The sequence below is a fragment of the Mytilus galloprovincialis genome, chromosome 1 (assembly GCF_965363235.1).
Source record: "Mytilus galloprovincialis chromosome 1, xbMytGall1.hap1.1, whole genome shotgun sequence".
NCBI classification, from domain to species: domain Eukaryota; kingdom Metazoa; phylum Mollusca; class Bivalvia; order Mytilida; family Mytilidae; genus Mytilus; species Mytilus galloprovincialis.
The window spans coordinates 50,847,800-50,991,978 of record NC_134838.1 but is presented as its reverse complement, the minus strand read 5'-3'; the positions used below and the strand labels follow the sequence as shown (position 1 = coordinate 50,991,978).

Sequence of the window (144,179 nt, the reverse complement as noted above, 5' to 3'; positions counted from 1 at the left end):
CGATCTGGATGCGATCAGCCCCGATTTTGAAAATTTCCATTATCGTGTTGCCATCGGCGTAAAAATCGGGACAGTGTGACGCGGGCATTACGAAAGCCAAAAAAGATTGCACTTTACACTTTAATATACTACTGAAAGCTATTTTAGAAAGTTTGTTAAGAACACGAACCCATTGAAACAAGGCAAAGGGTCCGTTACACCTTCATAGGGATACATCCAACTTTACCATTTGAAACCCTTGGTAACACAGCGTCCTTGCAAGTACAAATGTAGCAACCCTCTATCATAAAAATAGGAAAGGAAACCCGAGCCCTATACTACTACAGCTGGAAAGTTGCTTCACTGAAAAGGAACGTTCACAATGGAAAAATTGAAATCATCGCTTTTTCGTAAAGTTTAAATATGCATGAAATTTTTACCACTGGAGGTTAAGCAAACAACAACAAATCTCTTATAATAACCTAGTTTTCCAACGGAAGAATCTAGTTATTAAAATATGTGTATACAAAAGACAGGTTTTGTGTATCGTTTATCAAATTCTGATAATTTTATGTTGTTACAACAAAATTCGTGTTAAGTTTTTGAAGATTTTTCTTTATGTTATTTGGGAGTTACGGTCTATGATTGACGAAGGATGATACTTTTTGCATTTACTTATGTAATTTCATTTATTACGAAAGCGTATTAGGGTCATTCTATTTTATATATTTTTTTTCAAATTGTCGACTTTAATCTTAAAATTATCAACTTTAATCTTAAAATTATCAACTTTAATCTTGCAATTTCCAACTTTAATCTTGGAATTATCAAATTTAATCTAGGTGGAGGGGTTAACTTCGATTTATTTTGGTAGGGGTGTGCTATCTTTGTCTAAAACAATGTACCCATTTTTATATAATATTAACTAATATACAGTACCTATATTTATATATTAAAATTGTGACCCGCCATGACATTTCCAGGCTTATGGAGGTAGAACGTCATTGTTAGAAAAATTATAAACATGATAAATATCGAAATGAAATAAGTATGGCTTATCTTTTGCGAACGCCGAACTATACATTATATATAAGTTTTGAAGAAGTTTTACTTTATCGTTTGAAGTGAAAAATATTTGAACCTACATTTTTAATTGATACACAAAAAATCAAATTTTTGCTATATAGATTTCCTTTCATAAATGAAGTCTGAAATATATCCATAATAAATGCACCGTATCAAAGGCATATAAGAGAACACCTACTTATAAACTGTTACGCGTCGCTCACTATGTATAGAGACATGCATAATAAATCTTAATTAAAAAAAAGGAATTATTAAAGCTTACTTTGATAAATTTTAAACAAACTTCATTTCAACACGATTAAATCACATGTTCTAAAATAGAGCTATAAAAAAAACCAAAATGCTCTGCTCTGTATATTTTCTTTCATAAATGGAGTCTGAAACATATCAATAATAAATGTACCGTATCAAATGCATATATGAGAACCAAGACACCAAGACTTATAAACTGTTACGCGTCGTATACTTTGTTTAGAGACATGCATGATAGTATGAAATTCAAAACAGTGTAGCTGTGGCCATTGATTGACCCATCAAAATCATCCATTGACTGGGACAATTTACGTGAACGTTTGTCTGTAACAACCACTGTTCATGACGTACCTACGATAGACATTTAAACTGTGGGGTCAACAGAGGTTTCTTAACGCCTTTAATTATAAAATAATTCGAAAAATTAATCAGGAATAACCTTTGTGTTTTGATTTATATAATTGATATAAATCAAAATATCGTGTTATTTCTGATTAATTTTTTGAATTACTTTATTTAGGTGTTGAGAACCTTTGGTGACCCCATAGTTTAAGTGTCTTTAAAAAGTACATAGTGAGCATTGGTCGTTACATACAAACGTTCACCTAAATTGTCCCAGTCAATGAATGATTTTAATGAGTCAATCAATGGCCACAGCTACACTGTTTTGAATTTCATACTAAATCTAAATTAAAAGACAAATTGAAAAAAAAAAATTCTTAAAGCTTAATTTGAGAAATTTTAAACTAACTTCGTTTCAACAAGTTTAAATTATATGTTCTAAAATAGAGCTAAGAATTGTTTGTATTTTAGTAAATTTAATTCTTTGAAATTTTATACAAATACGCCATTGAACATTACTAAGAGCCAATAAGCACAATAATTTTGTATTTTATAAATTAGTGCCTTCAATAAATAAAAGTCGTCATAGAACAGTCTCATTTTCATACCGATATTCGAAATGACTCGTTTCGTTGCCATTACAAAATATTTCATAATAACAGTGTACGTATAGGAGCCAAGGGCAAAAGGGGGACAAAACTATGCCCCCCTCCCATTTTTAGACAAAAATTAAAACTAAAAAATGAAAATGAAAGAGAACAATCACTAAATTAAAGATTATTACACTACATAAAAAATAGTTTTTTTTTCTTGTCACTTTCAGAAGTTTGCCTCCCCCCTTTTCCACACACAAACTTTTTTCAAACTTATTCATTCATATAAATGGCATGTTTCTATATAAAACCATATATTTTTGGAATCAGTGTCAAGTAAAGGAAGTACACCACTAATTCATGGTTCCATTGCTTTCTATGTTAAATTCCTCCATTTCAAGTAGGCACATCTCTTTTATTTTAAGTTCAAATAAAGTGACAATCATTAAGCAACACTTTATGGTGTCTTGTACTGAAAAAATTAACAGACCTTTAATGGCATATAAGAAAGAACTAGTTCCCGGAACTTCGGATGTACCAAAACAGGTACTTCAGATCTGACAAACAGACAAAATGTACCCTCTTTTTAAAATAGTGCAGTGTGTTTAATAATTTAAATTAAAAGTCCAAAAGTGTTCTACAGTGATCACCAGTCCTTCAGCTTTCATTTGATGCCAAAAATACCTAAATATCTTTCATATTTTGAAAGTTACACTCATGCGTAGAAACTATTTTGTGTTAAATATGTACTACTTTCTGGTATGTGCTTTCTGGCCGGGCCCGAATTAGTGGTGTTACACCTAAACTATCAAACAATACCGGAAGTAAACTTTTTAAACCGGAAGTAAAAGATTATCTCCCTTTTTTATATAGAAACCATATATTTTTTGAAATCAGCGTACAATAAGCTGAAACTGACATTTAAAATCAAATTTTAATATTTTCATTTTTAAATAGATTCTTCCTGGTGGAAAGACCTTCAATTGTTCTCTGAACAATTGGTTTTTAATTGTGTTTGGATTGCAACTGCAATAAGACAGGATTATCTTTCTTGATTTGCGAGTTTTGAATTCAGAATTATGAATGATCCTTCTCGGATTTCGTAAATTTCGGCCTTCAATCATTTCAGATAAAATTCTGTACAAATTTAAAACCATGTTTTAACTTTTAACAAAGAATAGTCTGTTATGAATATTGCCATTTCCTTTTATTTTGAAAAGTTTGAATTCAGTTTCACCATAAACTAGAAAATTACCACGAGATCATTCTTCCTTAGGGAACGACCAATTGATACTCTGATGAGGGTATGGGGTAGGATGTTTTCTTTGCGGATTGACCTTTCATTTTCATCTGTTGCAACGCATGCTTTTTTTTAGGCGGCTTGGCCGCCTGAATATATATTTTAACTTTTAATACTTGCATAAATGCACTATTTCCCTGTATTTTGTGTTGCAGAATATCAATAACCCCCTCCCCCCAGCACCCATGAAAATCAAACGGTTGTCCCATTATTGTTTGAATAATATATAAATGATTAATTTTAAACATGATTTGATATATATGTGCCCTGTGTATATGATTTGTAATTTGTAATTTGTTTTGCCTTATTATTTGTTGTGTCCTATTATTTGTTTAATATCAGACAAGATCATTGCACATGACTTCTGGATTTGGATTATATTTGTGGTTAAATTGATCTGTAAATCTTGCATGGCCCTAATTGAACCGAACTACGAAGGAAATATGAAAACAATACTCTAACTGAGTTCGCAATTTTTTTTGTCGTACAAATCGGAGAGGAGATTAGAATTTAAATAAAGAAATAGCATATATATAGCACAACATATTTTCTGATCTGTTCTTTTCGGATGCGAATCGAACTTTACTACACTATATATTCATTTTGAAAACATATTGGGCCGTGTATTTTTGTTTTTTTTGTTTTTTTTGTTTGTTGTTGTTGTTGCTCTCTTTGCTTTTGCTATTGTGTTTGCATACAACTACATATTATATTCTGTTTTACTGAAGAGAGAAAAAAAAATGTTGATCAGAATGTGAGCATATTAAATATGTAACACTTTTTACATATAACTTGTTGGGATGTGATTTAATAAAGTAAAACCACATACAATGTATTTACGTTATTATTACATGTATGAGGGTGTACGGAATAATTTCTCGTGTCTTTCATGTGTAAATAAAAAAAAGTATTTATTTCAGAGTTTTAGATTGCAAAATATACTTCTGGCATATTGGAACTATAGTGCAGTTGTGCAGCACGAGGGTGATGTTTGTCGTTGTAATTTGAGTGATCTTGTTTGCTCATTCTCGTTCTTGTGACAGTGGTGATGTAGCATTTTTGGTATAATATTTTAGGTGCATAATCCTTAGTCTTCTGGTTAATCAAATTGCTTTGCAGCGGCTTTGTGTCGGTATCTTTTTAAAGGTGAATATAAAATATGTGTAATAGAATGCAGCTTTTATTTGACATGTTAGTGGAGGGAAGCGATAACGAATAATGACTTAAAGGCATGTGAGGTGGAAAGATCAACATGATACACATGTTGATTAAAATGATACACATGTAGATGAAAATCTGAATGGTTTTTCCCTAGTAATTTTTAGGGCCCTTTATAGCTTGCTGTTCGGTGTGAGCCAAGGCTCTGTGTTGAAGACCGTACTTTGACCTATAATGGTTTACTTTTATAAATTGTGATTTGGATGGAGAGTTGTCTCATTGTCACTCACACCACATCTTTTTATATTTATTAAAGGCTTGAAACTTTATAAGCTGAGTTTACAGCGACCTTGATGATGAGATCATGACCAGATTGTCGCTTTCGCAGCACTATCAACAAAACAGACAATCTCGTCTTTATAGATCTGTACATCATCAAACCATTAACATATTTTTCAAACATCCCTTTCCCTTCCCTCTCACAGGAATAGCAATGAAAGCTAAAAAAAAAACCAACTAACTAACGAACGAACAAACAAACAAACAAAAAACCAACGAAGAATGGATATAAAAAAAGTAAATTAATTACAATGATTCAAATTGGAACAATATAACAATTTATTGGCTTAGAAATCAGTATACATGTAAATGTGAATTTTATAGAAATCACCAATGTTTAAATTTCAAATTTACTAGAAATTTCGAACTTAATTTAGTAAATCTGAAATTTATATAAAACATTATATTTGTAAACATTATTTTGTTTTTAGATTCAAACATTAAAGTCTACTTTATTTGTAAAATAAAATCTAAAGTAAATGAAGTCTAAATTAGATATTTACACATTGTTTAAACTAATGCAAAATTTTGAAATTTTAAAATTATATTACTTTAAATATGGATTTAATTTCCTATTAAATGCACCAGATGATTTCATGCATCGTCATTTGTAAGTTCCAAATTCTAGCACCATGAAAACCACAGGTGATACTTTTAAATTAGTTTGAGGGTGAGAATTTTTTGTCATATTGAACAAGTTAATGGGCGATGAAATAATATTCTCGTTCGCATAAAAAGAAACACTTGGTCGTAAGACTATTAAAAACAAATTAACCTTGCAAGAAACATTTAATTTTCCATATGAAATGGCTTAAATAAAAATCATCAAATTAACTTTTTTGTATGATAGTTATTTTAGTATTTGTTTGCGTTAGTTATAAACACTACATACCATTAAAGGGAAATTCCGCGATTTTTTACTTATCATCTAATTATGTTCATCTTAACATAAAAAACACATTTGCAAAGTTTTAAATTTATATTCCTTCTAATAACGGAGAAAATCAAGTATTTGTAACTTTTTTGGTTGAATTCTCGAGTGGGTCGTGACGTTTTAGCCCGATTTGTTGAATTCTGGGAAAAAATAAAATCTGTTTAACTCTTATAGCTTATCGACAATATACGTAATTAAAAGCGCAGAGCTGACGAATGGTCGTAGTTATTAACCACAATATAAGAATGAACGAAAATGAATATGCATATACCGTTTTGTATTGATTGAATTAAACTCCTATAAAATTATCTCTAGTAAATGTTTTCGAATAAATTTCATTAATTATTGTTGAGATTTTTTTCATAAAATATTTATTGAACATTTTTACTGATATTGAACTAAAAATATTTCAGTTCTATTGACCGTTATTGTTTTGATAATCATTTCAATGCAACTAATGTGCACGTGCTAATGTGTGAGCAGAGTGTCTGTGTATATTATTTTGTAAAGGTCACTGTATATTTCTCGGCTTGAGATCAATTCGTTTACCTTGTAGGTATTTAGCCGCAGGTGTGAGTTCAAGCGTACACAGGTATGCTATATTTAATACACTAAGATTTAATACACGATGAGAATAAAGATACAATAATTAAATTGTGTAAATTAATTAAAAATAAAATTCAGATTTATAATTTCGAAAGTGTATAAAAATAAAAGGAAACAATTTTGGATTACTTTCTTAGCGGCAATTGGCGTAAAGATTCAAATATGAAGTAAAAAATAGCAGTTTTAATCTTTAATAAAAACTAAATGCAACATTTCCCAATTTGATATACCATTGCACATCTGTTTGATATCATTGACTTTACCGGAATTTCTTAACTTGTATTCAAATCTGACTGTGTTTAATGCTCATAAAACTATCGCAATTTTAAAGTTTTTAATTGAAAAAAAATACAACATACAACATGCAACATGCATGATTTTGTTTTTTAGTTTCTTTTTAACATTTTATTCTTACATAATTAAATTCATTTGACAATCATTTACACGAACTTTTTGTGAAAAGAATACCAATGATCTAAGCTAAGGCATTATTTTTTTTGAGGATTTTTGTACATTTTAAAAAAAAAATATATGATAATATTTGTGCAATGTTGAACATGATAGCCGTCATTAATCCAAGTAAGTAATACAGTAGTTGTAATAAAACTTATATTTTAGTCATGCATAACTGATATTGACGAATTTAGAATACAGAAATTTCGTCTATATATTAATTTTCACAAGTGTATACCACGGAGAAGCTCTGAAGGTACATTACTCCCATTTTGTTTGGGTGTGAACCATCGATGTTTACAGCAATATCAAAGAATAAGATGATGATGGTAGAAAGAACTATGGGCGTCATGTGGCAAATATTACATGCATATCGGACCATGAGTTGTCAATCTGTATGAAAAGATTTCCAATACAACCATATTATTGAGAAGAAATGTTTACATGCTATACTCTCGTACTAGTATTACAGGGTTCTTGTGGCGTCCACCTTAGACACACATCTTTTTAACGATGTTTAAAAAAAAGACAGAACCAATTTAATGTCATATTTCCCTTGAATACCAAGAAATTAATTAGAAACTTTGATACTCAATAGTTTCCCAGCAAAATATTCACATCCCTTGGGGATAATTAGTGTTCGTCCAGTGGAATATATAACAATTGTGATGACGAATTCTTCCTTTGTTCGAGAACAATCTTATTGAAATATAAATCTGTGATTTTACTATGTCCACAACTTCGATGAACCAAAGCAAACTAGACATCGACCTGTATTTAAATCAAATTGGTTCTCTTCTTCTTCTTCTTCTTCTTCTTCTTCTGGTATACAATAGTCTATCGACATTCGATGATTACATACTATTGGCATACGTGGACTAGTCTATTTACAAAACTTTTACCCCAATTTATTCAAAAAAATTGTTTTTCTTATGTTCAATGTATACATGTATATATTTTAAATTGCGCTATAGTTCCGTAACTTTCTACCCAGTCGTATAAACGAATCGTCGACAAGTGCGTACATTTTTTAAAATCAATATTTCTGGTATGTTCCAATCTGTCCTTCACTATTGACAATGAGTATATATTACATTTTCCCAAATTCACCCTTGGAAAAAATATTTAAATAGATTTTAATTTCATCAAATCTTATTTTTGGGGTATTATTTATATTTTTATGAATAATATTCTTTACACCAGAAATGTTATTTATAAACAAGCGTATGAGTTTAGTAATGACAAGTAAGACATAGTTGTATATTATACATCTGATAGTTAAAAATGGAAAGTTATAAGTTATCCGCCGCGTACACTGATCAATACCTGCAGAGGTGAAACGATGCATGAACTTGCAAGCCCGACAGGAAATCGCTTGAATACCTGGACGTGTCACCTCACACCCCTCACAATATCTTTGGAAGTAATACCTTTAGCCATGCTGGTGATCAGATGAGGGAAGATCAAAATTTATTTGAAAAAAGTTTATTACTTTAACGAATTATGAACAAATTAGATTTTCGAAAATAATTTTCACGGAACACTTATTTATGATTTTGACTTTTTACCTAATTCCAATATCAACAGTTTAAAAACAACAGACCATGGTAATTTAAAAAAATAAGAATATTTTCCGTATCAAGTTAGTTAGTCGGATAAAACAACCGTACGATTGACAAGATATCGACACGCAATTACGACTACATCGGTTACTGTAGTTTTGTTCCTTTGTGGTTTATAGACATATCGTTGTTATTAATCGGGAAAGAAGACAAAATGGCCGAACGCAGAGAATTGATACTCTAAATTTAAAATCGATGGTCATCGCTTATCTAGCGGAATAAAACTTTAATAACTATGAATTTGAGCATTTTTATACTGAATGAACATAATATCAATTTTTGATTTTTTTGCGAAGTTTCCCTTTAAAATCTGAAATGGCCTATATCTGGCTCAATATCTTTTATTTTTTAATTGTTTTTACATAGGCGGTAACGGTAACGTTTTTTCCTGTAGCTCAGTCCATATCGTAAAACTGGATATGTATGATAGCTCGTTTCGAAGCTGTGACATTTTCACATATGTGGTTAAATTTTCGGGGTACGAAGTGAGATTACTTTTTCCGTAAATTAGCAAACCCCGAACATCCTTTTGTGATGCGGCTCCTTGTGGTAAAATATCCCCTTTTTAACACAATAAGTTCTTTGAAAATTTAATACTTTGAACACATTCAATAGCTCCATCACATTCAATAGCTCCATAGTTTTTACACATTTATTTTATGTTCCTCTACTTTCCTAATCACCACAAATAATTAAGTTCAGTCATTTGTTAAAAATAGAAACATGTCCAATATTACTACACAGAGATTTTTTCTTTACACGTGACTTTTGAGTTCCTCATTTCGAGGCGCATTAGGGATGTTGTCCCATCTGTACTCGACTGTACTGATTTTTACTCGACCAGTCTGAATTGGTCTGACTTTTACTTGACATAACTCGACCCCAGTCTGAACCATACTTGACTGTACTGAATCGTACTTGACCCTTATCTTTGCCGTTGAAAATTGTCAGAACTGTTACTCGACCAGTCTGAAACAGTCTTAACCCATTCTCGACATGTACTCGACCTTTTTTTTTCAGTCTAAACCATACTTAACCAAAGGTCTGAACAATACTCGACCAGTCTGAACCATATTAGACCAAAAAACCTCTACTTTTGTAACTGTTAAAATATATTTCTTTTTAACTGACATATAGAACAACAGCCAACAAAATTTATAAAAAAAATTAATCTTATAAAAGAAATATATCTCTGATTATATTCAAGATAAAAAAAAATATATTATATATAACTTATATCAAAAAGAGATAAAATTAAATGAATAAATAAATAAAATTGTTTTTCTGATTAGTGGTGAAATATAAAGTATAACCTCTGCTTTTTGGGGGCAAACTCATAAAGAAGATCACACCTGGTCAGAGGTATTAAATTCTAAATAACATTGATTCAAAATTGCAACATCCTGTTTAAATTAAATAACAAGGCCTTTCGAATATACATGTATGTACTAGATAAGTAATACACGAATTTAAGAAAATAGGGCTTTCTTTTTACTTGTAAAACACACATGTACTGAGGTAATTAGAACATATTAAAGTGCTTTATGTATGCCATGTTAATTTGACAAAAAAATACTTAAATTAATTGAAATTTTTTTTACTGTTACTTTGGAATACATTTCCTTTTTTAAAAGGTTATCAAGGATTGCTATGAAAATTCTATTATCATGATTATATTAAATTCTTGGTTTAATAAAACAAAACAATTAAGCTCTCATTTGTTAAAAAATTATTAAGTTGTTTTATATACTATTTTATATATTTCTTAATAAAAAAACATTCACTGCATTATTACCTAAACTCAACTGACACCATAAATCTATACTATAGTCCAGTTACCATAAAATACTTCCGAAATATTCATAACATTTTGAATAATATTGAAAATATTAGTCTCAATTCATTTTTTTAGATTATTTGATCAGCTTGTTTTATTTATATTTCAATAGTTGATATATATTATTATGTAAGTGTTGATTAATATTGAGTTGAAGTTATATTATGATTGATTATTGTGAAATTGTAATTTCAATACTGTATTGAACACATTTTTAATTTCAAGTTGTTGTTCAAATTTCATTTTTATTAAAAAAAAAATCCTAAATTGATAAAATTCAGTTGATAGATACAAAGAATAGGTCTAGGTTGGTTAAGACTTGGTCGAGTATGGTTCAGACTGGGTCGAGTATGGTTCAGACTAGGTCGAGTACGGTTCAGACTATGTCGAGTACGGTTCAGACTCGTATAAAATGGTTAAGTACTGGTCAAGTACACATTCAGACTGTTAAGTATGGTTCAGACTACAGTCGAGTATTATCAAGTAAATCTCAGACGAATTCAGACTGGTCGAGTAAAAATTAGTACAGTCGAGTACAGATATAGGCCATTTCAGACTTTTAATGGTTTGTAGTGAAAGGTATATCGTCAAGCGTACAGAATATATTATTACATCACTTAGTACCTTAGTAAACCTTGTAAATGACAAATCCATAAATTATTCTACAAACTTCTTTTTAATAATATGTAATCGCTAACTTAATAATTACCCAAGGCAACATTATACAATTATCGACTTTTGATGAGGTGGATACTATACATTTATTTCCCGTGCCCGAGGGAGATGTGAAGAATTTTTCATGTAAATAAAAAAAAGTAATTATTTCAGAGTTTTAGATTGCAAAATATACTTCTGGCGTATTGGAACTATGGTGCAGTTGTGCAGCACGAGGGTGATGTTTATCGTTGTAATTTGAGTGATCTTGTTTGCTCATTCTCGTTCTTGTGACAGACTAGTGTCAAGCTATTCAGCAATTCTCATCCTGCAATTCTCTTTATGAAAAGCTATCCTGTAATTCGTCATCCTGCAATTGCGTTTGGAAAACTACTTGAGCGACAATTTTTTTTTCTTTAAAATCATAGTTATTGACTTTATTTGTTCGAAAACAAGATTTATATAGAAAATCAAAGATTTTTATATCCCATTAACAAAATTCTAACTATAGTTTGTAGATTTCTAACTCATATTTACGATTTTGTAATTAACATTTACAATAAAAAAAATCATGACAACGATTCAAATACAGTATTATCTATTAAGTCCAGGAAGTGATTCGTATTTACGCATGTTTAACCCACTTTGCGCGCGATTTTCAAAACTCTTATTAACGACTAAAAATATAGAATTTTGATGTAAAATAAATTTGTTTATGGTATATCGACAATACAACTTCATAACTCACATTTCCAACCCATTGCCTTGGCTGTTCTGTATGGCTAGGAGTTATAGACTCTGCTCTAATAAATAGCTATTGGATAGTACTACAACGAAAGGGCGAAGAATTTCTGGGGTAAGCATTCCCAAAGGTCGAACATTTCGTCCGAAACATGGAAATTAAGCCAAATTCGATAAAATACGCACTGAGGGCACCCACTTTCCAACCCATTGTCTCGGTAGTTCTTTATGGCTAGGGTTTATAGACGCTGCCTTAATGAATAGCTATGAGATAGTACTACAACGTGAGGGTAAAGAATTTCTGGGGTAAGTTTTTAAAGGCCGAAAATTTCGTCCGTAACACGGAAAAAAGGTCAAATTTGATAAATAAGCATTTGGGTCACCCACTTGTTCAAACCCATTGTCTCGGCTGTTCTGTATGGCTAGGAATTATAGACACTGCTCTAATAAATAGCTATTGGATAGTACTACAACGAGAAGGCAAAAAATTTCTGGGGTAAGCATTCCTAAAGGTCGAAAATTTCGTCCGAAACATGGAAATAAAGCCAAATTCGATCAAATACGCATTGAGGGCGCCTACTTTACGACCCATTGTCTTGGTAGTTCTTTATGTCAAGGGTTGATAGACGCTGCCGTAATGAATAGCTATAAGATAGTTCTACAATGTGAGGGAAAGAATTTCTGGGGTAAGCATTCCTAATGGTCGAAAATTTCGTCCGAAACATGGAAATAAAGCCAAATTCGATCAGATACGCATTGAGGGCGCCCACTTTCCGACCCATTGTCTTGGTAGTTCTGTATGGCTAGGGTTTATAGACGCTGCCTTAATGAATAGCTATTAGATAGTACTACAAGGTGAGGACAAAGAATTTCTGGGGTAAGCATTCTTAAAGGCCGAAAATTTTGTTCGTAACACGGAAAAATGGTCAAATTTAATAAATACGCATTTGGGTCACCCACTTGTTCAAACCCATTGCCTCGGCTGTTCTGCATGGCTAGGAATTATAAACGCTGCCTTAATGAATAGCAATTAGATAGTACTACAACGTGAGGACAAAGAATTTCTGGGGTAAGCATTCTTAAAGGCCGAAAATTTCGTCCGTAACACGGAAAAATGGTCAAATTTGATAAATACGCATTTGGGTCACCCACTTCTTCAAACCCATTGCCTCGGCTGTTCTATATGGCTGGGAATTATAGACTCTGCTCTAATGAATAGCTATTGGACAGTACTACAACGAAAAAGCAAAGAATTTCTGGGGTAAGCATTCCCAAAGGTGGAACATTTCGTCCGAAACATGGAAATTAAGCCAAATTCGATAAAATACGCACTGAGGGCACCCACTTTCCAACCCATTGTCTCGGTAGTTCTTTATGGCTAGGGTTTATAGACGCTGCCTTAATGAATAGCTATGAGATAGTACTACAACGTGAGGGTAAAGAATTTCTGGGGTAAGTTTTTAAAGGCCGAAAATTTCGTCCGTAACACGGAAAAAAGGTCAAATTTGATAAATAAGCATTTGGGTCACCCACTTGTTCAAACCCATTGTCTCGGCTGTTCTGTATGGCTAGGAATTATAGACACTGCTCTAATAAATAGCTATTGGATAGTACTACAACGAGAAGGCAAAAAATTTCTGGGGTAAGCATTCCTAAAGGTCGAAAATTTCGTCCGAAACATGGAAATAAAGCCAAATTCGATCAAATACGCATTGAGGGCGCCTACTTTACGACCCATTGTCTTGGTAGTTCTTTATGTCAAGGGTTGATAGACGCTGCCGTAATGAATAGCTATAAGATAGTTCTACAATGTGAGGGAAAGAATTTCTGGGGTAAGCATTCCTAATGGTCGAAAATTTCGTCCGAAACATGGAAATAAAGCCAAATTCGATCAGATACGCATTGAGGGCGCCCACTTTCCGACCCATTGTCTTGGTAGTTCTTTATGGCTAGGGTTTATAGACGCTGCCTTAATGAATAGCTATTAGATAGTACTACAAGGTGAGGACAAAGAATTTCTGGGGTAAGCATTCTTAAAGGCCGAAAATTTTGTTCGTAACACGGAAAAATGGTCAAATTTAATAAATACGCATTTGGGTCACCCACTTGTTCAAACCCATTGCCTCGGCTGTTCTGCATGGCTAGGAATTATAAACGCTGCCTTAATGAATAGCAATTAGATAGTACTACAACGTGAGGACAAAGAATTTCTGGGGTAAGCATTCTTAAAGGCCGAAAATTTCGTCCGTAATACGGAAAAATGGTCAAATTTGATAAATACGCATTTGGGTCACCCACTTGTTCAAACCCATTGCCTCGGCTGTTCTATATGGCTGGGAATTATAGACTCTGCTCTAATGAATAGCTATTGGATAGTACTACAACGAGAAAGCAAAGAATTTCTGGGGTAAGCATTCCTAAAGGTCGAAAATTTCGTCCGAAACATGGAAAAAAAGCCAAATTCGATAAAATACGCATTGAGGGCACCCTCTTTCCAACCCAATTTCTTGGTAGTTCTTTATGGCTAGGGTTTATATACGCTGCCTTAATGAATAGCTATTAGATAGTACTACAACATGAGAACAAAGAATTTCTGGGGTAAGCATGCTTAAAAGCCGAAAAATTCGTCCGTAACACGTAAAAATGGACAAATTTGATAAATACGCATTGGGGTCACCCACTTTCCGACCCATTGTCTCGGTAGTTCTTTATGGCTAGGGTTTATAGACGCTGCCTTAATGAATAGCTATGAGATAGTACTACAACGTGAGGGTAAAGAATTTCTTGGGTAAGCATTCTTAAAGGCCGAAAATTTTGTCCGTAACACGTAAAAAAGGTCAAATTTGATAAATACGCATTTGGGTCACCAACTTGTTCAAACCCATTGCTACGGCTGTTCTGTATAACTAGGAATTATAGACTCTGCTCTAATAAATAGCTATTGGATAGTACTACAACGAGAAGGCAAAGAATTTCTGGGGTAAGCATTTCTAAAGGTCGAAAATTTCGTCCGGAACATGGAAATAAAGCCAAATTCGTTCAAATACGCATTGAGGGCACCCACTTTCCGACCCATTGTCTCGGTAGTTCTTTATGGCTAGGCTTTATAGACGCTGCCTTAATGAATAGCTATTAGATAGAACTACAACGTGAGAACAAAGAATTTCTTGGGTAAGCATGCTTAAAGGCCGAAAATTTCGTCCGTAACACGGAAAAATGGTCAAATTTGATAAATACGCATTGGGGTTACCCACTTGTTCAAACCCATTGCCTCGGCTGTTCTGTATGGCTAGGAATTATAGACTCTGCTCTAATAAATAGCTATTGGATAGTACTACAACGAGAAGGCAAAAATTTCTGGGGTAAGCATTCCCAAAGGTCGAACATTTCGTCCGAAACATGGAAATAAAGACAAATTCGATAAAATACGCATTGAGGGCACCCACTTTCCGACCCAATGTTTCGGTAGTTCTTTATGGCTAGGGTTTATAGACGCTGCCTTAATGAATAGCTATTAGATAGTACTACAATGTGAGAACAAAAAATTTCTGGGGTAAGCATGCTTAAAGGCCGAAAATTTCGTCCGTAACACGTAAAAATGGTCAAATTTGATAAATACGCACTGGGGCCACCCACTTGTTCAAACCCATTGCCTCGGCTGTTCTGTATGGCTAGAAACTAATATTGTTAGGACGTACGCATGTACGGACGGACAAGGGTAACACTTAATGCCCACTCCGAGGCGGCGTGGGATAAAAAAATCGGACGTTTTTATACTAAAATTGTGCACGCCCGACCAATTCCCGATTTTCCCTACGATCCATATACGATCAGGTCGATCTGGTCTGGTCGAGATCAGACTGAGATCGTGGATAGTTTATTTGGTCTAGATAGTCGAGTAAAGATCGTGTAAAGATCGTGAATTGATCGGAATTATCGAATAAGTATTCATTTTGTTGTCGGGATGGAGTCGTGATAGAGTCATTAAGGAGTCGTGAATGGTCGAGTTAAGGTCGTGTACAGTCGGATGGCGGTCGGGTAGAAGTCGTAAACAGGCCCGATCAAGAATTTGATTGAGCTTGGTCGTGGAAATTTGGACAATCGGGTTCATCGAGTTGATCTGGTCGGCAGTGTGAACCTAGCTTAAACTAAATGCAATCAATATCGAACTCTACGCCAGGTCGACTGTTGACCTCAATACGCTTGAAAATGTATATGCATATTTTATTACGTCGGCAACATGCTTGAGAGGTGAATCAATTTAACATGCAATCTAAAAAGAAATAGGTCCGGTATCACAAATTTATAGGAAAGAAATGCTGTAACAGAAAGGAGATTTCATGAGAAATGACTTATTGAAACCGAGATAAAACTTTTCCAATGCATAGAGGAATTACATTCAATATTGTAACGTGATCGAGGGGAGGAACGACACTGACACAGATGGACGGACATAACCATACTACGGCACGATAATACGACAATGAATCCTATGGTAATTCCCATGAACTAAATAATTCGTTATCTATTTACAAGTTTATTCACAAATGTACATTACTTCAGATGCATTGATAAAATAAGCTGCATAGTTTAAACATATAATTACATCAGATGTATGTGTTACGGACGAAATTTTGGGCCTTTCAGAATGCTTACTCCAGAAATTCTTGATCCTCACGTTGTAGCACTATCCAATAGCTATTAATTACGGCAGCGTCTATAATCCCTAGCCATAAAGAACAACCGAGACAATGGGTCGGAAAGTGGGTGTCCCAAACGCGTAGTTTATCGAATTTGGCTTTATTTTTTTATATTTCGAGCGAAATTTTCGGCCTTTCAGAATGCTTACCCCAGAGATTCTTTACCCTTCCGCTGTAGTACTATTCAATAGCTATTTTTTTGGAGCAGAGTCTATAATCCCTAGCCATACAAAACTGCCGAGGCAGTAGGTTGGAAAGTGCCCAATGCGTATTTCAGTAAATATGACTTTTTTGACGTGTTACGGACGACATTTTCGGCCCCTCAGAATGCTTACCCCAGAAATTCTTGATCCTCATGTTGTAACTACTATCCAATAGCTTTTAATTACGGCAGCGTCTATAATCCCTAGCCATAAAGAACAACCGAGACAATGGGTCGGAAAGTGGGTGTCCCAAACGCGTAGTTTATCGAATTTGGCTTTATTTTTTTATATTTCGAGCGAAATTTTCGGCCTTTCAGAATGCTTACCCCAGAGATTCTTTACCCTTCCGCTGTAGTACTATTCAATAGCTATTTTTTTGGAGCAGAGTCTATAATCCCTAGCCATACAAAACTGCCGAGGCAGTAGGTTGGAAAGTGCCCAATGCGTATTTCAGCAAATATGACTTTTTTGACGTGTTACGGACGACATTTTCGGCCCCTCAGAATGCTTACCCCAGAAATTCTTGATCCTCACGTTGTAGTACTATCCAATAGCTTTTAATTACGGCAGCGTCTATAATCCCTAGCCATAAAGAACAACCGAGACAATGGGTCGGAAAGTGGGTGTCCCCAACGCGTATTTTATCGAATTTGGCTTCATATTTATATTTCGAGCGAAATTTTCGGCCTTTCAGAATGCTTACCCCAGAGATTCTTTACCCTTCCGCTGTAGTACTATTCAATAGCTATTTTTTGGAGCAGAGTCTATAATCCCTAGCCATACAGAACTGCCGAGGCAGTAGGTTGGAAAGTGCTCAATGCGTATTTCAGCAAATATGACTTTTTCTTGCCGTGTTACGGACGACATTTTGGGCCTTTCAGAATGCTTACCCGTGAAATTCTTGATCCTCACGTTGTAGTACTATCCAATAGCTATTAATTACGGCAGCGTCTATAATCCCTAGCCATAAAGAACAACCGAGACAATGGGTCGGAAAGTGGGTGTCCCAAACGCGTAGTTTATCGAATTTGAATTTATTTTTTTATATTTCGAGCGAAATTTTCGGCCTTTCAGAATGCTTACCCCAGAGATTCCTTACCCTTCCGCTGTAGTACTATTCAATAGCTATTTTTTTGGAGCAGAGTCTATAATCCCTAGCCATACAAAACTGCCGAGGCAGTAGGTTGGAAAGTGCCCAATGCGTATTTCAGCAAATATGACTTTTTTGACGTGTTACGGACGACATTTTCGGCCCCTCAGAATGCTTACCCCAGAAATTCTTGATCCTCACGTTGTAGTACTATCCAATAGCTTTTAATTACGGCAGCGTCTATAATCCCTAGCCATAAAGAACAACCGAGACAATGGGTCGGAAAGTGGGTGTCCCAAACGCGTAGTTTATCGAATTTGGCTTTATTTTTTTATATTTCGAGCGAAATTTTCGGCCTTTCAGAATGCTTACCCCAGAGATTCTTTACCCTTCCACTGTAGTACTATTCAATAGCTATTTTTTTGGAGCAGAGTCTATAATCCCTAGCCATACAAAACTGCCGAGGCAGTAGGTTGGAAAGTGCCCAATGCGTATTTCAGCAAATATGACTTTTTTGACGTGTTACGGACGACATTTTCGGCCCCTCAGAATGCTTAACCCAGAAATTCTTGATCCTCACGTTGTAGTACTATCCAATAGCTTTTAATTACGGCAGCGTCTATAATCCCTAGCCATAAAGAACAACCGAGACAATGGGTCGGAAAGTGGGTGTCCCCAACGCGTATTTTATCGAATTTGGCTTCATATTTATATTTCGAGCGAAATTTTCGGCCTTTCAGAATGCTTACCCCAGAGATTCTTTACCCTTCCGCTGTAGTACTATTCAATAGCTATTTTTTGGAGCAGAGTCTATAATCCCTAGCCATACAGAACTGCCGAGGCAGTAGGTTGGAAAGTGCTCAATGCGTATTTCAGCAAATATGACTTTTTCTTGCCGTGTTACGGACGACATTTTGGGCCTTTCAGAATGCTTACCCGTGAAATTCTTGATCCTCACGTTGTAGTACTATCCAATAGCTATTAATTACGGCAGCGTCTATAATCCCTAACCATAAAGAACAACCGAGACAATGGGTCGGAAAGTGGGTGTCCCCAACGCGTAGTTTATCGAATTTGGCTTTATTTTTATATTTTGAGCGAAATTTTCGGCCTTTCAGAATGCTTACCCCAGAGATTCTTTACCCTTCCTCTGTAGTACTATTCAATAGCTATTTTTTGGAGCAGAGTCTATAATCCCTAGCCATACAGAACTGCCGAGGCAGTAGGTTGGAAAGTGCTCAATGCGTATTTCAGCAAATATGACTTTTTTGACGTGTTACGGACGACATTTTCGGCCCCTCAGAATGCTTACCCCAGAAATTCTTGATCCTCACGTTGTAGTACTATCCAATAGCTTTTAATTACGGCAGCGTCTATAATCCCTAGCCATAAAGAACAACCGAGACAATGGGTCGGAAAGTGGGTGTCCCAAACGCGTAGTTTATCGAATTTGGCTTTATTTTTTTATATTTCGAGCGAAATTTTCGGCCTTTCAGAATGCTTACCCCAGAGATTCTTTACCCTTCCGCTGTAGTACTATTCAATAGCTATTTTTTTGGAGCAGAGTCTATAATCCCTAGCCATACAAAACTGCCGAGGCAGTAGGTTGGAAAGTGCCCAATGCGTATTTCAGCAAATATGACTTTTTTGACGTGTTACGGACGACATTTTCGGCCCCTCAGAATGCTTACCCCAGAAATTCTTGATCCTCACGTTGTAGTACTATCCAATAGCTTTTAATTACGGCAGCGTCTATAATCCCTAGCCATAAAGAACAACCGAGACAATGGGTCGGAAAGTGGGTGTCCCCAACGCGTATTTTATCGAATTTGGCTTCATATTTATATTTCGAGCGAAATTTTCGGCCTTTCAGAATGCTTACCCCAGAGATTCTTTACGCTTCCGCTGTAGTACTATTCAATAGCTATTTTTTGGAGCAGAGTCTATAATCCCTAGCCATACAGAACTGCCGAGGCAGTAGGTTGGAAAGTGCTCAATGCGTATTTCAGCAAATATGACTTTTTCTTGCCGTGTTACGGACGACATTTTGGGCCTTTCAGAATGCTTACCCGTGAAATTCTTGATCCTCACGTTGTAGTACTATCCAATAGCTATTAATTACGGCAGCGTCTATAATCCCTAGCCATAAAGAACAACCGAGACAATGGGTCGGAAAGTGGGTGTCCCAAACGCGTAGTTTATCGAATTTGGCTTTATTTTTTTATATTTCGAGCGAAATTTTCGGCCTTTCAGAATGCTTACCCCAGAGATTCCTTACCTTTCCGCTGTAGTACTATTCAAAAGATATTTTTTTGGAGCAGAGTCTATAATCCCTAGCCATACAAAACTGCCGAGGCAGTAGGTTGGAAAGTGCCCAATGCGTATTTCAGCAAATATGACTTTTTTGACGTGTTACGGACGACATTTTCGGCCCCTCAGAATGCTTACCCCAGAAATTCTTGATCCTCACGTTGTAACTACTATCCAATAGCTTTTAATTACGGCAGCGTCTATAATCCCTAGCCATAAAGAACAACCGAGACAATGGGTCGGAAAGTGGGTGTCCCAAACGCGTAGTTTATCGAATTTGGCTTTATTTTTTTATATTTCGAGCGAAATTTTCGGCCTTTCAGAATGCTTACCCCAGAGATTCTTTACCCTTCCACTGTAGTACTATTCAATAGCTATTTTTTTGGAGCAGAGTCTATAATCCCTAGCCATACAAAACTGCCGAGGCAGTAGGTTGGAAAGTGCCCAATGCGTATTTCAGCAAATATGACTTTTTTGACGTGTTACGGACGACATTTTCGGCCCCTCAGAATGCTTACCCCAGAAATTCTTGATCCTCACGTTGTAGTACTATCCAATAGCTTTTAATTACGGCAGCGTCTATAATCCCTAGCCATAAAGAACAACCGAGACAATGGGTCGGAAAATGGGTGTCCCCAACGCGTATTTTATCGAATTTGGCTTCATATTTATATTTCGAGCGAAATTTTCGGCCTTTCAGAATGCTTACCCCAGAGATTCTTTACCCTTCCGCTGTAGTACTATTCAATAGCTATTTTTTGGAGCAGAGTCTATAATCCCTAGCCATACAGAACTGCCGAGGCAGTAGGTTGGAAAGTGCTCAATGCGTATTTCAGCAAATATGACTTTTTCTTGCCGTGTTACGGACGACATTTTGGGCCTTTCAGAATGCTTACCCGTGAAATTCTTGATCCTCACGTTGTAGCACTATCCAATAGCTAATAATTACGGCAGCGTCTATAATCCCTAGCCATAAAGAACAACCGAGACAATGGGTCGGAAAGTGGGTGTCCCCAACGCGTCTTTTATCGAATTTGGCTTTATTTTTATATTTCGAGCGAAACTTTCGGCCTTTCAGAATGCTTACCCCAGAGATTCTTTACCCTTCCGCTGTAGTACTATTCAATAGCTATTTTTTTGGAGCAGAGTCTATAATCCCTAGCCATACAAAACTGCCGAGGCAGTAGGTTGGAAAGTGCCCAATGCGTATTTCAGCAAATATGACTTTTTTGACGTGTTACGGACGACATTTTCGGCCCCTCAGAATGCTTACCCCAGAAATTCTTGATCCTCACGTTGTAATACTATCCAATAGCTATTAATTACGGCAGCGTCTATAATCCCTAACCATAAAGAACAACCGAGACAATGGGTCGGAAAGTGGGTGTCCCCAACGCGTATTTTATCGAATTTGGCAGTGGTGATGTAGCATTTTTGGTATAATATTTTAGGTGCATAATCCTTAGTCTTCTGGTTAATCAAATTGCTTTGAAGCGGCTTTTGTGTCGGTATCTTTTTAAAGGTGAATATAAAATGTGTGTAATAAAATGCAGCTTGTATTTGACATGTTAGTGGAGGGAAGTAATAACGAATAATGACTTAAAGGCATGTGAGGTGGTAAGATCAACATGATAAACATGTTGATTGAAATGATACACATGTAGATGAAAAATTTGAATGGTTTTTCACTAGTAATTTTTAGGGCCCTTTATAGCTTGCTGTTCGGTGTGAGCCTAGGCTCCGTGTTGAGGACCGTACATTGACCTATAATGGTTTACTTTTATAAATTGTGATTTGGATGGAGAGTTGTCTCATTGTCACTCATACCACATCTCCTTATATTTATTAAAGGCTTGAAACTTTATAAGCTGAGTTTACAGTGACCTTGATGATGAGATCATGGCCAGATTGTCGCTTTCGCAGCTCTATCAACAAAACAGACAATCTCGTCTTCATAGATCTGTACATCATCAAACCATTAACATATTTTTCATACATCCCTTTCCCTCCCCTCTCACACGGATAGCAATGAAAGCTAAAAAAAACAACAAAAAAACAAACAAACTAACGAACGAACAAACAAACAAAAAAAACCAACGAAGAATGGATATAAAAAAAAGTAAATTAATTACAATGATTCAAATTGGAACAATATAACAATTTATTGTGGCTTAGAAATCAGTATACATGTAAATGTGAATTTTATAGAAATTACCCATGTTTAAATTTCAAATTTTCTAAAAATTTCGAAACTAAATTAAGTTAATCAGAAATTTATGTAAATCATTATATTTGTAAACATAAAATTTAATTCACAGTGAAATGTTTAAATCAGAAAATTAAAGAAATTAGTGTACTATGCTTTAAATTTCTAATTTAACTAAATTTACTTAAATTTTCCGCTAATTCAAATATTTATTTTAAAGACATTTCCGGCAATTAATTTTTTTTTTAGATTTAAACAAAGTCTACTTAATTGGTAAAATAAAATCTTAAAGAAAATGAAGTGTAAATTAGATATTTACACATTGTTTAAACTAATGCAAAATTTTGAAATTTTAAAATTATATTACTTTAATATGGATTTAATTTCCAATTAAAGTCATATGAAACCTCAAATTAAAAAAAATATGCATATGTTTTTTATAACTAAATGCATTGGATAGTTTACCTTATACAACTTATGTACATATACTTTTTTCTGAGGAAAATTCTTTAATTTGTCAATATCTAGAAGAAGTTTACTTATTTTTAATTGCTTGCTTCCAGGAAGCAATTCGACGACAAAATGCATAATGATCTGAGCGTGACCCTCCTCATAAAAATCCGGTGATTGCAATACGCATGGATCTGTCATTAAAATAAACAATTATCTGATTATAATGTTAAACACGTGCTCAATACCCATGCTTTTTGTTATTTGTTTACTATAAGATGACAATCGGTAAACTTCGGCTTCAAAACACGGCATTTAATGAGCAGCCATATTTGTTAAATCACAACAGACAGAGAGAAAACAAGTTGCTTTCTTTAAAAAAAAAAAAAGCAATACATGAACCTAAGACCGCTGACTGTCCGGTCACCAAAAGATTGTTGCTGAATTTGTGTTTGCTTTTGAATTTAAATAATTGAATGTGAATATAAGAAGCCAGTTGAAAGTATATATTTCCTCTTCTATTTGAATAGTTATTTTAAAGCTCGACTATTTTATTTATTACTTGGGAATGTACATAATTTTTCCGATTATAACCCTTTGGCAAATCCTAATTTCTACTAACTTGATGACTTATGCAAATTGCACAAACATACTCAGTTTGCTTTGTAATGTTGAATTCTGGATGCATTTATTTTATCTATCATATCTTTATATTTTGTTTCCTACATGAATGCCTTTATATTCTCAACTCGTATTTGAAGCTTTCTTTACTCATGGTAGATGTTGTATTCGGTGAAACCTGTGGCATGCAATTGATTGGGACCTCTTATGAAGAGACTTATTTTGGTCTCATAAAACATCTCAAATTTTAATCATTTCCTGATTTAACTTAAATCAATTCAAACATTCTACAGGGAAACTTAGTTTTCCCGAAGAATTTCTTAATTCAGAAGTTTATTAATACCTGTACACACTTTCAAAATAACCAATTTATATAAAAAGGTATGTAGACATAAAAAGATACAAGAATTAAAATGATGTACGCCAGACAGAGTTCAGTAGATACAAAAAAAAAAGCATCAGTGACGCTCGAATGGAAAAAGTTAAAAGGCTAAATACATTACAAAGTTAAGGAATCTATTCCTTGGGTAGACAATCCTTAGCTTTTCGAAAAGGTTAATAATAGGACAGTGACTCAAAAAAGAAACAAAAGAGAAACAACTCGTGGTCAGAATACCGTTTTGAAAGTCACATGTGAAGCTCTTTCTGCCGTGTAACAAAAACGAAAATAAGCTTTCACGAGTGAATTTAATAGTATTGCATGCAAGTAGTATCTTAGCGCACAAAATAGTAAATAGAAAGCATCTCATCGATACCCAGGAAAAGAATACGCATTTGCATCATCACATATCTTAATCTAATAGTTGAATTCGAATGTCAAACAGCCTACATTAAATGTTGTGACTCCTGATTCATTGACATTTTATCCGGAATTTTTGAGAACGCAAACTGATAGTGTGCTTTTGAAATGTGATCTATAATGTAAATGAATCAAGAGGTGTAGGAAAGTTATTCAACACAATGAATACAATTTTCAAAACCGTACCATATATAATACAAATATGTAGATGCTATACGGTTAAACTATTAAAACAAACAAACAAAAAATGAATTTAAATTTTATAATTAAATTAACGTTCCTGTTAGTACTTTTTTCATTTTGTTTTTTTAATATATATAATATCAATAAACACGAACGTCAAGTATATATTTTATCGATATAATCTACTTTTAAATTCTAACAATCCACTATGTGAATATATTACTATACAAAATATAAGCAAAGACTTCTATCCATACTATAGTGCCTAACAAGATTTTGTGAGGTAGACGAAATTGACTTTAAAACGATCGTATTGACTTTTGATGTGCAGAAATAGGCAGATCGGACATATTTTGACTTTAGTTACTTACTTCTTAAGTTTGGGATTAATTGTAATCAACATATTCCAAAGAGACTGAAAAATGCTTTTTTTTATTATGATAAATAATAATTTTACCTGCCGTAGTCGTGCGTAAAATATATTTCGGTATTTCTCTTACGAAAATGACTTGTTTAATGGAACAAAACGTATTATTTGTAAACTTTCTCTTTACTCTTCACAATAGGCTTTTAAAAAATAACCTTTCAACTGTATATTACGAAAATTTTGTGAAAATCGAATAAGTGGCAAGTCTTACCTTTCATACCTTAACTTTCATTGATAAAACATATTATCGCTATTATCTGTATTTTTCCTTTGATGTTTTTTTGTGATAATTTTCATATCACTCGTGTAGAGTGAGAATGAAAATTATCGCTAGTTTCTAAGGTCCTTAGCAACAGCGTAATAATCTAATTCATGCGCTAAAGTGTCGGCCAATCAGAAAAGGTTCGCCGGAACTATAAAAAAAATGTTATCGAATGACTGCGCTGAAATGTCAACAATAAAAGATGATTTCTCGTTTTAATATTTTACCGTGAATTTCGCCGTTAAATAATTTATTGGAAGTTAATAAAAGTAATCATATCATGTTTATAACAAATAACAAATGTCCTTTTTTACATAAGTCTACTTCAAATCATCGTAGGTCTGTCTGCATGTACATTTCTTCGTACATGTACATTTCTTCGTCTGCTTTGAAAATACATCCCAAAAGCTCAGCCATGGACACATCGGAATTGTGGGATTCAGATTTCGACCTAGAGACAGCCTTACAAAACATAGAAAACTTTGAATACCAGGAAAATTTAAGTACACAACCATTTGGAACATTTTCACTAGACGTTCCCAATGTCAATCACTGGACATTTAAGACAAACCAAACTACTGACACTGAAAAACAAGAAGATACAACACAAAATATCAATCACACATCAAATTTACCACCTAACATAGACTTTCTGGAAGACAGCAATGATTTTCATGATATAATTCTAGAGACAATATCTGAAACAAATACTGGTACTGATATAAATGTAGCTACATGTTCTTCAAATGTCAACAACACAGCTACATGTATTGCCCCTCCAAGTTGCTCAAAGTCTGATAAATTCAACAAGAGATTTGAACAGATAAATGAAAATGAAAGAGAGCAATTTATGCTTGACAGAGAGAATGACAATACTAAAAGAAAAATGAAAAGTTGTGTAAAGATTTTTACTGATTACATTTTAAGTATCAGAAATGTTCAAGAGGAGATCTTTAATATTGATCCGAAACAGTTAGATGAGTATCTACAAGAATTTTATGTTGGTCTCAGAAAAGAAAATGCCAAAGAAGGCGAATCAAATGAGTATCAACCCAGCACACTTGATGGGTACATGTCCATGATTTGCCGATATCTGAAGCAAAATGGATATAAATATGACATTAAAATAGATGATGAGTTTAAGAAATCCAGAGATTGCCTCAAAGCAAAAAAACAACAACTGAAAGAGATGGGAATGGGCAACCGACCATATGTTTCAGACGCAGTGGAATTATCTGATGAGGAGACCATGATAGAGGCAGGGTCATTAGGCATGGACAACCCTGAAGGTCTGGTCACTCTCCTGTGGTACTTAAATACACGAAATTTTGGACTACGTGGATGCCATGAGCATAGGCAGTTGAAGTGGGGGGATGTTAAATTGGTTGCTACCCCAGAAAAACACCTGGTCTATAATGAGCGACTCACAAAAACAAGGGATGGAACAAACTGCAAAAATACCAGAGCATATGCCCCTAAAGCATGGATAAACCATGACAATCCCGAAAAATGTCATGTATCTGCATACGAGAAGGTATGATATAGTCTAAATATTAAGTCTAATAAAAAAAAAAGAGTATACAAATATTGTACACATACATATGCACGATGAGTTGAACAATAACATCCTATCCAACAACTATCAGGTGTTAAGATAGAAAAATAACTCAACACACTGGCAGTTCCTAGTAAGGACATTTAATCTGTACGTATGCAATGTTGTATGAAATTTATACAATTGTGTACTCGTGTATCTTGTAAAAGGTTTCGAAAATAAATATATATCAGCTTGACTTGATCAGATAAAAAAAATGTTGTAAATAGGGTACATGTTACTATAAAACTAAGAAAATGTGTCCATATGATAGTTCAGAGACTAGCACTGGCATTTCCCATGTTCGGTGAACCATGAATTTGAGGTTAAACACTACAATTACATTGTGTACATACAATTAAGAAATACCATTCCAAAAATGAACATATTTTGCTTCATTACTGTTACCATGTCAAGCGCTTTATAAACCTGATATTAAATGGACCATTTGTATTACATGATCACATTACTAAGTTCAGTGAACCATACAATTGAGGCCAAAACCATAACGTACATGTACCATACATTTTAGAAAGATACTTTATTGTCATTTGCCAAATAAGGATGTCCGCTATAATTTTTTTAATTTATGACAGATACAATGTATACCGTATTTAAAGTCATTGTCATTATTTCATAGTTTTTGAAAGGAAAAAGGTGCCAATGTATAATTAATCTTGTGATTTATGCGCACCCCCCCCCCCTCCCAATTAAAAACAAAAATTACCAATGGTTTACATCTCAATAACAACCAAAAAGACCCTTAATTTGCAATCCTGTATTTGAATATTATTAATTTATACCAGTCTTTTAAAAAAAAAATATATAAAAAGAGTAGCGAACATCCTGAAACTAATAGTTTGTCTAAATTTTCTAGCAATGTATATCTTTTGTAATATGTTACTGATAATTTTGCAGTATAAAAATCACAGACCGCAAGAAATGCAGAATGACACCAGTCCATTTTATCTTGGAATAAACCATTCTAAAAAAGGCAAAGCGGTCACTTGGTACAAAAACATGCCTATGGGTGAAGGAAAGCTTCGCACACTGATGAAATCTGCAGCAACAAAAGCCAACATAACAGACAAAAAACTCACAAATCATTCTGGTCGTAGGACAGCTGTAACACGTCTTATAGAAGAGGGCCTTCCATTAACTGTTGTTCAACAGCATACAGGCCATAAAAACATTCAATCCCTCTTATCATATCAGAAAAACAGTCTTAAGAAACAAAAAGAAATAGCACATGTGTTAGATGGCGGTTCTTCCGAGTCAGTATCAAACAGTAAAGGTCAACCAGAACAAAGATCTGAAAGTCCAGGTGTACCAACTAAATCAGATCAAAACAACAATGCAGACACTTCTCAACTTAAAAATTCAGCAATGCTCTTTCCACAGGGAACTATAATAAATGGAGGAAATTTCAATTTCAATTTTGGAAATTCAACTACTTCAAGTACTTGCCAAGATGACAATGCTGGTCCAAAACCCAAGCGCAGACGTGTTCAGGTTATTGAATCAGACAGTGACTGATCTACTGATATATAAATCTATACATTTGTTTCATACATGAAATAATCAAAATTCATAATGTTTTCTAAATGGACTATTTTGTTACAATTCAATTATTGTTATAGTTAATTAAACAGTTTACATATATATTTGACAATGTGTGATATAAGTTATTGGATAAGTTTGACAAATTATTTCTATTTATACAGACTGCAAGGTTTTGGGTTAAACAGATAAAAGTGATATGATTGCTAATGAGGCAATTGAAGTGTCCAAATTATACAAATGAAATATGTTTTGGTGTTGTATATCTTTAATTTTGCTTCTTAACTGGTTATTTCATAATTAAAAGTAGCTGTGGATGGAAATAGTAACTATTAATGGTCTTCATTATTAATTTTGTCTACAAATTGTCAATAAATATCAAAAGGACCGAAGAGACATGGTTCTCCAGCTTGAAAAAAGGGGGGAGGGGGGGAGCTTGATCGGGGCGAGGCCTTGATGAAGGAAATTTTCACATCTTCTTCCATACATGTATTGTATAATAACTAGTAATCGTACTGACAACAGGGCAGTGTTTGTCACATTTAGCTGTTAAATGTGTGGGATATTAACTTATTGTCTGACCATGTAGTCCGAGATTACTGACCATGCTGCATGCAGTCTATATGATATATCGTCTCGTACACAATAAATTTCATTTTACAGATATAAAAGGGTTGACACTTACTTAAAATACACTTACATTAAATATTCAATCGTTCACTTCATTTTGATACGCAGAAACACCAAATTACAGCTTGTAAACAGTGAAAATGGTCTTCGCCATACTTAATCACGTCGAATGTTCAAATGGGACACCTTTTTTCAAATGAATGAACATTCTGAGCGACTACATATTTATATCAAATAAGCCTACGCCAAAAAAATAGTACCACAAAAGAAAATGCATTATCATCGTACAAAATACCTTTTTTAACTGAAATTTTAATTAAATGATATTCGAAAATACAAATAACAGCGATAAATAGATTATTTATGTTTTTTTAAACTCGATGCATTTTCTCATTCTCATCTCATCTCAGGGCTCCGCCCTTCGATGAGATGAGAATGAGAAAATGCATCTCGTTTAAAAAAACATAAATAATCTATAAATACTGACTAGTCCAGTGTCCAGTTTGAAGGTCATTTTAGTTACCGTACACATTCATGCACGTTCTAATTAATCAATTGTCATGTATGAAAAGCATACACAAGTTTGAAGGTAAACAAATAACAACTTAATCCAATTAAATTGCCTACGATTCAATAACAATGACCAGTCCACATCATAAAAATGTATAGGGGTAAACTGGGTAGGGAGAAAATGTCAGATATATTAAGTTCATTATTTTGCAATAACGAGTAAAAATTTGTTAACCAATAGATTTGTTATAATTTCATAAACATGTCGTTATGTATTGGTATAGTTTTTGGATCTTTCATTAGCGTATTTAAGGCTGTAGAAAGTTTGGCCTTCAAAAGTCAACATAATCATTGACTTTATAAAGAAAATTCGCCTTTTTAAAACATTGAATGTTTCACAAATAATACGCGACAACAAAGAAAAATCATTTCTTAAAACACTGCAAAAAAAATAATTCTGATTGATGCAGTGGTATTGTCATAAATTGCACTGGAGTGAACAGTGGTACATCAAACGTCGAATTCCCTCACACAATGTTATCACACACTAAAACGGTATAAAATAATTAACATTATGGTAACCCCGTTGTAATCAAATTTTGTTGTGATTGTTGTAAAGTTATGAGTTGCAAGGATTTAAAATCATGCTTTATGAATTGAAAACACACAAGTATTTTTATTCATGACTGTTTAAAATTTAAATATTTACTTAATTTATCTTACTTTCCGTTTTATGGATACATTACAATACAAAAAATAAATAATAATTACTCATAAAACCTAAATACTAAAATGATATGAAATAATTAACGTAGAAGTATAATGACTAATGTTTATAAACATTTTTTTTGTAGGATGCAAGAATTTATTTAGATTTAATTTTTATGTTTCCTTTACAAATGAATATTTAAAAATACCAAAGCGTACCTTGTAATATAAAATACTTATTTCTTAATTGCAACTCTGAAACTATTCTGATTTTAATTATAATTGTTAGTTTCTTCAGAAACATAAATACAGTATATATTTTGTATATATTTCTTTGATTCCGATTGAATTAAATACTTTTGATAAGAATAATTATTATCTTTCTGTTTTTCAATCAAATATCAATATTTTAACCAGATTCTTTTCTCCCGTAAGTCTATTATATGATGAAATACACACTCAGTATCCCGTGGTTAAATCTTCCAACATAAATATTCATCGAGACAACATACAGTACCACGTTATAATTGACCCAGATACACACGGTGTACAGTGGTCGTTTTAAAACAAATATATTTGCGTCGTCAAGGGTCATCAAGGGACCATATCAAAGACGTAGATAACAACCTATTAAGACCTGTATAAATGACCAAAAACTTTCGAGACGTTCCGAGAATTGTATTCTGACTTCCGGCCAATAGATATCGAGTGGCCCATAGACACATCCAAAACTCGCCAATATATAAGCATGAACCCCTCAGGGGGGAGGGGGGGGGGGGCTTCATGCAAAAAAATGACGATTATACGTGATATATTTGCGTAAAAAAGGATAAAATCGTGCACAGAGAACTAAGTTTATGATATATACATGCATTGGTTCAAGAATTGGATAAACATTATTTTTCACCACTCACTCGTTTCTTATGACTTTAAATGCACCGGATGATTTCATACAGCGTAATTTGTTAGTTTCAAATTCCAGTCGGACAACCGGAAGCCTCTGAGTAGGAATATCTTAATCATAAGTGTCCGTCAGACAAGTTGCAATGGCCGCCAATTTTGGTGTTATTTTTGAAAGACCGTTTTCATTAAATTTCAATGATAAATTTCAAATTTATTGAAGTTTTCAGATGGTATTCAATTCAAGTTATTGCTATTCTTTAATTCATTTGATAAAAAAGGGCAGATCGATTGAATAATACGACAATAATCAACTTTTTCAGTGTAAATTTTCAAGCTCAAAAATTGTCATTTTTTCCTTTATGTGAAAAATCGAAGCGAGAAAGTTCCGAGAGACACCTTAAGATTGCTATATTCTTAAAACTGAGTGTTTCCGCTTTAAAATGTGCCCTCATTTGTGCAAATCGGTAAATGAACATTTTTTTGTACCTATTTTGAAGATTGGGTTTTTTGCTCGGAAACCCGGATTTTTACCCTGAAAGCGTTTTTTGCTTACACATAATTCATCGTTTCCTTTATTATGTCCCTTGTTTTTTCACCGGACAATTCAAGTTTACAGAGCATCACTAAGTGGTTTCAACTCTTAAATTCGTCACTAGTAGAAAATATTAATCTTCAACGTGTCGGTGATACTGAACAGAGTAGACTAGAGAGACTAGAGTATCACCCGAACGTGTTACTATTAATTACTCGCATAATTTGATTTGTAATACATGAATAGCGTCTGTCAAACCATGGGCTTCCCATATCGATAGTAAACAACTTCAAGGCAAACAATAACAAGCTTAAACCCTGTGGCTGTGGTCAAACAAATATATGCACTAACTTGACAGATTGTTGGCTCAACACTATATATAACTATCACGCTATCAGTAAGGACCTAGTGTAAGGTCCCTGCATGGTTATAAACTTTGATGATTTTCAATGCAAATTTTTTTTACACAAAATGAAACCAGCAGCCAGATAAACTGATATTTATAAGTCATCATAGATTGACCCATGAGCAAGTAAGATGCTAAAAATACTTAGAACATGTAGAACGAACATATTCAGAAAATGCCACCTCTTCTTCGCTGCTTCTTCTTCACTCATATAAGAGTATTCATGGGTTCCTGACTGACAAAACAAAACTCGCCTACACATAAATAAGAAGATGTGGTATGAGTGTCAATGAGACAAACTCTCCATCCAAATCACAATGTATAAAAAAGTACGGCCTTCAACACGGAGCATTATCTCACACCGAACAGTAAGCTATAAATGTCCCGAATATTACCATTGTAAACATACACAATTTAAACAGGAAAACCAACGGTCTAATCTATTTGCTAAACAAGAAAAATCTATGCAAGAAACCAACAAATGACAACCACTGAACAACAGGCTCAGGTGCATGTAATAAATGCAGTTGGTTTGCTGCTTTAACTGGCGCCAACCTTTACCCAAGCCCGAGACATTGGGGTAACAATACAACATAGTATGATAATATAAAAACCGACCACTTTATATGGACCACTCAAATTAAGCTTGTTGAGAGGGATCTTAAACATGCACAGGACGTGGTACTCTCTGCAACAGGAGGGTTATATGGGTGTAGAATAAGGCCAAATAAAATAATATGTGTTTCCTATCAATCTTTGAAAAAAATAGGGCAGGTAGGGATTTCTTTTCTTTTACCTTTTTTTTTACATTGAGTCTATGAGAAAGAAATTCTGACTTTAACAGTGCTTATTGAAAAATGACCAAAAAAATCAACACTTTAAGGTAGGCTATTTCTAAGCTATAATGAGGGAAATAGAAAACACACATATTTTTTTCATTTAGCCTAATCTGTTGATTGTTGCCATATAAATCTGTCAGAAGTCTTTTTTAAGTAAAAAGCTCATTTATAACAGACATTTTACATTTTTCATCAACTCCATAATAAATTCAAATTTAAACCAGTTGGTTTAAGAACTTTTATAGCTGGCTATCTGATATGACTATGTTCCATGTTGAAGGCTGTAATGTAACTTATAATTGCTTAAATGGAGAGCATTATAGCTTGGTTGACTCATTGTAACTCATTTCAAAATATGCAACTGAAATAAATTTACCGAAACTTTGCATAGAGTTTGAAAATTTAATATGGACAAAATTCTAGTTTATAGTTATATAAATAAGAAGATGTAGTATGAGTGCCAATAAAGTCATGATAGTTATGACCACAAACATGAAGTTTCAACCATTAACAATTAAATTGTGATCAAAAATACATTTGCACATGCATGTATAAAAATAATGAAGCTATGTTGATGCCTGCTTGAAATTATTGATTTGCCCTTTCCAACTCTTCAATCAACACATGATAAATACCAATCTTTCAAGTTTTAACAAATATTTAACGGGTATCCTGACAGGACTGTTATTTCTCAACTTCAATCTATGTTTGTATTATGTACTTATCTCATTTGTTTTGCTAAACTTGTATACATTAACCAGCACATTTTAATAATGCATTTATCTGATACAGCATGCATGTATGCATTTAATATATTTATTTCTTTGCAGCAGTACTTAATAAGCTTGCTTTCATTAATCTGTATTCCATTTTTGACATACACAATAGCTTGCTTTTCTAAATCTGCATTCTATTTTGACATGTACCCATTAACTTACTTTCCTTATTCTGCATTTTATTTTGATATTTACAGATTTAGCTTGCTTTCCCAAATTCCTAAATCTGCATTCTATTCTGATATTTACACATTATTTGTTTTCCTAAATCTGCATTCTATTTTGACATTTACACATTAGCTTGCTTTCCTAAATCTGCAATATATTTTGATATTTACACATTAGCTTGCTTTTCTTTAGTATATGCACCTTCTGATCCTTAACCACCCCCTGTAGTATGCTAGTTAGTTTATAGGCAGTGGCTATTCGTCCGGCTAGCCGGACAAATAGTCAAAAATGTCTATTCATCCGGCAAGCCGGACAAATAGCATTTTTACGGTTTTTCGCTATTTGTCCGGCCAAAAATATAATGATGAAGATATAGCATCGTATTTTGAAGGTTTTAAATAAAGCACGAGTTGTTTTAAAATTATATTGTCTAACATCGTTTTATGAAAAGGAACTCATTCTAATAAAAAACCCAAAAAACTATACATTTGATTCAGATTTTTTTTATTCTAATATTCTCAAGGAATTTGGGAAGGGGGATAATTCTCTCTTTTGATGTTCTGCCTATGAATTTCCTGTAAGGTAAATAGTCGGGCCAATCATTATTGGCTTCATCTATGATTTCAAAAGATCATGAATTTATTGTTTCTTTGAAGTTTGGTTAAAGTAAGGTCCTCATATGATTATGAACGATTCTTCATTTAAATTGTTCGAAGATTTTAAATTCATAGGAAATTAGAGAAAAGGGCAGGCACGTGTAACCTGTCCCCAAAAGTAGGACTGTGTTTTCGATAAGATTTTTTTTAGAAAAAAAATGTGTATTAGAAACAACAGAAAAAAAGGGGGGAACCCCAACCCTGGTGTCTTATTCCCAGTCGAGGCATATCAGTATGTTCATAGATCTCCGTTGTAGTATAACTTGAAAATAATGCATCCAAGCAAGTTTGATATAGTATTTTTTCCGAATGCGTTTTGCCTCCATAAGGTAAATGGGGGTAAATCATCAATTTCACTTTGATTTCAGGCTTATTCCTCACAGTTGATATGTACACGCTATTGTTCTGGAATCACTCCTATATACATATGTTTAAAGCAATCACATTCTCTCTGGTTTTCTCTATGACATCTTTAAATATTAATCACGATCTCCAATCCTCAAAACGTCCATTGCATATGCTCGTGTGTTATCCGACACCGCGTGTGTTATCCGACACTTCATCCGGGACACTTTCCGTGTCACATGACATCTTTATTGATATTGAAGATTTGCGCATCCGCAGACGGATGGCCGGACGAATAGAGATTTTTAACTATTCGCCCGGCTAGCCGGACGAATAGACACTCTGTAGTTTATAACATAACTGCATGGTGGATGTTGTACAGTGCTTTATAACATATGGATCTCTAACCAGTCCCTCCAAGCACTATGGACACTGGAGGTTATAACTAGTACTACACAAATATGTACAAGTATATATATTCATATATTTCTGAAGATGTAGGACTCAGGACTGAGAACAGACTGAGCTCAGTACAATAATAATTAAATCTTTATTTTGTCAAGTGTATCAATATCTGTCAATTTAAAAAAAAATAATTTCAAGAATTAAACAACTTATTTATAGGCCTTAAATATAAGATTTTATTTTTTATTTTATCCATTGGAAGATTTTCACAAATTTTATTAATGATAAAAAATTCTGTTGGCTTAAAAAATAAGAGTTGGTGCGGGGCCACTAGGCAATTTACCCACTTTGGCAACCAGCCGCACAATTTTAAGCCTAGGCAGGGAATCGAACCCTCATACACCAACAACTTATTTATAGGCCGTAAAATTTTATATTGATTTGCTGAATCTAAACAATTTAATTTGATTTTAAAATAAAGTTTGTGATCTTCCAAACAGAAGCTTTACTTTGAGAAGAAATTGTTTGAAAATGTACAAGCCAAAAGTTCGTCCTTCTTATGAACTAAAAAGCATTCTGAATATTAAACTCATCTTGAGAAAAATGTTTTTCTGTGTTGATTTAGAGGAAATAATAATATTTTACATCAATTATTGTTCAGGTGATTTTTTTTCCTGCTTAAAATTTCAATCATTTTTAAAAAAAATGCCCAACTTTGTGAGAATAAAAACATTTAAAGGAAAATAAATTCTACAGTACAGGAGTAAAATGGATTTGTGCACTTTTACATTTTTAGGTCAAAGAAGAATAGTAAATTATACATCATAATTATGGCTAGATGGTTTCAGTCTTTATCCTCTCCTTTACATCAACTATTCTAATTTATCATTTAAAGGACAACAACTCCTATAAAGGGTTTATTAGCATTTCAGTAAAACTTTTGTAAATGCTGTCACTAATATTTTTTATTACAATTTCAAGTCATGTATTAAAAAATATTTTTTTAAATCAATAGGTAAACCTATCTTGCAAATTATAACATAATGACATTATTTATTTTGAAATCCTAAAAATTAATTATTTATAAAGAAGCAGTTATATTTTTCTGGAATCTTCTTCGATCAAAATTTAATACCCGGGGAAATAATCGACAAAATAGCCCTAAAAAGTAGAAGATATTGGAAAATGTGACAAGTTATTCAATTTGTATACAATTCTGTACTATTTAACTTTATATTTCCTTCAAAATTTCTTTATTTCACTGCAGAAATGGGATGTACGTCTGTACGCTGAGCCCGCCCCGGAAGAAAAGAACGCAATGGCTGATGGTCATCGTCTTCAGAAAATATGTTTTTTTGTTATATTTTTTCAAAATATTTTCATAAAACTTTATAAAATCCCAATCTGTAAATCAAGATTTAATAGGCATTAAAAATTCACAACAAAAAGTTTTCAAATAAGAAAATAACGAAGGAAATAAAATCGGAAAAGATGCGAGTCATCTGCGTAAAATGTCAACACATATTTCACCCCCAATAAAAAACAGGTACACTTTTTTGTTCATGCAAGAGACACATAGAAACATATCTTAAATTATCGCCCAGATTCTGTAGTTTCTATATGTGTACTGTCATAGAGTTTCATAAGATAACATTTTTAAGGTCTTTCCTCTACACGAGGAAAGACCTTATTGTTTTTCTAATGTTTTTTTTTCTTCTTTTTTTTCTTTTTTTTCTGCCAACATTTTTTTTACCTGCCCGCCCCTTCTTTCTGTTAAAGTTACCAAGACCAAATATGGACCATTGATAGACCACATCATGCAGTATGAACAAATGACCCTGTTAAGGATTTCATCATCCTCTTTAGAAGTTATCTCCCTTTTATTGTTTTTTTTTCAACACGGCACCCCCTCGTTGTTTTTGAAAATATCATGACATTATTTGGACAATAGGTATTTCTCATCATAATGTACCATATGAGGTTGAATAGGATTTCATTGTCCCCTATGAGAGTTATATCCCCTTGAAACAATTTCTTTCCTTTGCATTTTTCTCAAAAAGTATAAGAGATAGAATGGATTTGAAAACGGCAACATGTACAAGAACAGATGGCAATGTTAATGAACATATATAATCATTTTGTTATTACCCTTATAAGGAGTTATTCCCCTGGAAAAATTGTGTACAATTTTAGAAAAAATATATTTCCAGAACTGGAAGTCGTAGAGACTTGGAACCTTCAAGCTAACATATTAGGAAAACGATAAGACTCTGCTGCATACATACACGTATAAAATGTTCCTTTCGACGAGCTCTACATTTTATATAATAAGCCTAAAAATGTCCGACCGTCTGTTCAAAAGTTACAACGGGATGATTCTTAAAAGTATAGTATTTTGTGTATATCTTTTTCAAGGTAACATATATCAACCTACTATAAACTGCAAAGATGATCAGTAATTCAAGACCTTCAATTTGAGTTCAATGTCAGGTCATGATGAAATTTCACCTTGACCTTCACATTATACTATGACCTTGACCTTGTGATATTTGAAAGGTCAAGTGGTCCTGAGTTGAATGGTGATAGTCCCATGTCTCAACGACTTCCGGTTCTCAAGTTTGGTATTGCATCATATATTTGATAATTAATTGTGACCTTGGTGAACTTTGAAATTGTCCCAATTCTTTTTTATTATGTTGTCCTTTAAATGTAGATCATTTACCATTGAACAGATTTGAGATATCTATTGTCGTTTTAGAGATAATGCAGTTTGAAGTTTTGCAAGCGGAGGCATGTATTTCTGAATCATCAAGAGCTTACCACTTAAAATGTTTTAGAAATTGAAGAGGTTGACATAGTTATATGTTTGACTAAATACCAAAAACATTCCATGGAAAAAAACACCAAAAAATCAATTTGAAATTTTCAAGTTTTGCATTGACTTTGTAAGTTTCATAACTTCTATTTATATCGTTGATATTGCATCATTTTTGGATTATTGTCAAATGGGGTCATCTGATATATCAAATTGAAGGTCTCAATAAACCCTACTTAAAAAATGAAAAATTTAAACCTCTTTTTCATCCCAGGTGGAAGGATGGGGTCATTTAGTGCAAAAATTCAAATTTCTCAGATGGTAAGGTTGTCGCATATCAAATGAAAGAACATAAAGTGTACATTTCAAATTGACGTCCCCCAAAAATTGGTTGGATGGGGTCATTAAGTGCAAAAAATAAATGTTCTTTTACGATAGGGTTGTTGTATATCAAATGAAAGGTTGTGATGTGTACATTTGAAATATCAAATTCCCGACCTCCAAAAATTAGTTGGATGGGGTTATTAAGTGCAAAAATCAAACTTTCTAGAACATGGCGTTGTCGCATATCAAATGAAAGCTCATCTACCCTGTGTTACATATATCATACTTCCGATCTCAAAAATGTAGGCGGATGAGGTCATTAAGTGTAAAAAGCGAAAAGTTTCAGAAGGTATGCTTGTCGTATATCAAACAAAAGCTCATACAAAGTACATTACGAAAACATCACTTTAACAGGAAAGACCTTTCAATTGTTTTACAAACAATTGAGATACTAGTTTTGTACCTATTTCGCGCATTGAACATGGAACCGCCTATAGTCACATTTTTATGTCATGTCCTCGGCAAAAAAATGCTCTGGAAAATAATTTATTTTATTTTGTTTATGCTTTTGTGCAACGAGGAGATTATTGAGAATATAAATATTGGTCATTTTAATTTTTCTGCAAATAACGACATAAGTAGCCTCCAGTCGTAACAAAAAGATAAAAGGTTACTTTTCGCGGCTACCTTCTTTTCCTTACAAAGTGCACGAAATAGATCTCAAACGGCGGAAGGCCACTGATTAGAGACGGATCACATTTTGCCCTAAAAGGGACTTCCGGTTGTCCGACTGTTCTAGAACCATGAAAACCACGGGTAATCCTTTTAAATTAGTTTGAGGGTGAGAATTTTCTGTCATATCATGGAAGTATTTATATTGACAATATAATACTTCCATGGTCATATTGAACAAGTTAATTAATTTATTTATTTATGAAATGCACATTTATACCCCTGGGGGTTGCAGGCATATACAATACAATACAATATACACAATGGAAAAATTAACATATTAAACATCATATATAAAATGGTAAAACAGTAATATTTATGCAGGCGTTGTCTTTTAATGGGCGATGAAATAATATTCTTGTTCGCCTAAAAAGAAACACTTGGTCGTAAGACTATTAAAAACAAATAAAACATGCAAGAAACATTTAATTTGGAATTTTCCATGTGAAATGGCTTAGATAAAAATCATCAAATAATCTTTTTTGCATGATAGTAATTACATGTATGTTAGTATTTGTTTACGTTGGTTATAAAGGTATATCGTCAAGCGTACAGAATATATTATTCCATCACCTACATTTGTAGTACCTTAGTAATCCTTGTAAATGACAAATCCATAAATTATTCTACATACTTCTTTTTAATAATATTTAATCGCTAACTTAATAATTATACAATAATTGACTTTTGATGAGGTGGATACTATACATTTATTTCCCGTGCCTGAGGGAGATGTGAAGATTTGTTCACCTAAGAAAAATCATATTTCACGAGGGCATCGCCCGAGGAAAATTGGACTTTTTGAGGGTGAACAAATCTTCATATCTCCCTAGGCCAAGGGAAATCAATGTTTTATTCCACTGCCTATACTTTTGTTTTATTTCTGAACACAAGATATTAATTTACATATTTTTTTCTTCTTATCCGTTTGTTTTTATAACTAAACAGAACATTAGCAATGATAATCAGTACTGATTAAAAGTTAATTATTCATTCTTTTCTGTTTTTTTTTTAAAATCTAAAATAATTTTTAAAAACGAAATAACTATACTTTCTTAATAAAAACGATCAAAACGTTTTAAAACATTAACCGCGGGTAACGTCGCACAAGGCAATCCCGAGGGGGAATATGATACTCAGAGGGGAATATGAAGTTTTGTTCGACGTCACGTGGGATAGTTTCAACCAATCAAATATTGAGTTCGCTATCAAAATCAACATGCATTGGAGTAAAATGATTTGTCATCCTCAGAGATATGATATTCACCGAGTTCAACGGCCGAGAGTGAATGTCATATATCTGAGGTTGATAAATCATTGTATCAACTGAAATCAAAAGTCAACAATTGTTTTATTAGATGACTTTTTATCCCTCTCCAATTTTCTAGTATTTGCTCAAGATACTTTTGAAACTGTTCCCTGTTTTTATACTTATTATATCCTCTACTTTTGCAGTTGCTGACTTTAATAAGTTGGAATACTCAATAAAGTTTACTAAAAATACACCGAAAACAAGGGGAAAAAAAACAAAACGAGAATTTGCATGACGAAGTTGCCTTGGAATATCTATAGTTAGGGACACGTTAGCTGTTCCAAATTTTATATTAATCTCTCTTATTTTACCGCGCTGAACATAATGTTTTATCAGATAAGTCTCCGTATGCTTTGAGTCAAATAGAAAAAAGATTTTTTTTAAAGTCATATAATAACACTTAAGGTGGTATGGCAGTATAAATTAAAAATGATAGAATTTGTTCATTCTGTGCCAAAACGTAGTACATATTGTGTTCAACAATATAATCAAAATGATAGGTCACCGAGCTTTTTCTCAAGCTGCATGTTGTGAAAAAATGACACATTTTGAAATGGATTATACAAGAAAAAATGATACTATGTATCGTCTACAGTGTAAATGTAATACACAGTATGTTTTTAAGTCAGAACAGCCATTTTACAAACGTATGAACAGTCATTGTAGTGACTATGCATGTAAGCCAGACCTTCCTCTCAGTCGTCAATTGAGACCCCTGACAAGTATTATCAAAAGATACCAGGCTTATGATTTTGAATGCCAGACGACTCATCATTTAATCTCGAATCAAAAACATTATAATGCTAAAAAAGGTACCAAGTTAAAGAGCAAAAATGTGCAGCAACTTGCAGTTTAATTTTCCCTGAATTCAAATTGTAGAGGACGTCTTCATAGCTTTATTATAGGATTAAACACATTTTTTCTAGAGGTTATTGATGTGTAAACCGGGGCGATTAACTCACAAACTGAATATTTATGTTGAGTTTGTGAGTCAGAGCCCCGGTTTACACATTAATAACCTCTAGAAAAAATGTGTTTAATCCTTATAATTCTTCAGCCAAACATTTGTGATATTCAATAAACATTTTATTTGTGAATGGCTACTATACATATTCACCATCAAAAGCACAATGGCAAGTCGTAACTAAGGAGTACGCCGCCATCTTGACTTTCTAAAAACCATAAATGTCCGATAAATACAACGGAATCTTAAATGAAATAGCACTTACCTCAAAAAATTCATTTCAATTAAATGTTATCCGAATTTGAAGCGTACACGTAACAACCATGGAGGATGCGCCGCAGCAGACGAAAAGAAAAGTTGCAAGTTTACCAGGAGATTTCATGATTTTTATGTTAAATGCAGACGCTAAGAATACAAGAAAGCTAATTCGACAAGCTATGAAGTTGTTCATAGAATATTGATATTTTCATAATATGTTAAAATTATTGCAAAATACAATTTAAAATTACACCGAAAGAACACTGAACACCATTTTTCTAATACATTATTTACATTATATAATATATAGATTAAGGACTTTCACTCAGTCAATACGTTATATATGGACCTGTTAGATTATATTGATACTCGGACTTCGTCCTCGGTCAATATAATCTGAACAGGTCCATATATAACGTATTGGCCTCGTCAAAAGTCTATATTTGATTGACCAACAATCTGAAAATGTCACTGCAATGAGAAAAAAATGATGCGTTTCTTCACACCAACGGGAAACGTTAACAAATGGCTTAATCAAACAAATATCTCCTTGATATTCTTTTTTTTTTGGCGGATCCTAAAATAAATTTCCATTTTTTTCTTTTATTTGCGTCATCAAAAACAAGTAAAAATCAGAAATTGCATGAATTCTATTGGTATAATTAGAAATTATTGCGATGATTTTTATCAATGCAAAAAAAGAAACAAAACAAAAAACAAAACAAAAAACAAAAAAACAACGGGGCACTAGCGGAAGGGGTTACCACAAATACGTCTAACAGCATGTACAATGAGTATATACAAACAAATTAAGTAAAAGATATTCATATATGTCATTATCAGAATTAAAATTTGGTCTATTATAAAATAAGACAGCTTACATAAAAGTAATAACAACATTAGGTAACAACATAAAAATAGATATTAAACTACATAAATAACATAAATCATATTGCACAGACAAATCACATTTAAAATAAGATTTTTAATATCTATGCACAAAATGTCACGGAATTAGGTTCGTAATAATAAAAACGTGCATTTACAATTTCTGTGCTAATGTTTCTTTACAAAAATTTTCCATTGCATCACATTAATTTCTCAAGGTCTATATACGTTTCATACATAAACAATTTTACGCAATATCAATAAAATCTATAAATAGCAATGATACTATATACGTGACCGATGTAGACAATTCTGTTACACTACATAAAATCTATAAATAGCAATAGTACTTTTAAATTAGTCTATATACATGACCGATGTAGACAATTCTGTTACAATACATAAAATCTATAAATAGCAATAGTACTATATATATATATACATGACCGATGTAGACAATTCTGTTACAATACATAAAATCTATAAATAGCAAATTGTACTATATACATGACTGATGTAGACACATTTCTGTACTACTTCCAATTTTACGTGCTTTTGGTAAAATTTGACGTAAAAAATTAAGGAGTTTGTATTTGATAGGCACATCATAACTTTACTTCAGATAGAATTTTGGTCTTTATTGCACTCAAACTTTTTCAAAATCTTTGAAACTTATTTTTTGAAATTGACCGTGTATTGAAATATATTTGAGAGAAGTTGGCCCTATCATATCCAACAAAGTAAGACATCACGTGACTTTGGTGACGTATTTGTATATATCGAGCCGTCCCACATCGATTTAAAAAAGTTTTTTTTCTCGTGCAGAATCTGTGCTGTTTCTGTTATTTTCTTTGATGATATTTCGATATAATTGATTTCAAAATGTCTTGATGGAAAAGGAATTATTTCAAGTGTGAAGTGATAAAAATAACACGGGAACATTTATTTTGACAGATATCCAGAAAATTGTTAACACTAAAATTTATAATAAAATAATTTTTCGCTTATTTTTTAAAGGTATTTCCCTGTTTTCTGTATAATTTATCTGTCTTTAGAAATATATATATATATTTATTTTAGAAAGAAAAAAATGTTTTTGTCCCAAGAGAAAAAAAAAAACGATGCCTAACAATTATTATAGATAAATATTCTTTACCTTTAAATTCTAATGTCCCTTGACGAACAGGTGAACTCTGACTTGGGTTATAATGTTACATAGAAATATAGGGAATTGTGTCAAACCAAAAGCCACCAGGTGACATTAACATCCTGTGTATACATGTATTTCCAGAGTTTAGATTTTGTGATATACAAATGTTTTCATAAATGTACAATACATATCTTCTCTTCCCCGTGTACACAACAGAAGACATATATATCATAAAGAACTTTAAGGATGTACTTAGGTGAGGTTTTGGAATTTGTGTCAAATGTTCAGACTCCTTGGTGTTTTTCCATACAATACAATGTAAAATATTTTGCCCTATAACACCCATTTATTTTTTCATATAAGACTTTTAAAATAGCTGAAATGTCATTTACCAAAATTTTAGAAGATTCTTGATTTTCTTTCTTTTGTTTTGAGACCCAAATAGTACCAATGCAAATATAAGGTAAAAGTCTGAGTCAGCCTTTTCCCGCCATATTTTAAATCTCAAATATCTCGAAAAGAAGGTCCATGACATATCAATATTTTTAGCTTATCTTTATCCTTAATTGATGCTCTACCAGCTTATAGTATCAATTTTAATTTTTTAATTTAATCATTGTTACATAACCTCACCTAAGTACATCATTAAGAAAATATGAATATCATATAAACAATTCTTTGAAAAGTTGATGTTTGTTTAAAACATATCAAATATTTATGTTTTACGATAATTGTTTTAGAGAAATATTCTGATTCAAATTTTATATTAATAGATTTTTTTTATTTCATAGAAAATTAAACGATTTTTTAAATATATTTATAGATTATCGTTGGTCATCTCAACGAGATTGATTTTCTCGCTTGAGCTGGTACAGCGAAAGTGAGAAAAGCAACCGAGTTGAGATGACCAATGATAATCTGTTTATCGCTATTTAGTCTGTTTCCCGGCCGTTATTGAAATTCTTGACAATACCATTTCGGATAACTTTGATACTGTAGGTAAACTGTATTTGATTTGTGAAATGATTGTAAGGCAGACTTGACCGTTGGCAGGTTTCATGTGACCTTAACCACAAGGTTCCATATCACAAATATACGGCTGGGATTGAGTTTAAAGCAAATTGCTCAAAACATACAGGAATCCAGGACCAAAGACCGGCATTTTTGTAGTCTCCAGACCGTAACCTGCGTTTAAGAATATCTATCTAAAATTGTACTACATGTACAAAGAGAACTTCAAGGCTCGGATTGAGTTTGAGGGTAATTGTTCATAGGCGGGTACTATATATAGTATTTTATTTCCTGCATTAAGATATAGCTTCACCTTTATATTTGTTCAACTATTTAAGATGGCCACAGAAAAGACATTAAGAATCAAGATAATTTGTATATACCCGTTTACGGAACATATTGTGGTATTCAGTTGACTGTCCGTCCGTCCGTCGTCAACATGTTGGACATTTACTTTAAAACCCATTTACCAATTTTCATAAAACTTTGTTTATATCTATTGACGTGAGCTCCCTTTTGTTTTATTTGATAAATAGATTTTACGTTTCCGAGTTGAGTTTTTTTTTCATTAAAAAGAATGCTTTCACCAACTTGCGAGATTTTGGTGAATTGTTTATATCTATTGACAAGAGCTCCCTTTTGATTTTTATAAATTTTAGATTTCACGTTTCTGAGTTACAGAGTCATATATTTGTCAGAAAAGGGGATTTCTCTAGATTCGGACAAAAACTTAAAAATGCTTTCAGCAGTTTCTCATGAAACTTTGTAGTCCAAGATTTCTCTGCAAGACGTGATCCCACGGCCCAAGCTTGCCTGACAAAACAACCGTTGGACGTCAGAGTAATCTCGGACTACGAAACTTTGGTGAATAGTTAATATCTGTTGATGTTTATAATTGTATAAATTTTAGATTTTACATTTCTGAGTTATGGGGGTTTTATTCACTTAAAAAAAGTGGGATTTTCCAGTTTTCGGACAATAACTAAACAATGCGTCAGCAAATGTTATGAAATTTTGGTGAATTGTTTATATCTATTAATGTAATCTCCTGTTTGATTTTTATAAATTTCAAATATGACATTGAGAAGTAATTAAATTTATTCTGTGAAAATGTGACGGGCGTATCATGATGCGCTCATGTCATTACTGTAAATGCTTATTGATTTATAGCATACAAAAAAATAAAGCATTGTAAAAAAAGTTTGGAAGTTGAAAGAATGGCATGTACTTTATAATTGTCCAGGTGGGATGCTTCAAAACAAGAATAGGCTTCATAATTAAAAAAATTTTGGGACAAAAAAAACCTACAATACACCAGTTAAAAGGAGGGCATAGATTTTTTTACTTATCTTAATACTAGGAACAGACATGGTCAATTTTGACATTTCCCTTCTGTAAAAATATTAATAAAAAAAAATCCCTAAAAGGCTTAACTAGATCAGTGGTCAGTGCATAATTATAGCAAAACTGTTTTTATGTTTACTTGACAGGAATAGATTTTTTTTCAAGATTTTATTCATAACCTCAGACACATACTTGTGTACAAGAGGACAATATATACAAATATAATAAGATAATACATAGCGAGACAAGACAAACGAAACACAAATGCATAGTATATTTTAAAAGACAATTGGTATAATTAGATTAAGTATTTTATGATTTTCTTCACGAAAATTGATAATTTCCTTTGAACTTGTACGTTACATATAGACAACAAGCCAGTGAATTTGTTCTTGCTTGGATGCATTACATAGTAATTTGGTATAAACTTTGATCTAAGAGCAGAAACATCAGCATTTTTACAGGTAAACAATATATGAAACTCATCCCCTATTCCCTCATTACATAATGTACATATTCTATTTTCCCTCGCGATCCCCGTTCATTTACCCGTCTCAATAGGTAACTTCAAATTCGAGCATCGAAGTTTAGATATGTAATATCTGTCCTTGGGTAATAATCGCAATAGATACGGTTCCAAACCAAACTCGAGTTTGAATAAAGAATAGAATTCACTCCTAGATGCATTATGTAACTGCGAAAACCAATGCTGATAGTACTGATCTGTTAATCGCTGTTTAACAATACTTTTTAACCAATCAATATTTACAACTAATTGATCGTTCCATATAAAAATAAGACCTGTATCATCAAATATAGATTTTACATATTGAATCCATTTAAATTTAGTAGGATTAGTTTCATGTAGTTTAATCATAAGTCTTAGAAGGATATTTGACAGTTTGCTCTCTGTTTTAATAGTTCTGCACCAAAATGATGCCATCCTAAGTTTTATAGAGATATCTAACGGAACCCGACCTAATTCCCCGTAAACCATAAAATTTGGTGTACTATTCCAAACACCAAGAATATTTTTACAGAATTGCATTTGCATTTTCTCAATATTCTGTTTATTTTCAAACCCCCAAACCTCTGATGAATATAATAATATAGGTGCGATTACAGCATCGAAGAGTTGTAACTGAATACCAATAGGCAATGATATATGTTTTATCTTCCTGTAGAGAGCAAACATTGCTTTTTGTGCTTGATCAAAAATCCTTTTTCTAGCAGTACAAAAATTACCGTTATAATTAAAAGTTATTCCTAAATAATTGTAAGAATCTACAACTTCTATAGCATTACCATATACATGAAAATCAAAGTTGCCTCGTACCTTTTTTTTACTAAACACAATAATTTTTGTTTTATCTATATTAACTTGGAGTTTCCATATGTTACAATATTGTTCAAAAACATCGAGTGCATGTTGTAGTTCTTCCTTACTATCAGACATAATAGCAGTGTCATCTGCGTACAAAATTACAAAGATTTTAACTAACACTTGTAACAATTTTTCACAGTTTTTAGAAATATATTTAAATCTTTTACATCATTTTCCACAAAAAAGTTTTCTAAATCATTCAAAAACACCGAAAACAAAAACGGTGATAAATTTTCACCCTGCCTAACACCAACACCACAGTTGAAAAAAGCTGAACTTTGGTTACCATATCGAACACGTGTCTTTATATTTTGATACATATTATAAATAACTGTAAATATTTTCCCAGTAATGTGAGATTTTTGTAACTTTTGCCATAACCCTGTTCTCCAAACAGTGTCAAATGCTCTCTTAAAATCCACAAATGTGCAAAATAATTTTTTGCCCATCGAAAAAATATAGATAAAATTGAATGCAGCACAAAAATATTATCGGTAGTTGAAAATCCTTTTCTAAATCCAGCCTGAGATTCTGATATAAGTTCAACTTCATCTGAGAAACTATTTAATCTCTCATTTATTATTGATGAACAAGTTTTTCCTAAACAAGAGTTTAATGTTACACCTCTATAATTTGAAGGGTCTGCTTTGGAACCTTTATTCTTAAAAATAGGAATAATAATACCAAGAGACAATAACTCTGGAACTATTCCTGTATCTAATACTAAATTAAAAAGTTTAACATACATTGGCATAAGATCATATACAGTACATTTTATATATTCATTAATTATTTTGTCACATCCACTAGCTTTATCATTTTTTAAGTTTTTTACACTTTTTAAAATCTCATCTTCGGTTACAGCACCATTCAATAAGCTATACAATTCATCTGGTAAATTATGTACAGTAAAATTAACTTCTGGTTCCTCAGTATTTGAGTCACATCTATTCATATCTTTGAAATAGTCATAGAGAGCTTCAATAGAAATTTCAGGGTCTACGCCTTTTTTTTATTTGACCCAATACTATTCAAAATATTCCAAAACTTTTTACTATCTGATTTTTTGGTCTGGCGTAATTTATTTCCAATATTTCTTTGGTAAAGTTCATATGCTTTAGAAATTTCTATTTTATAGCTTTTGCTTGCATTTTTCATATGTTTTCGATTTTCAGCATTTTTTATAAAACTGTACCTTTTCCGCGCTTTATGAATTTTTTTTCTACTATCAAAACATTGCTTGTTAAACCAAGGTTTATTGTCGCTTTTTGGTTTGCGATTTTTAAACGGCTTGTATTTACCAAAAGTTTTTATAGCAACTGATTGAAAAAAGTTACTAATAATTTTTCTCTCTACAACTTTGTTCATCTCATTTTGATGAATCCCTTGTTGTACCTCTAAATTATCTAATTCTAACAGTATTTGTTCTTACTGACAATCATGATCACTTTTAACATTATCTAAAAATTCTGAACACTTTTCTTTTCTCCACTTGACATATTTTTCACTACAAAATTGTGAGAGTTCGTCATTTCAATTATATAAAATCACTGGAGCTTGAATAACTAAATGTAATTGACAATGGACATCTGAGACCAATGGATCAAATTCCATAATTGAACTCTTTAACAACTGGAAATAAATTAGATGACAATAATAAATAGTCAATAACACTTGACTTGTGTCTTACAAGTTTTTTTTACCAATACCTCTATCATTACCTACTCTACAGTTTGCTATATACATGTTATTTCTTTTACATACATTTAAAAGTTTGTGTCCATAATTATTTGGGGCACAATTACAACTTGTAACTCTGTGTAATGGAACACTGTTTCTAGGTAAATTTTCGTAGTCAAACATATACGAAAATATATCCTCGTCTGAGTTAAATTCAAAAATATCAACCAGATTCTCGTCCGGTATAATATAGTCTGGTAAACTACCAGTTTTTGCATTAAAATCACCAAAAATAATACAATTTATAATTAGACTCTCTATGTTTTTTATATTAAGCATCTCATTTTCTACCTCATCGAATGATTCACTTGTTGAATATTTCGAATTCGATGGTGGAATATAAACACAACCTAGTAGACTATCAGTTTTCTGGTTTATAAGTTTTGAAATCTTAACCTACTGTACAAATTCACAATCTGTATTTATAAAGTTTAAATAACCTTTTAACTTATTTCTATACATAACTACAATCCCCCCTGATTTTCTTTTACATTTTTTTCAAATTTTAGAATAATACATATAGTCATCAGGTATATTTAATATATCAATGTCAGACAGTTTTGTTTCTGTAAACAAACACATATCATTTTTTTATCATCTCTATAAATTCAGGACATAACAGTTTTTGTTTTATACCACTAACGTTAAGAAAAGAAATTTTTAATTAAAAAAAAATTGGTTCCGCATTGTTAGTTCGATTTTCACTAGTGCTGATATCTCTTTCTGTTCCTCTTGCACAACATCCCTATGCACCAGGAAAAGGAGGAGGTGGTCTTTGCTCCATTGGTCGCTGGTTTTGGAACGGTGGTCTAGGTTGCATTTGCGGTGGTGGATGCGGGAAGAATCTCTTGTGATGATTCCTGCATATATGTGTCGTGTTTGTTGATTTGTTGTCTCATATCTGTTACGTTTCTGTCTAAATGCTCAAACCGTTGTTCCATAGCATTCATTTTCACAACAATCTCATCGAGTATGTCTAATTTCTGAAGTTTTTGTGAACAGTCTATCATAAAGTATTCAGATGGTTGAGATTGTGGCGAGCTAAAGCTGAGATGAGTTTGAAGAGGTTGGTTCGCTATAAGAAAATCTGCAGGAGTTGTTGGGGAGCCATAGGATAAGATTGATACGGGGTTCCGATTGAAGTTTGACCGTATGAGTTATGTGAATAGATAAAAGTAGGGATGTGGGATTAAAAAAATGGAAGAAGAGGGGGGGGGGGGTCTTGGAATGTGTCATTAAAAAAATGAAAGCTTAAAGGGAGAAGGTTTCAAAATAACAGCGATTTAGCCCTCCCACTCATGTATATAAAACAAAAGCCTGATGGTGTACCACCAATAAAGTTTTTTTTCAGCCTTTATGAGATTTAAGAGGAAAGGATAGGAGGCCTTATCGGGATAAGCTCAGGATTTCGGGATCTGGGATTTCTTTTTCCGAATTTCGGGATGTCGGGATTTTAATTTATTTAAATTCGGGACCTCGGGATTTCGTGTTTTTAAGCCCGGGTTTCGGGATTAGGACCCCTCCTAACCCCCTATCATTTATTGACCTATAAATTATATCGTCGCTCTATCGGCTATCTATGATAAGCTCGTACATTTCACAAAATTTATTGAATGAGGAAAGCAGTCGACATGTAATCTATATTTCTTTGTTGTTAAATAAAAGGCAGTTACTATTTTGCCGGCACTGTGTGAAATATCTTAGTTCAAACCGGCAAAATAGCCTATTTCTATAGAAATGGCTATTTTACCGGCACCATTAATTTATTGTCATTTTGCCGGCGCTGGAAAAATAGAATATAAGTTTGCAGAGGGACATTTTATCATTATGTATACATGATAATAAATTAATAAAAAAATAATTAAAAACTAATAGAGACAAGTCCCGTTAGAATAGCAAGTCCCTGGTAAGCGGAAGCCAAGTTAAAACCTATTTTATTTAAAGATATGGTATACAATTCAAATAACTAGCTATTATTTCAAAAGCAATATTTTTTGGAGCTATGCGATTGTTTATGTCTGAGCTGGTCAAATATCATATTTGCTATTTTGCCGATGCCCGGTAAAAAGCCTTTGCTTTAATATAATTTTGTTTCCCCCATTATAAAATCAAGATTAATGAGTTTGGGATGTTTTCACGAACTGATCAAGAAATGACTTCAGTAGACTGACGTTTAACGCCATATGTGGACGTCGTCAAACCGGGAACCGAAACGCTCAAGTTCAAGGCCATCATTAGCTCATACCGACCGTTAATATTTGTATATTCCGAAGGCATACTGAATGTTTTACGGAGGGGACCAACCTAATCGCTATTTTACCTATGACGACGTTGTTAATTTCATGTCAATTTCGTTAACAACGCCATGTGGCCTCCTTAGTTTCTAGCGATAATTTTTCCATCTCAAGCGAGAAGCATGATATAAAAATTATCACAAAAAAGAATAATGCACAAAATAGCGATAAATATATATATATAAAGAAATATTCTGATTCAAATTGGATATTAATAGATTTTTTTTATTAGAAAATTAAACAAGATTTCATTGCATTTGATTTTGTCATTTATTTTTATTAAATAAATATTTTAAATCCAGTCACTAAATAAATCGATATTGCAAGTTTAACTTGTGTAAAAAAAATGTTATACCCGCCAATATTTATCGACAGAGTTTAGGACTGATATAGTTGGGTATGCTTTTACTTGTCTTCGTATGCACTGGGGAAAAAAAGGCAAGTTTTTTAAATTTACTGATTTTTCTTTTAAATATATACTAGAACACACCCGCGAATTCGCGGGGATTTAGAACGTGGTTGAAAGTATGTAAATTGTTGCTATGAATTTTTGTAAAATATCTTATGACTGGAGAATTTCAGGAAAGGTATCAAAAGTCATAGGTACTTGGGGGCAGGACAATTATTTTTAGCTCTCCCCTTTTTTCCAAAGTCGTTAATCTTTTTTTTCTTTTTTTTTCTGTATAATATGAACATACATAAACTATGAATAAAGTGTTTTGCTATTTACTATCAATTCCAAGTTTACCCACGGCGGCGGTCACAGATATATTATAAAGAAACTCTCTATATATATAAGATATCAGTGACCGCCGTGGATAGTAAACTTGGAATTGATAGTAAATAGCAAATACACTTTATTTATAGTATATGTATCATAGTATACAGAAAAAAGCAAAGATAATTGTCCTGTCCCAAAGTACTTATGAAAATTATGTGTAATATTTTAAAACAGTCCTAAGCGGAAGTCTCTTTATGACTTAAAAAGTCCGCCCGACGACGGAAACAATACCTGGACGCCTTTTTTCGTTTTCCTCCCAAAATAAGCCAAACTGAATAATCATAATAAGCGAGGATGACAAATGCGACTATGTATGGTACCTATAGGACACAGAGGCATGGTGAATAATTTATTGTGGAAGGAAGAGAAGCGACACACAAAATGAGGTCTTCTCATTTAAAAGTATAGATTTGTATTGTAAGTCAATAGATTTATGTCATTTTGTCTTATTTAAAGATCGAATGACGGTTGAAAAGAAACATGGTACCGATTTCAATTCGCACGTGTTTCTTGAATCACCTTATCCGGTTTGAGAATCCAATAATTAGACACTAAGGTGGGAAATTAAACCAAAAAAGAGGCAAAATCATGTAAACTGGCCTTTGCCTGAGGGAGTGACAGTCTAGGCCCATCTTATAGTATGATTTCATTATTTACTACTTAAAAACTTCATTAAAGATGGATCGTACGGATCATTTCTGCATCAAAGTACTTGGCTAATGGTATCTACGTAGACTAACTGTCCATCATGAGTGGTATCTGTAATAGTTATCCCATGAGGACGCGGTGTGTAAGTGTAAGATCAACCCGATGGCCGGAGGCAAGAGGGTGATCTTATACTGACACACCAAGTCCGAATGGGATAACTATTTTACATCCCAGCTGTTCTAGGACTAGATTAGTAGAAAAAACATTTACGCTTCATAAAATTTAGTTTAGAACGCCACACAATCATTATAAGATCCTTTATATATTACTATATAGTATATACCCTTTGTATATAATCCCCGGACATAATGTTTAAATATGTTAAATTAACAGGGACTTTGTATCCAGTCGTCCTGGTGTAGGGGTATGAAACTTGGGTCTATATGCTAAAGGTCTTGAGTTCGAATCCCAGCATAGGCACTGGATTTTTTCTACATAAATTTTAATAGTTAGTCTTTTCTACAGAAGCCCTGGAGTGCCATGCATAAAAAAAATTCAACTTGTGCGCACAAGTTACTAACTTGCGCGCACAAGTTACACAATTTGTGCGCACGAGTTGTACAACTTGTGCGCGAACGTTACACGTGATCTTATAGACATGCGCTGTTTTGCGAAAGAGACAACTTTATGGAACGCCGTAGCTGCCGAATACAAACTTTGTTTATATACATGAACAATGATGAATGCACATACTTTTCAATATCTGCACATGTTTTTTTCTATGTATACACATACTTTTCATATATTTGAACATAGTTTACTTTATATGCACTTACTTTTTTTTATATATATATATATATATATATGCACATACTTTTCCTACATATGCACATCGTTTACCTTATATGCACATACTTTTCTATATATGCACATATATGCGCATTTTTTATATATATATCTATTTGAACATAGTTAACCTCATATGCATTTTTTTCTATATATGCACATACTTATTCTACATATGAATGTACAAATGTAGTTCTGCATGTGAATACTTTTCTTAGTATATATGAACATAGTTTTTCAACGTGAGAATTACAATTCATATTATGCTTTTCTGTTGTTTTTTTTTTCAAACTGAAATAAGGGTTCCAATATCATAAAAAGAATAAAATTGAGAATGGAAATGGGGAATGTGTCAAAGAGACAACAACCCGCCCAAATAAAAAACAACAGCAGAGGGTCACCAACAGGTCTTCAATGTAGCGAGAAATTCCCGCACCCGGAGGCGTCCTTCAGCTGGCCCCTAAACAAATATATACTAGTCCAGTGATAATGAACGCCATACTAATTTCCAAATTGTACACAAGAAACTAAAATTAAAATAATACAAGACTAACAAAGGCCAGAGGCTCCTGACTTGGGACAGGCGCAAAAATGCGGCGGGGTTAAACATGTTTGTGAGATCTCAACCCTCCCCCTATACCTCTAACCAATGTAGTAAAGTAAACGCATAACAATACGCACATTAAAATTCAGTTCAAGAGAAATCCGAGTCTGATGTCAGAAGATGTAACCAAAGAAGATAAACAAAATGACAATAATACATAAATAACAACAGACTACTAGCAGTTAACTGACATGCCAGCTCCAGACTTCAACTAAACTGACTGAAAGATTATGATTTCATCATATGAACATCAGGCACAATCCTTCCCGTTAGGGGTTTAGTATCATACCATCATAACATATATGAGAAGAACATAACCCGTGTCATGCCAACAACTGTTTTTAGAATAAATGTGTTTAGTTCCGATGCAAAGACCTTATCAGTGACTCAATATTAACGCCAAAATATGCAATCTTTAATGACTTGACAACAGTATCGTAATTATATCCCTTCTTAATAAGTCTATTCAAAGGTTTTGTAAGTTTCTGAGGTGAATACTGACACCTTTGTGCTTTATAAAGAATATTACCATAAAAAATTGGATGTGAAATACCTGAACGTATTAGAAGTCTGCATGTTGAGATATATTTACGAATGATGTCTTTATACCGATGATAAAATTTAGTAAATGTTTTGACTAGTTTGTGATATCGAAAACCCTGGTGTAATAATTTTTCAGTAATACATAAATTTCTCTCGTTAAAATCTAAAACATTGTTACATACACGAGCGAATCGTACAAGTTGAGATATATAAACACCGTAAGATGGTGACAAGGGAACGTCACCATCTAAAAACGGATAATTAACGATAGGAAATGAAAAATCATCCCTTTTATCATAAATTTTAGTATTCAGCTTTCCATTAGTGATATAGATATCAAGATCGAGAAAAGGGCAGTGGTCATTGTTAGTATTAGCTTTATTTAAAGTAAGTTCAACAGGATAAATTTCATTAATATACATACTGAAGTCGTCATTATTGAGAGCCAAAATATCATCCAAATATCTAAAAGTATTATTAAATTTGTTTATCAGATGTTGTTTCGATGGGTCTTTGCTTATTTTTGTCATAAATTGTAACTCATAACAATACAAAAACAGGTCCGCAATAAGTGGTGCACAGTTAGTCCCCATTGGAATTCCGATAATCTGACGATATACGGAATCCCCAAAGCGAACAAAAATGTTATCTAGTAAAAATTCAAGGGCATATATAGTATCAAAGCATGTCCAATTAACATAGTTTTTTTGTTTATTGCTACTAAAAAATGACCTAAAAGAGTTTGAACATATATATTCACATTCTGATTTTTTGAATGCCCATTTAATTAGGTGTGTGATTTTTTTCTTAATGAGAATGTGAGGCAATGTGGTATACAGGGTAGAAAAATCAAAACTTTGAACAGATTCAAAATCACCAATATAAGCATGCAATTTATCAAGTACTTCCAACGAGTTCTTGACACTCCAAAAGTAATTTATTCCACTATTTTCGAAGGCCTTATTTGAACAATTTATTATCAGGTTTTTAATTGTACCAAGTGTGCTGGTAAGAAGAATAGACAATTTAGTAGTTGAACAATGGCTTGAAGACGAAATAAATCTATATTTGTAAGGGGTTTTGTGTAGCTTCGGAAGCCAATACATAGTTGGGACTTTCATTGTATTTGGCTCTGCTTGTAAAGCGGTGCCTAAAAGTTTATGTTTGTTACAGATTTCGTTTTCTGAAAATGGAGTAAGTTGGAATGTTGGTGAATTGGTGATTTCCTTTTTCAGAACCTCAATGTAAAATTTACGTCAAACAATAATAATATTATTAGCAGCTTTATCTGCCGGGACAAAAACAAATTCCTTGGCTAGTTCTTTTAGTTTATATTTGATACGAGAAATAGGTTTATTGTTGTTATTGTTTATAGTAAAATGTTCTTTAAAATGTTGAATACGTATATCAACTATCTTCATTACTGAATTAAAAAAAGAGTCCAAAGATTTTTTGTCAGCTTTTTCCCGTTTTATCCATTTCATACAGTAAGTATGGAGTGAGTCGTGGATGATATTACGACACTCATTCCAATTAATAATTGACGGGGGACGATATTTAGGTCCTTTACTGAGGAATGATTTTAACTCTCGGTCTTGAACGATGTTAAGATCTCCTGTTATAACTTGGGAAATGGGTCCATAAATATATTCGGAATTACTGCAATTACATGAAGTAGGTGTATTTTCACTGATATTAACATCTTTACACAATTGACTATAATTAAACACAAATTTCCGGGTAGATTTCTTGTAAATATAACAAATAAGAGGTAGCTCAGTATTGTCAAAATATCCAGGAATTTGTTCTTTAACAGAATGGTCGTTAAATATACCGGCAATATTTACAAAATCAAAGCCTTTATTGACATACTTAATTTTAATAAAATGTTTTTTATGATCTTCAGGGCGATCAATTTTGGGAAATAATTTAGAATAACAATATGCCATAATAATTTGAACAATTTCATACTTAGGACTGCTATATGAAATTGTGTTGAAATCCTCTAAAATTTTATTTAACTTATTAACCGGTAACGAACAGAGTTTTGTTAACAGATAATGTCTGCCGTTGTTTTTTGAAATAGAAATTAGGTCCGAAATATTGGTATGATTGGCCCGAAATTTTATTTGATTGCGATTTGTTCTACGACCATGAGAACGTTTTTTACGAACAGTTTTAGAAACTATATCCAAAATGTTAACGGAATTGGTTCTAGATATATTACCAATTCCCATGGTATTATCATTTAGACCGAGAGAGTAAACTGTCTGTAATTTTTTAATCCAATTTAATTCAATTATTTTCCGTGATCGTACAAACTTTGAATGCGATTCACCAGGCTGCTTATTTACTACTTCTAAAGGTTGAACTGCTAAATATTTAAAAGGATGGTTGTGCTTCTTAAGGTGTTGGTAAATGATACTTTTGAATTTATTGGGTCTTTTAAAACGATACAGATGTTCTTGAGTGCGTTTAGATAAATATCGTCCAGTTTCTCCTACGTACTGAATACCACACCCCGGTTTGTGTCATGTGAGTAAATAAATAATACTGTTTGTTTTTCAAGTTATATCAGTTTCAAAATTTAAAGAAAATGTGCGACCATTAAACGTGGACCTTACCGTATTGTTGGTGGAAAGACGGGGACATGTAAGTCATTTTTTGGCATGACACTTATCGATAGAAGGGTAACCACGATTTTTAATGTTAAAAATGTTAGCGATGGTAGTATTTTTAGATAACCGATTTTGAAGATTGAGACGTGTGGATACCCTTTGAACAAGTTTAGTATTTAGTAATTTTCCATTTCTAAGCTTCATAATTGTTTTGTTAGTGAATTATATAATAAAGGAGCAAAGATTGGCGTCCAGAATATGAACCAGCATACAATAATTGAAGTATATAAAATGGATAAATTTGTTCGGCTAAAAATGTCAAACGCTATCAGTATTAAATAGTATAATGGGGCTGAATATTGAAATACTACTTTTTGATAAATATTCCTAAAGTAATGAATAAGAGCAGTTCTCGCTCGGACACACACTCCATAATCTAGTATATTATAAGAGCATAATGTTTATTAAGAATTTCTTAATGATGTATGTTGTTTAATTAAGCAACTTTTGAAATCATTTTCATATGAATGCAATACTATTTTGGCATGTATGATGGTATGGCGCTGTTGTCTTAATCTATAGTCACTTGTTTTAATGCCATTACTTTGTATTTTGTATGAGTCGTTTGTATTTCATTTTAACACAAGGATTTTTATCACTAATGGCGTGTTGAATTCAGTGGTTTTTGTCCCAACAATTCAGTGATAACGGGTCACAAGTTATATTAATGCATTTAGTTTGGTTTCCGCACTCCGTCGTTAATTTGCCTTATCCAAAATTATTGAAATTCACACACAATGTTAGTAATCACACAAAGTCAGGCCGAGTTAGAATTTGGGCAGTAATTTTTTGGACAATTATGCCCTTTCATAACTAGGAAAATTGAAAATTTTAAGCGGGGGCATTCGTGTTTTTAGACTTTTTTTGATACAGGTTTTATGTTTTATTAGTAAAAAAACATTAGTAAGAGCCGAATGCACTTTGTCGGTGTTGGAATAATCTATAAACAGTGAATGTAAAATGTCATAGAGTGAGACAAAGGTATTACTGTCCAGCGATGGCGAAAACTATTTCTATAGAGCTTTATATTTTCGGTATTAAGATAGAATACCTGGATGCTTCATACTTTCTTTGTAATAGCCTTATATTTCGAAGTTTCCGTCTGTCATATGTTCTTTAGTCTTGACCTATTATAAATGGTACATCGACTGGTTGAACAAAATTATAGTTTTTTTGTCATGTGAATTTCTCCCTTTTTATGAGTGATCAATGTTAGAATTAAGTTATTATGTACGTTTCTCAGATGTAATAACGCAGTAGGTCAACTATATGTGGCACATTTTCATGATTCATAATTCTTTGGTCAATTTTAAATTTTTTCTATAAAGAGTGTATAAGAATGGCCCACTGAATTTCTTGATGTCTTTAAAAAGATGCCTATTATCAAAATGTTAATCACAATCCAAATGAGATATGTCAAACGTATTTAAAGGGGCCATATTTGCTCGAACCATCCAGGGTTTTACATTTGCAGTAATATCAAGCTGGGTCCTTGGACCATTTTATCAATTTGATATTAAGCAATTTTATATTATATCTTAGACAAAAATTTTGGTAGAATCATGTATTCATTTTCAAGTTGTAAGCTTTTGAAAATTGGGGGTCGGGTGGGAGTAATGTATCTCTCTTGAATTTTTCTCTTTGTATACGAAAGTAATTATATATATACATGTATTACTTCGTTAAAATATTAAAAAAATAAACTGTTTTCACAGAAATGGTTATGTAACGCCTTTTTGTAATTTTGACAATGCAAATGTTGAAACCAAAATAGCAATACTTTAACATGTAAGTTATGGAAATATTCAAAGTTGACGAACCACGACTGAAAGTACATGGCTGAAAAATATCCATGGAAATGTGCCAATATACAACTACATAGAAAATACCATGGACTTGTCATAAGTCGTTCCCTTTAAACAAACACAAACTTGTAAACTATGTAAAAGTTTCAATGTCAATGAACCATGATGAGGGGATGGGCTTTATAACCTCCATAGAAATATGACTTGCAAATGCCAATAAATTTTCAAAGTCAATAGACAATTACTGAGGGGACAGGCACAAATATTATCTATGGAAATGAGATGTTCCAATACTTATACAACTGCATAAAACATATCATTGAACCACCACTTGTGGTTCAACATAAACTAGACCTAATCACAAACTAATACATTGCGAAGCCAACGCCGACGCCGTAAAAATAAAATGTATACGCATTGAAAAGCTTTAAAAAGGTGTGAATATCAAATATGATATGACGCGCTGCAGTTCTGAATTATGATTTGTCTGATTTACTCTGCATTTCTTGTTTTGCGTCTACATTTTCAGCATTTGGGGATTAAGGTGAGAGTGCAAAAACAAACAAAAAGAGAAATGAAATTTTCCTAGTTATAAAGGAGCAGAACTGTAGTACAGCAGGTGACTTTTTGCGTTTTATAGTTTTTTACCTTTGTGTATGAGCTTTATCAAATTAAGTAGAGGCAAAGTTGAATTAGGGTGCAGCAAAATAAAATGGAAAGGTGGAAGGACAGACGGTAAAACGGACGATCAAGGGTAATACATGTATAATGCCCCATACGCCTATCGGCAGGGCATAAAAAAAATTCCCCCGTCTTTGGTCCTTTCAATAACATCATAATAATAGAAAACAATTCACATTTTGAGATCTTATACTATACTGAATACTATGAAAACACATTAAAATTAGTAAAGAAAATGGCAGTTTAAATTAAGTTTTATAAGAATGCATTTTTACAACTTTTGACCCGTTAGGTTTAATAAACTATACTGAGATGAAGACAACAGCGCCATACCATCATACATACCAAAATAATATTGCATTCATATAAAAATGATTCCAACAGTTGCTTAATTGAATAACATACATCATTAAGAAATTCTTAAATAATAAACATTCCTTTTATGATATTGGAACCCTTAGTTCAGTTTGAAAAAAAAACAGAAAAGCATAATATGAATTGTAATTCTCACGTTGAAAAACTATGTTCATATATACTGAGAAAAGGATTCACATGCAGAACTACATTTGTACATTCATATGTAGAATAAGTATGTGCATATATAGAAAAAAAGTATATGCATATGAGGTTAACTATGTTCAAATAGATATATATAAAAAAAAATGCGCATATATGTGCATATATAGAAAAGTATGTGCATATAAGGTAAACGATGTGCATATGTAGGAAAAGTATGTGCATATATATATATAAAAAGTAAGTGCATATAAAGTACACTATGTTCAAATATATGAAAAGTATGTGTATACATAGAAAAAAACATGTTCAGATATTGAAAAGTATGTGCATTCATCATTGTTCATGTATATAAACATATGCTTGTATTCGGCAGCTACGGCGTTCCATAAAGTAGCCTCTTTAGCAAAATAGCTATGTGCATATATAGAAAAGTATGTGCATATAAGGTAAACAAATTTTCAAAACATTCTTTGAAATTTTAACTTTATTTATTCGTTTAGTTTCGAAAGGATAAACTAGTGGGTTTCCCAAATGCCGACGTCACACATTGGTGTATGGACCGACGTGCTCCAACGTACATAGAAAATTGACTAAGTCCGTATACGTTAGGTGCACGCAAGAGGAACGCTAAACAATCGTTAGACGCGCGTGCATAAGTTTGAAGTACGTCGAAAGGTATACGCTTGGTGAACGCTATAACTCCAGGAAATTTTGATGCAGCATAACAATTTTCATCTAGCTGTAGCGTTTGTCAAGCGTGTACCTGTTCGCTACACGCACGTAATACATACGTTATAAGCGCGTTTGAACACGCTACAGATAAGTTTGAGACACTTTTAAGTCACGTTGTATACTTGGACTTTTACTTGGACGTATGCAGGGCGTGTTTGTAACAGACGCCTGTCGTAGTTTCAGCGCTCCGTGAACGTATAAAACGCCCCTGTGGCGTATCAAAAACGTGTTTTGACATTCAACAAGACTTGCTCTGGCATTTATATTGGCATATGGGCCGTGAATTTACAAGACCATGTGTATCCAGATGTAGTACAAAACTACAAGGTACAGCAATGTAGTACAGAATAAAATTAAAATTGAACCACCGAATGTTTAATCATCCCCTCTTCCTAGCTTTCTAATACATTAACCCAACTGTTTGTGTCATACAAATGTACATGTATGTAATCAATATCTTCCATAGATTTTCAAAAGTAAAAATGGGAAAAAATAATTCCTTGTTTGTGTATCCATGGCATCATTCTGTATTTATTTACCATAAAATATTGCAAAAAGGGGCATGAAAATGTCACATATTTCCCCCAAAAATTGGTTTAAACTAGAAGTTCAATACCCTTGAGAGATACCTTTTCTGAAACTGTAAACATTTATCTACCAAATGATCAAATACAAATTAGATGTCTTTCGCCTCATTTTTTCGTACAATTTTATCACAAAGTTTGTGCGACAAAAAAGTTGGAAAGAAACTTTACAATAATTGCCGGACCGATGTCTTGTATGGATTTAAAAATACGGACTGTCTTATCAAAACAGCGTATAATACATAAATAACACAATCTTGATGTTCCTATAAACGCACTATGAATGCTCTATTAATCCTCAGCTATCAAAAAATCGATTTTATTGTATACTAGCTCTCATATTTGAAAAATCGACAGGGGCCAAAATGCGAAACTTCACACCTATCTGTGGAGTGCTTCCCAAACACCCAATAATTACATAACCCAGACACGCCGAAAGTACGGATAACCGTCCAAAGTACGACAGGGACGCGTCTCAAACACGTTCAAGGGACGTTTTTCCTTCGTAGCGTGCACTTCATCTACGTTAGACAAACGTCAGACATACGCCAACATACGTTACTTGAAAGCACAATAAATGCTTATATATACGAGTCTCGTACGCCCTAAACACGCTCAAAGCTCGTTATGCACGCGATACAGATGTGATTGACAAGTTGAATGCGTCCAAAATACTAGCGTATTGGCAGCGTACATGGTTTTTGACCACGCCCGGCGTACGTCGGTGCTATACGCTGATGTGTGACGCCAATATAACTATTTTTAACAGAAATTCCTTGGTTTGGTTCAATGTATGGACGACATGAATACCAAAAGATAAATATATAAAAATTAAAATACTCTACGTTGTCTTTTTTTATTTTCCACTGGAACTTTGCTATTCTTCATCCCGTGTTTATGAATAAAACTTGTCGATTAGCCGCAATGACGTACCATTAGAGGGGCCATTTGGGGTTCATAATCTGTTGAGGAGCAATACTATTATGTTTCCCTTTTAAAATATCCCAGAATCCTCTAATCTTAATGTAAGAGTTCACACATTTATCAGGAAATTGTTTCAATTTCAGAGTGTTTACTTTTCTTTTGATAGCTTCTTGGACCTTAGCTTTTCGCACACGATAAGTGTCAGATAAAATCTTACCAGTCTCACTATTACAGTCGTGGGTTTTGTCATGAACTCTTTTCAAGCGTTTACTTTGTCTTCTGTTTTTAATCAAAATGTCAGGTTTTTTGTCCCAAAACTTACGATAACTTTTTGATTTGTTAATTTTTCAGATAGAAAATTCAGCAGCATCAAGTATGGACTTTTACAGTGACTCCAAACTGTATTGATATCCACAGACATTTTCATAGTGTGCTCATTTCCTTAAATTTATCTTTTAATGTTGTTTGAACAATATTCCACTCAATCAGTATTTCCGTTTATTTTTCAAATAAAAACCGCTTCTTTAGGATCGTTTTTTTCCGCGTGTTTGTGTTTATTTCGGTTCGTACTATGACATAATCACTATGTAGATCAAAAAAGCCATTTTCATCTATTATAACACGTGTAAAGTTGTGGCAAAGGGCTTCAGAAAGAAAAATGTTGTCGATTGCGGACATTTTGGTTATTTAGAATAAGTGTATAAAAACCTGCACAAATGGGGAAGGCAATTGACAGCAAATAAGTCATTCGCACCCATAAACTGACGAATATATAAAAAAGAAGATGTGGTATGATTGCCAATGAGACAACCTTTTCCCATTATAGGATACTAATTCACACATGATATTAAAGTTTGTAACGTTACAATTTTCAATGCATTTTCCGTTAAAGTCACCCATTAGTAAAATTTCACAACCAGAGTGGATTAACAATGAGCAGTTTTCAAGTAGTTCATACATGAGCATATCGGTTGTTTGCCGATCGATTCCATCATTTATGCAATTCCAATCACTGTTTTGGTATTGCCTATTCTAGATATAACCAACACACTTTCATGTTTATCGTTTTTACTAGGAAGAAGGTTATCGTCAAGGACAGGACGCTCTGATTTTATACAAAGACCTATACCCCCTTTATCTTTACCTGATAACCTGCATTAACCGATCGATGTATAAGCATGATCAAAGTTTGCGGGTTTATCATTTGTTTTTAAAAAGGTTTCGACCATTCCAAATATGCTTACGTCATGATTCGAGAGATGATTGTTAAATTCGTGTATTTTGCTGGTGGTACAGCGGATGTTTAAAAAGTCTATTTTACCATTTTTTTCCACGGTAATGTTTACGCTGTTCTTTCTTACTGACATTTCATTCACAAGAGCTTTCGCTATTTACCGTGCTCACTTGGCCGAAAACCTAAAATGAATTATAGGACTTAGCCTTTTGGCTTTTACCATTAAACTCGTGACAGGGGCCTCATGACGACATACAGTGGAAGTATGATTCCGCTAACTACAATACCAACATAAAGTACCGTTGTTGAACATATTCAAATCTTTGAGACTTTAATGGTTTGCTGTCACCGATATGGGGATGCATGCGACTACGAGTTTCGCCAGCTTGCTTCTAGAAAAAGCGGAATTGTCATATCCTGATCTAGAGTGGTATTGTTTTCTGGATTTGTGATACACATGGGTCTCTCCATAGCCTCCTGTATTTTTTGGTTTCTCCTTACTGGTTATGTCCAAATTCTTGGTAAGCTTGGCTACTCCCTTCGTGTTCAAGTGTCTATAGCAGCACTTAGTAACCTAAAACTGAAATCATTGTCTACAAATTAAAACAGTTTGCGTTATCAGCAATTTGTTTTCCACATTCAGTGCCTTTCACAATGTTTCTCGTGTAATGATTTAAGTGTGGACATTAACTGGAAATGACTACATTTTCACAGATAGACTTTGTATCTTGTGGTAGTGTCTGTGAAACCGTAAATTTTACCTCCACGAACACATATAGGTTCAATGTCTTAGATAAAACTGCTCTCATTTATATCACGTATAAATAACTACCTATCAGCAAGTTACCAGCTGGTTTATTTTTCTCTAGCATTGACGGATTTTAGTTTTTCAGCTCGGAGTTGCTGATCTTTGAAGAATATCTCTACTTGAGAAACATATTCGGAGTCAGTCATATATTCTGAGATAGAATTACGGAGTAAACCGATTCCAAAATCCTCGTCTTCCTGTGCTGATATAGCGATGTTATGTTTTCCATTTTCCTTTCAACGCCGGTTTGTGTTCTTGGATGTGCTCGCTAACTCAGGACCAGTGACCCTAGCCTCCGACTTATTAATAAGACACGAAGACGATTATTCCCGTTTATTTGTGTGCGTAATCTTAGACGCTACCTAATGTAGCAAGTCCTATCGCAAACGAGATGTCCCTACAAACTGTTCAAACCCAGAAACATATCTTCTCATTCTTTTTAATTCCCCTGCATTTCTCATGGAACCAGTCAGGTCACCAGTCGCAACGAATCATGTCGCCATCTTCTGTTGAGTTGCAAATGCAAACTACCGCTTCGTTATCTTTACAGTCTTTGTTGCTTTTCTGTATTTTTTCGGCCTTGACGAGTCAATGACACAATTATCTGACTTACCAACGCAATAACTCTGATATCATGTGAAGCTTTTACGGCTTCTTTAAGAACTGTCAGGCTATCGTCTAGGTTAATCGAGTCAACTATTGTACTTTAAATTTTCAAAAGCACAAAATGTTATATAAATCAGCTTTTTAAAATTTGTATATTTTTACGCCTTAGGCTTTAAATCTTCATAAAACATAACCAAATATTGTCTAACCTATACATCGTACTCAAGACCTTTTGCAAATAGACCCACGAGTAATACCACCACAAGGACGACTGGATACAAACTCTCCGTTAATGTAACATATTTAAACATTGTGTTTGGGGATCATAAAGGGTATATAGATAAAGGCAACAGTAGTATACCGTATATAGTAATATATAAAGTATATTATAATAATTGTGCGGCGTTCTAAACTAGATATTATGAAGCTTAAACGATTGTTTATTTAATCTAGAACAGCTGGGAAGTAAAAAAGTAATCCCATTCGAACTTGGTGTGCCTCCGGCCATCGGGGTGATCTTACACTGACACACCGCGTCCTCATGGGATAACTATTACAGATTAGTCCTCGGGCGGACGATCAACTCATTTTCAATACTTCAGTGATACAATTTAATACGAAGAGTCCAAAGTCCAACTGCGATGAATCGTTCGCCTGGAGGTGTACACAAAGGTACTCTATACTATAGAGGCGTGAATAAATTTTATGTTGTAATTTGCTATATGAGTTTGTAAAGTAAATATGAAACCATATGCAAATTAATCTTCTAGAGCAGATAGTAAAAATACACGTTCACTTACAGTACGGTTGAGAGCTATTATAATATTCCAGAAGCAAGAGTGTCCATAGAGAATAGTCCAGTATAAATGCAAAAAAAAAATTGAAATAATCCCTTCGAATATACAGGATTTCAGTATAAATGTATTGATATTAAAAAGTCAGAAAACAAAAACACCGAACTCCAAGGAAAATTCAAACGGAAAGTCCTTATCGAATGGAAAAATCAAAAGCTCAAACACATCAAACAAATTGATTTTTTTTAATATTTATTCATAAATTGTGTAGTCGCAAAGGTGGAAAAAATGTCGTAGTTAGTGGGTTCTTTTCTTTTTACTTATTTGCCCTTAGTGCATTTTAAATATTTACAAAGAAATTTATTTCATATATTATTTTTTTTCTCCATTTCACGAGAGTCTAACTTTCATAGTTAACAATATACACAGAAGTTGGCTATGTTTAACATCTTTTAACATAGCTAAAAGAAACAAAAAGAAACATGAAATCAAACAGACCTAGAAAAGTCCAATTGCACGTTGTCTATTCATATTTATGTTTCTGTTTATATTAGATATGTGACCGTCGGTAGTTTCCGGAGGTCATCCCGAGGGTTAATTAGATTGTGTCTAGGCTAAAAAACTCACGAAATGCTGATATACATTATTGAGTCCATGCATTGCTAATTGATTATTTCAGACTAGTATGTTATAAATACAATATTGAGAATTTGAGTCAAATCAGAGAACATGAATTTGACAGCTTACAATGTATGTCCCTTTTATATATATTATATATATATATATTCATAATTAAAAAACAAAAACAGAACTCCCAATTATATGCATGTCGACTTTAAAGCATCTTGAACTCAACAATTTCCTAAAAGTTTAACCTTAAATTATTTATTGTCCCCATATTTTTTGATTGATAAGAATATAACCAATAGTACGATAAAACAAAAAGTAAAGTGAAACTTATTTTTTCAACTTAGATCACATTGACGACATCTTATTGACTAAGTCGGATAAAAGTTTACCGGTGGTTCTTTTACTGTTAAAATCAATGAAAACAAACATATATTGCTTTTGATGGTCCTTTTAATTGGGTTGACAGTCTTGACTGTTCAGCTCATGATACTACAATCTTACCAATCAAAAGTTTTCCTATTCAATTGAACTGTCGTTTGAAAAAATATGATTGCAAATTTATTTGCTGCAATCCATATAAAGCCTTCTTCTTTCTATATTGTGAACGTTAACTATGCTAGATATACTTAATAGATGTTTAATAAAATGAATAAAGCTGTAAATTTTCTCCTTGACAATATTTATGTACGTTTGGCCATAAAGTTTATCGCGGTTTAAGGTATTCCCATGGGCATCAATTGCGTCCTTTTAATAGCGTACTTGGTCCTGTACCTTTATGACTCACTATTTATGGCAAACTCACTAAAGACCGGTCTTAATTCCATTTAATGGGTAAATTCAACAAAACTTACCGGTATACTTTTTCGTCAAATAGTAAGGAATTCTCTAAATATACTGCCGAGATTAACCAAAATGAACCATTATGTTTATGCCTGTCCCAAATCAGGAGCCTGTAATTCAGTTGTTGTCGATCATATTAGTTTTTCGTTAACTGTTTTGTAAACAAAATCAGGCCTTTAGTCCTTTTCTCGTTTGTACAATTTTGTCATTTCGAAGCCTTTTATAGGAGACTATGCGTTAATGAGTTTTGCTCATTGTTGAATGCCTACAGTGACCTATTGTTGTAAACATCTATGTGATTTGGTCTCTGGTGAATAAAATAAATAAAATAAATTAAATATAAACAGCAATATATGTCCTTTTCTAGACTCAGTTTTAGTTTTAAGCGGGAAATTACTACAAGAGGGATGATTTTCGTTTTCTATTGTTAATTTTTCGGTGATGTTTCTTTGGCACTTCTTCTTACGCTGTTGTATATTCCAACACCTTCTATATGCCTGTGTTTATAGGGACGTTTAGGATTTTTCTAAATGTATGTTTTTTTGGTAAATTCTTAAGTCAGGGATTTCGTTACAGCAACTTAGTTTTAACCTTTACTGAATTATTTCATAGATACACATATTTGGTTTGGAATTTGTTTGTTCCTGTGGAAAACTTATCACAAACAGGATAGCACATCCCAATTGGTACGGTGATGTTGTTTCCTGAGCCTATAAACTTACGGCCTTCAACAATGAACAAAGCCCATACCGCATTGTCAGCTATAAAAGGATCCGAAATGACAAATGTAAAACAATTCAAACGAAAAAACTAACGGCCTTATTTATCTACAAAAAAATGAACGAAAAACAAATATGTTACACATCAACAAAAGACAACCATTGAATTACAGGCTCCTGACTTGGGACAGGCATATACATACAGAATGTGGCGGGGTTAAACATGTTAGCGGGATCCAAACCCTCCCCTAACCTGGTACAGTGGTGTAACAGTACATCATAAGAACTAACTACAAAAATCTGTTGCAAAAGGCTTAACTCATCAGATGAATACAAACAGAAATACTACACATAGTGGACGTGGCCGGGTACTTGTATATCCCAACAAAAAAAGAAACTAAATACAGATCTTAGAGTACTCGCAGTTACTGACAGCTAGTTAAAAGCCACTAACAACTAATTAAACAAATCATGCATCTAAGACTCAATTATCAATCCGTACACATCCAACATCCAATGGATTTAGTGTAGAGACGTCATAAACAATCAGGAAAAACATGACCTTGTGCAATGCCAAGATACAGGTTATTTAATTTACTGATAACAAAATCAATATTAATACCAATAAAAACAATATTCAATGATTATACAGTGTTGAATTGGTAACCTTTTAGAATAAGTTTATTTAAAGAATCGATAAGTTTACCGGGATCGTTTTAAATTTCCGTGCACAGTGAACAACATTTTCGTAAAAATGAGGATGTGATATCCCGTTTGAAATAAGCTTCTACAGGTACAACAAACTACAAACCAAATCTTTATATCTATGGAAGAATTTAGTAAAGGTTTTAAGTAATTTGTGGTAACGAAATCCCTGGCTTAATAATTTACCAGTAATACGTAGATTACGTTCGTTAAAATCAAAAACGTCACAACAGACACGGGCATAGTGAACGAGTTGTGAACTATAAACACCGTCAGATGGTGCCAAAGGAACATCACCATCCAAAAAGGGAAAATTAACAATAGGGAACGAAAAATCGTCCTTTTTGTTGTAAATTTTAGTGTGAAGCTTCCCGTGTAAAACCGAAATATCTAAATCAAGAAAGGACAGTTATAACCGTTTAAATTTGATTTATTTAAAGTAAGTTCCTTTGGAAAATTCTTTATTATTTAACGAAAAAACATCATTAAGATAACGGTAAGTGTTGTTGAATTTATCAATTAAATGCAATTTAGACGGGTCTTTACTGAGTTTGGTCATAAACTGTGATTCATAACAGTACAAAAATAAGTCTGCTATTAAAGGGGCGCAATTAGTGCCTATTGGGATACATACAACCTGTCGATAAACTTTGTTGCCGAAACAGACATAAATATTATCAAGGAGAAACAATTAACAGTTTCAATCATCTCATCACACCTCCAGTAAGTATATCTAGCATATTTACCTTTCTCATTAGAAAAAAGGGCTTTAAATGAGTTGCAGCAAATATATTTGCATTCAGATTTACCAAACGACTATTAAGGAACAGGTTAAAAGCACCGAAAGATTAGTTGTAGAATACTTACTAGAGGCCGATATGAAACGATATTTTATTGTTTTTTTTTGTAGTTTAGGTAACCAATACATAGTAGGGACCTTCAAATGTTCTGCAGAAGCCTTAAGCTGTGATGTGGTTATGATATGTTTATTTACTATATTACCATCTGTGGAGCGCACGGACTTGAATGTAGATTAATTTAAAATTTCATTCTTAAGAACGTCCGGGTAGTATTTACGAAACACTACCACCACATTGTTGGCTGCCTTATCGGCCGGTACCAACACAAACCGCTTTGAAAGTTCTTGAAGCTTATTTCTTATTCTGGAAATAGGCGTATTATGTACTCTTTTATTTATTTCTGAATTATTTTCAAAATGCGATATTCTATTATTTACAGCATTCATACATTCAAATAAGAATCAAGAGATTTTTTATCAGATTGTTTCCGGTTACACTAATTTTTACAAAACGAGGAAAGAGCATCTTTGGTAACCTGACGACACTGTTTCCAATCTAATTTAGATGGAAGACGATATTTTGGTCCTTTTTTCAAAAAGTTTTAAAACTCTTTGTCCTGGACGATTTAGGTCCCCCGTAATAACATGGCCATAGGGAACATATTTAAACTTCGACGATTCACAGTTTCAAGTTAAAGGAGTACTATTTTCTACATCGACCTCTGATGAACTTGTCTGTTCTTTAAATAAACTTATTTTAAAAGGTTAACAATTCAACACTGTAATAGGATCTTGAATATTATTTTTATCGGTATGAATATTGATTTTGTTATCAGTAGATTAAAACTAAACTAAATTTTATTGTTATACACATATGTCAATCAACCTGTCAATACCTATATTTGAAAATTGCACAAAGTCATTTTTTTCACTGACTGTGAATGAAGTCTCTACACTTAGACCGTGTTCACATTGACCTAAACTCGGTGTTGTGTAAGTGTAACTCACACGTAAGATAAACATAATTACGTTCCAATTGATAAAACTCAATGTTTACATGTAGTGTAAACATGTTTTGTCTATATGCAGTCGATACTCGATGAAGGCCTTGTCGAATCGACTTGACTTGCACAGAAATGATTGCCAATGATTCACTCATAAGTGCATTACTTAAAAAGTGTGAGGTAAATGTATTGTTTGTCTAGTACATGTATCTCGGATTCGTTAAATTACCCTTAAAACTAAAAAAAAAACATTACCCCCTCCATTTGCCAAATACTCCTTGGAGAAGAAATACCATTTGAAACAAACAGAAAAGATAGGAATATAGTGATCCCTAGTATATCATTCCTTCTTCTCCTTCAATCTCTGTACCGATGTAATGCATTGGCTTTATGCGATAAAAATATATATTCTTCGCCTGTAAGCACGCTGCAGCAGTCTACGTTTTCTAATGATTAATCGAGACATCTTTATTATTTTTAAACTACTGAAAATCATCAAAATGACTTTCATAAAGAAGCAATCACTTAACTTAAAAAAAAAGGGGGGGGGGGTATTTTGTTAATTTACCTGAGCCAGAAATTTTTCCGCGCAAACGTTTTATTCCGGTTTTTTTCGATGCTGGTAATCAATTTTTTTTTCAACATTTAACACTATAATGTATGGGGAAACTCTTGATTTAGATATTTTTGTATCATCTGTAGGACTTTTTTTTTATCCAATTGGGGTTCGGAACATTTCCATCGATCCCCCCTCCCCCAAACCGATTTGAAGTCAAATGGTCGTTCCCTTACTGCCAGAAAACTTTGCATTCGGTTCTACGCAATGAACATTTAAATGACATAGAGTTTACAAGTGTGAACAAATCTTATGTACAGGTAATTAAACAATGTGTATAGATGTGAACAAATTTAATGTGAAACCAATGTCCAGTACATTAACCTAATTGTATACAAGTTTACTATACATGGCGTTTGAATGTGAACACGGCCTAAATCATTGGGATGTTGGATGTAAACTTATTCGTATTCAAGCATTAGTTTTCTCGTTTGAATTGTTTTACATTTGTCATTTCGGGGCCTTTAATAGTTTACGATGTGGTATGAATTGCTAATTTTTGAAGTCTGTACGGTGACATATAGTTGCTTACTTCTATGTCATTTGGTCTCTGCTGGAGAGATTTTGTTATAAGCAATCGTATCACATCTTCCTATCTTAATTTTGTCCTCAAAAATATCAAACGTCATTGAAAGGTCTTAAAATAACAGTAATAAAACATTTGTGATATAACATAATGTTATATTGTACTGGAAAATGTTAGTAAATGAATGTATTGCACATTGTTTATGTCTGCATTTGTCCGACTTATTTTTAACGTATATATCTTTAATTATTAACTATTATGCATTTATTTAAATGGATATTTGAGGGTGCAAATGATATGGTTATAAGCATTTTTTAAATGATATATTCATCTGCATGTTATATTAGCATCTTCAACTTTTATTGATAAAACTTACCTTGAAGAAATGCAATTACCTTACTGTTGATACATAAACGATCAAAAGTCTTTTGATTTTGGTTAAAAGGTCAAGCAACTAGTGAAGTGGCTCCAATTATGTAGAATTGACTACAAAAAAGGGGAAAAAGAGCACATGCAAAACATGCAAAACATGCTAATTAATCATCACTCAAAAATTCATTAGTAATTTAACAGTAAAACCCTAGAACAAAAAATCATTTGAGCCTCTGTACTGTTCCACGAACAATGTAATTTACAGAATATAGTTTACCTAATGTGTGCTATTAAATGTAGATGAACATCGGCAAACATTCAAGATTCTTTATATCAATTCTAATTAACCGGACCATGATCCTTCTTGTTGTCCACAAAAGTACGCATCATTGAAAAAATGTACTGCCATACTGATAGCCATATACTAAGAACGCCTTTCCGAACAGGTAGACGGAATTTCTGGACGAGGGCATTAGGTACTGCAATGCCATACGGTTAAAAACATAACAACAAAGGTGTAGTAAATTTATCAAGTCCAGCATGCTGTGGTGTTAATGTAATGAGTTTATTCTACACTAGCTTAAGATCCAAGCGTGTAATCATGGTCGAAAACATTACCATCGTTCAAATGTAAATCTGAACCACTATACGAAGAAAATCGGAAATTTCTTCCAATTCAGTTTTCAAATAAAGGAATAGATGCTAGCAACTTCTGCAACGTTCTTCAACACAAAGAAGTAACATTTGAAATTCCGCCTAAATTTCAAAATCAGTCTGTTCCTATTGTCTCCTATAGCTACACCAAAACCATTGCACCTGAGATATTCAACTATAAAAAAGATAACAAGATCTTCCAAAAGCCCTCTGATATGTGACTGTTCCTACTATTCATATATTTACATGCCCTCTTGATATGTAATTACTGGTGATTTAAATATAATTTAACCTGAACACCTCCGGAAGGTGATATATCATTGTCCAAAATTTAGATAACCACAACACATCAATTGGAACCATAACTTTAAAATACAAATTGATTTCGTTGCGAAGTACGCCAGAACATGGGCAAAACGAGAAAATGTGAACTAGGTAGTCTGTCAGAATGGGTTTAAACAATTAGGTCGTTGATACAGCGTAAAATTCACAAGTTGAAAACAAACCTATTTAATGTTGGACCTTAAGGAGGTAGACCTAGGTTAAGGGAAATAACTCTTAAAATCATCAGTACGTTTGTGTCAACCATTTTCAAAAACATATTCTAAGCTTCTAGGTTACATAGATTATTTTTAATCTGTTTCAGATAAATGCTTAAAAAACATTGATGAACTTGACTTTTACAAACGCTTAACTGATTTAAAGAGTTATCTCCCTGAGCCAAGGTCTACCCCCTTAATCTGTTTCAGAGACAAAGAGGCTGTGAACTGTTTGAAGTCTCTTCATGGCAAACTTGTTGTTGTTTCTGCGGACAAACACTTGTGTAATCCTACGTACAAAAACGTAACCTTTAATGAGATTTTGGGAAATCACAAGTCCTTCGTGGCCTCTGTGCATATCTGAGGACTTACCTTGTTTGTATAGGATATCTAAACTTCACAAAGCTCCGTACAAACAACAGTACATTACCGCCTCAACTTCATGTTCTACCAAGGAAATGAATGTTAGATATACCAAAATTTTGTCCGCAGTGAGAGAGAGAGAGAAGTACTGTGACACTGTTTATTTGCGTAGTTGCATTACCCATATGTGGATTTTAAGAACGTCTGAGAAAATGTATATCTTGTTCGTTCTCTCAAATAAATTCCATCAAAACCTTCGATTTTTTTCACCCTTTACACCACCATACAACATGAAAAAAGGGACAAGGACATAAAAACTGACAAATCAAACGTTATTATCCAACCAAACGAGTGATAAAAACTGTTATACTTCTGACTTCTGACCACCTGTATAAAGGGTGTTTATACATGTTATAGTTCCGTTATATTTAAAAAAAAAAAATGGGTGAGCAACCCAAACAGATATAAAAGGTTAATGTGTCAATAATTGGGATCCAGCAGCCAAAACTGTGTAGGTATGCATTCCAGAAATACAACCCAACGGCCTAAAAAATTTAAACCGAAATTCAAACAAATCTAACAAAAGTCGCCAACAAAAAAGTTTTTGTAGTTGATAGTTAAGTGACAAAGACGCCGAAAAAAAGTTTTGTAATTTATAGTACATACATTAGATAGTATACACTTTATTCATCAAGTGAAATTAAGTAAATATAAATACAAGGGTTAACAAAATGGAAACAACACTATAACAAACTTTTGTGTCCAAATCGCACCTCAGGAACGCTCAGAGTCAAAAACCTGATAGCGGGATACATATATACCGAGTTACGTCAAAGTCAGACGACCAAAACAAAAATAATAGCACGAAGACAAATAAAGGCAAAACGTTCAAATATATTAAAACATACTTAACTTCCGCACCTAGAATCTATAACTCAAGACCATCTTATACCATTTCTGAAGTAGACACTCAACATTTATCTGTTAGGTGTTGGTACTTTCAGATGAACTAGACTTTCTTTGTAAAACCATTGCTAACTATTACTTTGCTCAGACAAAGATGACGTTTTACAAAGTCTTCAAACTCTTGAGTTGAGAAATGTATACTACATACGCGGGGGGAGTTGAAATATTGTTGCTAAGGTGAGAAAAATTTCAAATTTCAAAACTGAAATTGTGTCAAAGATACAATACTGAGATGACCGCTGTTGTCAAAATCGAGATTAATGTCCAGAAATGAGGCAGAGGAAGCTGTATCTGTGGTTACTTTAATCTCTAGTTCAGGCGGAATTATTAATGGAACCCTTTCAGAAAAATTTGGATTGTAAATGAAAAAAAACATAATCAATATACCTGTATGTTTAATTAAATGATCTAGCTTCTATGATCATCTTACTTTTTTCAAGTGTCTGAAGGAACTCCGGTTCATATGAAAATATGAAAAGATCGATCAGGAGAAGTGCATAGTTGGTTCCCACAGGAATGACGAGAATATGCTAAAAAATTCTATCTCCACATTCAACAAAAATGTTGTCAGTGACAAGTTTCAGCATACTGATCACTTGTACTTTGGTGTAGCATGTTTTATTTTCGGGCTCATTTTGATCAATTATGCAGAATTATATAAAAAAACAAAATTATTGTAGCGAATAGTACCATTTTTATCGAGTAAGCATTAGAGTTCAGTACTTTTTTTTTTAATAATATTTAATAATTTGATAATCGCTTCTGAGATTGAATGTTCTGTCAAGTGATTAAATGGTTTTCCTATGTCGACTGACTGTCCCTCTTTAAACGGATTGTTATTGTGTTTTGTTTACATTTAATGGCTAAACTTCATAAATACACAACGAAACAACATTGATACCTGCAGCTACATGTTTGCATGACATATTATCTGTAAATAATCCAGGTTTTTATAAAGCATACGAGTGAAAGGAATAAGAGCAATAAGGCCCTTATTTGGCCAAAGTATTAGAGCAAATTGAACAGTTAAAAAAAAGTAATATCACAAGAATACTAAACTCCGAGGAGAATTCAAAACGGAAAGTCCCTAATCAAATGGCAAACTCAAAAGCTCGAACACACCAAACGAATGAATAACAACCGTCATATTCCTTACTTGGTACAGGCACTTTCTTATGAAGAACATTATGGTGGATTAACCCTGGTTTCATAGCTAGCTAAACCTCTCACTGGTATGACAGTCGCATCAAATTCCATTATTTTAACAACCGTTACGATGCGTGAACAAAACAAACAGACATCATAGGCAAACATGTCACAAATAGGGGTACAGCAGACAATACTGTGTTATTATCTTAATCACTATAAAAACAAACAAATATGTAACGAAGAAGCACGAAAAGACAAATTGTTATTTGGACTGAAAGTTGTCTCATTGGCACTCACACCACATCTTCCTATATCTATATTGACAAAGCACATTAGCAAACAATATAAAATCTTAAATGTGTCACAGCTACACTAAGGTTCAAGATGTTCAGAAAATAAAAACAAATTTAATATTTAACGAATAACCATGGCAACAAACCATGACGAAAGTTTTATATTTTGTAAAATTTCTTGAATTTTATTATTTTACATCAGCTTTAAAGTATATAATAGATTGTAAAAGTTTGTGAGCAACTATAAACCAACCATACATTTGATGAGATCATGTCAATAGTTATAACGAAGCTTCACATACCTTATTTTATTTTTCTGCGCTTTGCACGAAATTTTCACAAAGGAAATGACAAGGAAATACTGCACAAAGTTTTTTCATTTTCATGAAAACGGTGAACATTATGACGTAAATATGACGTCATAGCACAAAACATCTTATTTGAATTATTTATATTTTTTTCATTTTTAAGCATTTCCAAACATAATGTGCAAACTAATAAAAAAATCAAAAACTTTATTTCCTTTGGCCAATACCCGATCTTAATGACTGGTTCTTACTGATGGTTATAGTTATTTTAAAGCGTGTTGATTATTATAGGTTTCATAACGAATGAGAAAGGGATATCGCTTGGTCTCAACTCGAGTCATTTAATTTCAATATAATAATAAACGAGCCTTGTGCGAGTTTATAATTACTATTCAAATTAAATAACGGGAGTTAATATCAAGCGATATCCAACTATGACGAGTTGTTCAACCTATTTCTCTTATGGTAAAAATTCTGATTGTGTTAAATTAAAAATTCCGTGAATCGTTGATTTAGTCTTTTGCAGTGGCACATCAGACATTTAAAAAAAAATGTGCGGTTCAGAATGTAGTAAAATTGACAAAAAAAAAAAGATTTTCAGATTCAAAGTATAGGTGCTTTGTATATTATTGAACACAAAACATATCTCCGTTGCCATGGGTGAAATGTACATCGTCTTAATCTTTGAAATTCATCATTGACCTAACGAATAGCCAATGAAAATATCGCGATCTCGTCTCATGATGCTTGATAACCAAAATCAAGTTATACTCATTCTTCGTGTCATATTTTCGTATCACACTACTAGCAGTATAATTCGAGAAATATATTTCCATGCGAGAAATAGATAACAGACTACAACCATAAGAAAAAGGGGTTTATTAAAAACTGTTACTGGTGGTTTTGAATGCACTTTTGTATATGTATATTTATCTAATACATAATGAATATACCGAATCGAAACTCTCTTTCAAGTTATTAGTTACATTTTATTTGTAATAATAATGAAAAGAGTCTTTTTGAATATCGACATACCGAGACTGTATTTTATGGCTACTTTTCGATTAACAAACGCCCTTATTTATAAAGTACAAAATTGTTTTATTGTATTGGTGCTTATTAATTTCTAACTGCATATTTGAATACACATTTCAAATAGAATATTACTACAAAACAAACATTTATTTGCTCTTTTTCAAAAAATATAATTTAAACTTGTTTTAATCAAGTTAGTAAAAAAATTCTCATTGAAAGCTTAAATATGAAATGCAGTTTTACTTAAAAACATGATGCATGACTCTACGACGCATATCATGCGAAGCGTTACAAATCACATTGTGTAATTAGTTCAACAAATGACATTTAAGCATATAAGAATTGGATATGGTACATTATTATAATATATCTAATGACTATATTCAAAGAAATCTACAGGGCATGTGCAGTATCAAATAATTTTCACTTCAAATATTTCAAAATATAACGTTAAACTTTTTTCAAAATATAAAAAACCAAGGTAAAGAGTATTTCACAAATTCCTTAGTACGAAATTCAAACATTATTTAACTGAATTTAGAAGAAATTAAAGAAACCAAAAGAAAGTAGTAGCCGATCACAAATTTTTAAATGATCAATTTACTTTCAATCAAATTATTTGTTTTGCCAGTGGGGGGGGGGGGGGGTTAAGGAAAATGCATCTTTTTTTTAAAAAGAAAATCGCCATTGATGTGAAAGGCTTTTTCTTGTGCAACTGAAGAAAAGAAATAAAAATAACGATTAAGCAGTGTGAGGTGCAAATTTTGCACATGTATTGTTTCAACGCTATGTTGATAATTATTTTTGCTACAAAACCAACCTAAAATACATTTTATCATGTGCAAAAATATATTTGATTTTGATAGTATTCATTGGACAAAATTTTAATGGCGATCCTTGATAAATAATGATGACAATATCATAGGTCTGTGAAACAAATTGCTAAACATCAAAAGGGAATTTGATTTTCTCATGATTGCAAAAAGTCATCAAGACAATTTACTATTACTTGTTGAGACTAAATACGCTGAATATACCTAAGTGTATGGTATTTAAACATTACATCATTATAACCGTAAAAGTAGAAAAATAATTCCGAAAAATATATATTATTTTGCTGCTAAAGCTGCATCACCATTACCAAACATTGAAATGGAAACCAAAGTCCACAATAAGAAAGAAATGTAATAGATCTTGATCATCAAAATTGGACCTAAAGATTTTCCGTCTAACGTTCATTAACCAATAATAACATCCTGCTTAAAATGCAGCAAACTGAAACTCGTTGTATGAATTTATAATGTTAAAGTAACTCTCATTAAATTACATAAACTCTACGATTGCTGCTAACTGTTTATGTATTTTGCCTCTTGTTGCATATGTAAATATGTGTCTGAGTGTTTCCAAATAAAGTATATTGTTATATTGTTATTGTTATTGTTTAAATTTATCTTTAAAAAAAGGAAAAAAACATCATTGCTATAATAGAATACTTTGGAGAGGTCTTCAATAATACAAAAGGTAAGACAATTTCATTCTTCATTTACAAAATTTAACTCAGACTTGATACATGTACAATCAGCTTATCACTGCAGACATTTAGTGTGTGCATCACCCAAAATCAGATAAGCATGTAACTTATATAAGATTAATGTTTCAAATTCTACCAAATAATGAATAACAAATTAATCTCCATCTGTCAAGTCGACGACCATGCAAATCAGTAACCAATAATACAATCAAACCTAAAATGTAGTCAACTGAATCTCGTTGTATAAATGTATAATGTTAAAGTAACTTTCATTAAGTTACATAAATTCTACGGTTGTTGCTTACTGTTGTAATTTATCTTAAAGAAAAGGATACTTTGAAGAGGTCTTTAATTATAAAAAAGGTAAGACATTTTCTTTCTAAATTTACAAAATTTTACATAGACTAGATACATGTTCAATTAGCTTATCACTGCTGACATTTAGTGTGTACATCACCCGAAATAAGCTCAGCATGTAACTTATATAAGGTAAACGTTGCAAGTTCCACATAATAATTACTAATAAAGAAATTTCCATCTGTCAAAATGACGACCATGCAAATCAATTGTATACATGTTCCTCAATTGTAATAAGTAAGTTTGATTTGTCAATTTCTTTTCTGCTATTTACATCAGCTTTTCTGTTGTGTAGACATTAATTTAGAATCATTTGAGAATTATTCATACATGTTCTTGTATATTATGAGCAAAAAGAGATGATTTTATATTTTTCATAAAGTCGACATAAAACTAGTTTGTCCGCAGAAACAAATCATCTTTACTAAAGATGAACTGGTTAGTGCTTTATTTTATCCCTGACCATTTACAAACGAGATTGTATTTAATATCACCTTAAATCTAAGGTAACAAAAATACACAAAATATTTCCATAATACTCATACTTCAGGTGTCAGTGAATTGAATTTTAGTAAGCTCTACAAATGTCAAGCGTTATATCACTTACACACTCAATTTTAAAAAAAAGTTTTCTTTCGAAGTTGAGTCTAATGTTTCACATTTCGACTAATCACAATTTGAAAAATAGTTACTATACTCTTTACACAATCTTTAATTTCTTTACCTGGAAAAGATGTTGGAGGAAAAATAAATCTGTTAGAAATGTAGATAATTTAATGTTGAAATGGAGAGCATAAAAGAACAATAAATAAAAATAAGAGGGGGTGGACCTATCGGGACTCCGGGATCGGGTGTTTTTAAGCTCGGGATTTCGTGATTGATACTTTCGGGATCCGGGAATTCTTTTTTCGAATTTCGGGATGTCGGGATTTGAATTTCTTTAAATTCGGGACCTCGGGATTTCATGTTTTTAAGCCCGAGATTTCGGAATCAGAACCCCTCTGACCCCCCCCCCCCCTTCCTCAGATAACAATTTATGGATTTCGTGAGCCAGAAGCACGCCTCTTCGTTTCCTTCATTAGGAACGCTCAAACCTAGAGATTTACATCCTAGGGTGAATAAAAAACAACGTAGATATGTTAGGAGCTATGACCAAAAGGACATTCAAAATAATTGCTGGAAACTATTTCTATATATATTGCATTTAATGCTGTTTAAAAAAAAATCACTGTCTTTTCCTTGGTTACTTATGATTTGAGGTCAAATTAGTTATCAAAGGTACCAGAATTATAATTTAGTACGCCAGACGCGCGTTTCGTCTACATAAGACTCATCAGTGACGCTCATATCAAAATATTTACAAAGCCAAACAAGTACAAATATATTGAGTCACCTAATAATTGTGATAAATAATGAAAAGTTAACATAAAGCTTTCTTCCAAATGTTTGTTTGTTTCATCAAATATGACATTCACTGTATTCTTCATGACTGTGAATTTGTTGGATTAAATTATTTAAGTTTGGTTTGGTTTGATATAATTGGCAAAAGCTCACCAAATTACTTTTACATATACAATAAATTCAGGAAAAGATTAGAAAATAGTCTAAACCTAAAAAGAAAGGAATTGATATTCTAAATCAGCAGTTTCAGATTGAAATTTAGTTGAAATGAGAATGAACTTTAAATCTTCATATACAAACAACTACTTGAAAGTTAAGCAATGTGATGGATCAAACTTATGAAAATTAGTAATAATAGAGGACAGAGGTGCTCAACCCTGAGTATTATCTAGTCATGTTCAAATGTTTATAAACTCATTGGATTTTTCAATTGAAAAACTTGCCTATACACTCTTTAAAAAAAATGGGATTGTAGTTACTACCATGGAGACATATTCGTGGTCATCTATCGCACATATATTTGATAGCAGTCAACAGAATTATGACGACGTTCTTTAACATTCGAGGGATGACCCAAACTTTACCAATAGGAATTCTTTGTTCAAAAGCTTCCTTGTAAGCAGCAACTTTCTATCAAGGACTTCATGAGAAGAAACACAAGATGTGAAATATTGTATTGTGACCATCTAAACGAATATGTTTTCACAGATGAATGTCTGATTTACAGGTATAATCAGTTGATGTTAGAAAAGTGTAAAATTGTCAATTAAAGATCTTAATGATTTCACCAACATATTACTCGTTATCTCAAACAGCCGATTCCAAAAAATATATAGATTTAACCACTGCATTGATTGTGTTACGATATTTCTCAACTCGAGACAATTAACTTTTAAAATTTAAAACGCGAGGCTTGTTGAGCTTTTTGAATATCTATAATTGAACTGTTGAGAGTGGAGAAATATCGTAATTCACGAGATATAGTTTTGGAATCTGTTTCTCTAATGATTTTTAGGCGATGTCTAAAGAAAGTTTATCCTTCCTTTTCAAAGGTTTGCAGAAAGTTGTGTTCTTTGTGTTACATGTGACGTCATAAGGCATGGTCGCCTTTTTCATGACGTCACAATTGGAAATTCAGTAGAAATCAAGAAAATTTGACGTCATTATTGCATTTCGACCAATCAATTACCGAGAACAAAGTTTTTTCCGATTGAGAAATGTCAAAATAGCATGAAAATAGGAGAAACTTAATTCTCAAACTTTTACAGATTACGCATCATCATATGGATTAACTTTGGAGAGAATTTATCGCTCTAACATTTTTTTTAAGGAACGCGTGTCAATTGATCAATAGGTAGCGATTGTTATAACAGACCTCCGAAATCACCACTTCACACTTTTCTTTTTTTTTATATTCTGGAAATATTTTTTAAGATGATGTTTTTAATAAGAAAAAAAAATGTCGAGAGACTAGAGTCGAGACATTTAAGTAAGGGATCATCTAAACGTCCGAATTTGATAATAGATGCGACTGTCATACAAATGAAATGTTTATATAGCTATAAAACCAAGTTTGTTCAATCCACCATTTCTACATATTAAATGCCTGTACCAAGTCAGGAACATGACAGTTGTTTTCTATTCTTTTGATGTGTTTGAGCTTTTGATTTTGCCATATTATAAAGAACTTTACGTTTGAATTTTCCTTGGCGTTTGGTAGTTTTGTTATTCTACTTTTTAATCTGCACATTGATTTTTTTTGTGCCATTGCTACCAGTAAATATAAGATAATAGTTTTAGCAAATAACTCTTTTAGCTAACGATTACTGATGAATATAAAAAGAAGATGTGGTGAAGGTCATTTCATATTCTTTAAGTTTTATATGCTTCTATATGATTGGTTGGTTGGTTGGTAGATATATTGGTCGGTTGATTAATGAAATGATTTATTGATTGATTGGCACTTTGCATAACATGAAGAGACGCATATTTCATATTTCATATTGATTGATTGATTGTTTGTGTGACGTTCAGTGACAAATACTTAATTGAAGAAATTATTTTTCGATTAAAGAAGACATTTTCATGGAAACAGTCAATAATTAAACAAAATGTTTTCAAATTCACAGATATTTTTGGTTTCCAACTGTGTTTGATTCAAGCGCCACCAATGAGTTTTAAGAAAATACAACTCGAGTTTGGCGTATTAAATCATAATCCTAGTATATTTAATGAGTTCTACATGAACTCAAGAAAGCATATTTTGTAGCAAAAGTATAGTCAAATGCTCATTCATTGCACCATTAATAGATTTTAAAAAGATAACTTATTTTCTAGGTATAAAGGTATGGACAATTCACCTACGAAAACAACAGTTTCGTCGAATACAAATCGGATATGGAAAATTACCACAGGTTTATTTCTGTCCACTACAGTGATATTCGTAAGCCTATTTATTTGGAGTGAATATAAAGGTAGATATATACATTTATATTTGTTTTAAAGCTCGCACATTTTCGCAAATATAATGATGCTTTTAGAACTTCAATGTTATTATCAGGACAAATGTTTATGATGTATGATGCAGACGTCTTATACGTTCAGGTATTTCACATCCAATTTTTTATGGAAATATTCTTTATAAAGCACAAAGGTGTCAGTATTCACCTCAAAACCTAACAAAACCTTTGAATAGACTTATTAAGAAGGGATATAGTTACGATACTGTTGTCAGGTCATTAAAGATTGCATATTTTGGCGTTAATATTGATTCATTTATAGGGTATTTGCATCGGAACTAAACACATTTATTCAAAAACCAGTTGTTGGCATGACACGGGATATGTTCTTCTCATATATGTTATAATGGTATGATACTAAACCCCTAACGGGAAGGATTGTGCCTGATGTTCATATGATGAAATCATAATCTTTCAGTCAGTTTAATTGAAGTCTGTAGCTGGCATGTCAGTTAACTGCTAGTAGTCTGTTGTTATTTATGTATCATTGTCATTTTGTTTATTTTCTTTGATTACATCTTCTGACATCAGACTCGGACTTCTCTTGAACTGAATTTTAATGTGCGTATTGTTATGCGTTTACTTTTCTAAATTGGCTAGAGGTATAGGGGAGGGTTGAGATCTCACAAACATGTTTAACCCCGCTGCATTTTTGCGCCTGTCCCAAGTCAGGAGCCTCTGGCCTTTGTTAGTCTTGTATTATTTTAATTTTAGTTTCTTGTGTACAATTTGGAAATTAGTATGGCGTTCATTATCACTGAACTAGTATATATTTGTTTAGGGGCCAGTTGAAGGACGCCTCCGGGTGCGGGAATTTCTCGCTACATTGAAGACCTGTTGGTGACCTTCTGCTGTTGTTTTTTTCTATGGTCGGGTTGTTGTCTCTTTGGCACATTCCCCATTTCCATTCTCAATTTATTATGATGTTGTAATGATTGTCAATGAGACAACTATCCACTACAGACCAAATGGCGTAGATGTTAGCGGACTGCTTTCAACAATGAGAAAAACCCTAACCACATATCAAGCTATAAAAGACCCCGCCATAACAAATTGTAAATGAACTTAAATGATCTGATTTATATACAAAACAACAAACGAGAGACAAATATTATATACACTAACATACTACTAGCACTGAATTACAGGTCCCTGACTTTGGACAGACACATACAAAATGTGGTGGGGTAAAACATGTTTAAGCGTCCTATCCTTCGATTAACCTTGGACAGTGGTGTAACCACACACCATAGTAACAAAAGTATCTGACTTTACATGTTAAGGCCCGTATTTATAAAGGTGGTTAAAATTTAAACTAAGTTTAAAATTAAAACGTATTCATAAAAGTGGTTTACATAAATTAAACTTGGCAGGAAACCCAAGTTCTAGTCAAGAATAAAGGAAATAAAGGGACACAAAAATCTCCGGAGACCAGAAAAACGCACAATGGCCACATTAACCCTTACCAGGAACACGGATCCCGTTAAACTAAGGTGAACGCACTTCTGTGCACCGGAAAGGAGACTTGTTAGATCTCTTTCAACTTGCAATACATCTGCCATGTTTTTTACTTCCCATGTTATATGCTGTGATGGATCTTCCCTATGAAGCCCGAATAACAATGAGTGCCCTCATTTTAAATTTTAACTACCATTATCTTTTTTTTCATTTTTTTTTCACATGGTATATAGGCTCATATATACACTGTCAAGGTAACAAATCAAATTGCAGTATTAGCTGGGATATATTATTCCAGTATAATATAATACACAAACTGTCTATAATAAAAGGTGTCATTCCGGCGTATCACAAGATATTACAGGCAGTACGTGTTATATTATACTGAATACACTTTTCAATATATCACTCCTTTATACCAACTGTGCATACGTATTGGGAACGCAATTTCCGGTCACTGGAGGGTGATATATCGGGGTGAACTATCGGGGCTATCAACCATTGTTAAGGACTCGGAGTTAGTACGGAATAGACCTTTTTCACCTCAAACGATAACATAGTCGCCAGCAAAAATAGAAGCCAAGGTAAAGTGTTAATCCTTTTCGTCACAAATACTTCGAAATGACAATTAAACATCATTCAATAGAAGCTTTCTTTGACAAATTTTATACTAGCTTCATTACAACAAGTTTAGATGTCATTTTCTGAAAGAGAGCAAAGAACTGTTTGTATTGTAGTAAATTTAAATCATTTAAAATTTGTATTCAAATACACTGTTGAAGATTACGAAGATCCAATAAAATACAACAATTTTGAATGTCACTAGTGTCTTCGATAAAAAAAAAAAAAGTCGTCATCGATAGCAGTATCATTATGTTAAATCAAAAAGACTCAATTCATTTTTATTAGACGTGTTAGGAAAGAGATTTAAATACTGCACTGATGTTAAATACTAATACCGATATATGATTTAAATGTGGACTTTCTCAAAATGCAATTGCATTGAAAAGTCTCCCGACGTTTTGTGGTGTGTTTGATACAATATGAAGCGAACGGTTAACGTCGACTCGAAATTTTAAGACGTGCATTGGCCTTAAGTAGATCCAAAGGCGGATATATATTGTCTACTACTATCTGCATGGTATGAGTGCAATGCATAAACAGAGGGACGAAAGAACGGACGAATTGACCATTTCACCAATCACTTTATACCGTCCAATTTAGAAAGCGGAGTGTATAGTGAATATTAGGCAAAACAAAATGAACGAAATCGAAAAAATAAATGCCCGACGTATAATTTAGCAGACTTTGTTTTGCAAGAGGTGAAAATGAATATTCCATTTTCAAAATATCCTTCTGACTCAACGAAAATAAAATTAACTTTTCTATATGAAAGTTTAACGCCACTTTCAAGAATATCTCAATCTAATCGTGGTGTACTGTTTTGTTGGTGGAGGAAGCCGTGATAACAAGAAAAAAAAAACTTCCGACCCTTCACCGAAACGTAAATTTAACGTGCTTGATAATGTCCAAACGTTGTTATCTTTTAAAACTTAATTCGATAACGGTTTCCTCTGTTTCCAAAAAAAAACAGGTTGATAGAAAGAAAAATGTTAATGTCAGGGAAAATTCACACATTTTAACGGTTTTTTTTTTTCAAAGTATTGTTGCTTTTCAACATTACAATAAATTGCAAATGACAGTTCTAGATAAAACTAAAATATAAAGATAATCAAATTAAAAACGTTTTCGTTTTATCCTTTTTTTTTTTTAATTATCAAGTACACAAATTTCTAGTTTGGTTTATTTTTTTTAGAATTTTACGCTACTGTGTAACTAGAAAAAGATATAAAATAAGGAGATGTGGTATGATTGCCAAAATAGACAACTATCTACCAGAGACCAAATGACAGAAATGTTTGCAACTATATGACAACGGTATGACCTCCAACATGGAGCAAAACCAATCCCGCATAAAAGCTAGGAAAGACCTCGACAATACAAGTATATTTTGAATAAATTTCAAATAAACGAACGTTTTGAAAAAAGATTGATATATAGAGAATATCATATGGCTTTTTCAATATCACATCCGCATCAACACGATAAACCAATATAACCCAAAGAGCTCTGCTCGAGGGATATATTGGTTGAGGGTTGATACGGTGTGTGATATTGGAAAAGACATATCATATACACTTTATTATATACATATACTTGAGGGGGATAGGAACTTTATAGGGACTCCGGGATCGAGTGTTTTGTAGCTCAGGATTTTTGGATTGACCCTTTCAAGATCCGGGATTTATTTTTTTTAATTTCGGGATTTGGGATTTCAATTTATTTAAATTCGGGACCTCGGGATTTCGTGTTTTTAAGCCCGGGATTTCGGAATCAGGACCCCTCCTACCCTCCCACATACTTCAAGTAGATTGTTTTTTATGTGACATGACGTCATATAGATAAAGAGGTTTGAAATGACGTCATACAGATTATAGGTTAGACATGACGTCATACAGATAAGGGGTTTGATAAAGCCTTTGCAACAGTGACTACAATCGATGACGTGACGTCATACAGATTGAAGGTGTGATAAAGCCTTTGCCACCGTGCTGATATCGATATCATCACGGGTGGCTGATACAGCATGCTTGCCAATGAATTATTACACCTACAATTTATCTGTATTTACTTCTAAGTATATAATAGAAAGTAATAGATCGAATTCGAATGTGATTTGATTCTGTCGGGTTTTTTTTATTCATTTATTTTGATCAAATTATAGATTTTCCTTGTAGTCGTTCGACGAAATAGTAAGAAATAGGGACACAACGATCTTAAACTTCTTCGATCAATACTATTAAACAATAATGATCGTATTGTTTTGCTGGATTCTCGTCCGTGTATTGCGGAATACATTTTATACTATTTTATTGTTTAAAAATCTTTTCATCATTATCAAAGAGGGGGCAAGGGGGTTCCAATAACAGCAAAACAGTTAACTGATTTGGCTTAAAACAGATAACAAGGAATTAAAAAGGGACAAAAAAAGATAACAGTAAATTAAATATTAGAATCAGTCTGGTCCAGGACTAATCCCGTAGATCTTATCATATATATACTGATTGTATGGACCTATACCTACATGTAGACCTTAACGGAGTCATATATACATTTTAATTATGATCCTCATCAGGTTTTCTGGTCATATTTTTTTCTTTTTATTATACATATTGATAATTGAAAAGATTTGAATTTAATATGTACCCATGGGGTACAAGGACCATTATAATGCAAAAAACGTTTGTAACGTTCATTTTGATTGGATAACGTCACTTTCTTACATGGCATCAATTGACAATTGATGCTATTGGACGTACGCACAAGCGCAGACTGCATATGACAGATTTCAAATACATGTTTTAACGTTGTTTTCTGTCAGTTTCATTAGAATGGAGATAACAATATTGTATTTTAAGCTACGACGGCATCAATTTGGGATTTGATGGTCGCAAATACCCGTTTACTGTCTCCGCTAACGCGTCGCCAGTAAACTTAATTTGCGACCATCAAATCCCCAATTGATGCCGTCGGAGCTTAAATTTCAATACAGTTATCTCCTAATTATCCCCATATTTACGTTAAAGTCAAATTCGAGCAATTCTTAATATCAAGAAAAAGAAAACATATGGGTAGGGATACCTGCTGAAGATAGGTCTTTAGGTCCATACGACTTTTACCGAAACACCTTTTATATATGTGGTGTACAAGATATCATTTTGTACAAATTATAATTTGTTTTTGATTTTGTACTAATTGTTTTTTGTACAAAAAGTGCATGCATGTACAAATTACAGTTTAAAATAAAATTGAGAATGGAAATGGGGAATGTGCCGAAGAGACAACAACCCGGCCATAGAAAAAAAACCAGCAGAAGGTCACCAACAGGTCTTCAATGTAGCGAAAAATTGTACACATTTCGACTTGAGCTCACTTAAAACTTGTACATCAATTTCTGTGGGTTTTTATATTTTTGGTTGTTATTTTCAAAATCAAATGAAGCCAGTGACACTTAGTTAATTTGAGTTTTAGAACGTTTTTTTTTTCTTTCTGAAAAACGATTAAAAGACACATCTTTATTTTGCAACAACAATTTCTGAGCTCCACAAAAGACAAAATGACACATACATTAATAACTATAGGCCATTATACAGCCTTAAAAAATTAGCAAACTCATGCCGCATAGTCAGCTATAAAGGCCCTGAAACGGAAGAAATGTAAAACAATTCAAACGTGAAAATTCATATACAAAATAATGAACTAAAAAATATGTAACACAGCAACAAACAACAACCACTGAATTACAGGCTTCTGACTTGGGACAGGCACATTCAGAGTGTGGTGGGGTTAAAAAATGTTAGTTGTCGCCCAACCCTCCTCATCCTGGGACAGGGTTTAATAGCACAACATAAGGTTTATTATGTGGTCATTGAATAATATTTTTTATATAACAAAATCAATACTAGTCAATTTAAGTCAAATTTTGTACAAAAAGTTATTTGTATAGTCAATTTTTGTACAAATTACAACATGCACAAATTATGTGTACAAAGAAAGTTAAAATACAAATTATAATTTGTACACATTTTGTACAAAATGTCATCAAAATACATGTTCATAGACAATGAAATGTATTATAAAGGACAAACATAATATATACTGTATTTGTCCTGGACCCGACTGATTCTAATACATGAATGTTTATGTGATGTATGGTTCTGGAATCCTGCTACAAAAACGGCACCACCAAATCCTCACTTAAATTCGGATAGACCACAATAGACATATAAAAATATGTGGTATTAGTCAAAATGTTCAATTTCTCCTGAATATGGCTGTCAAAATGCTAACATTCCAATTTTCAATAACAGTTAACAAAAAAAATAAAAGTCCCATAACAGCTAACAAGGAATAAGACAAAAACAGCTAACAGCAAATTTATTTTCAGAATAACAGATAACAAAGAATTAAATTGCCCCATAATAGCATAACTGTCAAACCCCTTGCCCCCCTCATCAAACAAATCCATACACACTGAAGGCCGTACCTTGACCTATAATGGTTCACTTTTATACATTGTTACTAGGATGGAGAGTTGTCTCATTGGCACTCATACCACATCTTCCTATATCTAGGTAACTACAGTGAATGATTATTTGTGCTTTTTGAGATGGTCCCCAATATATTGGTCATAATAACATGACAAAATTTCATCAATTGCAATAAGCATGCATTATAAATCAAAACATTGAAACTTTTAATGAATGTACTGGTGTACTGTCGTAAATTCATGGGAGTTGTCCGTTGTTATTATGTGGTTTTCATGTTGTAATGTACTACGTACATTTGTATTATATTATTTATCTATGTATTTCTCTATCCTAAGTGTTCTTGGGTTTATTTGTACTATTTTTCTGTCACGTAATTTTGTCATTTTGTTTTTGCGGTATTTAAAACATTGCCATATCAACTAGAGGTTTGGCTAGCCATAAAACCAGGTTCAATCTACAAGTTTTTTTCTTAAAATGTTCTGTACCAAGTCAGGAATATGGCAGTTGTTATCAAACTTTCCATTTCTATATGTGTGTTGACGTTCGTTTTTGTTACACGTCAGTGTTTCTGCTGTTCCATTGTTTTCCTCTTATAGTTGACGTGTTTCCCTCGGGTTTAATTTGTAACCTGGATTTGTTTTCGCTTAATCGATTTATGACTATTGAACAGCGGTATACTACTGTTGCTTTTATTTAACACACTAAATAATTAATGAGTTATGACAATTATATTGACCATCGGTCATCTAAGTTTATTTTGAAGCAATGACATGATATTTATGATGTCATTGTGACTTTATGATTATGGCAAACGTAAATTGAATGTTATGTCATTGAAAGAGCTGGTTCTCGACTGACTACTATCCTTTTAGATTTCCGGTCGTTTTCACTGGCATTTTGACTTTCTAAATTCAAATTCGTTATTACCTTACAGTTTATCGGTATCAATATAGAATTTAAAAAAATTAAGAAAACAAGTAAACAGACAGTTAATGTTCATGTTATAATGTTGTCTCTGATTTTAAAAGCAAAAGTTAATTTTCCTAAATTGGTTAACTGTTTGATGTTCTATATAATAAAAAGTTCAATCAATTTAAACACACTTGGCCTAGACCAGTAATCTTTCTTGATGAATTTTACTCTAAGTTCCTTATATTTCGGACACTCTAAGACAAAATGGAATTCGTCTTCAATACACTGACAGCGAAATGTACATACACCCAGCTGTCTTTTGCAAAAACGCAAGTGGACTTTTTCGACACCATCAGCTTTATAGAATCCCAAGACTTTGCATGCGTATGAAATAACACTACCTACATACACATCAAATAGAGACAGGAGAGTGATTATATAGTAATTCCTTGACGTAGATAACATGACAAACATTGATGTTCGACCAAGTTATGCCAGTTTCTTCGGTGAAAATAGTTTTTCCATTTTTTTTTAATTAAATCCCAAGCAACAGAAGTAATCGACCGTCTCTAAGCTCTCATAATTGTAGAATCATCTCTTATAATTCTTGACAAGACAACCGTTTCGAAACACAACTACCTTAGTTTTGTCAATGTTAACTGTCAAATCGTTTTTTACAGTATATAGTTTTGATGAATTCAGTTTATCAGTTTAGAAATGGTGATTAATATATAATTGTTACATTTTGTAGACTATCTTTAAACCTATGTTCCTATTACTAGGGAATATAAAGTAACTCCATACGTAATATTACATCAATTTCAAAGTTTAATAAATAAATAAAACGAACTAAAAAAAAAAACAAAAAAAAAAAACTAAACATCTTGTGCCACCCCATTTCATAAAACTCAATATGATACGGACTCATTTCAGATGACATGATTTATTGATCAATTATGATTTGCGCAGTCAATATTATAGCACATCCGAATCGATGCAAATTTGTATACTAGTATATAGTTTCCGTTTTGAATGCAACCAATATTGGTATCAGAATCAACTTATTTGATTCTGCTTTGTTCTCTGGATTTCGTGGGGTTTGGTTTTTTTTTCTTCAGTTTCTAAGTCAATTCAGTTTTTTTAACTATTGATTATTTGTTTGCACGCGTTTTGCATAATCAAACTAGATTGTAGTATTACCCAATCCCAACGTTTAGAGAGATTGAAAAAAAAAGAGATTGTGTTAGTTTATATAATTATTCTGAGTCTATTCGATTCATATAATATATCCATGTGTAGCGAATAGGTTATATGGTAATACATTAGGATTTTGTATAGTGTAAGACATCAAAATGTTAATATATATGAAAATCAGTTTATTTAATAATCTGTAGAAAGAAGTACACATTTTTATGATACACATAAAATTTGACTCTAAAGCAATATGTCCTACGAATTGTTTTAAAAAATAATATGTAATTGTTTTTTAAAGGACCATTATACATGTTATATGTAGCTACGATTTTGACAAGAAATAAACATCTGATTTTTTGTTTTGTTTAAAATGCTTTGAAAAGCATAATAAAAAAAATAATGTTTCTCTACTAGCAATCAGTTTGGTTCATTTTGTAAAAATAAGATAAAAACATCGCAAGTCAATAACTCAACTCAGTTTTTCCGTATTCATGCAATCCTTAATTTCCCCTTTAGTGGAGATAGGTAGCGCATGTATTTAGCAAGTGTTCAGTATGTTTATTCACTAAAGAGAAACAAAATTTCAACATTGAAAAGTGAAACAAGGAAGCCACCGGGAATAATCAGTTCGTTTACTGATAAGGCCCACAAAAAATCCTTTTTAAACTTTTAATACGATAATTTACATAATTTTAAAGCTATAACATGAAATAAAACAAGCCTCGAAAAATTGTCAATATATGATTGCGCATGTTTGTCTGTTAATTCATATTTACATTCATGCATGTACATGATGTATCTGATTATATGACCGTCGGCAGTCTTCGGAGATAAGCGATGGATAATTTCGTCTTCTCACTTATTTTTTGTTTTATTAATGTAGTCCATGTATTGGCATAAACTGTTTTGTGGACCTTAATATGAGGGATTTTTTTTACGGTTGCTTTACTGTATATAATGAAAAGAAATCGAACAAAATACTTGGACGCCCACACAAACTGTTTTAAATCGGAGGCCATTGACATTTAGTCCAAATTATTGTTTTTCCTGAAATAGTCCAATCCGTGGTTTACGCGAAGCAACTATTGATATTCATTTCATAATAGAAAGGACAAACATCAGTTTTAAAGAATAAAATATGTGTTTGTCTTGGATGAGTTCATGCTTAACTTTGAGCGTAATCACACCCCCCCCCCCCTTTCCGCACAGAACGTAAAGAAGGAAACATTTAAGAAAATTCCCATTTTCCTTAAACGTTTAAGCTATGTTTTAGGAAGTTACCGTTTAAGTAAAACATTTTAGAATTTTTTTTAATATCTCTGGTCAATAATTGCATCAGAGAAACCAGGCTTTAAATGTGTACGTCGGACGCGCTTTTGTCTATTTAAGGACTCATCAGTGACGCTCGAATCAAAAAGGTTAAACTTGCCGAATAAAGTACGAGGTTGAATAGCAACCAAACGTGACAGATGCATTCAGAGGCAAAACTTTGTTTCCGCCAAAAAAAGCATGACAATCTGGAATGTGTCCGTCACTAAAAACTTTAAGTTTAGACATTCTTTTTAGTGTGTTATAAATAAAATATGAAAGTTTGAATCAAATCGATGAATATGACTTTTCCAAAGTACAGACCCTTTCTTAATTAGTCGCATTATATGTGAGCCTAAATTACCAATACTATTTAGTTAGGAAAAACCAAATGCTCTCTACCAATGAAATAGGAATAGGATTTGATTTTCCATAATTGTGAAGAACGAATGTACATTATGTTCTGCGTAAGAGATTATCCTTTGTTTAAGCATATTCACAGTTCAAAACAAAGAATTTCTATAAAGAGTCAAATGCCTAGAATAAAATTGAGAAAGGAAATGGGGAATGTGTCAAAGCGACAACAACCCGACCATAGAGCAGACAACACATTTATCAGCTTGAATTGCCACTCTCTAATTTTTGAAATTGATAAGAAACTAAGTTTTCAACCCCTTCAGGCAAATTGACTATAGATGGATTTGACTACTGTGGATTCATTATTATTCGTTGGATACCAATTTTCGTCGGTTTCGTTGGTACAGGTGAACCACGAATTCATATGTTCAACTAAATGCAAATTTTCTATAGGCTTTGTACATAGAAATCAGAAAACCACGAATTTAGATATCCACGAAAATGTTTATTTTCTTCAATCCACGAAAATTGATATCCACGAAAATAAATGAATCCACAGTATTTTTTGTAGGTCTTTTGTCGTCGTATAGGTCTTCAACTGTTTCGGTTCTTATATATCCCTGGCTTTAAAAAAAAATTGACGTTGAGCGTTCCTGGTGCAGGTAAATACAGGTAAATCCAGAAAAGCGCTTAGGAAACAGGAAATTTATAACGTGTTTTTTTAATTTTTTAATGGATTATTGATTGAAAGTCGAATTTAGAAAAAAAAAGAAAAAAAAAGTTTGTTTTTTTATTGGTGCAGTACAATTTAATCCGTTAATGTCATAATTTGAATAATTTTAACTTAAAAAAAAAACAAGAAAAATAAGAAATATCAAAACAATGCAAAAATAAAAAAAAAAATAATAAAAAAAAATAATATGAATTTAAATCTTTAGATACTACCCTTACCAAACAAATTACTGTATCCACAGTTAGTAAGAATGGTTATTTCAAATATACCAATACAATTGAAACAGGAATTAACAATAACTTTTGGATTTCAATTTAAGTTTAAATTACTTAGGTAGTATTTGATGTAAACAGCTGGAATAAGATTGGCTGTGGAATACAATTAAGTTGTAAATAGATGTAAGAAGATGTGGTATGAGTGCCAATGAGACAACTCTCCATCCAAGTCACAAATTATAAAAGTAAACCATTATAGGTCAAGGTATGGTCTTCAACACGGAGCCTTAGGTCACACCGAACGATAAGCTATAAAGGGCCCCAAAAATTTACTAGTGTAAAACCATTCAAACGGGGAAAATGACGGTCAGTTTGTTTTAGATTTATGAGTTTGACTGTCCCTTTGGTATCTTTCGTCCCTCTTTTTCTAATCTATATGAAAAACGAGAAACGAGAAACACTTATGAACTACATCAACAAACGACAACTAATGAACATCAGATTCCTGACTTAGGACAGGTGCAAACAATTGCAGCGGGTTTATACATTTTAATGGTACCAAATCTTCACCCTTCTCTGGAACAATAGTGTAACATCACAACATAGAAAGACAGACTATAAAATATCAATCGGAATGACGTAGTGACCAAATGAACATACACTGAACGAATAAATTTGATATGTGATGCAATGTTAATACAAAGTTAATAAAAAGAAGGGATGAATAATTATAGTAAAAGTATTATACCGCTGTGAAATGCTAAACAATTTCAGAAAAAAACATCAGCTTTGAAAACAAGAGTGCACACGCTGAAATGTCTCGCCTTCTATACTAATCATTGATATTATGTAGATAGTCCTAAGTATAAAGCTTTATTACAACTGTCTCATAAACTTAACAGTAAGCAAGATAACTAATCAAAGACCAATGAACCATGAAAATGAAGTCAAGGTCAGATGAACCATGCCAGGCAGACATGTACAGCTAACAATGCTTCTATACAACATATATAGTTGACCTATTACTTATAGTTTAAGAACAATAGACCAAAACACAAAAACTTAACACTGTGCAATGAACCGTGAAAATGAGGTCAGGGTCAAAAGAAACCTGCGCTACTGACATAAAGATCAAAAAATATTTTTATACACCAAATATAGTTGACCTATGGCATATAGTATTAGATAAAAAGACCAAAACTCAAAAACTTAACTTTGACCACTGAACCATGAACATGAGGTCAAGGTTACATGACATCTGCCCGCTAGACATGTACACCTTACAATCATTCTATACAACAAATATAGTAGACCTATTGCATATAGTATGAAAAAAACCCAGACCAAAGCACAAAAAATTAACTATAACCACTGAACCATGAAAATGAGGTCAAGGTCCCATGACATCTGCCCGCTAGACATGTACACCTTACAATCATTCCATTTAACAAATATAGTAGACCTATTGCATATAGTACGAAAAAAACAGACCAAAACACAAAAATTTAACTGTAACCACTGAACCATGAAAATGAGGTCAAGGTCAGATGACACCTGCCAGTTGGACATGTACACCTTACAGTCCTTCCATACACCGAATATACTAGCCCTATTGCTTATAGTATCTGAGATATGGACTTGACCACCAAAACTTAACCTTGTTCACTGATCCATGAAATGAGGTCGAGGTCAAGTGAAAACTGTCTGACAGACAAAAGGACCTTGCAAGGTACGCACATATCAAATATAGTTATCCTATTACTTATAATAAGAGAGAATTTTTTTCAAGTGGTCACTGAACCATGAAAATGAGGTCAAGGACATTGGACATGTGACTGACGGAAACTTCGTAACATGAGGCATCTATATACAAAGTATGAAGCATCCAGGTCTTCCACCTTCTAAAATATAAAGCTTTTAAGAAGTTAGCTAACACCGCCGCCGCCGCCGTAGCCGCCACCGCCGGATCACTATCCCTATGTCGAGCTTTCTGCAACAAAAGTTGCAGGCTCGACAAAAAATTACGCCATTTGTAATATCAAAATTAAACACAGGTAAATGAAAATAATTTTGAAGATAAGTATACTTCTTCTGTCTGTATAACCTTACGTTTAGGAAAACTAAGAAAGTTCTTGTATAACAATTAAACTATTCTAAAACTTGGTAAATGTTGAGTGAATATCAACAATTAAACTATAAAATTGGTGCTCGATAAAACTTCTCCGCGGAAGTGTGATTTATATACAGTATAAAAGAGTACCTCAGATTTAAATTTATTAAATTGAACTGTTAATGAACAAAAGATAATTCCTCACTAAACAATTACATAATTAACATTAGGAAACTTATACATTATTTCAGTGAACCTTTGTGTCATCTAACGTTCAAAATACAATTTATTAAAATTTCCTGAATCATAAAATATAAAATTATAAATAAGTCCTTCTATCACTAAGACTAATCTATAAATGAAATGCCTATAAAGGAAGTCCTGCATTCACTTTTAATAAAGGCAATGTCAGTTTGATGTCATGGCGTAGTGACACTGTTGCTCTTGATCATTTTATAATGACTATTATGTGTACAAAGAAATTCAATTGCATTAATTCACTCAAACAATTACGCTCAATTAATAGACATCGCTTTTTTCTATTACAGGAGACACAAATTCTGGAAATCAAGGTAGGTTAACATCTGTAAATGCATATTGCTTTCAAAACATAATCAGTTTTTGCAGGCGATGACTTTTTAAGCTAATGATCTTTTGATTGAAACACTGTAATCATGTGATATTATTGTTTCAAATCGAAACTGTTTATCGAACTTTCTGTTGCTTGGCTAAGGAATGCTTAATTTTATGATATACATAAATCTATGATGAAGTAGGTGAAACTGAAACATGTGTACATTGTAATGTTGTGTAATTTTAAGAATCGTTTTTGTGAGTTTTATTTTCATTTTATAAAATAAAACAAAATATAATAATTAGTCTTTATTTATCTGTACTATAATTTTTTGTTTTAATACAGATAATGTTAGAGGAAAAAATGTTTTGACTGCACACAATTTGATAAATGACTTTTACAAACGAAAACGGAATAATATATATATTTCATTTCGTAAGTAAGAAGATGTGATATTTTATACTTATTGACTAGAAATAAGCCATAATCTCAAAGACTTCAAACTTCAGTTGAGTGTAAATACGTCAAAGATAGAATTAAAAAGCATGACCTTGTGCAATGCTTGTTGCTGTTAAATATGCATTACTTTTAAATAGACTAGGGGCAGTTGATTTGATATGCTGTGTAGAAACCTGTTTATTATGGAAGACTGTTTGCTGCCATCTGAATGTCTTTTGTTATTCATGTTATTTTTGTGATTTTATTACATTACCATTGACGTATAGCGGACATCTCTTTCTATTCATAATAGAATAGGAGAAACATTTTTATTATTTAGTTTAATTTCATCAATATCAAAACATATCTAACGAAGGCTACCATAAATACCTATCTGGTGAAGAACTGAAATTTAGAAACCGAAGGCAACATGACTATTTTGGGCGATCTTATTACTGCAACTCATTTTCTTTCTGCTTTATTTAACCACAAAAAGGTTAGAACACAACAACTCACATATTTAAATATGCACATTCAATGTCATTTGGTCTCCGGCGGAGAGTTGTCTCATTAGCATCCATACGACGTCTTCTTATGTTTACATTCATCTGCTATATTTATTCTTTTCAAGTAACGCCATGTTCAAGATCCCCATGTGAACACGGTGGGAATTGTTCGGTAACAGACAATAGTTTTTCCTGTACCTGTTTAAACGGATTCACAGGATTACAATGCCAAAATGAGTAATATGATATTCACATTTAACGTGCTTAGTTATAGGCATTATAACCGTTAAATAAATCGTTATTCTTAATAGAGGTGCGGTATATAAAATTCAGAATGGAAATGGGGAATATGTCAAAGAGACAACAACCCGACCAAAGAGCAGATAACAGCCGAATTAGACAGCAATCAAACGACGAAACTACTAAACGGTATCTATAAGGCAACATTAAGTTTTCAACTATTAAAGACAGTTTGCAATATGTCCATCCTAATGGTTGACTGGGGTTTAGAAAATCCGTCGTCCCTAGAGTTATCCCATCCAACAGCTAAACACACGCTAAGGTTGGGCCTTCGATTCCCTGTGTCGAAAGTATAAATACGAAGCCGTTTCAAGACTAGAAGTCGGAATAATTGTGTCCGGGTAGAGTGACATGTCTTCGATGACAATGGTACAACGTGTGAAGGTTATTTATTTCCAATCTTTTTTAATGAGTATGAAAACATAAAATAAACACTTTAAATGCAGTTTTTTGGACAATAAACACCGGTATACGTAGATATGGATTTCTTACTTCAAAGAATAGAGCGAATGACTGCAAAAATTACGAAATATTCGTCTATTAGACTTCAACCTTACAACACACAAAGAAAGAAAAATAAATATTTTAAAGGCAATATACGATCGTCAAATGACTTTACTTTCTCCCATTATTTAAACCTAACACTTGATTTCAATATCAGGTACTCCATGCGATAACTATAGCTGTGACAATGGTGGGACGTGCTTTCTTGATGAATTTCAGCCAAAATGTGCGTGCAAAAATGGATTCACTGGTGAAAATTGTACATGTAAGCTTATGAAATATAACAATCTATTTTTCTTTTTTATAGATTCCATCACACACCAAAATTATATATTCATATATGCCTTTCCTTTATATTCATCAGCGGACTACAGAACCTTCCAATTGTATTAGTTGTTCATTTTATAAGTTTATGGTTCTAAATAAGCTAACAATATTTGCCACTGGGTGATCAACAAGCTACAAACAATTTATCAATAATTCCATAAATCAATCAATTGATAAATATATAGATCAGGTTAACATTCCACGTCTTCAATTTAGAAGTTTCCAAATGGATAAAAGATTTTAGAGTTAAGTGCTTATCCTGTACTTGGTTTTATCGTAATATGTTCTTTTAAGAGCGTTTTATTTATCTTCTCATTGCATTTTAGAAGGGGGATAGTAATGGTCTAACAAAACCTACCATTTTTTTGTGCCTGTCCCAAGTCAGGATCATCGTTTGTTTTTGTCATATAACATACAATATTTTATCTTAATGTTGTTCTTTTTTTGGGAGAATATGTTTTTATCGCATATCTTTAGATAAGGAGATGTGATATTTTATACTTATTGACTGGGTATGAGTGGAATAGTAAGTTCGTAACTCCCGCGGTATTCTCAACATTCTCCAATCCCGTAGCAGTAAAAAATTCACAACTCATATATTTAAATATACACATTCAATGTCATTTGGTCTCTGGCGGAGAGTTGTCTCATTAGCATCCATACGACGTCTTATGTTTACATTCAACTACTATATTTATTCTTTTCAAGTAACGCCATGTTCAAGATCCCCATGTGAACACGGTGGGAATTGTTCGGTAACAGACAGTAGTTTTTCCTGTACCTGTTTAAACGGATTCACAGGATTACAATGCCAAAGTGAGTAATATGATATTCACATTTAACGTGCTTAGTTTTAGGCATTATAACCGTTAAATAAATCGTTATTCTTAATAGAGGTGCTGTATATAAAATTCAGAATGGAAATGGGGAATATGTCAAAGTAACAACAACCCGACCAAAGAGCAGATAACAGCCGAATTAGACAGCAATCAAACGACGAAACTACTAAACGGTATCTATAGGGCAACATTAAGTTTTCAACTATTAAAGACAGTAATGCAATATGTCCATCCTAATGGTTGACTGGGGTTTAGAAAATCCGTCGTCCATAGAGTTATCCCATCCAACAGCTAAACACACGCTAAGGTTGGGCCTTCGATTCCCTGTGTCAAAAGTATAAATACGAAGCCGTTTCAAGACTAGAAGTCGGAATGTGTGTGTCCGGGTACAGTGACATGTCTTCGATGACAATGGTACAACGTGTGAAGGTTATTTATTTCCAATCTTTTTTAATGAGTATGAAAACATAAAATAAACACTTTAAATGCAGTTTTTGGGACAATAAACACCGGTATACGTAGATATGAATTTCTTACTTCAAAGAATAGAGCGAATGACTGCACAAATTACGAAATATTCGTCTATTAGACTTCAACCTTACAACACACAAAGAAAGAAAAATAAATATTTTAAAGGCAATATACGATCGTCAAATGACTTTACTTTCTCCCATTATTTAAACCTAACACTTGATTTCAATATCAGGTACTCCATGCGATAACTATAGCTGTGACAATGGTGGGACGTGCTTTCTTGATGAATTTCAGCCAAAATGTGCGTGCAAAAATGGATTCACTGGTGAAAATTGTACATGTAAGCTTATGAAATATAACAATCTATTTTTCTTTTTTATAGATTCCATCACACACCAAAATTATATATTCATATATGCCTTTCCTTTATATTCATCAGCGGACTACAGAACCTTCCAATTGTATTAGTTGTTCATTTTATAAGTTTATGGTTCTAAATAAGCTAACAATATTTGCCACTGGGTGATCAACAAGCTACAAACAATTTATCAATAATTCCATAAATCAATCAATTGATAAATATATAGATCAGGTTAACATTCCACGTCTTCAATTTAGAAGTTTCCAAATGGATAAAAGATTTTAGAGTTAAGTGCTTATCCTGTACTTGGTTTTATCGTAATATGTTCTTTTAAGAGCGTTTTATTTATCTTCTCATTGCATTTTAGAAGGGGGATAGTAATGGTCTAACAAAACCTACCATTTTTTTTTGTGCCTGTCCCAAGTCAGGATCATCGTTTGTTTTTGTCATATAGCATACAATATTTTATCTTAATGTTGTTCTTTTTTTGGGAGAATATGTTTTTATCGCATATCTTTAGATAAGGAGATGTGATATTTTATACTTATTGACTGGGTATGAGTGGAATAGTAAGTTCGTAACTCCCGCGGTATTCTCAACATTCTCCAATCCCGTAGCAGTAAAAAATTCACAACTCACATATTTAAATATACACATTCAATGTCATTTGGTCTCTGGCGGAGAGTTGTCTCATTAGCATCCATACGACGTCTTATGTTTACATTCAACTACTATATTTATTCTTTTCAAGTAACGCCATGTTCAAGATCCCCATGTGAACACGGTGGGAATTGTTCGGTAACAGACAGTAGTTTTTCCTGTACCTGTTTAAACGGATTCACAGGATTACAATGCCAAAGTGAGTAATATGATATTCACATTTAACGTGCTTAGTTTTAGGCATTATAACCGTTAAATAAATCGTTATTCTTAATAGAGGTGCGGTATATAAAATTCAGAATGGAAATGGGGAATATATCAAAGAGACAACGACCCGACCAAAGAGCAGATAACAGCCGAATTAGACAGCAATCAAACGACGAAACTACTAAACGGTATCTATAAGGCAACATTAAGTTTTCAACTATTAAAGACAGTTTGCAATATGTCCATCCTAAAGGGTTGACTGGGGTTTAGAAAATCCGTCGTCCCTAGAGTTATCCTATCCAACAGCTAAACACACACTAAGGTTGGGCCTTCGATTCCCTGTGTCGAAAGTATAAATACGAAGCCGTTTCAAGACAAGAAGTTGGAATAATTGTGTCCGGGTAGAGTGACATGTCTTCGATGACAATGGTACAACGTGTGAAGGTTATTTATTTCCACTTTTTTATGAGTACGAAAACATAAAATAAACACTTTAAATTCAGTTTTTGGGACAATACAAACCGGTATATGTACATATGGATTTCTTACTTCAAAGAATAGAGAATGACTGCAAAAACAACGAAATATTCGACTATTAGACTTCAACCTTACAACACACAAAGAAAGAAAAATAAATATTTTAAAGGCCATATACGATCGTCAAATGACTTTACTTTCTCCCATTATTTAAACCTAACACTTGATTTCAATATCAGGTACGCCATGCGATAACTATAGCTGTGACAATGGTGGGACGTGCTTTCTTGATGAATTGCAGCCAAAATGTGCGTGCAAAAACGGAGTCACTGGTGAAAATTGTACATGTAAGCTTATGAAATATAGCAATCTATTTTTCTTTTTTATAGATTCCATCACACACCAAAATTATATATTCATATATGCCTTTTCTTTATATTCATCAGCTGACTACAAAACCTTCCAATTGTATTAGTTGTTCATTTTATAAGTTTAGGGTTCTAAATAAGCTAACAATATTTGCCACTGGATGATCAACAAGCTGCAAGCAATTTATAAATAATTCCATAAATCAATCAACGGATAAATATATAGATCAGGTTAACATTCCACGTCTTCAATTTAAAAGTTTCCAAATGGATAAAAGATTTTAGAGTTAAGTGCTTATCCTGTACTTGGTTTTATCGTAATATGTTCTTTTATGAGTGTTTTATTTATCATCTCATTGCATTTTAGAAGGGGGATAGTAATGGTCTAACAAAACCTACCGTTTTTTGTGACTGTCCCAAGTCAGGATCATCGTCCGTTGTTGTCATGTAACATACAATATTGTATCTTAATGTTGTTCTTTTTTTTGGAGAATGTATTTTTATCGCATATCTTTAAATAAGGAGATGTGATATTTTATACTTATTGACTGGATATGAGTGGAATAGTTTTTTTAGACAGACAGCTAGGTGCCATAAACATACTATGTATACACAGGCCAGAGTCTGAGCTTGAGTTGCTATATGATATAAATACTAAACTGACGAATAAAGGTCATTTATTCAAAATCATAAAATCCAAAAAATATATTTTGCAAATAAAACATTTGACATAAAAGTTCATATTTAATAAGAAATAATAATAAATAATTAATACGAAATTACATCAACTAATATCATATCAATTGAATAAATGACTAAGAATAGCAAAGGTGGGGAGAACAATCTGCCACAAATCCGTTCTTAAGCTGAAAGAGTGGATCCCAAATCCACTCTTAAGCTGAAAGAGTGGATCCCAAATCCACTCTTAGGCTGAAAGAGTGAACCCCTCCCGAGGCGACGTGAATACAATTTATATATAACTTGAAAAATTTACAAGCATGACATTCACATACATGTACACCAAACAATAACACTTTATTTTTGTAAAACGTTTCCACATTGAGCAGAAATATCAAAAGTTCATATGATCATATACCAAGATATTACTTTTAAATCATCTCTTACTGATAAAAATGATTAAAGGTGTAAATCTTATTCCGGTCAGGACCACAGCAAAAAAAAAAAAACGATATCATCGTCGTGAAGTATATGTTTAGAATTCATATTTCGTCTTACATCTAGACATTAATTATGTATCCCCTAAATATTTTAGTACGGACAATAAGTTCACTAATTAACCGAAACTTTATCTTTAATCGTAAATCTTCAAACAAAATATGAGTATATTTTTACGAAGCCCTGGATCCTTTCTAAATACGAAGTTTTATATCTGACTGTTTCTATATGGGATTAAAAGCAACTGATTCTCATACTACACTTGACATTTTTTCAATCAAAATTGTATAAAGATCATAGATTTATTTAATTTCTTAAGAAAAAAGTTATTAAATTGGTCCATAAGTATCTAATGTAGACCTTTTTAACTCTCAGTTATTTTTGTTATTATTGATATGAGACTTAGAAATATTTTGCGTAACTTATGATTCGATAAAAAAAAGTTCAGCTTTAGTCATAAACTTGAATATACAGCTTTTTAGAAATTTTTGACTGGTGAATACCACCATTCAATATTAATAGTAATAATTCATATCGATAATACCACTATAAAAATAACGGGAATCCACCAAACTTTCTTACCCAACACTAATAAACTTGGGGACTTTTAATTTACACTGAAATTATACTTAATTTACATCGGGAATTTGAATTTTCTATTTGTCAATGATTCTTGTTGATATGACTCGCACGTCTGGATCAAAGTTCTAATCTCGAAATTAGGTATGTGTCATTAAATAATGTCAGTGAACAGCAACCCATCAACATTCGTATGTTTGTATTATCGGAACTATGGTACCGCTGATATATGAAAGTATGTGTAAGTTTTTGATATCACGCTTTATTGTACTTTTCCTTCAATGGAAAAAGTTCTTTTGTAGATCAATACCAGACTCAGCGCTCTTTGTCCATAGTTAAAGCATGAAATAAACAAAATTAAAATGTAAAAGAATGGAAAAACTTAAATTCTCATTAAAAAACATACTTGATCTTACTCTAGGACCGAAAACATAACGCATGTTAAGGAATAGTATGCGATGATTTAATTATCATAGTTTCTTCTTCTTCTTCCAAACCAATCACCATGACGAAATAATAATTAAAAGTAGCATGAGTTTCATGACGAATCATGAAACAATACAGAGATCATAGACCAAGCTACTACGACCTCTGCAAATTAAGTTGCATGAGTTTCATGACGAAGCATAAAACAATACCCACTACGTACTTACATATTTACAAAAGCAAATACAAGGAGGTCATAGACCAAGCTACGACGACCTCTGCAAACGTAGCATGAGTTTCATGACGAAGCATAAAACAATACCTACTACATAATAACATATTTGCAAAAGTAAATACACAGAGGTCATAGACTAAGCTCTTAGACCTCTGCAAAAATAATACCCAGAGGGCATACGTAGAAGCAACCTCGTCCTCTACAAAAATTTAAATATCGTCCACATTACCCAAACAGGCAAAGACAGGTAAATTGGTTTGTAATAAATAAGCATTGGGTAAGAGACATATCCTTTTTATACCGTTAACATTAAGCAAACAAGGTACACCTGCTTAAATTAAAAAACTAACAAATAGCGATTAGTCTAACTTGCAAAATTATAAGCGCCAAACAAACCACTATTACGAGGTTTACGAAAGTAGCATGCGTTTCGTGACATAGCATAAAACAATAAACACTAAATAAAACATAATTGCAAAAAGAAATACACAGAGGTTATAAGTACAAGCAACCAACCTCTCTGCACCAATTGAAATATCGTCCACCTTACCTAAACAAGTAAGGCAAATGGGTTTGTAGCCCAATAAATAATAGCATAGCCTTAAAACTTAAACCATCTTGCTCTTTCATATGAGAGTGTTTAAATGTATGGAATCGTGAATAACATCGTATATAAGTGTGTAACTATGCATTCTATCATGTATGGTATTATTATCGTTATGCAAAAAGTTTTGTATTTGTAGTTAAATTTAAATGAACCATGTCTCCTACAGATACACAAGGCGGATATACGTTCTGCAAAAATTAGGATGCTATTAAGCATTCAGTAACTTGTAAAATTACAACATCGGGTTAATCATCAGCTATCAATTTTTATAAGTATAGTACACTTTGATCGCAAACGCACAGTGTCGCCACCAACACCAAAATTAATTTGACCAAGAAATGAATTTGACCAACTAACTGCTACATGTTTTGCATGAATCAAAAGCGTGAGATCTATCCGAATGGAAGAATGGTAAAACATTAGCTGTACGTTTGTTCAGAATGAAAGCATATAATAGCTAAAAAATAAAAGTATAGTTCGATTTTACCTTAAATTGCTAAAAGGAAATCATTCCAGTCCAAAATTATCCATAAAATTAAAATGTTTAACAAATTGTTTGATAAGAATCACAAGTTAACACATCAAATGCTGATGATAAAAGGAAGTGGCCACAACACTCTTACACGTGAACTCGTGCTGACCCCGAAAGATCATTGACCAATAAGAAAGATGTTATCCACCAAAGACAAACGAACGTGAATCAGCCATGAGTTACACATATGTATTCATGTAAAATGCTATTAAAACCCATTCCTGATGTGACGAAAAACGAAAACTAACAGCCCGATTAATGCTGAAACGATCAACGTTAAATCAATATCAAAGACAGCAACCAATAACAATACAGTACTCCTATTTACCGGCTACCAACAGTATTTGTCTATACCTACTGTTGGTAGTTAACATACAATATAGTGCTCCTGTATACCGTTTATCAACAGTATGTGTCTATACCTACTGTCGGTAGTTAACATACAATATAGTGCTCCTATATACCGTCTATCATCAGTATTTTTCTAAACCGTATATCAACAGTACCTGTCTATACCTACCATCGGTGATTAACATACAATATAGTCCTCCTTTATACCGTCTATCGACAGTACCTGGCTATACCTACCATCGGTGGTTAACAAGCAATACAGTACTCCTATATAGCGTATAACAACAGTATTAGTCTGTACATACCGTTGGTGTTTAACATACAATGCAGTCCTTCTATATACCGTCAATAAAATTTTACTCTACCTACCGTCGGTGGTTAACATATAATACAGTGCACCTACATGTATTTACCGTCTATCAACACTATTTTTCTATACCTACCGTCGGTAGTTAACATGACATATAGTACTACTATATACCGTATATCAACAGTACCTGTCTATACCTACCATCGGTGGTTAACAAACAATACAGTACTCCTATATACCGTATATCAACAGTATTTGTCTATACCTACCGTCGGTGGTTAACGTATAATATAGTGCTCCTACAAAATGTATATACTGTCTATTAAAATTATGTGTCTATACATACTGTCGGTGGTTAACATACAATAAAGTGCTCCTATAAACCGTTTATCAACAGTTTTCATTTATACCTACCGTCGATGGTTAATATAACGTATTATATGGTCCGTATTATATAGTGCTCATATATACCGTCTGTCAAAAGTATCTGAATTTACCTACCGTCGGTGGTTAACATACAATATAGTGCTCCTATATACCGTCTATTAACATCATTTCTTTATACCTACCGTCGGTGGTTAACGTAAAATATAGTGCTCCTTTATATACCGTCTTTTAATAGTATTTCTTTATACCTACTGTCGATGGTTAACATAGAATTTAGTGCTCCTATATACCGTCTATCAACAGTTTTTTGTCTATACCTACCGTATGTGGTTAACCTACACTATAGTGCTCCTATATACCGTCTATCAACCGTATTTGTCTATACCTACCGGCGGTTGTTATCAAAATAAAATATGTTCAATCGGCAGTCCATAGTTTTGTATCCATACTTCACTCTGAATGACCGATGACATTTATTTGACCAGTAACATTCCCTATTGTATTCATTATTTAGTTTTCTCCCTGAACTTGTCTGAAATATTTGCGGCTGTACTGATGACAAACAACAATCAATCAATTTCTTAAAGTACTTCTTAATCTAAATAATATATTATTTTTTAATCTAACCAGTAATATGTGATCGGTGAATGTACGTATGACAATTACGCCAATTTTGAAAAAGCATATTTTTTTTTTCATTTGCGCACATTGACATTTTTAAATTTGCGCCAAATTGATTCGAAAGATTAGGTCTGATAAATTTAGATGATAAAATTAAACTTTTTTTTAACCAAACGCAGCAGTTCAATGAACACAAACTACAATATAGATAAATGTGTATATAGACACATGTTGAGCTCATGGGTATCATCATTTAATCACACTTCTGGTACCCGAACATTTACTTTCATATATGGAACCGATGCCATACATGTCAAGAAAAAAACAGGCATCAACTTGTAAAAATGATAATCAGATCTCTCAACTTGGCAGCAAATGTACCATAACATGAAAAGTATTTTTTAATAAAAAAGGGGATGATTTATTGTAGGGAAGATATCACAAGGTTGCAGTTCAATAGAAGTGTTGCATGACAATACTCAGTTAAAAAATATTTGTGCATATGCAAATGTGCTTTTTTATGTCAAACTGTTACAATTTTATTTTATAAAGTGCTACTTCAAGTGTGACATACACAGTTTTAAAACTTTTACAATAAATTTATCCTGCTTTCAATCCCCCTCCTCCTTCCCGTCACGTGTGAGCAAGTATCAGGTGGCAAAAGGCCAGAAGGAATATGTTTGTTATTATATAAATAAATTCTATACATCTTATATGCCTCATGACTTGTGTTTACCTGTTAATTTGTGCAAATGAAGAAAATAAATTTGGCGCAAAAAAATAAAAACAAATGGGCGCTAATTAAGTGCAGATGGGCGCAAATGGAAAAAACCGAAGCAAATATAATCTTTTCTCGTATTAGATCAAATTGGTGTTTTCTTTCTTTTTTTCGTTCAGTTTCATCTAGTCCATTTGTTCATTTGACTCTGTTTCCATCACGACTAGGATGCATTTTAATTTATGATGTAAAGTCGTTCAGGTTTTTGTTTTATTATATAAAAAAAAGAAGATATGGCATGATTGCCAATGAGACAACTCTCTAAAAGAGACAAAGTGACACCGGAATTAACTATAAAAAAAACCTTTAACAGATCACGGTACGCTCACGGTACAGATGTCTGTAAATTACGAAATTAATGCGAGGTTTTTATTATTGCGACAATAATTAAGACTCGCATTTTGAAATATTGCGTTTGAATTAATCAGGATTTTTTCTTAATCGTTGTAATCAAAATCTTATTTCAGGCTATAGTGACACTCATCGCATTTTAATATTAAACAATTGCACGCAACAAATTTACATTCAAAGACTATGAATTTAATGTATACAAGTACACACCCGTGATATCGCGGGTCCGTGACTGAATTAAAGTATATAACTATGCCTAAGCCTTATTTTAGTAATTGGTATTGTCATCTGATAAAGTCATGTCGATTATAAGATACACAGTTTTCTCTGCTTTCAAATCTTTCTGTTTGAACCCGTCGACCTGGAACTTATCAATTATTGGAAATATTAATTATTTGGAAAACAAAAGGTCCAGGCTATCCAGGAATGGGGTATTTTTTAATCAACAGCATTGTCCTATATTAGTTATCTTAGAAAGTCTTGCTGATTGCTGAATAAAGCTACAATAGGCAACAATTTAACAATGATTGAATTTAGTAGTGTCAGCCCTTTGATTATGACCCGTGTATATAGCAAAATCCTAAATACACAATTTGGTGGTGCGCCTGTCAAATGCGGAACGTACAGATAAGGTAATAGCTAACAGGTGAATATACTATTGGCATCGGTATCGGATTAGACCCGGAACTTATTAATTATTGGCAATATTAATTATGTGGAAAACAAAAGGGTCTGGAGTGGTATAATTTTTAATCTACACCATTGTCCTATATTAGTTATATATAGGGTTGAATTCTTTGATTTGTCGTTTTTACCCGCTGACGGCTGACAAATTGGACCTCGTAATTTTAGTATTATAGATTTGACAAGATCAGTTCGTTTAAGTTGCCAAAAATTTTATTCTCCCAAGTTCATTTGAAAAGGTATAATTCCTCTACACAAATGGCAAAATCTTCCATAAAATATCCAGTAAGTTGGATAAACGTTTACCAAATCATCCCAATACAGTTTGATTTATATATTCACTTTGCTATTCCGTTCTTGCACAGTGATATTGTTCATTTTGCGTCATTCCATTTTCTAGCAAAGGGAGATTATCTCAGCATCACCGTTACATTAGTAATAGCTCTCGTACATAAAATAGTTAGCTCGAACTATATGATCCTGTGTGAATCTGATCTTTATATTAAAAGTGCATAAATGGTTCACATATAGGTCTTATTTAAACATTAAACAGTATCAAAACAATTAGTGCATTATAATATAACCAAATAGGCACATGCAAAAAAGAATCAATAGGCAAAATATGCTTGTCTACCGTCTAATTCTAATTGCTAATATTTACTGTATTGTACATAGCTCAATTCCATTCCATTCAATTCAATTTTATTTATTTTTTAAATTTCAGCAGAAAACAGTATTTCTAACAATTAAATTGAATTAATTTGATATGACGTTGACACACGCAGTAATCACTCTCATGTTTTTATTTACATCGCTGTCAATCATCCGGTAAAGATGAATATTCATTACTACCCTCGGTAGTTAACATCCATCGATGGTTAACTTTAAGTGCCTACCGTATAGAGTGAACCCCCTAAATAAAATAATACTGTGTTCTTGACGACTTCCCACCGCGATGATCGATAGAAAAGATATTTTGCTATATAGTATGTTAACTATATAGTATGTTAACAACAAATTATCCACTGCAAGCATTAAATTTAGCCTTTCAAAAAGGCTAATCGACTCTTAGCTGATGAAAATGGACAGTGCTCTCGCTTTGTAGATTTATTCATTTACTAGAATAGCCAAGTGCATCAATCAACAAATTTTACCACACACGTGAGGTCACACGTTATGAAGTAGTATACTTATATCGTTTAACGTTGTTGTTTACGAAACTCCAGAAAATTAGACTATTTATCGATAAAAGTTACCTGTATACCAATATCATGAATATGCATGATTAATGACCAGGCAAAATCTAATTGCTAAAATAGAGAGGACAAATCCGATACTCTACGGGATTGAAGGACATTTACTAGGTTTGGATTGTCCTAACCAATCAATAAACTTTAATTATTCACGTCTTCCAATCAGGTAGCAAGAAAAATTCACGCACTGATTGTCCATCGTTCAATTCTTAATATCGACTCCTAGGAGTCGATAAAAAGAGATTCTAAAGCTTTTTATGTCCCTCTCTGGAACGCGGCGTAAATTTAAGTTTTACTTTTAAGGACTTATTGAAACATCCTTGGAGACAGTAAACTTTTATATGGATTGTTTATTCTGCTTGAATACTTCAATTACTCATTTATTATAACATTTCTATCATAAATGAGTGAAAGTTACCCCATTAGTTTTTATTAATTGGCCTGAAGAGTAGAAATTTTGAGGAAATGAGAGGTATAAATGGACCAAAAGAGACCTTATGAAGACAAAGAGGTCAATTAGTGCTACTTATCATCCTGAAGTCATCTTTTGTATCACTTTCACCTGTTTGTATGCAGATGAGATAAATATTTGATCATTTATTGGTCCATACTATATTCTATCATGATGCGGCTTGGTTTGGATTTTTGGGAGAAATTCTGCTCAAAGCGCTGTAGATGTGGTCTTACATTGTACCAGTCTTTTCTCAAACTATTGAACTGATTATGACAAAACTTGACAGGAATGCTTGAAATAACCAGTATTACAAAGGAAAACAGTCACATTCAGTTTATTCAACAAAAATGTCTTCTTTAATACAAAAACTGAGTGCGTAAATTTTTGATAAACCCTCAAGTACATTAATGATGAAGTAAATGGTAAATATTCTGATTTTAGTTTTTACATCTACACATGACCTCATCAGATATTAAAGAGAAGAAGCAAGGTTTTAAGAATACAATAGTTTTGAATAATGCATTATTTTTCATAGGTGCTGCACTTGAATTTTATATATAAGCACTGGAAATTGAGATCATCATGGTCATTAAATCTAAATTTTACTTTTACTTTTTTAATAATGATGGTAAAATACAACAGATTAATAAAGTTCATTACAGATACATTCAGTTGTTGTTACTAAAATACTTTGAAAGCTCATCCCCATCCTTTAATTGATTGATTGATTGTCAAAAAAATGTTAGAAGAAAAAAAAGAAAAAAAAATATTAAAAAAACAATTAAGTCTTTCCTCGTGTAGGGGAAAGACCCTTAATGAAATAGACACACTTTTGGATCAGTGCTATGTATTTACTTTTAATTCATTTATGCAACAATTGTCACTTGTGAATCTGGATAACAAAACATGTGGTTCCTGGCAACTAATAAATTTTAATTGGAGTGACAGTTTAATTTGAAATTATGGTGTTTCCTAAGTTGTGCAGATGATAAGCTCAACATCATTTTGATGTGAGTTCTCGGGCTTGGATGTACGACTGTATATAATTTTCCTGTTAAACAAACAGTTTATCTTGAAATGAAGCAAAATTTGGCATATTGTACAATATATTATACTTTAGATAATTGTCGAAAATGAAGAAAATTTCAGGTTATTTTAAAAACTTAAAGGTTTCTCACAGTTGACTATCTGAATTTAATACCAACTGGAAATTAAGTCTGCTTGTCACCTACTAAACTTTTCCACCATAAATCTAAATGAAAACTATTTGCAATGTGTAAGATCAGTTTATAATGTAGCGTTTGGTTTGATGAAAATCCCAGATGAATTGAAGACATTGTTACATTGTAATACTAGTATTTGAATTTAATCCCAAATGAAAAGTGTAGTTTTTGTTCACCTTAATTTTTTTTAAAGCGTTACAATTGAAAGCAATAAACCTAGTAATTGAAAAAAATCCCATTCCAATTTGAAAATATTAAAAATATTTGGTAATGGATATACTAAAATCAAAGGTCATTTGAAAAGCTAAATACAAATTTTATAGTTGACTATCTGAATTTAATCATACCTATATCTGAATGTTCTAATGTTTTCACCTATTTGTTAAGTTGATAACATTTGACAGCAAACAATCTTAATGACAATACACTTAACAATTTGTAAGACCAGTATATAATGAAAAAAGTCAAGTGTTATGAAAATCCCATATGTTCGAAAAAGTAATGATCATTTTGAAAGATAAGAGGTTGATATTTTGTTTTTCAAATTAGGAAGCATTAATTTTATTTTACGTACTATTTTAAGTATCACCAGTCGGCTAAAGCGGTTTTTTTTTTAGGTTTTGTTCTTTTTGCAACATTTTTATTCCAATTATCATCCGCATTAAAACGAAGGCAGGACCCTTGTTTCCCTCCCCTGCACCTGTTCATCCCAAATTTAAAAAAAAATCAAAATACAGGATGTTGTGTTATATTTTGGTATACGTAAATACATAAAACAAGCTTTCGTTCTGAGTTTTTTTTTAAACTATCATACTTTTATATATATCTAATATTTTACATTCAGATATTTAAAAAAAATTCAAACAAAATTACTTAATATCCATTCAAACTTAAAAGGATTATTTTATAACAGATTTTGAATACATGGGATCATTCATTTTATTTAGATAAAATAAAATTGCATGATACATAGCCCCGTAGTCATCACGTTTGTGGTGACCTGAAATAGTATTGATATGTTCGTTTTCTATAAATTTACCGTTTTTAAAATGTAAAAAATAATCGAAATACTAACTTACAGGATTATTCAAATCCAAACCCAAAGACCAGCCTCTTATCGAAAATCAAAGATATCTACCAATGCCAATTTTTTTCATATTATTTTGGGCCTTATATGAAGATGTTTTTAAAAAATTTAATCAGCTTGTTGCAATAAATTTAGGGCACACTCGGTATAAAACCCTAGAGAACACGTGATATATGCACAATTGTCTCTGCTATCAAAATACGATTTTTTTTAGATATTGACGAAACACTTAAAAGTCGTCTTTTTTTCCAAAATTAATAATGTTATCTCTATTGAAGTTTTAGCTTTATCAATTTCAAGAAAAGAGAAAAAAAATAATGTTGTGATAATTGTTTGAATACTAGTAATCTGAACCCGTGTTTGCAAGATTGTTCTTAGTACTGCTTCCATTTAAGTTTACACAGCCTCCATTACAACGTATACTTAGTATGACATTCAAACCTTAAAGAAAATGCATAAACCTATATTCGTTCCTAACCAATACTCTAATTGAAATTAAATCTAACCAGATATCTTATGGAATTCATTTAAAAGTCACACCAGTAAGTGATAACCCCCCTACCCCCCCCCCCCCCAAAAAAACAACAACAAAAAACAACAACACGTAGAGGGAGAAGGTTATCATTATTGGTTTGGATATAATAACTTGTTAGGACTAACTACTCGCTTATTTGACATAGGATAATAACTGTTCAACACAAACCTAAATAATTATTTCCGCTTGCTATACCAAGATTTTTTCATAATTATCTATTTTATTTTTATAAACAAAAGTTGTGTGCAGAAGTGATGAAGATAGTGTTGTTTGTCATCAAATATTACTATGATTACATCCTAAAACAAAATACTAATTTATTGTTTGCGTTTGTTTCTTAAAATTTGATATATATTTTACAGCTCCATGTGAAAGTGGATGGTCTTATCTTCAAGGTTCAAATTGCTATTTCTTCAGCCTTACAGCCACTGACTGGGAAGTTGCCCGGGTAGTACCTTTAGATAAAATATTACTGTTGTCAAATAAAAGAAGTAGGATACATAGAAACGTGCTTGTATATTAATATGGCATAGTTCACTTTTACACACATATTTGTATATAGCAACATAAATAATTGCAGAACTAACCGTATTATTGACATCAAAATTTATCTTGTATATGTAACGTTACCACTATGTATTAGGCCCTAACATCTATCTGTAATAGTTGATTATTATTTGGAAAGACTATTTTGAAGAGAATTTATTGCCGTAGTAACATATGTAATCGGAATCGTTAAATCACAACCTGCTTTGTCTATTCGAGTCATAATGAAAGTATAAGAATAAAAATGAGAATGGAAATGGGGAAAGTGTCAAAGAGAGAACAACCCGACCAATTAAAGAGCAGAAAGCAGCACAAGGCCACCAATGGTTCTTCAACACAGCGAAGAAATCCCACACCCGAAGGCGGTTTTTAGCTGGCCACTAAACAATAATGTACATGAAAATGGACGACACACTAAACTCCGAAACATATAAATAAATCAAAATTTAAAGAAACATTCAACACTATCAACGTTCAGAAGTTCCTGATCTGGGACAGGCGCAAAAGTGCGATGGGGTTATTTATGTTTTGTGAGATCTCAACCCTCCTCCATTCCTACACCTCTAACCAATGTGGAATAAACAAACACACAGCAATACGCACAGTAAAACTCAGTTTAAAAGAAGTCCGAGTCTGATGTTAGAATTAGAAACTGAATTAAGCCATTTGTAAGTCTATAGTTTTTTTTACTGTATAGAGTTATCTTAAGTATATTATATGATTTATTATTAAGCGACATTTAGGGGATTCTTTTGACCTTAGGAGGTTTTAGATGTTCTGTTTTGGGCCCTTTTTGTTTTTGTGCTTTCGAACATTTTATCTTCCAACAGTTTGGTCTTGTCATTTTGAATGTGAATCTAAAACACGTTTAAGCTATTAAATATTAACTTGATTTTTTAAATACCCTAGCTATACGTTTCAATAATTTTCAACTAAGTTGTTTTACTACAACTTCATAATACACCAAAAGTCCATACAAAGTGTGTTATCAGTTTTTGATTTGTACTCTGTTTCAGCAAGCGTGTATGAACCATGACGCTAAACTTGCAGAACCTGATACACAATCAGAGATAGATTATATCAGTGGCATAGCTAGCTCTATGAGTGACAGTAAGTTATATTTTCTCCGAGAAATTCTAGAGTAACTCAAAAACTTATGTTCACAAAACATCGACTGGCAAATAAAGTTCTGACTTGGTAATGCCCGCGTCACACTGTCCCGATTTTTATATACAATGGACACCAGAATGCGAAAATTGTAAGTTCGTACGAAGTTGGTCCCGATCTCGTTAAAATACCCTAAAGTGACCGAAGCAAGTACGATGAATAACGAAGTCTATACGAGGGTGCCGAAAGTATATACGATAGCAAAAGATGGACATACGAAGGTTAACCGAAGACGGTATCTAAGCTTCATATCTCAGCCGAAGCCTACAAGATGGATCACGAAGGCTACACGATGGTTTACGATGATGGCGCGATGGCCATACGATGTCTAAAAGACGTCGTGTACAGCTTACGATGCATTTAAATTATATGCCGAAGGCATCACGCGTTTTAAATTGTTTGATCAATATTGAATATACATTATATTGTACATTTAATTTTTGGTTTAATCATAAGACGGAAGACCGTGGTTATTTCCAGTTACTGACTAATTTGGTTGATTTCTAAAAAAATAGTTTATGTATCAAATATGCGTATTCACCATTTTCTGCATGTGTCATTAACAAATATAGTGTCCATATTTGTCCCCAATATGTTACATACGAGGGGATGTCACGCTCGACATTGCCTTGTTTGAACTGTTAAATGTTTGCACTAGTCTCAATAATCACCCATAATTATACCCCCGCTTTCAAAAAAAGGGGGGTATACTGTTTTACCTCTGTCTGTCAGTCCGTCCGTCAGTCAGTCCGTCCCATGAATATTTTTCGTCGCATTTTTCTCAGGAACTACAATACAAGGATTTCTGAAATTTGGTTTCAGGGTTTATCTAAGTCAGCTTTACCGTGTGATGTGTTTTCAGATTGATCACTTGACAACTTCCCGTTTACCGATCACTTGTATGATTTTACACATGATAGCCAAGTTGAAAATTTTCGTCACATTTTTCTCAGGAACTACAATACAAGGACAATATGTTCTAAAAGAAATGCACTACGAAATAATTGTGTTCTCGGACCAACTGTCGTATTAGACTGACCAGGGCATATCGCGCATGGCACTTTAAATGTATTTAAGCGCGAAAATTAACTTACATTTAGCTGGATTAACTGCCGTCGTAGTTCCATCTTGTCACCTTCGTACTTTTATTCGATGGCATCACGACGGGATTACGAGGTCGTCACGAAGTCGTGTTGCCATCGTAAGACCTTCGGGTAGCTTCGTGATTCATTCGTGTAGACATCGTAATGTCAAAACTGCCCGATGGAAACGATGGAACCACGAATGCAATACGATGTTCAAAGATGCATTCCCGGTGACATTACGATGGTCAGGATGGTGATACGAACTCAATACGAACCCTCAACATCGGAAGCACCTTCGGGGATTTTTTAACATGTTAAAAAATTTAGAACCCTTCCCGAAGTTGTCCCCGGAGGCTAGAAAAAGTGGCCGATGGTTCTACGATGGTTAAAGATGGCACTACGAATAGTCCGATCTGGATACGATCAGTCCCGATTTTGAAAATTTCCATAATCGTGTTGCCATCGGCGTAAAAATCGGGACAGTGTGACGCGGGCATACAGAAAATAAAAGATAGAAAATGATGAAAGCAAACTAAATCATGATAGCTAAACTGAGGTTTGAGAGACAAAAAATATGTATAAGAGACATAAAGCATAATTTGATCAGAAAAATATATTATATTATTGATAAACTATTTATCCGTTGCGTTTTTAGTATACGCACTCTTCCAAAATAATACAATATTTAATGAATTTGGCGCGCTTTGTGCATTTCAAAGAAGTACAGACAATGACGTTACGTCATAGTACATTTCATCGCATCAGAGTAGAAAAAAACAATGGCTTAAAAGTGGCCCCGTGGCACTGAACGGAGTAACAAAAAATGGCCCAAAAGTGGCCCATGACACAGAGATGGTTAAAAGAATTTCTTTTTGAATTTGCTAATTGGAAGGATAGAAAATCGAACAAACGACTATCTTCATTTTTAATTAAAACAGAACTTGAATATTTTGAACACAAACGTTAATTTTTAAACACGTCTCTAAGCATGAACATACATACGTTAATAAATAAATTTAGTGCTTTTACTGTCTTCTAATTGGTTAAAGTTATTAGTTTTATTTTCAATGTTGTCAATTTTGATGGCGACACGCCCACTCTGACGTTGTGTATTCATACGCCAACATGTGTGTACGTTGTTATTGTTAATATACATAATATAAAAAGTTCGTTGAGCCTTATTTTTGATAGAAATTTATTTATAATGAATGGCAATAATTTATTTTGATTTTATTGAACCATAAAACTAATTTTTGACTCTTCACATTTTACATAATCCTCTTTGCGGATTATTCAATGTGAAGAGTCAAAAATTAGTTTTATGGTTCAATAAATTCAAAATAGATAATAGCCATTCATTAAATATATTGAACATTCGGTGTACAAGTTTTGAACGCGTCAGCCGTCCGCTATATTTACAGTGCGCAGTCATTGATTTCAATTTTGATTTCATTCAAAGCTTTTTGGATCGGTGGAACAGACAAAGATGATGAAGGAACTTTCGTATGGGCGAGTGATAATAGAAATGTCACTCTATTTTATTGGGCTAATGGAGAACCAAACGATGTAAATGGTGGGGAAGATTGTGTAAATGTGCATATCAACTTGGAGTTTTTGTGGAATGATAGCGCATGTGATGAGCAATCTCGATTTGTCTGCGAAAAACAGTAGGTATAGTGTTAAGAGCAATATATTTTTATGATTAATTGTAGTTTATTGAACGTCCAGTGGAATGTTTCATGGATATCAAATTAACAATTAATCTCATTGGCAGATAAAGGGCGGGAATTTCGATAACAAATGAGAAATGAGCATATATGATGGATAGGAGCATTCGTTTTACTTTGCAAGAAGCCATCTATGAACCCCTCAGAGAAAGCAAGGGCTTTTTACCGTGCAGAAGGAGTGTCGTTCTACCTAAAAGACGCATCAGAATTAACTTCCCCATTCCTATCGTATGTGGATGCGTAATTATGCATCATCAACAACCAAACGGACACAGCTCTTAAAAGCCGGTTCGTGAAGTCAATGGACGACCATATTTCTATACCCTGTTTAACCTCTTCGATATGTATGAATGTAATTTTTATAAAAGATCAATTCTATTATATTTTCATATTAATATCTTATGATATGAAGTTAAAGATTTTCTTGACTGATAAATAGATGGTGCTGAGGAGGGGATACAGCAGTCTATTTTCAAAGACTTTTATTTTTGATGAGTTTTTTCACCACATTTATAGCACTGCAGATGAATTTTCAATGATCTTTTCGTTAATGATTGTTCACATTTTTCATTCATTTACAATTTCTGATGTTGTAATGCTAAATACAAGGCTAATTCCTTAGCCATTCATAGCAAACAAACAGTGAAAAAAAATGGGATTGTAAACACTCACAAATTTGCGTACACTTTTAAGAATGCTGGGCGTGATGTCGTATTCCCCGGTTTTCACTAGCGTGTCATGGTTTACATCTGAAAATGTACCTGTTCAAAGTTGAAGCATATTGCTAGCTTCTTTTCATTTGAATTCCTGGTGCTAAACAGTATACTCTAATATTTTTTTTAATACTAGAATATTATTTTGTTGAACCAGAAAACAGCTAAATTATTGTTGCAAATGGCATACTAGTTCACTGGTTTTTACACAAGGATTTACCTAAAATTGGCTAATGTCCGCACTGATGGTAAATATTATAGATGTAGCCTACACATATATGTGTCTCGGTGATCACCATTTGCATAAGTGTATAAAGTGCAGTTTAAAAACAATTGAAGATTACTATTTCAAAATTTTCGTTGACGCCAAAACGACAGATGTGTTATTATCATACAGATCAAACGTACAAGAAAATAGTGTTTATTGATAAGTGTCCTGATATAATTTGGGCTTCAAATTTATAATTGGATATTCCTACCCCTTTTTCAATAAAAAACTATTATATTTAAGACGAATTTTCCTAAGGTGCTTCGTTGTTCGGCCGACGCTGAAATGTTAATATCAACAAGAATGTAAGCCCAAAAAATTATATATTTATAATATATCCGCCAAGGTTGCGCCAAATTTCATTTTGATAATTACGAAGCTCCACCTTTAGTTCAATAGGAATTTGAGCTCAGAAGCCCAGATGGTCCCAAGAAGCATGGATGTTGAGCCAATAAATCCGGATGGTAAGTCAAAAGGCTTTAATCAGGTCCAAGGACTCGGATTTAAGCCAACATATCCTTAAACAGATAGAAAAAAGACTTCCTTTCAAACAATTCATGATTTTTAATACGTTTCAATACGTTTTAATGACAACTGTACAAAGCGTCTCAGTTGCAAGAATTGTGTTGTGTGAAAAATCCTAACCAAAGATACTAGGCTTATAATTTGTTACGACAGACGCGCTATGCGTCTACATGAGACTCACCAGTGGCGCTCAAATCAGTTGGAACAACAAAATCAATGAAAACAAGAAATTTAGAAAAAGTGTGCCAAATACGACTGATGCAATGTCTGGGGTCGAAAAACCTACATGTAAGTTCGTCGCAAAATCAAAATTTAAGAGAAAGAAATTTACAGAATTTTACCGTATCAGTTCATGTCAACACAGATGTACTGACAGGTGACTCCCTAGGCAATTTCTCGTGGGACGATTGATTTTGCAGGAGTTTAACTCCATGCATAACAGTAAACGATACATGTGTCTCTTCGTGAAAGCATTCACCACAATTTCAAATATTTGATCAGTTGAATAAGAAAATTGCGATTTTAGAAATGAATATACCTTTCGAACCGGCGACAATGACTCCACTCAAGCATAACCGGAAAAAACTCTCAAGGTTTTCTTTGGAGAACCGATTGTTCTGCTTGTATAGATTACTAGCCGTGATTAAGTTACATATGCATATTATATAGCATTTATTAGTAACGATCTGATTTTATGTTTCAAGCATGTTTATCCCATCCATATTCTTAATGTTTGTCCAAAGCAAGGAGCCCCTAGTCCAGTGGGTGTCGTTGGTTGCTGTCTACGGTAGTCATTTCACATTTAATGTTATTAGTTTAACTATGGCCGTTGGTTTTCTGTGGTGATTTGTTTTCCTTTTTGTTATCCTGGGTATCTTCATACTAACTACAAGTGTATATTTATGGATTTTGCTCGATGTTGAATAATATATTTGTGTACATTGCTGTATATTAGTCTTTAGATGATATTTGTCTAATTTGAAATCGAGCCTTATGTCTTCATGTTATCATTATTCTGATGTGTCAGTTATGCCCTTGAATGTTAGCGCACTTAGGTAGTTAATATAAACTATATCTTTAAGTTTGTAATTTTAAGAAAGAAGGCTCGCCATTTTTTAAGCTAAGGGACTTGACCAAAACTTTTTAAATATTAGTAAAGACTTGCTGGGAAGTAAAGATACAACCATTTAACTCACTTGTGGTTAATCAACAATTGACCAAAGCGTATAAAAACGACCAGTGTAAAACAATTCAAGGAGAAAAATAACGTACTGATTTATATACAAAACAATAAACAAACAAAAAACAAATAAGAAGATGTGGTGTAATTGTCAACAAAATAACTATCCACTAAAGACCAAATGTCGTTGATGTATGCACCTAACAACATTATGACTTGGCTTACGTCGCATAGCAAGCTATATAGGACCGCGCAATGACTAGTGTAAAAAAATTCAAAAGAGAAAGACAACGGCATGATTTATAAACAATACAATAACGAAAAACTAATATGAACACAGCAAAAAACAAAAACCAATGACTGAACCCCATTCTAGTTACACCATCGCACTTTAATAGCGCATTAAACCAACGCACGTTAGCGTGTCATATACCATCGTACTGTAGTGTGTCGTACCATCGCACTTTAGCGTGTCATACCATCGTACTTTAGCGTAGACCATCGCACTTTAGCGTGACCATCGCACTTTAGTGTACCATCGCACTTTAGAGTCCTACATATATAATATTCATATATACCAAAAAAGGGTACAACATCACCGAAAAAAATAAAATCATGAACAAATGTTAAATATTTCGGATAACTAATATCCTTCATCAGTAAGATGTCAAATGAATCTTATCTTGACATGTGGTAGTCAAACTAAAATAATACCTTTGATTGTTATACAAATTATAACGAATCAATACGCTAGTAATATTTTTTCAATATTGATGTTTGGGAGCAGGAATAAATTCCTTAAAACTGTAAGAGTCCCGTACGGAAGCCTGAGTTACAGGAAACAAGTGATGGTAGGAAAATGAGTGATGGTAGGGAAAACAAAAGAAAGTAGGGAAAATGATTGACTCATACTATGTTTTTTCATTAATGCCCACTGGGGAAACTTTCCTTAACTTTCTTATCCAGAACATTTCCCGAGCAAGTCTGTCGGCCCTTGACCAACCCTCGTTGTGGTAAATGATAGTGATGGTAAGGTTTTTTAGGTCAGCTTGGGCGTGCTTGCTGGTCTCCAAAAAGCTTAGACAGGAGGTTTGGGAAAGATCTTGGATAATTTTTGGTGTTTGGAAATAATCTGCCAATTGGCACGAATCAAACGTGAAATGTTAGTAAAAGCGGGATTGTATGTCATAACAAACGGCACTATCTCGCTTCGCCTCTTTTGTTTGTACTGTAATAGGTCAATGCAGCTGTTATTACCCCTTATCTATGTCCCATTTCTTATAACCTCGTTTGGTAAAAGATCCGCGAAGTTCCTGTAACCGTTTAGTGACAGCCTCCTCATAGGAGCAAATCCGCTTTACTTTGAGAGCTTGACTGTACGGGAACTTTTTGTACAGTGTTTGGGGTGACAGATTTGGAAAGATAGGTACAGTAACTGATGTTTATCTGTAGATTTACATTAGAGGTCTGTTGATGTGACACCGTCCTTTATAGATGTAGTTGTGTCTACGAAAGATATTTTAGAGTCGGAAATTTCATATGTAAATTTAATTGAATTGTGGACGTTGTTTGTATGTTTGATAAAATTATCCAGTTTTTGGTGGGATTCAATCCATTTCATGTCAAACGGAACCAAGACAGAGGTTTGGATGAAGATGTTGCTCTAATTTGCCCATGAAAATATTGGCGTAAGACGGTGCCATTTTTGTCCCAATTGCTGTCCTGTTTATTGGAAGGTAATGTTCACCATTGAAGGTGAAATTGTTGCATTTCAGAACTAGAGTAAGCAGCTGGACTAAACATTAGGTAGGTGGGTCTGAAGTGTTGCGCGAGTCCCATATTTCCTTGCACGATTGTATTCCGTCATCATGAGGTATGTTGGTATACAATGAGGTGAAATCTAAAGTGACAAGGAGAGTTTCCGGAGGAAAAGGTTTCAAGGATTTCATTTTACGAAGGTAATCTGTGGTGTCTTGAATGTGAAAAGGAAGATTGATTACATGAGATCATAAATGGAAGTCTACGAATTCCGAGATTATCTCAGTCGGGTGGCCGTTTGCGGATACAATGGGTCTACCATTTTTTAACCTTGTGTATTTTGTGAAGAAGATACAATCGATCAGGCTTGGCGTTCTCTGGTTTTAAATATCCGATTGTATCCTCATCTATGTGACCGTCATTGTGCATTGTTTGTAACGCAGTGATAATTTTGGAACTAAACTCGGAAGTAGGGTCATGGTCAAGCTTTTTATAAAATCTCTCATCATTGAGCTGACGCTCTGTTTCCGCGATGTAGTCAGCTTGGTCTATTATCACAACGGCACTTCCCTTGTCTGCTGGTTTTATCACAATATAGTCTCAGTTTCTCAGCGATTGTATGGCTTTTTTTTCATCAGAAGAGGTGTTATAAAACGACGAGTACTTGTTGTAAGCTAGATGAACAACATCCGATTTGATTTTGTCGATAGCTTCTTCCAGTGTAGCAGATTTGATTTGTTTTGGAATCCATGAACTCTTCTTTTTAAAGCGCGGAATTCTGATTTCTTCCTCCGAGTTAGAACTGTCTGAGTCTTCCTCATTATCCTCCCCATTATCCTTGTCACCAAAGTATTCTTTAATTCTGAGGGTTCTGGCAAAATTATTCAGGTCATCCTTCAGTTTCATATTAATATCTATGTTACTGGGTGTAAGGTTGAGCAGTAACTAAAACCCTCAGATAAAACTTTAATTTCATCCTCAGTTAAAGAGACTGTTGACAAATTGACAACCGTGTCCATGGGATTGATCGAAATTTGTCTTTTTTTTTTAAATCCACGGTTGTGAGGCTTTTTAATTGAATTTGAAGGTCTGTTTAAAGGGTTGTTAATTTGCACATCATCACGTTTAAATTTGTTTATCTGCTTGACGTGAATCTTATGTGATTCAATAGTTTGATATCACTAAGGCGTACTTGAACTTCAGGATCAGACAATTGGTCACGAGATCGGCAGTGCAAGTTATCACTTAGTTTGATAAATTATTAACTTGATGAATTGCTTCTTGATGTAAAAGATCCATCAGACTAAAGGAACAGTTGTACAGAGTATTAGTCCATCTATGAAAAAATCTGTTAAAACTTGCCCTTTCTGGAATAATTCCTTGATCAATGTAGGTTTTTAAATTTGAAATATGTTGTAAAAAAACTTAAAAACAGACTTTCATCTGAAGTTGTGGGTCATATTTCTGAACAAGAACAAAATCAAAGTGTCCTGCGACGATCGAATTCTACGCAACTGATTAGAAACGCTGTTTGTACACGGAATAACACTTTCACGAATTAATAACTCCCAAGCTGTAAACCTACTTTTGTTTGTTAATCAAGACTTCTGTAAACGTGATTGGTTTGAGATCTACATTTAATGTAATAAATGTTTATTTGAAACTTTATTATTGTTTAATTTATAATTAAATATCATTTCGTATTTTGAAGTCCACTATTTTGTTGACAATTTATGAGACAAGTCGTAATTAATATAAGAAAACACCAACTCCGCAGGAACAGATGATACAGACTGTTTATCAAATTTAGCTTTATGAAAATATTGATGCTTGTATATATATGTTCTTGAACACACAAATAATAATTGCTATTACGATAGGTGGTTCCATTCGTTATTCATTGTTCGTTTGACACCCAAAAAAAAAAAGGGACTAGCGATACACATAACTAAGGATCAAGTTATATTTTGTAGCCATACAATGAACAGTTTGAGTTCTGCAACAATACGTAATTATGTCTTTCGTTTTAAGATGTCAAGAGATGTCATCATATTATAATTAGTTTTATGAAAGGTAATAACTAAAATACCACATATCAACAAAAATTAAAACGTTTCACTAGACGTTAAAGATTTATCTGAGTACTCGAGTACTCGCGAGTATCGTGACCGAGTACTCGAGTATTAAATTTCAGATCTTTTGACATCCCTAATATATATAATAAATGGTGAATTGTCATTGTAAAATATTATGATTTTCTTTCTTTTCAGACCTTAAGTTTGGTTATCTGAACGGAACTGTACCATAGCCACGACACACCTAACACGAAAGAAAACAATGTCGATTAAAAGCTCATTTATGTCGGTTAAAAGCTGATTAGAGCTTATGTTTGCCTATGTTTGTATACCTTGCCGACTCTAAATAAAGCTTATTTATTTATTATTTATTACAAGATTGATCGTTTATATAAATATACAGTGTTAATTTCCATTGTTTAACCCAAGCGTACATTTTAGATAGATAAATTGAATGAAAACTACGGTTCCTAATTTGTACATTGGGATTAAAAATTCGATATGTATCATTAGTTTCTTTAGTTTACAACTCTGTCTTGTATTTTTCTGGTCATACTATTTCAAATATTCAATGTCATGACTGTATCATGTGTTTCCATAAGTTTACCATAGTACTATCATATGGTTGGGTTAAAAATTAATGGTAAACCCTTAGGCTAGTTTTTACTGTTTTATAGTCTAATCTTACCGTTTTAATTTCTTGACATAACTGCACTACTCGATTCTCAATTATATGTGTTAAGATGATCGTTGCAAAGAATCCTGCTCAAACTTTAGTAAAAGACGAGGTTAACTTTGCATTGTATTCAGGGGTTAAAAATTCCACTAGCTCGACGCCCGGGACTAGATCAATTACGCCTCGGGCAGTTAAAATGTGTAACCCGATATGCCCGACGGACTAGTAACACAAAATTCTTGACGTTTCCAATATAGAAAGTGGAAAATCCCTTCATCACTACTCTATGTTAGCCAATCCGATTCAATTAAGTCATCCGGGATTCCAAGAATTTGAACTGGTTTGTACAGGTCCTGTTGTACATATTTTAAAAATAGAAAAACAACTCTGGCTGCTCGGTATCGTATGTTGATTGCAATTCTAGTACTTTAAATATTGATTTCTCATACCATGGCCTGGGGTATTGTACATTGCTGATGCCGAGATTTTCAATTAACGGTATTTGGGGGTATGATGTATTGATCGGTATTGACCTGTCTTGTCGCACAGCTCTTGAGCACGAAACCATGCAACAAAATATTTCTTAATATTTTAATACGGGAACCCCAGGAACTTTATCCGTTTCAAAACGAAAAACTGTAGATGAAGGGGGTAATGAGACTGACAATTCATCCCCCCAAAAAATGCCAAATACGACCGGGAAAAGTGGAAATGTTTTTATAGTGTCTAATAATTAACGGTACCAATTTTGTTGCACCAGATGCGCATTTCGACAATACATGTCTCTTCAGTGATGCTCGTGGCCAAAATATTTGAAATCCAAAGCTTATATAAAAGATGAAGAGCTATAATCCAAAAGGTCCAAAAAGTATAGCCAAATCCGTGAAAGGAATCAGAGCTTTGCATGAGGGAGATACATTCCTTAATTTATAATAATTTATAATATTTTGTAACAGCAAATTTTAATAACACAAAAAATTCGTATGTTCATGCCAGTAACGAAGTACTGGCTACTGGGCTGGTGATACCCTCGGGGACTAATAGTCCACCAGCAGAGGCATCGACCCAGTGGTAGTAATAAAATTAACGGTACCAATTTTGTTGCACCAGATGCGCATTTCGACAATACATGTCTCTTCAGTGATGCTCGTGGCCAAATTATTTGAAATCCAAAGCTTATATAAAAGATGAAGAGCTATAATCCAAAAGGTCCAAAAAGTAAGACAGGAAGCCTGCCAAGTCTTTATCGCGAGATTCACACATTTTCATGCTAATTTGGAAGCATTTGCCTTTGATCTATTGTTTTGTATTTGATCTTTACAATTTGGCCAAAAACTCACGCATTTACCATATTTACTACCTGTAAAAAAAGTGGGCAGAACTAGGACACAATGATTCCTCTGGCAAGGTTGGCTGTTGGTGATGAAAAAAACAGACGATGCTCTGTAAAAATTGCCGTTAATTGCCCCAAGCACGCAAATAAAAAGTCTGCTTTGAATGTGGGAAAAACTAAATTAGGTTAAGCACCAACAGAATAAATAGCAGATTAACAAAAAATATGAAATACAGTGTATAACATGTATAATGTCTTCTTCAAAACAAAGGACACACATTTTGTATTAGGCAGCAAACTCTTGATTTTTACGGCATACTAGGACTAGCAGGTCAGTTTTGATGGACTAGCAGTTCTTCCAACAGGGCTAGTGAAATCCTGCTGCCAACAAGTCTTGGGCTAGTTAGCTGTTACAAAAAATTCTAACCCCTGTTAAATTGTTGCGAGAGTTTATATTCTTTGTTGAAGGCAATTGTAGTGACCTGCAATACAAGTACCATTCAATTGAGTTTAGTTATATGTCTTGTGTTTCTGTCTCTGCGCTAGGTTTTCTATATTTTGCATGTGTAGTGAATCATGACATAAGACATTGTTACGTGTACCATGATGAGCTTTCGTGCAAGACTGCTCTGTGTATTTTTTACATGGAACATTTGATCAGACTTTGACTTTTTGACTCCTGACCTACATGTATGCATATACATGTGTGTCATCATGTTGCAGTGTGTTCCTCGGTATATTACCTTGACCTCAAAATATAATTTTCAATTGACCTTGCTTCTGAATATGTGGCATGTAGATGTATTGTCATAAGATGATGAGTCTATTGGCACAAGAAACTTCATGTAAGCTTGACCTTTGCCCTCAATGTAAAACTTGTATATTTTGTTTGAATTAAATGGATAATTAACTGTATGATTGGCACTCGTACCACATCTTCTAAGATATATTAGATACATAAGATATATTGTTAGTTTTGTGTACCACCATGACCCTTTTATCAAAATCCGCTTTGGTTTTTTTTACAAGGATCTCTAGACCAGACTATGACTCTTGACATTTGCATATTGGATGTGTCTCTTGGTATGATTACCTTGACGTCAAGTCAGGAGTCTTTGGTTTTTGTTAGTCTTGTATGTTTTTAATGGTAACTTTATTTTATAATTTGGAGTTTGAACTGGTATACATTTTGTTAAGGGCCATCCGAAGCCCGCCTCTGGTCGAGGGATTTTCTCGCTTTGTGGAAGATATAAAAAAGAAGATGTGGTATGGTTGCCAATGAAACAACTATCCATAAAAGACCTAAATGACACAGACATTAACAACTATAGGTCACCGTACGGCCTTCAACAATGAGCAAAGTCCACACCGCATAGTCAGCTATGAGGACTCATAAGTGGCCTTTGACTGCTTTCTGCTCTTTTGACATTGTTACTGTCTCTTTTACACATTCCACATTTCCATTCTCAATTTTTAAGAATGTTTGGTTCAGATGAAACTAAATCCTTTAATTTCCGTGAATATCAAGTAAGAAAATTTACTGCTTCAGTAGCATCGAGTGCTGCCAGTTGTGATAGATAATGCAAAATGTTTCAATCATTTTACCTTAGATTTCATTTGATGGACATGTAGGTGTGGAATGTCTGCTTTTACATCATAAAAATTCACACAGAAGGTATACGCATATCAATAAACTGAACTCAATGCTAAGAACCATTAAAGACAGAGAACTCAATCTAGTGAAACACTTTGTTAAGTTGGTCACATTTAACTTGAAATGTCACTGGCTGTTACCAAACTGCACCGAGATCCTGAAAAAGAATGTGCAAGTTAAGTCTATTTAAAAAAGAATTCAATGGAAGTAAATAAGCTGATTACTGAAATAAATGTAGAATATATCTATTAATCACAGATGCCCCTGCTTGTGAAAAAAAATAGTAAACGTCCACATATAGATGCAGGATTCGCGTAGTTTTGACCGTACTAAAAATGTGACCATAAGCATTGCGAATAAGTTTCAAAACATTTGGCTGAGGCAAATTAAAGTTAAAGAACGGAAACACTAGATTAGCAGTTTTCCTATCTCAAGGCTCCTGGTTAACATTTGTATCATTGGTACTCGTACCACAACTTTTTACATCTAAAAAAATCATGAACAGTGACGCCATCGGGACCCAATATTGAGCTTCATAGATCTGTGTTATGGGGTAATGTGAATCGCGTATAAGGTTCCTTACATTTGATTGAGTCAGACTTATTTAAGAGAAAGGAAACGAAAGAGTCAGCACTTCTTATATTTTTTAAAGGGACATGATAACTCTTGAACGGTAAAAGTGACACTTAAAAATTTCAAATTTGATTTTGTGTTGAGGTGGGGATCCCGCTTACATGTTCAACCCCTCCTTATTCGGTATGTATGTGCTTGTGGTAAGTCAAGAGCCTGTAATCCAATGAATGTCGTTTTTTATGTGTTACATACTTGTTTTTCGTTCATTTTTTGTACATAAATTTGTTTGTTTATTTTCTCGTTTGATTATTGTTTTACAATGTCATTTCAGTGCCTTTTATTGCTGACTATATGCGGTATTGACTTTGCTCACTGTTGAAATCTGTATATGACCTATAGTTGTTAGTGTTTGTGTCATCTGGTATTTTGTGGAGAGTTCTCATTGGCACTCATGCCGCATAAGGGGGAGGGTTGGGATCCCTCTAACATTTTTAACCGCGCCTCATTTTATATGCACGTGCCTATCTTGTTTTTCGTTTGTTTTTTTGTACATGATTTAGACCGTTTGTTTTCTCGTTTGAATTGTTTTACATTGTCATGTCGGTGCATTAATAGCTGACCTTGCGGTATGAACCTTGCTCATTGTTGAAGACCGTGTGGTGACCTAGGCTACATTTTATAATTGTTAATTTCTGTGTCATTTAGTCTCTTGTGGAGAGTTCTTATTGGCACTCTTGCACCAGCTTCTTTTATATATTGTGTATAAGTTTTGTAGTATTTGGTTGAGGGAAACTAAAGTAAGAAGTGCGGAACCCGTTTGTATGGGACGTTCGGGACAGACGGACTAGTACGTGTAACTCTTCATATTCCTAAATCATGGCGCTAACACAGAAGTTCTTACTATTGTGCTGGTGATACACATCCCACTAGCACTGTCATTAACACATGTACATATAATTTTATTATAAAAATATTCAATCTTAATCTTGATTTCTTTTTTTTGGTCGAATGATTATATGCATGCCCTTCACAACGACTGAATGAGTATCAAATTTGACAAATTTATTGTACATTATTATATATTTTATTATATTTTATGACTTTTCTTCCAACTAATGAAAGCTTACCAACTTATTGATCATAACTTTCCTTTATATGTCTTTTAACATTCTGTTTTGAACAAAAAGATTTCTTACATATACATCACATGTATTTCTTTCAAATCTGACATTATTAAAAAGCCATTAAAAAAAATTCAGTCGAACTTGATAATAAATGTGCAATCAAATATATATGCAAGTCGTCAACTGGTCAAGTGGCTAGATGCACATATCGTTAGCCATATAAACATCATGTCCTAATTGGGTGGTTTTAAAACTCCTAGCATAGGCGCCACCACCACCCCCCCCCCCACCCCCCGCCTTTGTTGGAAAAATTTTGTTGATTATATAGGAATCATTGAAGCATGAATGGAGCGGGCCCTCCTTAGGAAAAGTTCTGGATCCGCCACTGTCTAGACATATTTTCGTAAATAAGGGATTTTTAAAGGGAAAAAAAGAAAACAAAATGACTGAATTAAATAAAAGGATGTTCGATGTACTGTATACTTCGGTTTGTTTTAAAAATCTATACGATGCTGTATTTTTATCTAGTTTTCTTATCAAAATAATTAAATTGAGAAGATAAATACCTTATAGCTTCCTTTACCGTCGATGCTAAAATGTTTAATGTTATAAAATAATTTTAGCGTCTTTGACCTACTTTACCTTTTTATTCGGAGACTTGCAGTTATCTTCTGTTATTTTCAACGGGAACATTAGAATGATCTAGAATAGAACCTAGATGGAACCAAGAGGCGGATCCGGGGGGGGGAGGCCTTCGTGGGAAAAATTTGGTTGATTATATAGGGAATCATTGAAGCATGACTGGAGCTGGTCCCCCTTCGGAAAAGTTCTGGATCCGCCACTGTTTAGACATATTTACGTAAATAAGGGATGAGTAAAGGAAAAAAAAAAGAAAACAAAATGACGGAATTAAATAAAAGGATGTTCGATGTACTGTACGTATTATACTTCTGTTTGTTTTAAAAATCTATACGATGCTTTATTTTTATCTAGATTCCTTATCAAAATAATTAAAATGAGAAGATAAATACCTTATATAACTTCCTTTACCGTCGATGCCAAAATGTTTAATGTTATAAAATAATTTTAGCGTCTTTGACCTACTTTACCTTTTTATTCGGAGACTTGCGGTTATCTTCTGTTATGTTCAACGGGAACATTAGAATATTCTAGAATAGAACCCAGATGGAACCAAGAAGTTGGGTTGCTTTAACCAAACAACCCGGATGTTGAACCAGTTACCATGGTTTCGATCAAAGAACCAAGGTTCAGAACCAGAAAACCCAGATGGAACCAAGAATTAGAACCAGAGTGCCCGGATATAATCTAATTGCATTCGGAATTCTCATGACTTTTCATACCTTCAATGTATTGTCCAAATCATTTATTTATTTAGTATATTTATATATAACAAGATTGATCTATATAAATATACATTGTTAATTTCCATTGTTTAACGCGAGCGTACATTTTAAATGAATACATTGAATGAAAACTACGGTTCCTTATTTGTGCATTGTGATTAAAACTTGATTCTTTTGTATAATTACTTTCATTTGTTTCCAACTCTGTCTTGTATTGTTCTTGTCGTACTATTGCAAATATTCAATTTCATGACTGCATCATGTGTTTCTATCAGTTTACCATAGTGCTATCACATGGTTAGGTTAGAAATTAATGGTAAACCCCAGTTTGAAGTGTTTTAATGTCTAATCTTACCGTTTTAATTTAATGACATAACTGTATGACCCGATTTTCAATTAACAGTGGTAAGATAACCGTTGCAAAGTATCCTGCTCAAACTTTTGTGAAGGACGTTTTTAACTTTGAAGTGTTGCGAGAGTTTATGTTCTATGTTGAAGGCACTAGTATATATAGTGACCTGCAATACAAGTACTGTTCCGTTGAGTTAAGTTATATGTCTTCTGTTTCTGTCCCTGACCCATGTTTTTTGTATTTGGCATGTGTAGTGCATCCTGACATAAGACATTGTTACGTGTACCACGACGAACTTTCGTGCAGGACTGCTTTGTGTATTTTTTACATGGAACTCTTGACCAGACTATGACTTTTTTGCTCTTGACCTATGCACTTTTGGTGTGTCATCATGATACAGTGTGTTTCTTTGTATATTACCCTGACCTAAAAGTATAATTCTAAATTGACCTTGCTTCTGAATATGTAGCATGAAGATGTATTGTCATGAGATGGTGAGTCTTGTGGCACGAGAAACTTCATATGAGCTTGACCTTTGCCCTCATTGTACAACTTGTATATTTTGTTTGAATTAAATGGAGAATTGTCTGATTGCACTCATACCACATCTTCTTATATCTATATTAGATATATAGATATATCTGTTAGTTTTGTGTACCACGATGACCCTTTACTCAATATCTGCGTTGTGTTTTTTTTTTGTCATGGAACTCTTGACAAGTCTATGACTTTTTGACTCTTGACCTATGCATATTGGGTGTGCCTCTTGGTATGATTACCTTGACTAAGTCAGGAGTCTCTGGTTTTTTTTTTAGTCTTGTATGTTTTTAATTGTAAGTTCGGTTTTATGTATTGGAGTTTGAACTAGTACACATTTTTTTAGGGGCCATCTGAAGTCCAGCGCCGGGCGAGGGATTTTCTCATTTTGTTAAAACCCATTGGTGACCTTCGACTGCTTTTTGCTCTTTTGTCATGTTACTGTCTCTTTAACACATTTCACATTTCCATTCTCAATTTTTGAATTGAAGAATGTTTTGATCAAATGAAAACTAAATCTTTTAATTGCCGTGAAAAATTAGAGAGAACATTTACTGCTTCAGTAGCACCATGTGCTGCCAGTTGTGATAGATTATTCAAAATGTTTCAATCATTTTACCTAGGATTTCATTTCATGAACATGTAGATATGGATAGTCTGTTTAAGCATCTTGAAAAATCACACAGAAGGTATACGCATATCAATAAACTGAACTCAGTGCGAAGAACCTTTAAAGTACACTTAGACATTGAGCTCAATCTAGTGAAACACTTTTTTATGCTGGTCACTGTCTGTTATCAAACTGCACCGCAATCCTAAAAAAGAATATGCAAGTTAATTCTAATAGAAGTAGAATCCAAAGGAAGTAAATAAACTGTTTACTGAAATAAATGTACAATATATCTATGGGCTTCAGATGCCCCTGCTTGTGAAAAAAACCCTGAAGTAAACTTCCACATATAATAGATGCAAGATTCACGTAATTTTGACTTTTTGTGACCATGATAAGCATTGTGTATAAGTTTCAAAACATTTGGTTGAGGCAAACTAAAGTTAAGAACAAAAACAACAGATTTAGCATTTTTCCTATCTTAAGTGTGGTATTTGTATCATTAGTACTCGTACCAACTTCTTATATCTAATAACTCATGAACAGTAACACCACCCAATATCGAACTTGATAGATCTGTGTTATAGGGTAATAAGCATTACGTAAAAGGTTTATAACCTTTGATTGAGTCAAACCTATTAAAAAGAACGAAAACGAAAAATTCAGCATTTTCTATGTTTTTAAAGGAACATGATAGCTCATGAACGGTAAAAGAGACGCTACCAAATTTCAAATTTAATTCTTTTTAATGTGGAAATAAGCATTGTCCCAGGTTAGTGAGATGGCGGAGACCCCGCTAACATGTTCAAACCCGCCTTATTCAGTATGCATGTGCCATCTAGTCTTTTGTGGAGAGTTCTTATTGGCACTCATGCCACATCTTCTTTTTGATTTTGTGTATAGGTTTTGTAGTATTTGGTTGAAGCAACTAAAGTTAAGAGAACGGAACCCTTTTTGTTTGGACGTTCGGGACGAACAGACTAGAGTAACTCTTCATGCCCCTTTACTATGGTACCAACACGGAAATTCTGACTACTGTGCTGGTGCTACTCATCCCACTAGCACTGTCATTAACACACACAATTTTATTTATAAAAATATGCAATCTTAATTTTGATTTGATTATTTTGGGCCTATAATGATTATGTACAATGTATGCATGCCTTAATCATGTTAATTTCACAAGTAGTATCAAATTTGACAAATTTATTGTACATATACATTTTTGTAATATTTTATAACTTGTTTTTCAATTAAACAAAGCTAACAAACTTAAATTGATCATCACTTTCTTTTTATATGTCTTTTAACATTCCGTTTTGAACAAAACGATTTGTTACATATACTTCACATGTCTTTCTATCCAATCTGACATTATTACAAAGCAGCTATTAAATAAAATTCATTCGAACTTTAAATGTGCAATCAAATATATATGCAAGTCGTCAACTGGTCAAGTGCCTAGATGCATATATCGTTGGCCAATGAACGACAGGCCCTAATTTTGTTGTTTTAAAACTTCTAGAAATATTAACGGAAATAAGGGATGAGTAAAGGGAAATAAATTAAAACAGAACGACTGAATTAGATAAAAGGATGTTCGATACAATGTATATTTCGTTTTATTTTTAACCGGATTTTTGTGACAAAAATGTCGGCTATTGATTTGGGGATGTACGTCGGGCGGCCGATCGGGCGGTCGGTCGGGCGGGCGGGCGGCAATCAAATGTTGTCCGTGCATTAACTCATGAACCGTTCAACCAACGCTTTTAAAATTGTAATATGTTGTTACTGACAACTAAATGAAGGTCAAGTTCAATAATAGCGATTTTGACTTTTACCGTTCAGGAGTTATGGTTCTTGAAAGATTGAAAAATGGAGTCAGTCGTGTCCGTGCATTTACGCATGAACTGTTCTACCAAAGCTTCCCAAATTTTAATATGTTGTTACTGATGACAAAATAGAGGTCAAGTTCAATAATGACGATTTTGACTTTTACTGTTCAGGAGTTATGGTTCTTGAAAGATTGAAAAATGGTGTTTCCAGTCGTGTCCGTGCATTTTCTCATTAACCATTCAACCAAAGCTTTTGAAATTTTTATGTGTTGTTACTGATGGCAAAATAGAGGTCAAGTTCAATAATGACGATTTTGACTTTTACCGTTCAGCAGTTATGGTTCTTGAAAGATTGTAAAATGGCGTTTCCATTCACGTTGTTGCATTTACTCATGAACCATTCAATCTAAGCTTTTCAAATTTTAATATGTTGATTCTGATGACAAAATGAAGGTCAAATTTGATATTGACGATTTTCACTTGAAAAAATCACCATTCATCAGTAATGGTTCTTGTGATATTGCCAGGACACAAATAAATATTAATAAATCCGGTTTGCTGTCGTTGTGACAGCCTCTTGTTTAAATCTAAACGATGCTTTATTTTTATCTAGATTCCTAATCAAAATTAATAGAATGAGAAAATAAATACCTTACAGCTTCTTTCGCCGCCGATCCTGAAATGTTTAATGTTATAAAACAATTTTAGCGTCTTTGACCTACATTATCTTTTTATTCGAATACTTGTGGTTATCTTCTCCAAGTTCAACGGGGACATTAGAATAATCTAGAATAGAACCCAAATGGAACCAAGAAGTCGGGTTGCAATAACCAAACAACCCGGATGTTGAACCAGTTACCATGGTTTCGAACCATAGAACCCGGATAGAACCAAGGTTCTGAACCAAACAACCCAGATGGAACCAAGGTTTTGAACCAGAGTGCCCGGATAGAACCTTATTGCATTCGGAATTATCATGACTTTTTAAACCTTCAACGTATTTTCCAAATCATTTATTTAGTTAGTATATTTACAAGATTGATCGTTTATATAAATATACAGTGTTAATTTCCATTGTTTAACGAAAGCGTACATTTTAGATGAATAAATACGGTTTCCTTATTTGTGCATTGTGATTAAAAATTCGTATGTTTTGTTTACAACTCTGTCTTGTATTGTTCTGGTCGTACTATTTCAAATATTCAATTTCATGGCTGTATCATGTGTTTCCATCAGTTTACCATAGAGCTATCACATGGTTAGGTTAAAAATTAATGGTAAACCCTAGTTTTTAGTGTTTGAATGTCTAAACTTACTGTTTTAATTTATTGACATAACTGCACGACTCGATTCTCAATTAACAGTGGTAAGATAATCTTTGCAAAGAATCCTGCTCAAACTTTAGTGAAAGACGGGTTTAACTTTGCATTGTTGCGAGAGTTTATATTCTTTGTTGAAGGCAATTGTAGTGACCTGCAATACAAGTACCATTCAATTGAGTTTAGTTATATGTCTTCTGTTTCTGTCTTTGCCCTAGGTTTTTTATATTTTGCATGTGTAGTTCATCATGACATAAGACATTGTTACGTGTACCATAATGAGCTTTCGTGCAGGACTGCTGTGTGCATTTTTTGCATGGAACTCTTGATCAGACTTTGACTCCTGACCTACATGTATGCACGTTGGGTGTGTCATCATGTTGCAGTGTGTTTCTCGGTATATTACCTTGACCTCAAAATATAATTTTCAATTGACCTTGCTTCTGAATATGTGGCATGTAGATGTATTGTCACAAGATGATGAGTCTATTGGCACGAGAAACTTCATGTGAGCTTGACCTTTGCCCTCAATGTAAAACTTGTATATTTTGTTTGAATTAAATGGAGATTTAACTGTATGATTGGCACTCGTACCACATCATCTTATATATATTAGATATATAGATATATTGTTAGTTTTGTGTACCACGATGACCCTATTCTAAAAATCCGCTTTGTGTTGTGTTTTTTTTTTTTGGCAGGGATCTCTTGATCAGACTATGACTTTTTGACTCTTGACCTTTGCATATTGGGTGAGTCTCTTGGTATGATTACTTTGACGTCAAGTCAGGAGTCTCTGGTTTTTGTTAGTCTTGTATGTTTTTAATTGTAAGTTTGTTTTAATGATTTGGAGTTTGAACTGGTACACATTTTGTTAAGGGCCATCTGAAGCCCGCCTCTGGGCGAGGGATTTTCTCGCTTTGTTGAAGACCCATTAGTGGCCTTTGACTGCTTTCTGCTCTTTTGACATGGTTACTGTCTCTTTTACACATTCCACATTTCCATTCTCAATTTTTAAGAATGTTTGGTTCAGATGAAACTAAATCCTTTAATTTCCGTGAAAATCAAGTAAGAAAATATACTGCTTCAGTAGCATCATGTGCTGCCAGTTGTGATGGATAATGCAAAATGTTTCAATCGGTTTACCTTAGATTTCATTTCATGGACATGTAGGTATGGATAGTCTGCTTTTACATCATAAAAATTCACACAGAAGGTATACGCATATCAATAAACTGAACTCAATGCTAAGAACCATTAAAGACAGAGAACTCAATCTAGTGAAACACTTTGTTAAGTTGGTCACATTTAACTTGAAATGTCACTGTCTGTTACCAAACTGCACCGAGATCCTGAAAAAAATGTGCAAGTTAAGTCTATTAACAGAAGAATTCAATGGAAGTAAATAAGCTGATTACTGAAATAAATGTAGAATATGTCTATTAACCACAGATGCCCCTGTTAGTGATTTTTTTAGTAAACTTCCACATATAGATGCAGGATTCGCGTAATTTTGACCGTTTTGTGACCATAAGCATTGTAGATAAGTTTCAAAACATTTGGTTGAGAAAAATCAAAGTAAACAACAGATTTAGCAGTTTTCCTATCTCAAGGCTCCGGGTTGACATTTGTATCATTGGTAATCGTACCACAACTTTTTACATCTAAAATCTCATGAACAGCGACGTCATCGGGACCCAATATCGAACTTAATAGATCCGTGTTGTGGGGTAATGCGAATCGCGTATAAGGTTCCTAACATTTGATTGAGTCAGACTTATTTAAGAGAAAGGAAACGAAACAGTTAGCACTTCATATGTTTTAAAGGGACATGATAACTCTTGAACGGTATAAGTAATACTTAAAAAAATCAAATTTGATTTTGTGTTGAGGTGGGGATCCTGCTTACATGTTCAATCCCGCTTATTCGGTATGTATGTGCCTGTGGTAAGTCAGGAGCCTGTAATTCAATGGTTGTCGTTTTTTATATGTTACATAAACGTTTATCCTTATTTTTTTGTACATAAATTTGTTCGTTTATTTTCTCGTTTGAATACTGTTTTACAATGTCATTTCTGTGCCTTTTATTGCTGACTATATGAGGTATTAACTTTGTTCATTGTTGAAAGCTGTATATGACCTATAGTTGTTGGTGTTTGTGTCATCTGGTCTCTTGTGGAGAGTTCTCATTGGCACTCATGCCACATTAGGTGGCGGGCTAACATGTTTAACCCCGCCTTATTTCATATGTGCGTGCCTATCTTGTTTTTCGTTTATTTTTTGTACATAAATTAGACCGTTTGTTTTCTCGTTTGAATTGTTTTACATTGTCATGTCGGTGTCTTTAATAGCTGACTTGGCGGTATGAACCTTGCTCATTGTTGAAGACCGTGTGATGACCTAGGCTACATTGTATAGTTGTTAATTTATGTGTCAATTAGTCTCTTGTGGAGAGTTTTCATTGGCACTCATGCACCAGCTTCTTTTATATATAGTGTATAAGTTTTGAAGTATTTGTTTGAGGCAAACTAAAGTTCGGAGAGCGAAACGGGACGGACGGACTAGGGTAACTCTTTATGCCCCTAAATTATGGCGCCTACACAGAAGTTCTGACTATTGTGATGGTGATACACATCCCACTAGCACAGCCATTAACACATGTACACATAATTTTATTATAAAAATATTCAATCTTAATTTTGATTTCTTTATTTTTGGCTGAATGATTATATGCATGCCCTTCACAATGACTAAATGAGTATCAAATTTGACAAATTTATTGTACGTTATTATATTTTATAACTTATTTTCCAACTAATTAAAGCTTACCAACTTATTGATCATCACTTTCCTTTATATCTCTTTTAACATTCTGTTTTGAACAAAAAGATTTGCTACACATACTTCACACATGTGCATTTCTTTCAACTCTGACATTATTACAAAGCCATTAAATAAAATTCAGTCTAACTTGAAAATAAATGTGCATGCAATCAAATATATATGCAAGTCGTCAACTGGTCAAGTGGCTAGATGATCATATCGTTAGTCATATAAACGACATGTCATAATTGTGTGGTTTTAAAACTTCTATCGATATATTTACGTAAATAAGGGATGAGTAAAGGAAAAAAATGAAAACAGAACGACTGAATTAAATAAAAGGATGTTCAATGTACTGCATACTTCGGTTTATTTTAAAAATCTATTGGATGCTTTTTTTTTTATCTAATTTCCTTATCAAAATAATTAAAATGAAAAGATAAATACCTTACAGCTTCCATTACCGTCGATGCTAAAATGTTTAATGTAATTGTTATAAAACAATTTTAGCGTCTTTGACCTACTTTACCTTTTTATTCGGAGACTTGCGGTTATCTTCTGTTATGTGTAACGGGAACATCAGAATGATCTAGAATAGAACCCAGATGGAACCAAGAAGTTTGGTTGCCTTAACCAAACAACCCGGATGTTGAACCAGTTACCATGGTTCCGAACCAAAGAACCAAGGTTCAGAACCAGAAAACCCAGATGGAACCAAGGTTTAGAACCAGAGAGCCCGGATATAACCTAATTGCATTCGGAATTCTCATGACTTTTTATACCTTCAACGTATTTTCCAAATCATTTATTTATTTAGTATATTTATATATAATTTATAATTTATAAAACAAGTTGCTTTCTTTGAAAAAAGAAAAGCAATACGTGAACCTAAGATCGCTGGTCACCAAAATATTGTTGCTGAATTTTTGTTTGCTTTTGAACTGAAATAATTGACTGCGAATAGAAAAGGATAATGATGATGTTAAACTACCTTTTATATTAAAACTATGTAAGTGTGTGTACATTCTTGCACAAGTCAGTTGAAAGCAATACTGGATAGTTGTGAATATAAGTGTATATATACAGCTACTATTTGAATATACATTTTAAACTCGGCTATTTTATTCAATACCTGGGAATATACATAACTTTTTCATAACCCTTTTGCAAATCCCAGTTTCTACAAACCAGATGTTTAATGCAAATTGCACAAACCAATAGCAATATAAATTTAAGCACTCAGTTTGCTCTATAATCTGGATGCAATTATTTTATCTGTCATTTCTTTATATATTATTTCCTGCATGGATGCCTTCAAATTCTCAACTCATAATGGAAGCTGTATGAACTCATGGTAGATGTTGTATAGATAAATTTAAAGTCCAATTTCCATTTAAAGTGGAACCCTGTGGCATGCAACTTTTAAGAACTTCCAAGGTTTAGTTTATTTTTCTTAAGAGTAACACACCAGCTTCATCCCGTTAAAGATCGCGGCCCGGGATGAGATTCTCGTCGATAAATATTAGAACATGTAATCAAGTCAGGGATGAATAACCTCGATAGATAATCAAGAAAAGCAATGGGAAAATTATTTCAGATCATACTATAATTTCTTTTCTAAAAAAAAACTACTTGAAATCGTTATATTCATTTTTATGTATTTATTGCGAAAAATATTTTTTTCTGCATTTCATATAACTTAAAAATTCAAATCTGGTGATGATCAATTGTTATTACAAGAAACTAAGAAACTTTTCTTTACCGCAGATCTTTGCAATAGTTTGCTCCTTAATTACACAGTGAAATTATGTGTGTCCGATTTTCCGATAATAAGTCCCTTAGAGTTGTAACTGTTGATTCACAGGTGTGCGATTACGCAATTTATTGCCCTCCGATCACATGAATTTTGCCGGAGGTGAAGTATTTTATGGATTATTACTTAGTAATTGTTTTTAAAACTAAACAAATTCTGACATATTATTTTAACCATGACCAGAACTTTATTTAACAGAAGCACTGGGAAATACTAGTCTTCTCTATACCTTATGTTCCTAACATAGTAACACTTCTACCAATAGACAACTAAAACACAAACGTATGTTTGTCGACTAGCTTGATGCTTGTGTATATTCTGAGCTGCCGAATTTTATTAAACAAATATGTACAAACATGTCACATCAATACACATAACAAATTGTGGCAATCATAATGACTTCAAATATCTACTACTAATATCTAAATGTTTCGCGGCCGTCCAGGAAAAACTACTTTTAGAAACCTGTGTCCGTTTGCCAGATGCCAGGCGAAACCCCAAGTGTTGGACCGCACTTGATATAAGAATGTTCATAAAACATTTAAGAAAACATTTAAAAACAAAGAATCTGCTTTCAGTCAAAAGACTGCGGCTAAATGAAAAATAATTTGAAGACAGAAATGAGTCTGAAATAACCAAAATTCGATTACGTTTGTATAGCCATACCACCTATATATATAACGAAAAGTTTTAACTTTAATGCTAATTTGAACATACTTCTATATAAAAAAAACATTTAAAGAACGTTTCTTAACGTACAAGTTAAAAAAATTGATGTTCACTCAAGCAAAGCAGGGCTAGAAATGACCATATATGACACCTATCATTTAACACAATAATTTTTCTCGCCCAAAAAATTCATAAGCCTTTGAACTACTACGTGAGAAGACAATTAATTCCCGTTACACTACGTGCAACGGAAATTAGGAAGTCTTCTCTATACCTTATGTTCCTAACATAGTTACACTTCTACCAATAGACAACTAAAACACAAACGTATGTTTGTCGACTAGCTTGCTGCTTGTGTATATAGAAAACAACAAAGATAGCTAGACTGTATAAACAAATAAATTTCAAATTAAAAAAAAAACAAAATAATTCCTAACATCAGACCTGCGATTGATAAATCATATACCTAATTGCTTCGACACTTTTAATCTGTTTTCAATAGAATCAGCCACATAACCATCCTTACTAGAATCGCTTTTCCATCTACCATGGCGCTTCCAGCACCTTTCGTTAACGTCAGAATTAGCCGCCGCAGTGGCACCACCAGACCTCAAAGGTTTAACTCTGGAGCAACTAATTTCAAACGCTTCAGTATGCATTCTCTAGATGTGCTATAACTGATCGGTTTATTAACCTGAATTAAACCAGACTTGTTCTTAGATTTGTACAATGGACGAAACAAATACTTGTCTGAAAACATATCTAAATGCGCCATACCAACATACTGTAAACCAACTTATTTTCGCGGATACTTTATTTCGCGTTTTACGATTTCTAGTCCACTTCGCGGCTATTTAATTTCGCGATTTTCTTATCTACTTGATGTAGTTTGATAAGTAAAGATCCAAGTTATACATATTCGCGACGATTTATATTCGCGTTATTTTTCTACTCGCGAATGTCGCGAAAATAAATCGCTCGCGAAAATAAGTTGGTTTACAGTACTTTTATTAATTCATGTATCTACAGATCGATAGTTTTATAAACAAGATTTTTATTTTGGGATTTTATAAACTTTTTATAAGCTTTTCGGACTTTTATACCGATACAATGATTGAATGTGTGCAAGGAAGGAACTAGGTAAATTTTATTTAAGCATTCGTTCGTGCATATTGATGAATAAAGTGCTGATATGCAGCTCTCTCGGTCGCCATCTTGGATATTTCTATGTGCACGAACATAGATTAATTTATGAATATGTAAACATATCGCACACATTAAAGGAACAGTATGTAATAGTGTATTCTACAACAATGATCATGATGATATACGATGAATCTTTTAAGCACTTGATTTTTTGAACTTTTACCACTATTGTTGTAAGTCGGAATTTATTCAATCTTTATACGGAAGTTGATTTGTATGTTCGTACTCGTCGTCCTTCAGGGAAAACGGTACTATTTATTCTGCCATAGGCGACAATACTAACATTTTCTAAATTTACCAGTTTTTATAATAAAAACCTGGATAAAACAGTTATGTGTGGTGTTAGTACTTTATTACTCTATTTTAAAAATTGAAGCCAAATAGTATCATGACCAATTTCCAACGGAGCTTGTTTATGTTATCCATGCCCACCGTCATTTTACTCAAATTTATGAAATTTTGGAAGCCTTTTCGAATAATTCTCTAGAAAATATTTCGATAGGTTTTAAAATTTATATTGTAAATTTACACACTGCAGTTATTCATAGATAAATAAAACAAATATTGGCTAGAGGTATAGGGGGAGGGTTGAGATCTCATAAACATGTTTAACCCCGCCGCAATTTTGCGCCTGTCCCAAGTCAGGAGCCTCTGGCCTTTGTTAGTCTTGTATGATTTTAAATTTTAGTTTCTTGTGTATAATTCGGAGTTTAGTAT

General features: G+C 33.1%; 1 protein-coding gene and 1 long non-coding RNA gene across 2 annotated transcripts; both read left to right on the top strand.

Annotated features, from left to right (window-relative positions):
- The first annotated feature begins 83,345 nt into the window (after positions 1–83,345).
- On the top strand, positions 83,346–98,657 carry LOC143080236 (uncharacterized). The gene is made up of 3 exons (XR_012979675.1): positions 83,346–83,463; positions 97,455–97,478; positions 98,550–98,657. It is a non-coding gene; the product is annotated as an uncharacterized LOC143080236 (long non-coding RNA).
- Positions 98,658–102,869: 4,212 nt separating this feature from the next.
- Positions 102,870–118,999, top strand: LOC143061272 (C-type lectin mosGCTL-1-like). Its single transcript, XM_076233714.1, has 4 exons — positions 102,870–102,920; positions 114,893–114,978; positions 116,093–116,186; positions 118,788–118,999. Exons 3-4 carry the CDS (start codon positions 116,102–116,104, stop codon positions 118,997–118,999), a joined length of 297 nt encoding a protein of 98 aa, XP_076089829.1. The 5' UTR covers positions 102,870–102,920; positions 114,893–114,978; positions 116,093–116,101.
- Positions 119,000–144,179: the final 25,180 nt, after the last annotated feature.

Coding starts and splice junctions, on each gene's coding strand:
- LOC143061272 (XM_076233714.1), top strand. CDS start 116,102: ATGAACCATGACGCTAAACTTGCAGAACCTGATACACAATCAGAGATA. Junction 116,187..118,787: donor AGCTAGCTCTATGAGTGACA/GTAAGTTATATT, acceptor TTTCATTCAAAG/CTTTTTGGATCGGTGGAACA.